Here is a 144,179-nt window from a genome sequence, read left to right as displayed (position 1 = left end):
GTTAAATGAAGAAAACTCTCCACAGAGAACTTTTTATGGTAGATCTGCCCCAGTATCTTACACCTGAGCACCTGCTGTGATCAGTAGAGTCCAGTCCATCACTTTTTTTGCCAGTAAGAGTTTGAATGATTAGTGATTCAGTCCATACATAATGAGTTTATGCTTTTTCCTTTTCCTTTTCACCTACTCATAATTTATATTATAGTGGTATATTATACAAATCTCTATAAACCACCTCCAATACATATTGGAATAAGGTAAAGTGTGCATAAATAAATGAATGGATATATGGATGGATAAAGTACATAAAAGTGAGAAGGAGAATACATGGATAAGTAGGTAAAAAAGAGACGGTCAGTCAACAGCCATCAATCGCTTAGATTGGTATGCAGTAGGTGCTTAATGAATATCGGTTGACAGCATAGCTAGATTAATATATTTTAGAAAGCTTTTCAACATGCAAAACTGCAACAAAATGTAACCCGACCATTAACTTGACCAAACTGGGCACATTGTTCCAGAGCCCGGGAGTTAGATGAGCTTTTTTCTGTCTGGCCTCACAAGGAGCATGGGAATACAAGGGCACCTCCTTCCCAGACCAAGTTTGATGCATGAAAATCTAGATTCCCAAAACAGATCAAAGAGGCATGCATCTCACTATTCATTCATTCACTGAGTCCCTACATTTTTGCCAGACCAGTACTAGATGTTGGAGATCCAAAGCATTGTGCTTACCCTCGTGGAGCTTATAGTCCAGAAGAGCAACTAACATTAAACAGATATTCACAAAATATTACAACATAGTTATACTTCACTAGAGAGGGTGCCCCAGGATATGGCATGTGAAGATTGGTTTGGCTAAATGGTACCTTTATTTAGCAAACCTTTAGTGGAGAAGACCTGATGGAGGAGGACAGATTTAATAATATATGTTCTCCTGGGGTTTAAAGGTGTGTGAAGTCCTTCCCACCGGTGGGATGAATGATCACAATCCAACCATCAGCACTTTGGGGCATTTCTGTTCTCAGTGGAAAGCTTGTAAAGCCAAGAGTCAGAGAGACCCATTGATCTAGAACTACCTTGGTCCACATAGGCCTCTTTTCTAAGGCTGTATGCACAAAGCCGAGGTCGTTTGGAGGAAGCAGGAAAGAACTCAACTTTTGAAGATGCAGCAAAGGATTAGACAGCCCTGTTAGCTGACTGCATAACTGGTTCATCAATTGGCTGCTGTCTCAATGTGATTATGAATATTCCTCTCACATAAATAATAAATAATTGATATTTTAAATAAGCATCATTAATAATTTATGCACTTGATAATTTGGTGGAAGCATTTGATGAGTGCCTAGATTGTACAAAACATTGATCTACATGCTGTGGAGATGGGGGCCTCGAAGGTGTGCCACTCACATCTCCCTTCCAGAAAGAACTTGCCATTCAGCTACAAGGAAGGCAGTTACTTCACAGCCTCTATTTGTTGGCCTTCAGAATCCACCTCAGCTTTCAGCCAAGACCATGCTCTTCCTAGGCAGTCCCTAGGTCTTGGCCATTTTTGCCCAATGCAGAGCTCCACCAATGGCAACCATTGTTCTGGAGCTTCCTGTTGAATTGGTTAAGACTTTATCGGATGAACATTATGTTCTGAGGCTCTTTCTTCCTAATCCTGCTTCCTCCCCACTTTTCATTTCACTGGTATCAGCTCTGCATTGTGGTCCAATCTTACTTCCTCCTTTGTACCAGTCTCCCTTCTAAGATGGTTCCCAATGATTCCCAGTCTCCCAGCATTCACGCCCTTGTGTAATCTCCTCTCCTTGGCTATTGGCTAGACCTAATGACTCACTTTTAATAAATGGAAATCAGCCAAAAAACGATGGGAAGTCATTTCTGTGACTTTGGTCTCCCTAGGACTCTCTTGCTCTCTCCCCCATTTGCTCACTCTGATGAAGCAGGCTGCCATATTGTGAGCTGCCCTATGGAAAGGCAAGAAATTTAGGGTAGACTCCAGCCAATAGTCACCTGAGGGCCTCAGATCAATAACCTTCAAGGAACTGAATTCTGTCAACAACCATGTAAGTGATCTTGGAAGCAAATCCTTCTCCATTTGAGCCTTTAGATAAGACCAGAGTTTCAGCTGACACTGACTGCAGCCTTGTGAGAGACCTTGAGTCAGAAGTACCTAGTTAACTTGTGCCATATTCTTGACCCACAGTAACTATGGGGTAATTTGTTACACAGCAATGACTAAATAACACATCCACTTTTATCTTTCATAGACATTACTCCTTTCTGGAGAACCCAGCTGGCACATAGGTCATCAAATCTGAGCTTTGGGAGGAAAGTCAAGGTGGGAAATGCAGACCTGATGGTCAACAGCATAGACGTGGAACAAGAGATGCTATCATTTGGGAGCGCGAGGTTGAGTAGAGAAGGGATCGGGTTGGGATCTGTGCGTAGCTTCAGGCATTGGGAGAAGAGCCAGCCAAGGAGACAGAGGAGGGATCAGAGAGCTTCCTCCTCTGGGACATCTTGCCTCACTCTTCTGTGACTCCTCCCCACTGCTCCCCTGCAGGGGTTGGTGAGATGCTCCCCCACTCCCACCACCCCGTTTCCTCCCAGTGCAAGTCATCCTGCTGTATCACAATTGTTGATTTCAGTGTCAACCTCCCTAAGAACCCACAAGAGATCCTTGAGGGCAGGGCTAGTGTCTTCTTCACCTTGACTTCCCAGTGTTTCACAAGGCTGGTGCTTAGTAGGAACCCATGTAATGTGTGCACAAATGTATGATCAGAATGTATGAAACCAGCAAAATGGGATGTAAGTTTGACTGTTAAAACATAACTCAGTGAACAATTCTGTATTAAAACCTTAAGAAGGGGACTTCCCTGGTGGCGCAGTGGTTAAGAATCCACCTGCCAATGCAGGGGACACGGGTTTGAGCCCTGGTCTGGGAAGATCCCACATGCCGAGGAGCAACTAAGCCCACGGGCCACAACTACTGAAGCCCGTGCGCCTAGAGCCCGTGCTCCGCAACAAGAGAAGCCACCGCGATGAGAAGCCCACGCACCGCAACGAAGAGTAGCCCCCATTCGCCGCAACTAGAGAAAGCCCGTGCGCAGCAACGAAGACCCAACGCAGCCAAAAATAAATAAATAAATAAAATAAATCTAAAAAAAAAATTTAAGAAGGTAGATCTCAAGTTCCTTACTGTAATTAAAGAAAAAAAAACCTAAACCAAAAAACTATAGCTCAGCTTTGTCAACGTCTGCCCTGGAATACATGCGAAGTAATATATGCAATTTTCTCAGTTAACCTTCCTAACTCTGTGAGACAGTGACTGCTATTTCCCACTTCACAGGGAGGAGACCAAAAATGATGCATTAGCTAGTGGGCAGCAAAGATAGAGCTTGAATGTGGGGACTTTGAGGTCCCGCTCTGCATGGGAACTAAAAGTTAGCTGAAGGCTCCCCAGCCTTCAGTCTGGACTTAGGATCTGCTTCTCGTGTCCAGGGGCTGAGTCTCCAGGCAGTAGAATCTGCCTTCCCTTCTCCCTTGAGTCATCTGGATCCTGGGAAGTTCAGTCCCTTCTGGCTGAGATCTCTGGGGTGACTGGCCAGGTTGGGTGAAATGTCTGAGATCAGCTTTTTGTGGGGAGAGGCTGGCCTGTAAACAGGAGTAGTATTCTAACCGCTTACCACCCAGCATGCTCTGTTTACCTGTGGTTGGCTTCAGTGTCATGAAGATACAGACATCATCTGTCCTTTGAACTATGTCACAACTATTTGTTGCAAAGTAAACATTTCGTCAATAAGCAAGTCATTTTTCTTTCTTTTGGATCATTCCTCCTTACCCATCCCTCCCCTGCCCTAAATTGACAAGGCATATGGCTGTTATATAGATACCATCTCAATAAGCTGATTTTTCCTGGCAACATCAACAATATGATGCAATAATGTGAGGATTGTACACATGCAGGTACAAAAGCTTTTGAAGTATCAGGGTGGGTACTTGTGGTATAAAATCTGCATGCTGAGTGAGCATCTGCTGGTCACTGTCTATTCATATTATGGCAATAGCCAGTTAGTTGCACAATTACTGGGCACCTTTTGGTTAGATGCATACCATGTTTTTCCAAGAACAATTAAAAAATACCTGGAAGTGGTCATGGAAGGTGTCCTTTGTTGATTTGACTCAGTTAAACAATGATTTCAAATAACTTTTGATCTAAATTTCTGTATAGGACCTCCAAATAAACCACTTAGTGACAAGCTTTATCTGTTTCTAATTTATAATAGAGCAAAAAGAAAATATATTGTAGGGTCCAGGAAATACTTCCTTAATCTCGATGCGTCCTATCACTACAGGGAGTAGCTTTGAAGAAGTGGAGATATCAACTCAGCAAATGAAACCAGAATAAGGCAAGGATGCTGCTTTGATAGGAGAATTAGCTAGTTCCACTCGCAAAGAGGCTACAAGGCAGTGGGACAAGCATAAACTTAGGAGACTTGCTTCTCTATTGAAAGTGTGGTCCACAGACCAGCAGCGTGAACATCACCTGAGAGCTTGTGAAAAATGCAGAATCTCAGGCCCCACCTTAGACCTGTGGAATCAGAACGTGCAGGTTAACAAGAGGCCCAGGTGATTCTTATGCACATTAAAGTCTGAAAAACTGCTGTAGCACCAGCCTTGCCTGTAACTAGACAAACCAGAGTATTATTCTCCATCTTTAAAATGAGGAGTTTGGCCTAGAGTGGTGCTTCCTAAAGTAGGATCTTCCAAATACTGCTATCCTAAGATGCTCCTTGGGAAAGAGGATTCTGTGGTCAAACATGTTAATGAACAACGAATGTTAGCTTATTCAAGGCTCTGATAAGTCCTGCAATAAAGGAGCCTTTTTAAGTAGCATTATTTGATCTCTAAACCATTTTTCACTAAAATTCCATCCCATGGAATTAGTGTTCTACCGAGCATGCTCTGAGGGAAATTGTTTTTAAAGTCCTCTTTACCTCCCCGATTCTATAAAATACATGTCCTCTACGAATTTTAGTTAGCATTTGTGTTGTGACAGGTGGTCCTCTCAGTAATCTTCAACCAAATCTAAATGTCTCCTCTTTCCCAGCTTGTTTGAACCTTTAGAATGCTTGACCTGGAAGCTTAAGCCAAAAGATAAATAGTATAGGGGGACCAACTGCTTTCCCTAGACTGTCCTGGTTTTAGCACTCAAAGTTCTTCATCCCAGGAAACCCCTCAGACCAGGGCAGTTGGTAACCCCAAAAACAGATCAGTCTTAACAAGATTGACAAGTGGCTCATTTTCCATTCCCCTTCTCTCTCCTCCCCTCCCTATCTAGTCCCCATCTCTACCTGGCTCCCCTCAAATGATCAGCACAGGAGGAATTGTCTGGTGGTTTGGTCAGATTGAAAGACACATGAGAAAAAGGGTAGTAGGTGTTGAGTCTGCAGACACAAACCATGTGGGTCTCAGTTCCAATGAATGGAGTTGTCCTGTTCAGCCAACCTGATACAAGAAGAAATCCCAAGCTTAAGGTAGAGTGTGAGTCTTTGCTTCCCAAACAGATTCATCATAATGTTGAAAAATAAAGACCTACTTTGGAGGAAACATTAATGCTAAACATGTCAGGTGTATTTTTGTATCTTTTAATCAGTTCTCGAAGAAATGCAGTATCCCCTATGGTGATGAAATCTAGATCGCTCGAGTTTCTGGGTATGGAAATTTGGGGCAGGAAACACCTAGACAGCCCCTGCCCTTGAATCTTTTTTTCCTGAGGCTTTTAAATATATTACATTTGATTGACAAGATCTGCACATGTGTACAAATTTCCTAGTTCAGGGATTTTTTTTTTCCGTGCTACAGTCCAACCTCTATGAAGTATTCTTTGTTAAAGACTTGTGGAATCCTCCTTCTAATCCCTATAATTCTAAATTCCAGCCTTACCTCACTGTGCATTGCTTTTTCCTAGTTTCAGTTCGATGGAACGTTTTAAAAGACACCATTGCAACCAGAACTGGATGCCTCAGTTTTTGCAAAAGCAAAAACAAGTACTAGCATCCTTTAAATAACAATATTTTCTGATGTTAATGTTGAATTAATCCAAGAAATGAATATGTATTGATGGTATTCTTTGGGGTTTTGAAAATCCTTACAACCACATAATTAAATGAGTGCCTTTAGAAATACTGATAAAAGCCCATTGCCATTCAAGTATCTATACAAGACAATGGCCGTAAGCTGTGGGCTTGGGAGATTAGTTTGGCCACGAGCCAGTGTTTATCACAATATTTCCATCTCAGCTGATAAAATTTAATCATTCTTATTTAAATAGAAATCAGAATTAATGCAGGTTTTAAAGAGAAGGAATAATAAACGAATCACACTATCTTTATTTCAGAGCTCCTGGCGTATATTGTCTATTCAGAATGGAAATGCTAGCAGTTGTTGTGTTGTTTTTCTACCTTGGACTTTCATTCCAGAGTCCTCCAAAATAAGGAGCTATTGCTTCTCGAATATTTATGTCTTCAGCTCTGCTTTAAATAAAGTGGTTCCCACCCTCCTCTCCAGTGGGATAAGCAGGGCTTTGCGTGTGCCGGGGATTGTGACTTGAGCTGGAAGCAGCAGGGCACGTACTTGAGTGATTTCTCCCAGAGGGGCCATGGGTTTGGACTGTCCATTCACATCCTCTTGCCTGGGTCCCTGAAGACCAACAGCGGGAAGTGAGGAGGCATCCAGTGTAGATGGAGTGTGTAGCTGGCTTTGGACCAGAACCGTAGTGCTGCCAGAGGTCAAGTCCAGAGCCAAGTCTCTCCCTGGAACAGAGACCACAGCTTCATGTAAGCAGTTACAGCCTGAAGAAACCTTATTGGTCATTTAGTTCAACCCACTCATTTTGTGGACTAGGAAGTTGAAATCCAGAGAGCAGAATTAACTTGATTCTTCAGGGTCACCCTTCAAGTTAGCAGTCTTGTTAGTACCACACTAACCAGGCAAGTCAGATCTCCAGGCCCCAGCCTGGTGTTCTTTAGACTTTGTACGGTCCTTCTAACCCCGGGCTAGACCTGGAGTGGATGTAACTCAGTACTATTTTGTGTGACTCTGTCTATACATTTTTGGTGCATGTCTCAAATGGTGTGTACCAAACCAAACCCGTTCAAATTTAAATAACTCCCCATCCACAAAATAAACAAACCAACTAAAGGAACCACATTTTACCTCAGGAGTTTTATTTCTTGGGTGGAGAGGTGTAGACAACCTTATGTCTCTTCCTCCTCCTTGAAATAATATTTTTTAAAATTTAAATATCTTACATTTAAATATAAAAAAACCCAGTTTCCCTGTCATTTCATTGTCTACATAATATTGCTAATATTAAAAAAATAATAATTCCAATAGGTAAAATTTATTGATCATTTACTATGTCCTAGGCACGTTACTATCTCATTTAATCCATACAACATCCCAGTGAAGTGGGTACCATTTTTATTCCCATTTTACAGTTGAGAAAACTGAGGCTCAGAGGGGTCAAGTAACTTTCCCAAAGTCACCCAGCTAGCAAGTGGCAGAGCTAGGAGTCTAGTGGTAGAGCTAGTCCTAGTTCTAACAGCCTATCAAAATGCAGTCTGGCTATAGGCTCTGGCTCTTAACCATGATTCCATACAGCCTCAGAAATGTGGATTCTTAATTTAGCCAGCACTAAGGACTTACCCGAATTTTTAGTTTCATTTCCTCTTCAAACTTTATGATGAATCCCATTGTTTCCATGACTGTATACTCTCTCTCCCAGTTGGAATGAGGCCCTAGTAAAGTCATTTGGTGTAAACAGTTAAATTTGTTAGGAAAGGCATTTTGGAATCAATTTGACTCTATTGCTTTTGACTTTGTTATGAATTTCAGTTTGGGTTAAGGGTGTATCAGACTTCAAAACATCTGGTTAGGTCATTTAAGAACCTTCCTGAGATTTCACAACCCCTTAAGACTTCCTTTCAAATGCAGACATTTCCTCTGTCACCACACTCTTACAAATGCTTTGAGAAACAATGAAACAGTGGTTTATTCATCTGCAATAATGTAAAGAAGACCTCCTTAAGCTGGCATCAGTGGGAGTAAGATGTTTCACATGAGTAAAATTTCCAGATACCTCGACCTTAGATGAGATGACCTTAGCTCTCAGATTTAAGAGCTGGGAATTTTTTTCTCAATAGGTTTTGATAGTCACACATTCCTTTCTTTTCTTTTTGTTTTCTTTCTGTTTGTTTTTCTTGGGTTTTAACCTTTCTTGATAACCCAGAGCTATGGTCGTAATCATGAGTAATATACTATGTACCCTAGTTGGAGGCTCTGGGAAAAATGATCTTTGGGGATTTGAGACTTGCAAACAAATGCCACTTTGTAATGAAAGCATCCCTTAAATTATTTGACGCCTTTAGATCTTAAACTATAAGCAGGATGATATAATTTGAGAATCATGCAGTAGTTTGAATACAAATACCATGCTTGCATTTTGATAGGCTGTTAGGATTATGAAGACAAGTTGAGAGGGTTAGTTAACTGTTATGGGTGGTCTGGGCTCACTTAGCATAATGTCCTTCAGGTTCATCCACATTGCTGCAAATGGCAAGATTTCCGTCCTTTTTAAGACTGAATAATATTCCATTGCATGTATACACCACATTTTCTTTGTCCATTCATCCTTCCATGGACATTTAGGTTGCTTCCATGTCTCCTATTGTGAATCATTCTGCAGTAAACATTTGGGTGCATATACCTCTTCAAGATCCTGATTTCAACTTATAGGTCCTTTTGTTTGTTGCCCTTAGCTTGTGTGTTTTAGTCTCTGTCAAACTGAAATTTCAAACATAATAACTCAATTGAGAAACTCATGAGTGACAGAAATGGTCCTCTATCTCCATTATTTATGATCATGTCTCGACTTAAAAATTAACCAGGTAGTGAAGAAAGTCACGTTTTGCATGACATTGGAGGCTGTTCCAACCATTTAGCTGCTTGAAAAAGAATATTGGTCTTTAGATGTCTTAAATGTCCCTTTAGGAGGCTGCCTGACCAAGAACAAGAAAGAAGAAACTTAACTGAGGTCCCAACAGTTCTGTCCGTTCCAACCCGAGTCCCAGGGTGAACAGACAGTGCTGACCCCCAAAGAGGCAAAAGGCAGAGAGTCTGGGCTTCCCAGGCCATGCCCGTTAGACTTGAGCTAGATCAAGTTTCCTCATCGTCCCCATCCAGTTACGGTGGTCTGTGCTGGTAAACACCGTTTTGGGCAGGTTCTCCTTGTTTTTCACCATGGTTACTGCAGGGGCACCCTTGCTGGACTTACTGTATTTCCTGCTGCTGCCAAAGTAACATTGGTCATTCTCCGTCACCTTTGTCTTAATTCCTCAGAGAGAACCTTGGATTCAGGACTTTTGAGAACCCTCCTCTCTCCCCTCCCTCTTTTCCAGCTTTTCCTGCCCCTCCACCCACTAACTCAGGCACTTAACCCCCCTCTGCCCAGGTAGCCCTTCAGTTATTCCCACCTCTCAGTCACTTTCCTTTTCCTTTCCCCCCCTCCTCCCATCTGCTGATTTGTACCCTCCACCTACGGGTTCTAGTCCCAACCTGCTCTCTAATGCTGTGTGATCCTTGGCAGGTTGCTTCACCTCTCTGGGCCCCATGTGTGCATCTATATAATGAGAGAGTTGGATTGGATCAGCAGTCCCAAACCCAAATCCAGGCAAGGTTCCAAAATGAGAAAATAAGACTGATATACTTTCTTTGCATATGAAATGATACTTAAAAAATTCTTCCCTTTCCCATCAAAACCTACTTGCTTTGATTTTTTTGCTGAAACACATTACCGTCTCTGTCTAGCTTTCATCTTCCAACCAAGGATAGAGACAAGGGGCTGAGAAGTAGGTCACAGTTCTGTTTGCTCTAAGAACAAAACAGCACAGGTGTGATGACATATAGCAAATGACACCAGCCTCTGTGTTGTGAGGCAGTAGGGAGCAGTGGAGACTGTGGTAACTGGGAAGCAGGACACACGCCCAGGCTGAGGGAAGATCCTGTTGTGCAGCCCTAGATGGGTATAGCTCGGCTCTTCTACCCCCAGTAGGATTTGGAAATTCAGGTTTTTAATATAAAAATCTCTCAATGTTTTATTTTCTTCTTAAACATTGGCATCTAATTTCAACTCTAAAATTAAAAAAAAAAATCATTATATTAGTGAGCACCGTGCAGGCCTAACAAAAGAGGCCTCTGGGCCATATTTGGCTTAGGGGAGACCAGTTTGCTTCCTGGGGATTATAGGGCCTCTTATATAAGAGTCCCTATGTGTTTCCAGTTAATAATTCAGCACCTCTGAATCACATCTTTACTCCATGGATTTTCAGCTCTTGCACATTCGATTTATACTAACCCAGCAGTCATTTCATTCATTGCTTTGCAGTTTCTCCAACAGTTTCATTTCTGTGTTTTATCTCATTATCCGGATCGCTTGTTCCTTAGGGCTGAGGCAAACGCTGGACTAGACTCCAGGGAGAATTGCTAGGGTGAAAGGCCCCGGTCTCTGCCTTGAAAGGGAGAAGATGGGATGGAACATAGCTGATCTGGGCAGAGGGTCCCGGGGGAGGTGCAGCCCAGGATGGGCCTGAGGGCAAGAACAGCCCCTCCTCAGATCTTTGCTTGATTCCAGGCACCATCTCTAGCCCCAGTTGCATATTCTTTGCCCAGACCACTGCAGGAGCCCCCAGTGACCCGCTAGAACTAGTCTGGTCCCCTCCAGGCCTTTGAAATCGCAACAGCCAGAGTAACTTATTATGTTCATCTGGCCTATTCTAAACCTTCTAAGGGCTTCTCACTGCTCTTTGGATGAAGCCCCTAGGCGTTAATGGGGCCTAAGAAGATCTGCCTGGTTTGACCCTCTCCAGTCCCATCTTCACATCCCTGCTGTCTTCTCCATTCTTGCCTTTCAGTTTCTCAAACACATTCCCTTTCCTCCCACACTGGGCCTTTGCACATCCTCTGCCCTCTGTGCAGATGCTGCCCTTTGCCTGGTTCAACCCTTCCCAGCATTCAGGTCTCAATACAAGGGTTGCTTTCATGAGGAAAGCTTTCCTGAGCCCCCAGGCTAGGTCAGGCTTCCCCGTGGTCTGTGGGAACAGAGGTTTGAACTGCCTTCTTCACCATTAAATTCCTAGATTGTACAATGCCTGGCACAGGGTCGGGAGAAAATAAATGTTCACTGAGAGGCAGAATAAAGAACTGCTGGAAGGGTGTGATTTTAGGAGTACTTGCTACATCCCTCTGTCCTAAAAGTATGCCCTCATCTGTGTCCTCTATCACAAGCTAAGGTCTTTAGTTTTACAGTAAGAAATATGGGTCAAGAAAAAGTATCCTTCTATAGCCCCTCCCTGGGAGGAGAGTTTAAGAATAGGCAGGGTGAACTCGGGCGACCGGGAATGTTCCCCGTGCCTGATAATTTTCGATCCGATTACTGCACCGATTACCACCTGGAGAGATGCATGCGTCTCAGAAACGACATTTTCATTTTGAGGGTGCGACATTCAGCACCCTGCTATCTGGTGCCTTGTTACCCAAAGCGTAGTCTGTGGTCCAGCCACATCGGCATCATCTGGGAGCTTGTTACAATGTGTACTTGACATGGACAGGCACTTTTTCTAGTTCACTCTTGTATCCCCATGGCCTGGAGGGGTGCCAGGTACACAGAAGGTATTCAATGAATGTGTGAATGAATGAGCGATGGAAGGACCAAAAGCTGGAGGGAAGGGATGTTTGAATGCAGGCATGTTGCAGATGAAGGGAGAATGAATGAATGCTGCATGAATGGACACGTGCCATCCTAGGCGTGTCAATGGTGGGTTCCTTCCCTATGGGCACAGGGTCCTGGAGGAGGGGCTAAAGATACCCCTAAGGCTTCCTCAGGGGAGAGGGTGGGCCATCGACCGCTGGCCCAAGAGGTGGAGCTTTGGCTTTGATTGAAGAAAGGGCCCCAGGAGAGTGGCTGGACTTCTTCAGGAACACGGGGCAAGCCCATGTTTGGGCATTAAAATAAAACAAACAACCAAACTGTTTGGTCTGTGAAACAGTGATCCTATTATTCCCAACCTCGACAAAGCTTGCTTAACTTGAACTTCAACTGTTGTCATTATTCATCAAGACAGCACAACCCTAATCCCTTGGTCTTAGCTAAGCCCCAGGCTTGCCCGTGCTCCTTGCAATGGATCCCATGAGCAGATCTAAGCCACAGAGAGAGGAAAAAGGAGAGCAGATGACCACCAAGAGGTTGGTGATACACCCATGAAGCCCTGCCTGTCCAGGCAAAACTTCAGAGGAGAAGCTACATTTTCTTATTAGTGTCATATTCCCAGGAAAAATAGGTCTGGAATATTAAGTGCCGCGTGTGGAACATAGTATATTGTTTGGTAAATTTTCTACATCGTGATGAAAGTAATAATAGTGCATACTTATATAGGCATTGCTCCAAGAAACTAACTTATATTAACTCGTTTTACCTTTGTAACAATCCAGTGAAGAGCTATTATCACCCTCCCATTTTGCTGATGAGGAACTAAGGCACTGGGAGGTTATGTAATCTCACCCAAGGTCACACGGCCATTGAGTCAGCAGCAGAGCTGGGATTCAAACCCAGGCAACCAGGCTCCCCTGGGTGCATGATCTCAAACTATCTACTACCCAGCCCCATCGGAAGTCTGAAGACTATTAAACGAAGGGATGCATGCTTCCCTTCATGCATTTATTTATTCTGCAGATCTGAAAGCATCTGTTATAAACTAGACCCTCTCCGTAGGGATCCAAAGACAAGAATAGCAATTCCTTACCCCTGTACAGTGTTTTAGAAAGTACTTCCTTGATGGTCCGATGATCCTCTTCACAGATGTGGACACCTGACGCCTGGTGAAGTTGCGTGTCTTTTTTCAAGGTCCCGCGATTAAAAATAGAACGAGCTAGAACCTGAACCTGGATGTTCTGACCCCAGACCCAGTGTTATTTCCATCCTAACATGCTTGTTGAAAATACTGGAGGAGATCAGTATCATGTCCTATCACAGACATGGGATAGGAATAAAACAAGATAGAAATGGTTTGTGCTTTTACAGAACATGTTAAATACAATGGGTAGCTGTAGATTACCATTATGTAACAGCCTACATGCTACCATCCTAGTGGAAGAACTCACCTCCTTTATCAGCCTTCCTGGAGAGGTGTTGGAGTGTGTTGTTTTAAAAGAATAAATACATGTATAAAACATCTTGTAAAATGCACGGTTAAACCAGCCACAATTTCCTTTCCAAAGAAAGTATGGTTCTGAACCTCATACTATTAGCTAAAAAAAAACCCTATTTGCCAGTTTATGAAAATAATTTGGGGTCCATATTTCTCCCCCTCGTGGACTGACTTGCCCACTTAAAAGGTCGCCCTTTTGAAATGAACTCTCATTAAAATCCTCGGCCAGTGACATCAATAAGTTTATCCCTTGGAGAAGGCAAGCATGCTGGCGCTGTAATGACATGGTCTTTTGGTGATCTGAAGGCATTGATTAACCCTCACCTGCCAGAAATCATTAGCAACCAGATTGCTATTTTCTGATAGTTTTGAAAGGAGGATAAGTTTTAGTAAATAATCATTGGCCACTTTCCCAGGGGGAAAACCAGGCTGGAGCAGCCCTGAAACGCCACATTGGTTTATTTTTTAGTGGCTGTATTCAGGGAGGAATGGAAATTGCATTCCAAGCAGCTAATTATAGGATGAGTGTGCCTACTTAACCAGGGAAAGCATGTCAGCTCTGCACAGAGCTATCATATTATATACATTTACTGTTCTCTGGATAATTAACAGGATCAAAATATTACTGTCAGATTCAAGGGGAAAATTAACACATTATCTTAATTGTCTTTTCTACTCAGGTACAAGGCATTACCATTTCAAAAAGGACTTGTTTAATACATTGGAATTTTAAACTGCAGTTCCTGAAGATGCCGTTAATCCCTTTCCAAACTTTGATCTACTGTTGTGATATCTTTGGACCCTGATTTCTCTGTTTCACTTTTGAACTTTTCAAAAAGGTAATAGAGGGTGCGATGACACACTGGACCCGGCTTGCACTGCCTCATAAGAGCTGACCGCTACATTTTCAGAAATTTTGGAAACTGGGTTAGACACACTATTATTAAAAAGTAAACTTTATAAACTTACAACTAAAGAAATAGTATCAAGACAAAGGAGAGAAATACTGGACTTAAAACTTACCACTTCCTAATTATTTTACCACATTTTACTATTACCTTTGTTATTGAAGTTACCTCTACCGTATCTCTATGGTAGAGACTACATAATGGTGACCTGGTGCTTAATCCTTTCCCAGCTCTGCATTCAGTGATATTACATTGGTAGCTTGCCACCAGCCATGGTGCAGGTATTTATGCCATGGAAACTGGCAAATACTACAAATCAAGGCTTTGTTAATTGTCTTAGACCGGGGTTGGCAAACTAGAGCTTGTGGGCTGGATGTCTATTTCAGTAAATAAATTTATTGGAAGATAGCCACGCTCATTTGTTTATATATTACCTATGGCTGCTTCTGTGCTACAACCACAGAACTGGGTAGTTCCTGCAGAGACTGTATGTTCTGTAGGCCTAAAATATTTACTATCTGACTCTTTACAGAAGTGTTGCTCTGGTCTGTATTAAGAAAGTGATGGAGAAAATATTGATAATGAAGCTGCAATTTATAAGTGTTATCATGTCTATAGCCATTACATTTATGACTAGCTTGTATAACTAAAGAAGCCGGGGATCTCGTCTTCAGTCATGGCTATATCTAGGAGTTCAAATGATGCCATTGGGTCTCTCAGCTTTGCTCTCTTCTCTATTAACTATTTTCAGGCAGGGTTTACCACGATGTGATAAAATGGCTTCTCAGAGTCTCTGGCTAATATCCTATTTATAGTTAAGTGACCCCAGGTAAGACAACATCACTTTCACAGTAGCTGCAGCAGCAAAAGTTCTGCCATGGGTATATGCCCAGGTTATGTTAACCTGCCATGGGTCATATGCCCATGTATGAACCAGTCACAGAGATGAAGTGCCCTGATTGGTTAGGCCTAAGACACGGACCCATGCCAAGAGCCAGGTCCATGGGCCAGCATCATCAGGGAGCTTATTGGGAATGCAGAATCACAGATCCCTTCCCAGACTTCTCGAACCAGGATCTGCGTTTTGACGTGATCTCCAGGTGATTTGTATGCATATTACATTACGAGAAGTGCTGCTCTAGGCCGAACTTCTCACCCTGCAGGAAACCAGGGCTCAGAAGTTTCGGTGGCTTTTCCAATGTCACCCAGATTAAGTGCTGATACTGCTTCAACCAGCTCGCTCTTCTCTCTGGTACCCCAACACACCTGCCAACACATGATTCCCTAAACAAAACTGCGACGGGTGCTCTCCCTGACCTCTTAGTCTGAAGCTGTCTTGAATCCTATACCCTGTCAGGAAAGAGGTTTTAAGATAAGACTCGGAAAAAAAATTCCCAGTGTTTCCAAAAGAGAGCCTGTCTTCAGCTCTCCATCGCCAAGAAACACAAAGTTAAACTCCCAAACAGTTACTTACACACACGTTGCTGGTGATCATTAGTCCCCAGGCACCAGGTGGTCTTGTTTTATTTCTGTTGGGCTAACGTGGAATGTGTGTATTTTCATCATCACTACCATTATCATAACAACAACAACAACAACAATGGAGATAAGAAATACATACTTTTCAAAGCCAGCAGTGCCCTTTAGCAGCCTTGGAGCTGGAGTGGAAATGCACAAATGTTAGGTCTCTCCCGTATTTCCTTCCATGTTGACATCAGGAATGACACACATGGTTAGCAGATTTTCCACATGTTTTTCTCCCTGGCTGACATCTCCCCACTCAATCAGAGCGAAGTCTGTGATCAGAGAGAGTGTTGATTGACTGCTTAGAGGGCATGAGCCTTCACGAAAACACAGGCATGACAGTTTATATAAATATCCTGACACTTTTTTCTTATTCTCGCCCATCCATTAAATTCCCATTTTTATTTTTTTCTTTGAGCTTAAAATTAATATTTTCTTTGTGGACATGTAATATCCCGGCATGCATCAGTGCTCACTCAAGCAGCTTGTTAGCATTTCCTATTTAACTGGACCTCTTTCTCCCTTACTCATGTGGAATTCTCCCACCATGGGTTTCCAATCGATCTAACATCAAAAAATAAGAAAAAAAAGACCATCTCCCCAAATTATAGAGTGTAATACATTGTTTTCTTTAGTAGGATGACCACAAAGATTCATACGTAGGCCGATGTTATGGGGGTCCAGGACTACAAAGTTCCAATTATTTGGGTAATTTGGGCACACAGACCCTCTCTCATTTGTCCAAATTAGTTGGCTAATTGCAGCTGTTTGGTTCTAACGTGGAGGGATTTTGGCTGCTTCCAAAGTACAGGGAAATAAATGATGTAGTTTCCTTTGGAACAACATTAAAGTTGGAAAGATTTTAATATGTGCAATTTTCCTACTGATAACATTTAACTTTCTGGACACCCTGGAGTGGAAGGAAGATTATACACTATTGACAGAGGTGAAATTTTTTCAGTTCGTGGTCTCGGAATCTAACATAATTATGTAGTACACGTTCCCCCAAACTCCTTCAGCCACCAGAGGAGACTGGTGAAATACTCTCTTCTAGTCATCCAGATAATTCCAACTGGCAGCCGGCTGACCCCAAGCTCTGTCAACATCCACCTAAGATCTTATGGGATTCACAATTCTTCCCAGGTTCGTCCTGGAAATGGAATTGGCTGTGACACTATTTCTGTCCCAGGGCTATACTTTTACCTGGGGATAGAGATTCTCCGTCCTTTGTCTTCATTTGTCCCGTGGTTACACTGAGTATGTGTATTCCACAGGTACTATGGTCCCTGACTTTCAGGGGACTCAATTAGCAAAAGGTAGGTCCTTCAGTCCTTTCTGAACATGTGTTTCCTAGGCTTACCCACTCCTTCTGAGAGCCCAAAAGGGCTGTCTCTTTTCAGTCCCTGATACCCAGGGGATCACATGACCCAAGAGCAGCCCTTACTAGTGAAATTCTAAACTCCTCCCCAACGCCTACCCCAGTCCCAGGTTACTTGATAAATATCTCTTAGTTCACCTTTGCTTAGACGCTATAGAAACAAGTCAAGTCAAGAACTCTGAATTCAAATCCCAATTCTGACTACCTTGCTGTTTGACCTTGGGAGAGTCAATTCATTTCTCAAGGCCTCAGTTTTCTCCATCTATAGAATGGAAGGCATTAGCTAAGGTCTAGGTTAAATCCAAACCCAAAAGATGAATCCATTTTAAGGGATTATCATACACCAGAGGAGACTTCCCTGGTGGTCCAGTGGTAAAGAATCCGCCTTCCAGCGCAAGGGACTCGGGTTCGATCCCTGGTTGGGAAACTAGGTTCCCACATGCCGCAGGGCAGCTAAGCCCACGCACCACAACTACTGAGCTTGAGCGCCTCAACTAGAGAAGAGAAAACCCGCACACCACAACTAGAGAGAAGCCCGCGTGCCGCAATGAAAGATCCTGCATGCCTCAAGGAAGATCCTGTGGGCCGCAAGTAAGACCGACGCAGCCAAAATATATTAAAAATAAATAAATAAATAAAATAAATATTAAAAAAAAAAAGATTATCATACACCAGAATTAGAATATGGATTTTCCCATCTCTGAAAAGATGCCAGTTATTATGCATCTGTAAGAGTTCGCAAAATTATGACCAGTCTTAAAAAACTGGCAGTATAGTCATTACCCATAACATATAAAAAGCTGCTGTGTCTTCCCTCTGCAATGAATGTTTTTGTCTCGGCTCCCGTGAATGTCTAAACACTTCTAAAGAGAAAATTTCGACTCTCTTTTTCCCCTTTGTGGGCCAATCTTTTGAACTGCAAATAGATGAGCAGAGACTATTTATGCATTCCACTTCTCCTGTACATGTTATGTTTGTTTGACTGGTAAGATGGAAGGTAAGGGACTATTTAAAGATATCTTTGAGAATAATGTAAGTACACAGGGGGGCCAGGAATAATAGGTTAACATCACAGAAAATGTAGGTTGGGTATAAACTTCCCGGCAGTTTGCATGATTCAATTATGAAGTAGTATCCCATAGGAAGGGCTTTGATCATCCGTAGTGGAGATGTTTGCAATTTCGCTGGATTTTTTAAAAATCTCTCAGAGTCATCTTTGCAAAAACAAAAGGAGAGAACGCCAAATTTGGGCTCTTTCTATGCATTAATTTCTTTCTCTTTCTTTTTCCCTCCACTTGCTAATTTCTTTGAATAATCATTACAATGAAGTATCACAAAGGATCTATTTAGGATTTCAGAATAGCAACAGCATATGTGTACTTTGTAGAGGGCTATATGAGCCTAATCCGATATTGTTGGCTCCTATGTGAAGTGAAAATGTTTAACTTATTACTCAGGACTCGTAAGTGGATGTAACTTGCTTATCACTACTTGAGCTTTCTTGAAGACTAGAATACTCCATTTTCTTTCTGCTTCCTTTATTTTTGGTTAACTGTTCTAAAGTAAAATAAGACACTCAGAGAAAAAAAAAAAAAAAAACAAACACCAAAAAATGTGTAGTTTGAAGAGCTATTATAAGAGAAACATCCTTGCAATCGCTACCCAGATCAAGAAATAGGACTTTGCCAGTCACCCTGGAAGACCTCTTATGTGTTCCATTCTAATCACAGCATCTTTCCTCCCCACAACCCTGACTTTTGTGTCACTTCCTTGCATTTCTTTATAGTTTTATTAAGTGGATATCCCTAGGCACTGTAGTCTTGTGCATTTTAAAAGACATTTTATGTTTTTAAAGTTTCTCTCAATCTATAGGTTTTCTGTCCATCCTTTTCTATTCTTTAACTATTTCTGTTGAAAGAACTTGGGACATTTGACCTGAGAGTTTCCCACAGTCTGGATTTTGCTGATTGCAAATTCAGGGTGCCATTTAGCGTGCTCCTCTTCTGCTATCCTTCCTGCAAGGGAACCCAGAGGCTGTCTTGGACTCATGTGTGATCTGTTTGGAAAGAATATAGTTGGTGGTGTGTTCTTTCCGTGGAAAGCACATGGGGGTGTGTGTCTATTTCATGATATTAGCAGCCTTAGACATGCAATGCTTGGATCCTTTCATTCGAGTTTATAAAATGATAGTATTTTAACTCTATCATTTTTCCCATTTAATAGCAATATGAATGTAAAGAGATGCTTGCTCTCATCTGTATTTGACTGCCCAGTGGCACAGTTTATATATGAAAGGTTGGATAAAGGCTTAGTTTTCCCCCTATATTTATGAGTTTCCAAGATAATGAATTGGCTCCCTACATTCCAAAGGTGACCAACCGGTGTCTTTAAAAATATCATTATGAATTGTCATCAAAAAAGAGGAAACAAATTGAGCACCAGAAAGAAATAAAGGAGGGAAGGAAGGAAGAAAGGAAAGGAAAGTGGAGGGGAAGAGAAGGGAGGGGAAATAAAAGAAAAGGAAAAGAAAAAATGGGAAAGAAAAAGAAAGGAAAGGAAAAAGAAATACTTAGGTATAAATCTAACAAAACATGTGAAGGATCCATATGTGGGAAACTGTAAAATACTAATGAAAAAAAATCAGAGACCATTCAAATAAATGGAGAGATAGTTCATGTTAGTGGACTTTAGTTTAAAATAATGTATCAATATCAGTTCATTAATTCTAACAAATATACTCATGTAAGATGTTAATAGGGGAAAGTGGGTGTGGGACATGGAAACTCTCTGGACTATCTCCACAATTTTTCTGTAAACTAAAACTCTTCTAAAATGTTTATTTGTAAAATGTCATTATGATCTCAAGAATTTAAACATATTTGATGGGATTCAATCAATTGCATTTGTTTGTTTGTTTTTGAAGCTTAAATTGTCCTGTTGTTGGTCTCTTCAAAATAGGCTCTTGAGTCCTTTTCACCTGACCCAAGTCCTTGAAAGTTTTCTGGGTATCTGGTATGACAAGGTGTTCCTGGCTCACCTTTTACACTCCCACCCCAGACATAAAATCAGCCGTTTCTCCAAGAAGCCCTGGTTTCTTCAGTTAGTTGGAAATGTATTTCAAGGTCATAATCTTCGTGCTAGGGACAGTCATCTTTAAAACTCATCAACAGAGCTCATGAGTTTATACTAATGATTCCACTTCAAATTCAAGACCCCAGTTATTTATTTTTTAAGTTAACTTAGCCTCTTCTGTAATACATCTGTACACTCCCTTTTCCCCACACTGAGAATCTTGGTTCTCAGGGACACAGGGAGTGATAAAAATCAGAACACCCCGTATTACTCATTTACTTTACCCCAAATTACACAACAGTTTCAAGACAATACTAACACTGTACCACCAATATAACTATTGAGAAAAGTTAAAATATTTTTCCATGTGGTCTTTTCATTCTTCCTATTTTATAGTTGTACTATAGATAGCTACAATGCCCGGGCATGAGAGCCCTTACAAATTATACTCTTTTTCCCTGAACCCTCATTTAGTCTTAGTTCCACAAGTAACTATATGTTAAAGCTTACAAACAGTCCTTGTGTTTATGCCTCTCAAGTTGGTTGTCTGAAGCTCGTGTTATAGAAACTTCCATGGGAAGGGCGCATGGAAACAATATTCTTTGAGATCTTGTATATTGATAACATTTGCCTGTGTCCTTTGCACTTTAAAGGTACTATTATTAAATATAAAATTCTTGACTCACGTTTTCTTTCCCTGAATTTCTTAAATATTTCACTCCATTTTCTTCTGACATAAAGTGTTGTCATTGAACTGTCTCATTTTCTTTCCCTTATAAATCATTTGTTCTTTTCCCTAATTGTCTAAAGGATTTTCCCATTCCTTCCTCCCTCCCTTCCTTCCTTCCTTCATTCCATCTTTTCTTTTTTCTTTCTATGTTCCATTATTTACTAGAGTATGTCTTAATGTTGGTAGCTTTGGGTCAATAGTCTCAGTTATGTAGTGTATTCTTTCAATGTATAGTTTCAAATCTTTTTTTTCCTCAGTAAAGTTTTTCTGAATTACAATATTTAGTATTTGTTCAAAAGTATTCTTATTATTCCTTTGTTGGATAGTCTTTGCCTATCTTAAATACTTGTCACTTTATTTCAAACCCTTTTTTGTTCTTCCTTACTTTCATTTATATTTTTAATATTTTTGTTTTGATCTGTTTAGCTTAGGGCATAATCTGTCATATTTATTCATACTTGTGTCCCTTCTAGTTTAATTTTCATTTCCGAAAATTATTTTAAATTGCTCTTCTTATTCCTGTTGTCTCGTCTCCAAGTTTTTCAAATTCTGATCAATACTGTTCTTTTGTGCATATTTGCTTATTGTCTTTTAGCTCATTTTAAAATAGAAGTTTATAGTTTTGATCGGTTTTGTGAGCATATATTTCTGGCAAGCTTTTATTGTCTGCAGGAATGTTATTCTGCCCCTTTTACTCTTTTTAAGATAATTTTGTATGGGATTTATCTTTGGTACATATCTGTCAATCATTTTTATACCGAATTGTTTTTCTGAGCTTTTGGAAAGAAGTTTAGTTTAGGGTAGCTTTTATAACTTCAGAGAATTCCCTTTCCTGATGTTTTTGTATAGTATTAAGTATGATGACTTTTCTTGACCCTGTTTCCCTCCTTCACATTTATCTGGACCTTCTCCTTTGTGTGTGTTGATTCCTACTTATTTATGAATCTGTTTCTGCCAGTTATTCCTCAGTATGAGGGTCCTCTACTGAAAGGGAGTCCTGGCTTACTAGTCTTGGATGTTGAAAGGAGCAAAATTTCTGCAGTTTCTTCACTGCTTACTGTGAACTCCTCCTATTCACCCACAATTAGATTGGGCAAAACCTCTTCCAGTTTGAGCTACTATTCTCATATTGGTCTTCCTTGCTTGCTAGTGAACACTGTTGGTATTTTGAGATTCTTCTGTTTCCAGGTTCATCGGTTGCTCTGTTGCTTCCGTCTGTTTCTTCCTGCACAGGCCTAGTGCCGTTGGTGGTTATGATATTGTGATTGATAATGAGAAATGTATATTTGGTCTTCATCGCTGTTTCCAGCACAAAGCTCCTATCTTGGGCTCTCTTAAGTGATAAACGTGTCTTGATATTCATAAATTATCCCTCTCAACCACACCTGAGTTTCCATTAATGAAGTGACTTTTAGAAAGCACCAAGGGATGGGGGCTCGTTGCCAGGGGGACCAACCACTTGATTAGAGGGTTGGAACTTTCAATCTCACTCTCCCCGACCTCCAGGGAGGGGAGACGGGTCAGTGATTTTATTAATTTGCCTGTATAATAAAGCCTCCGTAAAAAGCCAGAAAGATGGGGTTCGGAGAGCTTCAGGTTGGTGAATGCATGGAGATTTGGGGAGAGTGCCATGCTTAGAGGGAGCGTGGAAGCTCTGCTTCCCTTCCCACATACCTTGCACTATGTGTCTCTTCCATCTGGTTGCTCCTGTGTTATATCCTTTTACAAAAAACCTGGCAATCCAGCAAGTAAAATGTTTCTCTGAGTTCTGTGAGCCACTCTAGCAAATTAATCAAACCCAAGAAGGGGGGTCATTGGAACCTCTAATCTATAGCAGGTTGGTCAAAAGCACAGGTGACAGTCTGGATTCATGATTGGCTTCTGAGGTTCGGGCGGTGTCAGTCTTGTAGGACTGAGCCCTTAACCTGTGGCATCTGACAGGTATCTCCAGGTAGACAGTGTCAGAACTGAGTTGAATCATAGGACACCCAGCTGGTGTCCCAGAATTGCTTGGTGGTGTGGAAAAAACACACACATTAGAACTGGTGTCAGAATTTTAGTGGTTTATCCCCATGCATTAGCTTTGGGGGGTTCTTGGGAATACTTGATGCATAGTGTAATTACCAATATTGTTTATAGGTCTTTGATTTTTTTCATCTAGTTGCTCTATTTTTATACTGGAAATTGGGGAGATTAAAGAACTATGCCACAGCTGCTCCCGCCTTTTCAGAATTTCTCCATTTTTCTGACCCATTGCTACACTTATTCATCTTTTGATACCAAAGGAATAAACATTAATACATACAGAATATGAAACAGATGACATTCTAGTTGTATTTTATTTAGAAGTATTCATATATAAAATAAATATTCTTAACTTGCAGAATATGGTATTTTTTGGAAAAATTTTCAGAAAGAAATAAGTCAACAAAAGGGAAATAGACTCACAAGAAAGATTTTTGCTAACTATACTTTTTGTTTGTTTATATGGGAATATCTTAAAAAAATTTTTATTTTATATTGAAGTACAGTTGATTAACAATGTTGTATTAGTTTCAGATGTACAGAAGAGTGATTCAGTTATACATATACATGTATCTATTCTTTTTCAAATTCTTTTCCCATTTAGGTTATTACAGAGTATTGAGCAGAGTTCCCTGTGCTATACGGTAGGTCCTTGTTGGCTAAGCATACATTTTAGAAAGTTGTTCATCTTAAATGATTTTAAGAGACTTTAAGAAAATTGGGAAAGCTGGTAAAATAAGACGATCGACTTCCTTAATTTACAAATGTGGTAAATTTGAAAACTGAATAGTCCCTGCAAATCTAATTCCAGACACTTCTTCATTGGCTATTGAGAACCTTGGTGGTCACAGATAGTCAACCCAAGTTGAAATTATCTGAATCCTTGTTTCTCCATTTTTTTCTCCCCATATCCCGCCTTAGCCATATCATACCACTAGCATTACCATAACTGTAATTAATATTCACGTAGACTGCTCCTGTTTCCAAAATGCTTCTCATTTATCTAATGCTACTGAAGCCTTATAACTATAAAGATGTGTATCAGTTGGGGATGTGCTCAGTTGCAAATGGCAGGTAACCCAACTAATACTGACTTCAACACATAGGAATTTATTTTCCTATACACCAAAATCCAAAGATAGGCAATCCAAGGTTGATAAAGTTGCTTACGTGACCATCATGGACCCAGTTCTTTCTACTTCTCCACTCTCCCGTTCTAAATATGTAGTTTTTGTCCTCATGGTTACAAAATGGTTGCTGCCTTTCTAGATATTATATGGACCATTGTCAAGATTGGGCCTTTGCTGCTAAATTATGACAAAATTCAATACACATAACACACATAAATATGAAGAGCAAATATTCACTCTTCTGTAAATTCTCTCTTTGGAGATAAATAGTTGAATCCTAAATGGAATGTTCTCATTTGTCAAGATACTCTTTTGCAAAAATATGGCATTCTTCTGATAGTTTCATAAAAACATTCTGGGAATTTGCAGACCGAGCTCTGGGAATCTCTTATTCTACCATTTGTCTTCTTGCTTTGGTCTTGGGAATCTACCAGGGGCCACACATAGTCCTGGGGCTGTTATAGTGAAATCTGAATTTCACTTTTCTGTACCCCATGTGCAGAAAACCCACCGAGGCCAGTGACATGCCTGGCTGGGTCTTATTGCTATGTTGAAACTTTACTCCTCTTTGCTTGGTGACCAGTTGGGTGCTTAATCTTTGTTTCATGGACAAATATTTGTAAGAGTGTTGGAGTTTCATTCTTTGCTTCATTTCTTCAATAGGCGTGGAGATTTCTTGGCATAGCGTTTTGCCGATGGTAGGTGTTCTATATGTAAGGCCTGGTGCCTATCCTCAACACCATTATAAATATAGATATTAAAAGTACCAGGGCTTCCCTGGTGGCACAGTGGTTGAGAATCTGCCTGCCAATGCAGGGGACACGGGTTCGAGCCCTGGTCTGGGAGGATCCCACATGCCGCGGAGCAACTAGGCCCGTGAGCCACAACTACTGAGCCTGCGCGTCCGGAGCCTGTGCTCCGCAACAAGAGAGGCCGCGATAATGAGAGGCCCGCGCACTGCGATGAAGAGTGGCCCCCACTTGCCGCAGCTAGAGAAAGCCCTCGCACAGAAACGAAGACCCAACACAGCCATAAATAAATAAATAAATAAATAAACCCAAAGTTTAAAAAAAAATAAAAAAATTTAAAAAAAAGTAGCAGTGTCCTACAGATGGGAGCTTATGTGAAGAAATTCACCACCTCTCTAAATAAGACCAAATTCTGCTCCGCAGAGCTGGCTGCTAATGGCACAGAAAGGTGATCAGTTTGGGTCATCCATTCTGACCTTTAGAGTCACCTCTCCTGGGGGCCATGAGCTGATCATGTGACCACCACCACACTGGCATCCCAGGGCTGCCCCTCCCTAAGGCCTGGATTGTGTATGAACAGGTCTCTCTGACCCTGATCCTTCATCTGTAAAATGAAATAACACTCCTTAGTTCAAAGGGTTGTAAGGCTTAATGAGAGAACATCTATAAATCCAGCCACTCTCCTGCATCCACAGGTTCTGTATCTGCAGGTTTCTCATCCATGGATTCAACTAACCCTGGATCAAAACTGTTTTATAAAAACATTTCCAAGGGCTTCCCTGGTGTCACAGTGGTTACGAATTCGCCTGCTAATGCAGGGGACATGGGTTCGAGCCCTGGTCCGGGAATATCCCACATGCCGCAGAGCAACTAAGCCCATGCACCACAACTAGTAAGCCTGTGCTCTAGAGTCCGCGAGCCACAACTACTGAAGTCCGCATGCCTAGAACCCGTTGTCCACAACAAGAGAAGCCACCACTATGAGAGGCCCGCACACCGCAATGAAGAGTAGCCACCGCTCGCCGCAACTAGAGAAAGCCTGCACACAGCAATGAAGACCCAACGCAGCCAAAAAAAAAAAAAATTTTCCAGAAAGTTCCAAAAAGTGAAACTTGAATTTGCCATGTAACTATTTACATAGAATTTACATGTGTTTACAACTACATAGCATTACATTGTATTAGGTATCATAAGTAATCTAGAGATAACAAGTCTATGGAAGGAATGTGCATAGGCTATATGCAAATACTATGCCATTTTATATAAGGAACTTGAGCATCCGTGAATTCTGGTATTCGAGTGGGGTCCTGGAACCAGTCCCCTGCAAATACCTAGGGATGACAGTAGTGACACCTCTATAAATAATGCAGAAACTGATTAAGGCTCCAAACATGATATCTAGCACATAAGAAGTACTTACTCAAAGTTAACTTTTATTTTGCTCATCTGTATTATAGATGAGGATATTGTGACCCAGGGAGTTTAAAAAGACTGGTCCAAGGATATTCGGTTGTTAATTAGTGGGGCAGGAATTTGAACTCAGGTCTACCTGGCTCTTAACTTTAGCTTAAACGTGGATGCTAGGGAAGTAGGACAAACTTCTGAAAGGATAGGGGACTATACCCCACCCACTTCATTACCAGCATCTCAAGGCTCAGGTGTGAGAGTACAGGTTACCTGCAAAATATTCTGTGGCAGTGCTTGTGAGATACTCAAACATCCGGTCAGTTTAGACACTTCGGGGGAAAAAATGTTGAAATTAATTGTATAGACAATATAATCAGATAATTGGCAGATTCTGACCCCAACCCTTCTCCAATTTTTTTCCTCTATTTTTCTTTCCTGGTCTCTTTGTAGTGATGGACTCCAGCAGTAAAGAAAATAAAAAATAAAAAATAAATCTCCTTCCTGAGCTCTTCCTTTGTAAATGGTAAATATCTGCGTAAATATGTGGTATTTTGGATACGGATGGAAAGTGGAAAACCGAATGCATCATTTTGAGGTCCTGTTGACCAAATACTTGGAATTTTTTACTTCCCTTGTACTCCTTCAGTTGGGCATTACACAGGCTCAGAGGTATTCCTTTTTTTTTTTTTTTTAATAAATTTATTTATTTATTTATTTATTTATTTATGGCTGTGTTGGGTCTTCATTTCTGTGCGAGGGCTTTCTCTAGTTGCGGCGAGCGGGGGCCACTCTTCATCGCCGTGCGCGGGCCTCTCACTATCGCGGCCTCTCGTGTTGCGGAGCGCAGGCTCCAAACGCGCAGGCTCAGTAGGTGTGGCTCGCGGGCCCAGCCTCTGCGCGGCATGTGGGAGCCTCGCGGACCGGGGCACGAACCCGTGTGCCCTGCATTGGCAGGCGGATTCCCAACCACTGCGCCACCAGGGAAGCCCAGAGGTATTCCTTTTTTCTAGTCACTTAAGTACTTTCCCTCTGAAGACGGAAAGACTAATAATATTGATACACAATAAGAGAGAGAGAGAGAGACAGAGGGAGAGAGAGAGGGTGAGACAGAGAGAGAAAAAAACCCTGTGTGTCTGTGGCTTGTATATATCGAACACTTAAAGCATATATTTTTCCATGTGACTTCTGTGACTCCAGGGTTGGGGGTGGAGGGAGGTTGGGGGGGGGCGGTAAGGAAATATCCATCGTGGTCCTGTACCGTTCTTGCCTGCCTCTTCTTCTCTGATTCCTCTGATTCTAAAGGTGGCTCCCCTACCCACGGAAGTTTGCTCTTCCCATTCCCTGGCCATGCTTCACTTAGAAATTCTCTGAGGAACTCTGCTGCTCACCGGTAGGTGAGGGTCATGGATGACAGCTGCCCTTCGTGTCTCATCGTCCTGGCACCTACAGGAACTTGGCAGTCACGATAAAGGGTGACCCAGGTGCCCGCTGACCACACCAAGCATGTCTCCCATCAGTTTCCTTATTCTTGGCTCAGTTTTGGCCATCCCTTCCTGTGAAGCAGGAAGTAGAATAGTGTTGGTTCTCAGGCCTGGGCACAGCTTTTGTGTCTCTCTTTGGTTCATGGTAACCTTTGCTTTGGTTCCATCTGTTTATCTTCCTCTGGAGGTATTCTTTGATGTTACATGTGCCTGATAATAATACCAACAACAATGATGAACAGTGCTGCCGTGGCCTGGGCACACTACCATGTGCCAGATAGTCCCCCGGTCCTTTTCTGTACCCTATGTCCAAGCTCAGGGCGACCATCTGAAGCCAGATTGTATCATCTTTACTTTGCTGATGAGATAACGGGCTCAGAGACACCGTGACTTTCCTAGGATCACTTATATTCTCTGACCATTTGGGGTTCTAATTTGGGTGCCACTTGTTCTGTAGTAAGCATCCCTTCCAATGTACATCCCTCTTCCAAATGTTGGGCATGCACTGCTGGAAAAAGACACGACAACTTTCAGGCCTCTGAGTGCACTAGGTAACCTTGAATCAGTGGTGACTTCCTTTCATATGCTCCTTCAATACCACTGGTTATGTGAAACAGGAACTCTGCTGATGTTGAGACTCTTACACCTGTCTGACATTTGTTAATCTCCCCTTTTAATAAAGAGACAGTGGCCTCCAGCACTGAGCTCTGGGCAAGCAATTATGTCCAACTAGAACTTAATAGTATTGTTTTTATACTTGTATTTACTTTGTATGGCAACTTTCCTTCTATTCCAAGTGATATTAATTTCCCATTTGTGTTAGTGATGAAAAATTTCCTTTCAAGATACATCAATCTAGATTTTTAAAAGTGAGCCATTTTAAAGAAAAAAGGGAAACAAATAATGGTATGGATCCTAGGAGGATAGAGAAATTATGTAAAATTGATACTCAAATAACTGAAATATTAGAAACATCACTCTCCTCAACACTTCACTTATTTGTGAAGTGAAGGAAGCCAAGCTCACGTGAAGGCACACAAGGACATGAGGACACATTGGTGCTTATACTTTTGATGCATGGGCACTATTTTGTGATATTGTAGTTCTTTGACAGAATTGAGTCATACAGCTCTTCAGATGGTTCAGTGAACATATTCCCAAGGCTCCATTTTTCATGGAGTGGGGATGAGATGGGTGCACCAGTAGAACTATCATAGAAGGTGGAGTATGATAGAGACTGGACATGGGGTGTGGACAGAGTGTGGTAGAGTCTCCAGGCATGTGGAGTCACTTCTGGAAGTAGGAATCAGGAAGGCTTCCTGGAGGAGGAGGCATTCGAGTTAGGCTTCGAGGAATGGGTAGCCATTGACTACATGGATATAGAGTGGGGAGAAGGGAGCAGAGAGACAGAGAGGGGAGAAGTACAATCTGAGTTTGGGAAACAGCTAGTATCCAGTTTGCTTTGAGCCCTGGGATATGTGACTGGAAGAGTAGATTGGAGCAAAATCATCAAAATCCTTAAAAATAGGCCAAGGAGATGGGCCTTATTTTACAATGGAGTTGGAATGCACTGAAGGCACCTCAGAGTAAGAAAAGTCTTGTCATTGTAAATTCTCATGGGAGATACTGATATTTATTTTTCCACCCAGGCCCAAACCTAGACAGTCAAACTGCTTTATCTCTCTTTGCTGGATTGATGACTTAGTCCATCCTGTCACTGAGGGTGCAGCTTTCTGAGTGTCCTCGCTTGATGTCTATATAAAGCCTTAACTCCTATCCGTATGTGGTGGTAAAAGCCCAAGCTCCTATTTTGCCCAGACTGGCTGCCATGAACCACACCTTGGGGCAGCTGCAATATCATTTCACGTATAACTCTCAAGACTTCAAATCCTTTTTTGTTTTAAGCCTTTGGGAGTTTCGCCGATTTTTTTTCTTTTTGTGAGCTCAGTTTTGCTGCATTTAAAAAGATGTTAATTATATGTCACCCAGTAGTTCTAGAGATTTTGTGATCAGAGATTCTTCAGGTTATCTAGTCCAAAATATTCCTAGAAATAGAAGTCTGCAAAGGAAGTTGAAAGTCCCCTCTTCACTAGCTGTACCTACCCTGCATGAGCCATGGCTGAGTTTTCTCAGAAAATAAACATTTTGAGGAGGTTTTGCAAAAGTGAGGAAGAAAGATGAGCAAATCTAGTATCTCTTTTTTAGGTGAAGAAATAAGTGAGAGGGGTTGCAGTCACCTGCACTCTCTGAGGGAACAATGGCATCCCTGGCAGGACATCTCATGATGTGATGTGATGTGATGGTTTCTTTTTCTTAGATTATGGAAAGATAAGGCAATAGAGAGAAGGATATTTCATTTTAATCTTTTACGTCCCTTCACAAGGTATAAAAGGAAAAAATAAGATAAAGCAGTGCTTTCTTGAAAAGTCCATATTTTCAAAGGCTTTGGGCAGTAATGAGCTTATTAATTGTCATAGATCGTCACTGTCATCAAAAGAATATTGTATAATATATAGTGGCCTTTATAGGGCGAAGAGAGAGAATTTCAAGTTTCTCTCTTAACCTGAGCCACTTAAAATGAAAAACAAAGGCCATTAAATCCTGTTCACTTGAAGTGGATCCTAAATATAGTTTATTGGGGCTCTTAATTCACCCTGAAAAATGCTGTAATTATTAAAAGTGTCCAAGCTGTTAACTTGAAAACAACATATGCCACATTTACATAATGATTTGCATATAATTTCCATGTAATTCATTTAATGTCAAAATGTACAATTATACTTCCAACCCCTCTGCCTTTTACCCCCATGCCCCTTCCTGACCCTGCTGTGTTAACTCAGAATATCTTCCTTGTTGGAATCTATTTACGAATGGGTTTCAAAGAGATGGCTGGATGGAGATCGTCTATCATATTGGTCCAAAAAGGTTTGGCCAAACGTATTTCTTCTTCCAGACTGGATTGGTTGTACTATCTGTATTGTGACACTTTGGGGACCAGTTACTCAGTTCTGCCTGAGACACATGGGCTTATTTTACAGATGAAGAAACTAAGGCTCAGAGAGGTTCTCCCTGATTTGCTGTGGTCTTTGCTTGCTTTCTCTGCCCCAGCAATCCAAAGGCCTCCACCTGCCATACAAAAGGCTTTCTCGTGTATCTTTTTCAACAGACAAATATGCTTTGTTTAAAAAAATCATTTGCCGTAGCTCATGTGATTATTTGCGATGCCAAAGAGGTAGCTCTTGGGTTTGCCATCAAGGACAGGGAAGAATCCTTCCATCTGATTCCATAAACGTATTTATCCTATGCGGGTAGACTTTCTGTCTAAACTAATTGCAGTCCCACAAACATGTCATGCTTTTTCTGGCTCCTACATGTGTTTTCTGCATTACTTTCCTACCTCTCCCCTCTTCCTGAATCTCTGTTTGCACTCAACATCCAGTGTCCCGTTTACACATCACCAGGATGCCTTCTTCCATGCCCTGTGACTAGGTTTGATGCCCTTAGAGTGAACTCCTAGATCACCCTGTTTGACTCGAGTTCCCCTGAAAGCAACCCTTGAGACAAAGACTTGGGTGTAGGTAGTGTATTTGGGAAGTGACCCCAGGGTACAGGGATGAGGGAGCCAGGAGAGTGAAACCGGGAAGGAAGAAAAACAATATTAGGGGGCATTGTTGAAGTTGCTGCTCTCGGCAACAGGAGCTCGATTCCACTGGGTCCTCCTGGGGAGTGTTTGGAATGACTCCAGCATGAGTGCCTGGAGGATGGGAACTGAAGCATTTATCCACTGGGTCAGTTGCCACTGGCTGAGGGTTGCCCTGGGAGTTGCTGATTTCCCTGCCCTTCCCAGCTGTGCAGCTGCGCGGGATGACCAAGCTCTCCAGGGCTTCTGCCGTGTGGGGGGCACCCAGAAAACGAAGCTGTGTGTCACTCAGGGTGGTAGCGATCTGCCAGGCACTGTCTACCCAGCCCTGGCTGAGATCAGAAGGAAGGCCAAGCAGGTGTGTCCCCAGATGCGTCTACCACTGCACTCACCACTCTGTTTTGCATTTCCTTCCTCCTCTAGAGCGTAAGCAACCTGAGGACAGGGGCTGTGTGACCACTGGGTCCCCAGCTAGACACAGTGTTTGATAATAATCTGTTGCACGAATGCATCAGGTACCAAATTTAGTTCAGCTTCAGCAACTGGTTACCTCTAAGCTTAGGAAAGTCATAAGAGGTTTTTGTTTTTAATTTATCCCCTTTTTCCCCCCAATTCTGTCCTTTCTGAAAAATTGGAAGAAAGTAAATGAATCAAGGGAAATACACGTATGCATTAAAAAATTGTCAGAAGCAAAAAGGAAACTGGGTCCGTCAGGATTCTTTTCTTGAAGATACCAGCAAATTCTGAGGCAAAATTGTAGCTGATATTTGGTTTCATTCAAAGGAATAGCCTCAAATAAACTAAGTTAAATGGGTAACAGCCAAGGTCATGGTTAGAGACACTTAGGGCATTTTCTCCCAGAAGCAGCTCCATCTTTTCTACTCACCTCTTTGCTTTGTCCTTCCTGCCCTCTCATTTAGTTTCTGTTCCTCTCCTTTATTTCTTTTCTTTTTTTTTTTTTTTAAATATCTTTACTGGAGTATAATTGCTTTACAATGTTGTGTTCGTTTCTGCTGTATAACAAAGTGAATCAGCTATATGCATACATATATCCCCATATCTCCTCCCTCTCGAGCCTCCCTCCCACCCTCTCTATCCCACCCCTCTAGGTGGTCACAAAGCACCGAGCTGATCTCCCTGTGCAATGCGGCTGCTTCCCTTGTGTCCTTCCTCAGGTCTAGGACTCCGGCGGCTCTATGGAGCCGAACAGGGTGACAGGAACACCAGTGGGCGATGGGGCCACTTTCACTTTGGATGGCACATTTTATCAAGACAAGAAGCCAGGTGCCCATTGTTCCTCCCCAAATAAACATGAAGATCTGACAGCCAGGGGGCTGAGAGGAGGCCGTGCAAGTAAGCAGCCCTTGAGGCTTCCTTATCTACTAGGAAACCATCAAAAAATGTCAAGTCAACAGCTATAGAGGACAAACGAGTGGTTACAGTGGGGGGGTGGGGGCAAGATGAGGGAGGAGATTAAGAGGTACAAGCTATTAGGTATGAAGTAAATAAGCTATGAGGATATATTGTAAAAATAAACAAAAAATCATAGCATTTGATAACACTAAAACAATTTAAAGTAAAATACCTAAAAAAACAACAAAAAAAGAAAACGTCGAGTTAGTGGGGCTGTAGAGGTGACATGGCACCCCCACTGGCCCCCCTCCATGTCTCCGGGGACCTCTAGGCGATGGAAGCCTTGCCCTCCAAGCAGGGCCTGAGTGGCGGGCTGTACCTCACGGCAGGAATCCGCCGGTGGGTGATCCTGGGATCTGCTCACTCTCCAGGGGGTAGGCAGCTGCCGGACGGGGACAGGGAGAGGGTCTGAGAGGGGAGGGGACATCCGGTCGGGAGACAGAGCAGCAGCCTTTCTTCCTGCCTCCCTCCGCCCTCTGTAACTTTCACCTGCTCCAGGGGGATCCCTGTTAGCACAAATCCCTGTGCCTGGTGCATCCCTTTCTGGAAGCTCCATCCAGATATTCCTGTGATTGACACTGTGTGTCTGTGTATGTGTGTGTGTGTGAGAGAGAGAGACAGACACAGAGATGGAGACAGACACAGAGAGAGATATAAATATTATAAACAATATTTGTTTATAATAATGATGATAGCTGGGAATTCCCAGGTAGTCCGGTGGTTAGGACTCCGTGCTTCCACTGCCGGGCCCAGTTCGATCCCTGGTCAGGGAACTAAGATTCCACAAGCCGAGTGGCATGGCCAAAAAAAAAAAAATGGTGATAGCTACATTTATCAAGGTGTTTATCAAGTTCAGGCACCATGCTAAGCTCTTCCCAGGTATCCTCTCATAGGTTCTATGAATATTCCCATTGCACAGATCGAGGACTGAGTCTCAGAAAGGTTAAGTGACTTACTCAAGGTCACACTGAGTAAGTGGAGTAGCTGGGCTTCACACCCAGGCAGGTCAAACTGCAGAAACTGGGTCTGTAATCATCACGGTGGGTGGTTAGACACCTGCAGGGTGTGTTCCAGGCGGTGCACAAGTGTGTGTGTGAGAGAGTGTACATGTGTACATGTGTGTCCTCTTGTGTTCACATGTATAGAGAAAGTCGTAGCTGAGAATACAGAATGGAACCAGATGGCATGGGTTTGAAATCCAGCCGTTATATCTCATCTGTGCTGTCTCAGGCAGGTAACTTACACCTCTCTGTGCCTCAACTGCATCATCTGTAAATTAGGCACAGTAGTATCTAGCTCATCGGCTTGTGTGCACTTAGAAGGGTGATGTGTGTATGAATTCTTTTTTTTTTTTTTTTTTTAGTAATCTTTATTTATTTATTTTTATATTTATTTTTGGCTGTGTTGGGTCTTCGTTTCTGTGCGAGGGCTTTCTCTAGTTGTGGCAAGCGGGGGCCACTCTTCATCGCGGTGCGCGGGCCTCTTCACTATCGCGGCCTCTCTTGTTGCGGAGCACAGGCTCCAGACACGCAGGCTCAGTAGTTGTGGCTCACAGGCCTAGTTGCTCCGCGGCATGTGGGATCTTCCCAGACCAGGGCTCGAACCCGTGTCCCCTGCATTAGCAGGCAGATTCTCAACCACTGCGCCACCAGGGAAGCCCTGTATGAATTCTTATGTAAATGCTGGATATTAGTTATTAGCAGTAGTAATCACATATCATTGTTGAGTAAATGAGAGAGGTATCAAATGTTTCTTGATAAGCATAATAATAAGAGCGTTTACTGGCTGCTCACTTTGATGCAGTGCTGTGAATACAGTCCCTGATTTAGACCTCCCAACTCTACTGTGAGGTAGGTGTCATTATTTCCATTTTATACAGGAGGAATTGAGTCTCAGAAATATTAAATAATTGGCCCAAAGACAAATATCTAGGAGAGGTCAGAACAGAGCCGCAAACCTTGATCTCCGCGCTCTCCTGTCTTACACACTTTTTGTGGGTTCATTTGTTCATTTGAACAAATACCTTTCATACAGACTTAGAATTTTTTTTCTGAATTGGGAATTGTGCCCATCTGCCTGCCTGAGAAAAGTTTGCACAGAGCTGCTTTTGAATAGCGACCTCTTGTAGCTTTTTAATTGCCACTATCTCTTTGAACATTTGGAATTTGTAATGAAATCACTTTCCAACCCTGATTCATCCCAAATTCAATATTCTGTTTCCTTTCAGCTTTTTTTGTTTCCCGAGCAATGAAAAGATTGGTAACTTTATAAAACATCTAAAAGTGCGGTGGAAGTTTCCTGGGGCTTCAAGTGTTGTGTTATGTTATCTTTGGAAAAACTTTGAAGTCCCACCGGTGTAATAGAAGCCGTTATTATGTCATGGAGCTGATTAGCATGCCTGTGGGAAACATTAATTCATGCTGACATCATAGCTGGGTTTGCAATCAATCAGTTTGTTTTGCTTCTTTTTGCTCCCCGCCTACCCCGCAAGCCACCCCTTAGTGCTCTTAATGTAAAGGTGATGGGCTGACTTTCTGAGGATAATGGGACATGTAAGGATGCCTCCAGATGAGGCTGAACTGAACCACAGAAGCGGCCACCTCGTGACAGCCCTGGGAGGAAATGGCGAAACAAAGCTTTTGACAGAAGCAGGGAGAAGGCTGCTGGCCCTTTGATTTGCCTTGAAAGGTTTTGATTTAGTTGGCATTCAGACTCTTGATATATAAAACTTTTTAACTCAGTAGTCTGCACGGCTGCCTGAATCCATTTGGTTCCGGTCAGTTATGATTAAGCTGATTGCTGGTGGCTCTGGTGTGGTAAGGAGCAGTGCTGGCTTTCATTGGGTGAGGCTTCCATTGGGTGAGGTTTTCATTGGGTGAGGCTAGCACATTCCAAACTATCTCATCCTTCGGCCCAAAAGTACATTTCATTGACAAAGGAAGCTGTAAAGAGGAGACGTGTAGACTCCTATTATCTCAAATTGTTAATATTTAACATGCATTAAAGAGCTATCTTTCTGTTCGCCACGTGCAATTAATTTAATCACCAATGCACTGTTAACTTATCTATCAAAAATGTGAATTTTTTCACGATGTATTAATCTGGTAATGATGTCTTTCCTTTTACCTTTAGATGTAGTATTATTATTTTATGTTATGTGGCATGTTCTCTTGGGAACTAGGGAGAAGTTACAGGAAGTGTTGGGAAGAGCCTAATGACAGCTGATTTGGGGTAGGGAAAGTTCAGGGTATTTCTAGTCTGAACGGAACTTGGGGCTCCCTTCCTCCTTCTGGGCATGTGTGACCTGCTCTGCTCCCTCCCTCCGACCTCTAGATTTATGTGGCTTGGAAAGCCGGGATGATCAGTTCCCTGGGTCAATTTTTGACCTGGAAGATGGAAACTCTGTAGTCTATGGTGAATCAAGGAAGGAGAAAATTGGGGAAGGGAGGTATTATTTTAGATGCATATGTAAATAGCTGTATTTTCATAGCTGGGTCCCATTTTGCCACAGTTATAAGCCGCCCCCCACCCCAAGCTACCTAGGCTCCCTTTCTGAAAAGCCCATCGCATTCACAACTGCCTGCTCAGAATCTGCCTTCTCCCATTAGATTCAGGCTGCCTGAAGGCAAGAACGTGTCTGCCTTGTTCACCAAAGTGAGAACCTACTATGTGTTAGATACTGTCCTGGACCTCAGGGTTATAGAGATGAGTAAGGTATGGTTCCTGCCCTCCAGATGTCATATTCTTATGAACAAAACAGTCATGCATTCAGATAAACAAAAGAATATTTGGAAAATGTCCCAAGTGAGGTCTATCTTACATGCAGCAGGAACAGAGGGGGACCGACTTCATAGCAGAAGTGAGGTTTGCACTAATTCGGAAGGTAATCGGGGATTTCTCCTAACAGAGAAATTGGGGTGGGGTGGTGTGTTTTTGGTCACCTGCAAGAAACCCAGAATGGCTCCATCACAGGGGTCCCCTGGGGGAGAGAAAGAGCAAGGAACAGGTAGGGAGTTCTGAAGCTCAGAAAGGCAAAATGACTTGCCCAAGGTTGCACAGCAGACAGAGCTGGGAGTTGAAGCCAAGTCTACTCATAAACCCAGTACTCTTTTGGCTGGATAGTAGTTCGCATGGGCTGCCCATGGTGAGAAAACACATCCCTAGTGTCAGGATTCTCCCCAGGCGGCCCTATTTGGCTGCAGCAGACTTCCAGTTAACACATAACTTTCAAGCCCCAAATTCTAAGTGCCCAACCTATGGGGAGGACAGAGGTTTAAAAAAATTCATAAGTTATCATGCTGGAGAATGGGACTTTTGCAAAAATGAAACAGCATATGATATAGATAGAAACTGCTATAGAAATCCCCCTTCCCAGCTGAACTGCTGGACCACAATGATCTATTGTCCTTATTTTATTTTTTTCCTCCAGTTCATGCTAGGTGTTCCTTTATTTTATTTTATTTTTTCTTATTTTTATTTTATTTTATTTTTTCTACTCTATTCTATTTTCTGTATTCCATTTCATTTTTTATTTTCTCCTATCCTGACTCCAGATCTCTAGCTCCACATACATGCATCCTTGCTGGCGAATTTAGTTGAGGCTCTTCTAATCTGCCCCTCCATACACTGATATGTGCATCTCCTGGAACACATTCTGTATTTGTGCTAAAATTAGGTGACATTGGACTACAAATCTCATTCTGTGAGCCCTGGGCACCACACTGTTCTCAAACACATTAATATATTTCTATATCAAAAGGTATGAATATTTACACTAAGTGGAATATGAAGAAACTCTAAGGAGCCTCATGTCAGTTCAGGTCAAGTTCCACCTCCAAATAAATTTGTGCCAAAGTTTTGGAAAATTTTCATATTTTCAGAGCTTTTAAGAATTGCGGATAAGGGACTGTGGACCATTTTACTCCTCGGTTCTGCCTCTGATGGACCCCTCTGAATTTCCAACTCTGCCAGTTTGAACAGTGCTTCAAAAGCAGGCCTCATCCACGTCTTCCTGTGAACCTTTGGGAGAAAGTCTCTGGGGTAGACACCCCAGAGAAGAGGGTGTCCTTGGATCTTAGGACCTGTGCATTTTCACTCTCACTAACTACTGCCAGATTCATTCCTCTGCAAAATACCTGTAGCAGTTAACCCCCCACCAGCAGGACATGAAGGAGAGTTCCTGTTTCCTGACATCCTCACCATCACTTAATGTTATCTGATTGTCTAATTCTTTTTTCCAATTTGAAGGGTGTAAAGTGCCATCACAATCTTGTTCTAATTTGCCTTTCTCTGACTATCAGTGAACATGAACCTTGTAAATATGTTAGCTCTTCTTGTTTTCTCTTCTGGGAAACACCTATTCATATCCTTTTAGTTTTGCATCTTTTTTTCCCCCCACTATATCATTTGTTCTTTTGGGTTCTGACTACAAATCATTATCACAAACATATTTATCTTATCTGCTTGCTATATTTCTTAAGTTTTACTATTCATCAGTTCAGTCTTTAATTCATCCAATTTATCTAGTGCTTATGTTTTTGTATATGGTGTGAGGTATAATTCAACTTTTTCTCTGTGCTATGAGTCAGTTTCTCCTTTTACCAAATAATCTGTACTTTCCCTATCCATGCGTGAGGCTCCCTCTCTTAGATACAAATGAAGTAGAAAATCCTACAAGGACATTGATTGGAATTACAGTTGACCCTTGAACAATACAGGGATTAGGGGTGCCAACCCTACACATATTCAAAAATTCACGTACAACATTACAATTGGCCCTCCAATACAGATATCATGGTTCTGCATCCATGGATTCAACCAACCATGGATCATGTGGTACTGTGGTATGTGTTTATTGAAAAAACATGTGTACATGGTTGTGTATGTGGACCTGCATAGTTGAAACCCATGTTGTTCAAAGGTCAGTTGTACTGTAGTACATATTTAGTGGAAAAAAATTCACATATAAGTGGACCGGCACAGTTCAAACCCATATTGTTCAAGGGTCAACTGTATATATTTATTTAGGGAGATTTAACATCTTTTATAGCTCATTTAGTCCTCACAAGAACACGGTGAGTTAGATCTTCTATCCTCAATTTACAAAGAAGGAAACAGAAGCTCCAAGAAGCTAAATAAACCAGTTATTGAGTGGTAGAGCAAGGATTCAAACCCAGATCTGACTTTCTGAGGGTTTTTATTATTATTATTGCACCTTTGTCTTTAGTATTACTAATCTGTCTTTCTCTTGTCCTTGTGAATGTATATCCTTGCTTATTTATTTATGACCATCCAATCCCTCATAACCTGCTTTCCTTTAGCTACAAAAATAACCCAAGGGTAGTAGTTGCCAAAGCAGCTTGATAGCCTATAATTTTTTTTTTTTTTTTTCTCCTACCTGAAACACAGGGGAATCTTTTGACTGGCTGCCACAGGAACCAAGAACAAAAGCTTTGAGATTCCGTCTGCCCTCAAATCAGATCAGGTTCTTAGAGAAGTAACCTGTTCTACAAGTAAAACAAAAATGAATAGACTCTATAACTAATTTCCATTTTCCATTTTTAATACCTCTGATGAGTGAAAGAATATCTGATAGCTGAACTTAAATTTGAAGTTTATAAAGAATCTCTAATTTGATCTAGAAAAAAATCATAAAATACTTACGGTATAAAAATAAGTAGAAAGTAGTAAGAGCAATAATAAATTATATAGCCATAGTTCTTTATAGTTGTCAGAGCATATTAATGCTCTTTGTTTCTTTTGGCTCTTCCAATGATCTTTTAAAACAGGTAAACTGAGCCTCTATTTTACAGACAAAGAAATTGAGGCATGGAGTTTTACCCAAGCACAGCTGATTGTGTGAATTCCCCCAGCTCTTCACGTCTAACTGTATTCATCCTCTTTGCCATCTATCTTTAAAATTCTTCCCATTGAGAGGCAGAATAGATTTCCTCAACCACTGATTCTGTGTTTGACCATGTAATTTGCTTTGGTTAATAGGATGTTAGCAGACATGGCTAAAGCAGAGGTTTGAAAGTGCTTGGTGTGCTTGCCTGCATGTTTCTGCTTGCTTTCTTGCTCTTCGGATGTTACAACAAGGACAATCCAGGCTGGCCAGCTATTCCAAGGAGGAAGGTAAGAGACATCTGGAACAAAGCTTCCCCAAATAAGATGCCCCGGCCAAGCCGTACCTGGAGCCGAGCCTCCCACTGACCTGCAGATTCATGAGTTTAATTATTTATGATTGTTGCCTTAAGCCACATAGTTTGGAAGATAGTTTGTTACACAGCAGTAGCTAACTGATACATCAAGGTAAACCAGCTAGTAAGTTGTAGAGCTGAAATTAGAATCTAGATCTTCAAACATGTAGTCCTACACACTTTCAACTATGCTAAGTTGCTTTTCATGCAGAGAGACATTTATTTGGGTGTGAAAATACCTCAAGATGGAGTCTTTTCTGGTCAGGGACTGTGTCTCACTCTTCTTTGATTCCTCAGATCCTAGTCCAGTCCCTTGCACATGGTAGGTAATCAGGATATGTTCATTAAATAAATAAGAGATAAAAACATGAGGGCCATACCTCCATCCCTTTGGTCTTATTTTTACAGTTTCTGGTTAATAAAAATAAAGTCAAAATGGAAGGTATATTGATCAGTGAAAATCACCTTCTAAAAATTGGTCCCAGCAACTGCACAAAGAGGGAACAGTCATCATTTTCTTTCAGACATCTGTCCATATGTGGCATATTTCCTCTCTGAAGAAAGATCAAACCCCATAAAATGCATCATTTATATGACACTCCCCATTATGAACCAGCATGGAGACAATTAATGAGAAGCAAAGGCTAAAAGAAGAGTCCACGAGTTGGATTCAGGCAGACTGTGGTGAAAATGCACTGCCCTTTGGGAATTACACACAGGAAAAAAGAACAAACATCGTGCCTGATTCCCTGCCTGCCCCCCACCCTCACCTCCATCTCCACTTCCCGCGTCGCCACAACAGCTTGAGGTAGAGAATTTGTATAACCCACATGGAGAGCTTTTTCCTCTGATTTTTTAATCTCAGAAGTCCAACAGTGGCGATGAAGGTAGCTGTGACATTTGCAATTTTCCATGCACCAGCCCATTCCATTTCCTTTCCTGGTGCTGCTTCCATGGTACAGTAAACCTCCAGCTCTGACAATAATTATAGCCGGAATAATATGAAGGGAGTAATAGGAACAAAGCGTCGCTGTAATTGCCTTTTCATTATTTGCTAACAGTTAGTTATTCAGTCACAGGGAAAAATTACACAGTAATTGGTTGACAATGGGGAAGCAATCGCTGAATCCCACAACTATGATATTTTTGCTTGTTGGGCTTTAGACCTTTTATTCATATTTTGATTAAACAGCTGGAGCATTAAACTGACATATGAATGTATCCTTGGTCAAATTCCGATGTGATTGTTTCTACCCCATTCAAAATGTTGAATTTAAACTAGCACCTACAGTAGAGCTGTAAATAGTCTATTGACTTTCAAATAAATCCCTCCTCTTTACTCCAGTTCATAAAGAAGGCATGGTGGGTGTAATAGCACAGACTTTTTTTTTTTTTTTTAACAAATCAGTTTTCAGTTGGGTGTTTTCAAAAGGAAAAAAAATATGGGATCACGTGGTGGAATCTTCCTGCCTTCAGATTTTTCTCGAATTTAACTTTCTAAACTCAAGAAAACATTCACTTTCACTTGCTCCTACAGGTAGAGAAACTGACGTCCGGAAAGGGGACCGAGCTGTTCAGGGTCATCCGGCTCTCTACTCTTTATAGGACTAGAAACCAGAATGCTGACTCTTAGTACTTCATCTAAACTGTCTTCTGGCTCCACATTTGCATGCAGGAGGAGAACTAGGAAAGCAAGACAGGTAAGATCTATGCCTGCACAAGCATGCATCTCCACATGCGTGCGTGCGCTCACGCGCACACACACACACACACACAGTACACGGATAGATACTATATGTTGCTTGACTGTGGGATGTCATTTAGGTGGTGTTCACAATCTCCATCGGTAAGCTTCATGGGTACCACCTTTCCTTGGATTATTCCAGGCATCCAAGGACCTAGCCTAGGGCTGTGTGTGCCATGACACCTTGCAAAATGTTTGATGATGATAACAGAGCGAGAAGCTCTAATTCTTAGGGTCCAAGCTTAGGAATCTTTTTACTCTTGGTGATATAAATGTTATCTTGGTTAAACAGCAGAGTGTTGACTTGATGTCCTTGTGGCAATTGCAGAAGCAGCTGAGAAAGTGCATTGTAAAGAATACATCCATGTTTGTATGTATGTGTATGCATGTGTCTATATCAGAGGCTGGTGATGAAAGATGGAAAAGCTGCCCCAAAGTCTTCATTTAAAGATGGAAATTTTTTGTTTAGGGGGTAGAATGCACTAGATCATATGCATGGGGACTTGAACCCACTTCGGTATGCAGGTAAAAGAACCTCAAGACCATGACCCTGAGGAATTGGTTATGTATAGGAAAGATATTTGGGAACAGGATGGGTCTAAAGCTATGACTAACTCGGAAAGTCAGGAAATAAGCTTGGTGCTTCACACATGATCTTATTTAATTCTCACAGTAGCTCTAAGGGGCAAAGTTTCTCATCTTCATTTCATAGATAGAGACTAAGTCTCAGAGAGATTAAGGGACTTGCTCAAGATCACCAAGCTAGTAAGTGGGAGAACCAGTGAATAAAACCCAGAAGCTAAACTTTGTCCCTTGAAGTCATTGGTGACCTTTAGCTACTTGCAGGTAATTGGAGCTTACCTAATTTTCCAAGTCAATCCACAGTCAACATTGTATGATGTCTACCCTCTAAGTGTACCATGGGGATTCACAGGTAAATGAAAAGTTCCTCTCCTTGAGATGCTTAACCTCTCCCAGTGGAAACCATGAAGCAAGGCATGGATGGGTCAGTCCAGCATAGAGGCCACTCCTATAACCGTGGTGACTCAGTTTGAGTTGCCCCAGAAGCAGACCCTGAGACAAAGACTCAAGTGCAACTAGTTTATTTGGAAGGTGATGCCAAGAAACATGGATACAGGGTAAGGAGTCTGACAAAAAGGGCAGGAAGCCAACACGGGGTGCATTGAAGGTTATTGCCAAGGACATCGGGGCCCCATTTTCCTGGGAGAATTCTAAGAGGCAGTGGCAATCAGGCTTCAGTGTTATCCTGACCTGAGGGTGAGGGAATTGGGGTATTTATGCTCAGTGCCCTGTCCATCACTGTTAAGGGCTGCTTCTGAGGGTATTAACTCTTTGCATTTCCAGTTTACTCCGTGCACAAACTCAGGGTACACCAGCAGCCAGAATGAGCCCTTGGTAAAGATTTGCTGGTGGTCTCACTGAGCATCCTTCTGTATTTACCGATGAGTGCCAAGGTGATATGGGTGGGGAGCTGACAGGGTCTGCCACCATGGTGACAGGCAAAGTGTGTCCCAGAATGGGTGGTATTGCTGAGCAAGACTTCAGAGGTGAACGAAAGGGCATTCTAGAGCATGGTCGCCCCCTGAACAGGGGTGTAACTTGAGACCATCAATCTCTAAAAGAGCTGCCAGGCTCCGTACCAGAGGCAGAAATTGAAACGCCAGATTCAGTCCCAATGAAATCATCTCCTGCTCACTACATAAAGCCCATTTTCTTGTCCTGATATTCAAGGCTATTCACAATGCAGCCTCAGTTTACCTCTTGACAAGTTCTGAGTAAATACCCCCTGGGCTCGGATTCCTGTGTTGCTGCCCAGTCTAGCTTTTGAGACCCTGCCAATCCTTGAGGCTCTCAGCTCCAAGCCTGCCTCCTATACAGCCTTTCACGACCAGCTTGGGTGGAGACCTTTCTCCGCCCCCTGCTCCTGGCCTGACACACTTACGCAGCCTCCATCACTTCCAGTGATAAAAGCCACAATCTCTTTTCTGCATTTCCCAAATCCTCGGAGCTCTAGAAACTCAGAGAGTTTTGCTTTTGGTATCATTTGTTTGTTTTGCTTTTTTAAAAATCTTATATGGTAGCAAAATCTGACCTGAACTGCCATGAAGCTATTTCTAGTTCTTATTTGATCTAAATATTCACATATTTCACTACATAAATATTCATGTATTTGGTTACAGAATACAGCCCCAGATCCTGCTGTGATTTTCTATGTACACCATATTTCTTCTCTAAAATCTTTATATCTGCACCATATTTCTTTTCTATAATTTTTATATATGCGTCGTATTTCTTTTCTAAAATCTGAAAAATTCTGAATTATGAAACACGTATCTCTGGTTCACATGATTCAGACATGGGGTTTTGAGCCTGTAATAATAATAATAATAATAATAATAATAATAATAGGCAGTACTGTAGTCCATTCTAAGGATTTTATATATTTAATGATTTTAATCCTCATAAGGACCCAAGAGAAGTTCTAGTAATTACCCTATTTTCCTAACATCGCTTAGGAAACTAAGGTTCAGAGATGTTATGTAACTTGCTCCAGGTCACACAGCTTGCAAATGCTGGAACCAGGATTTGAACTTAAGGCAGTCTGGCAGAGTCAAAGCTCTTACTTGCTCACTGGGCTTCTTCTAAGTCTGCATGTCCAGCCTTGGAGTTGTACCTAGCACCCAGCTCAGACTTACCGTCTGGCGTGTCCCTGAGTGTTCTCCTGGGGATCCTGTTTCCTTCTGAGTCTGAATTCTCGACTTGGAGCTTTAAGCCACCAGCACTGAGTTGGTGCTGGATATTTATCTCCCTGGAATGAGAGTTTCTGGAGCTTCTTGCAAACGTCAGTGGTCCTCAACTCCTCAGACCACAGCCTCAGGAGAGCAACTTGCCTCTTGCAGCCCAGCCCTGGAACTGGTGCTGCATGCGCCCTGGATCTGTAGCCCCTCCTCAGGCACCCCTTCTCTGCCCCTGGAACCTCACCCCTGCCTCTCCCATGTCTTGGAACACTTCTAAGATTAGAGACCGTGTAAGTCTGTGTGCCTGAGCGTTATCCCAAGATCTTGCCTATAGTAGGGCCTCTGTGACGTATGGTGGCAAGAATATATAACTGAACAAGGAGGTCCAGATTTAGAACTTTTGCTAGTGTAGACATGGCCTTGGTTTTGAAATTACTCTCACACTTGACTCTCCCCACCACCCCATTCTATAGTAGACACATAGTGCCAGGATTTGAACCCCCAAAATTGGATCCAGAGTTCATTCTCTTAACTATGGTGACAAACTATGCTTGTTAGGTGCTTCTTCTGCATTAGTTGCCACAATAAGCCACTTAAATGCCTTGTCTCTGATGATCCTCACCACAGCCCTCTAAGGAGGTGCCATCACTGTATCCTTTTACTATACGAAGAAACTGAGGTAGAGAAAAAGGAACTTCCCCAAGGCCTCAGTACTTACTGCACCCATCAACTGTTGTCACAATAACTTTGTAACAAACCACTCCAAAACTCAGTGTCTTAAGATAATCCTCGCCTGTTATTCTTGTTCACCGATCTGTTAGCTTTCATGACATCATCTGGGCTACTACAGGCTTAACTCCAAGCTGCCGTTGGGTTCAGGTCCGCTCCATATGCCTTTCATCCTGTTGGACCACGGGCTAGTCTGGATATGTTTTTCTCATCGTGATGGCAGGGCAAACCCGATGTCTCAAACGCAGTTTGAACCTCTAACTCTATCGAAACCACTAACGTTTCTTTGACCAATGCAAGGCACACGGTCAAGCCCAACATGGGGACGAGGGGCAGAATGCTCCTTCCAAGGACATAGGGAAATGGGACCCAGAGAGACTATCCATCAAGCAGTAATCTAATCTACCATACCCACTAAAAATTAGAGCCAGAAACCCCCCAGGGCTTCCAGCTCTGAAGCCACTTTTTCTTAAGCACTCTCTTGAGTAGCAACAAGTTCCCAGGGCACAGCTTTTGGACTTATGGGAAACAACATCAGTCTCTTGGGATTTTTGCTTCTGAGTTGGACGACGTAAGGCTGCTCCTAGGCATGTGAGAGATGGCGGGAGAGCCTGAGCGGTGGAGGGCAGGTAAGTGCGTGTCCTGCCAAGCTGACATTCTCCCCTCTGCATCCACACATGACCCTGTGATGAAGCTCCCCTCTGGGCCTCAGGCCTATCATTAGAGGATTAACTTTCTCATCACTCTCCTTACACATGTCTCCATGCAGCCTTGGAATGCATCATCAAAGTCCAAAGCAAGGGCATTTTAATTCTTTGCCTGGCAGACCTATTTTCTGGTGTTTAAAGAGATTGCTAGAAATTCCTAAATTCTGGAGCTGTTTTTTTTTCACTGAGAGAGAGGAAGGAATAGAAAAAGCTCCCAGTGGATTAATTTATTCGTATTTTGCTCTAGCTCCTGACATTTGGAGAAGGCTTGAAGAGCTTCCTAATGTTTGCTATTTTGCATTTGCTTTGTAGGATGCTAGATTAAACCACAGAATCCTGGAAAATAGACTTGCTGTTTTCCTTTGCAGAGGTGCAAGGTCTGAAACTATTCTCTCAAGTGCCAGGGTAGCCAACCCTCAGCTCCAGAGCTACGGCTCGTCTCCACCCTCACCCTAACAGACATTACCAATAGATCCCAGCACTGCTGCCTGCCAAGCCCAGAAGTGGCCTCAACCCTCCCAACACAGCCCTCCAAGCAGCCACTACCACTGGATCAGAATTAATGCGCCCGAGTTCCCATCCTTGCTCTAAAACTTTTCCATTTTTAACATGCCAGTAAAATAACTTTATCAAGTTCTTTACAGAGTTCTGATAAAAGTACTGCCTTTCTCTGCTCTACTTCTCATTATGCTACTATTCAACTTAAAAATTCTCAGTCTCCAAACTCCTTGTCTTGCAATCAAGTTCCTTCACCACCTGACACTTTCACTCCCCAGAACTAATGCCTTTTGAATTCCTTTATCACCCCTTGTGTCAGGAAATATTCCTTTTTTTTTTTAAGATTTATTTATTATTCATGTATTGATTTTATTTATTTTTGGCTGCGTCGGGTCTTAGTTGCAGCATGAGGGATCTTCATTGAGGCATGTGGGATCTTTTGTTGTGGTGCGCGGGCTTCTCTCCAGTTGTGGCGTGTGGGTTTTCTCTTCTCTAGTTGTGGCGCGCAGCCTCCAGGGCGCGTGAGCTCTGTAGTTTGTGGCACACGGGCTCTAGTTGAGGCATGCGAGCTCAGTAGTTGTGGCCCGTGGACTTAGTTGCCCTGAGGCATGTGTGATCTTAGTCCCCTGACCAGGGATCGAACCCACGTCACCTGCATTGTAAGGTGGATTCTTTACCACTGGGCCACCAGGGAAGTCCCTGTGGTAGGAAATATTCTAATTCAGCTGCCAAGGTTCCTACTCCTGCCTCCAATTCCGATTTATGTGCCCTGTATAATCCTCTCCCCTTGAGTATGGGAGAAACTTGTGAATGTGATTAAGTTACTAATCAGTTGACTTGGAGTTAATCAAAAGGGAGTTATCCTAGGTGGGCCTGACCAAATTACGTGAGCCTTTAAAAAGAGGGACCGATCCTTCTGGAAGACAGAGAGATTCTCCTGCTGGCCCTGAAGAAGCAAGCTGCTGTGTTGTGAGAGGGGCTGCAGAGGGGTCCATGGGGAAAGGACCTGAGGGTGGCCTCTAGAAGCTGGCAGGGGTCTGTGGCCAGTAGTTAACAAGAATGCAGGAACCTCAATCACACAACAGCAAGGGGCTGAGCCCTGCCAACAACCACATGAGCTTGGAAGAGGAGCTCCCCAGAGGAACACCTTGGTTTCAGCCCTGGGAGATGCTGAGTGGAGAATCCAGTGAGGCCGAGCCCAGACTTCTGACCCACAGAAGCTGTGGGATGATAAATGATTGGTATTTTAAGCTGGTGACTTTGTGGTAATTTTTAACAGAGCAATAGAAAACAGACACGTCCCTATTCTCAAGCCACATCTACATCTTGTTACTACCCATACCCAGGTGAGTTTTCCTACCTCAGGGAAAACTTTGATTAGAGCCTTTTCTCAAACTGGGAGCCCTTTCTCATCTCTGTGCTTAAATCTTACCCAAGTGTAAACCTTGCCCAAATGTACCCTCACCTCCGCCCTGAAGCCTTTTTTGCTAGGCTCAGACATATGTTACCTGGTCTTTTTTGTTTTTTGTTTTTTTTAATGCCATAATTGTTTCTCTTTGTCTGGGCCTTGTATTGTAAAATCCCCCTGTAGACTTCTTTGCAAGGAGTCCTTGTCTGCTTAATCCTTGCAGCCCATTGTAATTCACTGTACCCAGCACACAAGAGGTGGTTAATAAATGTTTATTACACGAATGAGTGTTTTGTGAATTACAGTATGCATTTGACTAACTTGTGTAGTTGACAAATTTTCTAACCTTAATATATAATATTTTGATGAGATTTAAAACGTTTACATGACCAGGAACCAAATGAAGACCTCCCCACTCTACCTGCCCAAGTATAGTTACTCTCAAATTCCTCTTTCTTCTATTTAATTCAAATCAGTGCCCATCTGTTGCGTGCCAGGTCTTGTGCTCAGTCCCTGCCCTCAATGAACTTAGAGCCTGAGGGAGTTGGGTCCCCAACCTTCCTGGTTTGCTTGGGACTAAAGGGTTTTTGGGGATGTGGGACTTGCAGTGCTAAAACAGGGACAGTCCCAGGTACACTGGGATGGTTGGTCACCCTAAGCTGGGGAGGCACACGGATCAAAAGGCAGGTACCATAGGGAGTGATAACTGTGCTTTGGGAACTCAGAGCGGAGGATGATGATCTTATAAATTGACTCCTGAAGAGTTTCTAGGAATCATCTAAAGAAATTGCACTAACTGGAAGTGTGGAAGAGGCTGGTAGTAGAAAATGCAGAAATTGGAAACAGAATGAGCAAAAATCTTGGCAGTGAGAGATGGCTTCCTTAGAGAAATAGAAGTGGTTCCTATTCAATGATTAGCATCAGTTGGCCAAGCCAAGCTGTGTCTGATTGTGTGTGGGGGGCGGATAGGGGAGCAGTGAGAGAAAGGAAGGACATTTCAGGCACAAGGAATAACATGTGCAAAAACCAACTTGACAATACTCAAGGCTGTGCAGAGGCTTCAGTGTTGGAGGTGGCGTGCGGCAAGAAACGAGGCTCAGGGAGAGGCAGACCCAACTGTGGAGGACTTGTGAGCCAGGCTGAGGAGTTTGGGCTCATCTGGTAGGTGAGGGGGAACCATCGAGCAGCATTAAACAAAGGAGTGGCGTGCACCCACTTGTACTTTAGATGGATCGTTTGGGTCCCTGGGTGTATGAGAGACCTGAGGTACCCAAGGCAGGCAGCAAGATGACAATAAGGAGACTGTTGACCTTACCGGGGAGCGGTGACCATGGCCTGAGTTGGACAGTGACAGTGGAAATAGAGAGGAAGTAGAGATGTCTCTATCTCTCCATCTATCTACTCATACTCACACATATACATGCATAAACAAACATAGTGATGGAAAATATTTGTATGGACATTTATCTGGGATGTATATGCTTACCTTGATAGGGTACAAAAATGGGATTACACCATACATATTGTACCTTTTCACGCATTTTTAATAGATCTTGAACATCTTTGTATAACTGCATATAGGTCTCTTCTCTCTCTGTGTCTTCAGTAGCTGCCTAGTATCCTGTTGTATGGATTTATCAGAAAGCAGTCCTCTATTAATTGACAATTAGATTATTTTATTTATTCTTTCTTTTTTTTTACTCTTCCAATGCTGTAATGAACATCCTTATACATTATTTTTGAGTGCTAATACAAGTCTCTACAAGACAAAAATCTTAGAAGGTACATGGCTAGGTCAAAAGGGTATAGACATTTTAGCTTTAATAGTTATTGACCAATTGCTGTCTGAAAAAGTTGTACCAATAAGCATTTCCATCAACAGCGTATGAGAGTGTTTGTTTTATAACCATTTAAAAATTGAGAAGAATTTGAATATCCTGATATAGAAATACATTTAAGAACGAGTAGAGTGGGACTTCCCTGGTGGCCCAGTGGTTAAGAATCCACCTGCCAATGCAGGGGACACAGGTTCGATCCCTGGTCTGGGAAGATCCCACGTGCTGCGGAGCAACTAAGCCTGTGCGCCACAACTACTGGGCCTGCCTTCTAGAGCCCACGTGCCACAACTACTGAGCCTGCATGCTGAAACTACTAAAGCCCGCACGCCTAGAGTCAGTGCTCTGCAACAAGAGAAGCCGCCGCAATGAGAAACCCACGCACCACATCGAAGAGTAGCTCCCGCTCGCTGCAACTAGAGAAAGCCCTCACGCAGCAAGGAAGACCCAACGCAGCCAAAAATAAAACAAAATTAAAAAAAAAAAAAAGGTTGAGTGGAGGAGTCAGCACATTATGTATATAACTCTGACTTTGATTCCTTTAGAATATGATCCAGAGCATAACCTTTAATATGCTGTATTTATCTAATGTGAATCTTAAATGATTCAGAAAAGCATTTTATAATACACATTTTAAAGTATGAATTGGGCTTTAAGCAGTACTTCATGGCTCATATGAAATCATATCAATATAATAGCTCACTTTGCCTTTCAACGTGACATCCACAAAAAGGTATATTAAATATATCTATCATGTGATAAGTGAAATGTTTTCTATTAAAAAATGTCTACCACACTTGGTTCCGTTGCAAGGCAAATTTTATGCTATGGTTCTTAAGTACATTTTTTCTTGCAGCTAGATCTTTATTAAAGTCAGTCAAAGGCTGCGCTTTTCATGTTATGAATAGTCGTCATAATTATCTAATGCAACTACTCCAAAAATCAGATTAGTAATTAGCTGGACCAACTGATTGGTATGACTTCCTGGATGCAGCTCTTTAATGTTGAACATTTACTTTGTGCTTGAAGGATTTGTTTGTGTATTTCCTATGTGTGATGAGAGCTTTTCGATAATTAGCTCCTAAGGGATGTCATATTCCAATAGTTAAAGAATAATTACAGCCTTATGAAAAGTGAAATGACTTCGGCTTCCTTTTATTGTGGTTTAATTGTAGGCAACAAGTCCAGGAGGCCTCTCATTTCAAATTGTGATAGTGAAGATGTAGCTTTCATTAAAAAAAAAAAAAGATGTGAATTTGGTAAAATGGCAAATTGGTGTAATTTTGAAAACAAACAAGGAAACCACCCTATTAAAACAAGACTTGTGTTATTTCATTAGTTCATAATTTTGATTGCAAATTAAACTGTGGCAGAGTGAGGAGTTGTAAGGTTATATGACAAGGGGATGGAACTTGAAAAAGTTCGCATCAAAAGGCATCAACTGGGGGAATGCCACTGTAATGGATTGTTAATTAGTGCCAATGACCAAAATGAAGAGTAGAACGACAGGCCCGTTCTCACAGATCACATAATTTTGGGTTGAAGTTAGAATAAAACACACTAAAAATAATATATTTTCTTGAGTGCACTTGTTATTTTTGAAAAATGGACTTTTTGGGGAAAAAAAGTTTGAAATCCAGCCGTATCAAGATATGTTTCACTCTGAGCAAGTGTGAGGGATTAAAGGATGCTAGTTTATACAAGACAGTAATATGTGAGTCAGTTATAGCTGCAATAATGCTGCATAACAAACCACTCCCAAAATCGGTGTCTTAAAATAACAAGCATTTATTTGTCACCCATGGGTCTGTGCATTTTTTGCAAATTTTTAAAAAGATTTTGCACACGTGCTGTATTGATGCCTTTCGTTTTGTATAGACATCATCTCTGTGATCTTTTTTTAAATTTTCATTTTATATTGGACTATGGCTGATTGACAATGTTGTGTTAGTTTCAGGTGTACAACAAAGTGATTCAGTTATACACATATCTATTCTTTTTCAAATTCTTTTCCCATTTAGGTTATTACAGAATATTGAGCAGAGTTCCCTGTGCTATATAGTAGGTCCTTGTTGGTTATCTGTTTTAAATATAGCAGTGTCTATATGTCAATCCCAAACTCCTAATTTATCACTCCCCTCCCACCTTTCCCGTTTGGTAACCATAAGTTTGTTTTCGAAGTCTGTGAGTCTGTTTCTGTTTTGTAAATAAGTTCATTTGCATCACTTTTTTTTTTTTAGATTCTGTATATAAGTGATATCATATGATATTTGTCTTTATCTGACTTACTTCACTTAGTATGATAATCTCCAGGTCCATCCATGTTGCTGCAAATGGCATTATTTCATTCTTTTTGCATTGGTTGCAACTTGATTGGACTAGGCTGGACTTCAGGCTCATGACTTCAAGTTCCAAGGTCAGACTCAGGTGTCCTCCATATATCCTCTCTGGACCAGTGGCTACCCAGAATGTGTTTTTGTTACAGAGAATAGCAGAAGCACAAGAGCCAAACCAAGATACACAAGACACATAAGGTTTCTGCTAGTGTCATGTCCAAACTTCTATTTGCCGAAGTGAGTTACATGGCCCAGCCCAAGATCAATGGGGTAGGGAAGTGTGCTCTGCCCAGAATGCAATAAGGCAGATGGAAGATGTGTGCTAAACAATCATTCACATGATCAGAGTAACATGTGTTGATCATCATGGCTGAGATTATTCCCCCATCAATAAGAATTAAGATCTTCCAACATTTTGATACATACACATCGTTTCCAATTTAGGTGTGGCCTGATGCAATCAGGCCTAAACTGGAAAATGTTAAAGAAAAGAAAATATGATGAGACCATTTTATGTGCAGCACTGGATGTGACAGGACATAGTAAAAAGCTGTACTTCTTGTGCAGTGAGGTTTGGACCACTGGAAGCATAAAGCCAACAAGTTAAAGGAGTATTTTCCCTCTGTCCATCTTGAAAATCCTCTAGGCCGAATGGTGTTAAGTGGAAAGTAGACTTGTTCTGAAAATACTGGAACTTTACCTAAACTTGAGTTATTTCCATCCAAAACCTGCCTTGTTTCAAAGCATCCTATGAGATTGTTTATTGCAGCATCAATGAAATAATCGACATAGTTGCAGCAGCCTCGTTGAAGCCATGTGTCTTGGAAATGGTTGAGCTAGGGTATGGTTTGGAAGGAAGAATAAAATGGTAGAACTGCCTTGGTCAAGTGACATCACCCATTCCAGAATCACTGATCCATTTTCCACTATTTTGAAGCAGAACATGGAGGAATTCCCAGCTACTCTGTGTCCCTTCATCAAACAACTGGAGGAGATTAGCGATGTCCTCTTTACAGTCTTGTTTTTGTCCATTATATAGAGGATGGTGTCAACAAGGAAAACTCGTTGCTGGTGAACCTGTTTCTAGAAATTGCAACAGCCTCTTGGAAATGGTGAAAATGTCACCTGGAAGAAAACTCACAGTATCTGTGTGTAGCAGACCCTGTCCATGCCCTTCCCATATCTCCTTGGCCCATATCATGACTCACCATCTCCTGAATTCTGATGGCTTCTTGCTGTAAACACCTCCCATTCTGAAGCTGAAAATATTTTCTGGATGCTGGAGTAGGCTCAGCCCATGCACCAGGCAGGATCAAAATGCTGGAAAAAGTTAGTATCTCCAGGGGAACAACCCCCAATCAGTGATGAATGGGGGTTGATGCTTAAATATCCCTCACTGAGGACAATTCTGAAGCATGTTCTCCACTCTCTCCCAGGATTTGCCAGCAGGACCGCACCCGACTGGCCCGCAGCAGTAACCAGCTTGATAATACACCCTTTAATGTCTTCTTTCCATTCCCTGACTCCTTCCCCCACTCCCCTACAGGTGCTTCCTGGGATCACCTCCAAAATAAACTGCTTGCATTCATATCCCCGTGCCAGGGACTGTTTAGGGAGAAATCTGACCTAAGACACTGTACACCTGCAAAGCTGACATCTCATCTGGTTTTGCTACTTGGTGAATAAAGAAGTTCTGTACCTTATCCTAACTTGCTGCTTTTTTTCACAGGATTCCACTAGTGTCAAAACAGTCTGCCAACAATGCTGACAGGCATCTGGTCGACCACAGGGAAGAGTCTCCATGATATTAGAGCTAGGTTCTGTTCACCACCTTTCCAGGGGGCTTGTCAGAAAATGGAAACAGACTGAGGGCTTGCTCCAAAATCCTGAAGTTCCCTAGTTTCCAGGGGTAAATCTTAATGCATTTGATTGACCATTGGGAAGAAGAAACATGCCCCTTCTCAAAACAATTTGGAAGAATTTCTTTAAGTCTTGGCATTCTTGGCAGATTTTTTTAAAAGATCAAATGAACAAGATAAATCTCTTAATTCAAGGTCTTGCCATCCTTGTTATGGAAGCTGTTGCAAAAAAGCTCTGAACCCTTTAGCCTTCATACTTCTACTCTGGTTGAGAGGACTGGTGGTGGAGAATTTACCCGTTTCTTCAATTTTAATATGAAATCTGCTGTAGAATATGCCATTACTTTACTAACAGTTCAAGTGGATGAGGGGACATTGCCCACATCCAATGTGCTCATCAGCTCTAAGAGGGAAACTTTTAACATGTGCATCTGGGAATGGAGGACTTATGAGGGAGCACCTGGTCAGTGCTTGTTGGAATGACCTCACGAGTCCACTTGATGGTGGCAAATCCTTGTCAGTTTGGGGGCAGATGGAGATTGATGGACACCTGGAAGGCTAGAAGGGCTTTTTGAAATTTTCTTATGCTCAGGGAGCCTTAACATTGAAATTCGTAACCTTCTGCTGCTGTAGCTATTGTCAACGAGGCAGGTCCTGGCACAGATGACCTCTCTGACTTGACAAAGGGACTGATGTAAAACGCATTCCACTTCAAGTCTTGGGGAATTCTGGTGTTTCGCTGACTAGCCTCACCCTTACCCGGCCACAGGAGCGACAGGAATTCTGACACTGTTTGCCACTGTTCATGACTGTGCCTCTGTATTGTCAGCGTGTGTCCCTCACAGAGTGAACGAGAAATGAAATGGGTCAGATGTCAATGAATGGCCGTGTCGAAGACCCATCCACAGATTTACCCTCGTAGTCAATCCAAACAAAAGAAACTTCCAATGGAAATTTACTTTCAAGCAAAATTAAAGTTTACTTTTTGTTTTATTTGTGTAATCTGTATCTGTTTCCTTCTGAAGGAGACGGAAGTAGCCATTCATTTTCATCTGGAAAAAAAATGAAAGACAAAATTTTGACAAAAATTGATCTTATTGATGACTGTATGAAAGGAATCTATTTCCAATGCAGAAGACTGATATACACAATTTTGCATATATGTGAATTTTCCTGAGGTTCGTGGATTCCTTTAGACTTTTCAATGGCTTTGCAACTTCCAAAACAATTTTTTTTTAAATTACTGTTTGAGTCGGACTACTTTGGAAACTGAGGATTAAAAGAATTTAAGTGATTTACTCCATCATGATTATATAGTAAGGTATTTTTGAAGTTATGAAAAGAAGTGTATTTTTTCTCGAAGATGAACAAGTCCTTCTTGCTCTGTTGACGTAACTATTAATTATCCTAATAATCCTCACCACCCTTCTTATACAGTGGAAAAAACCAAAAAGTCCACAGTTTGGTCTAATCACAAATGCTCACTTAGTAAATTAAGCTAACTAAGGTTTTGCAGTACATGTCTTATTATAATACTTTTGCATAAATCTCAATTTCAATCTATTTCTTTGTATACCGTGGATAATTATGTAGCAAAGTTCTCTCTCTTGCTTGGGGATGATTTATCTTTTCCATCCACAGTGTTTCTCCTCACCTCCACCCCCGACTCCAAAAGTCTTAACATATTTCCTTTCATTCAGAACCTATATAAATATATGTTTCTTTGTGATGCTAAAAACTAATCTTTGTTTTTTCAAGCTTTTAGGAGGGATACTTACCTTAATCCTCTTAGGTCTGTGTGCCTTGAAGTGATAGCACTTGGCAAGTTTCAAGTTTCAAGGAGCAGGCTCTCCTAGGACTCGGGTTGGGTTGACCTTCCCTGAGATTCCTGCCCTGTCACCCTTGTGGGGAACACTTTAAAAAGATTTGTGGCTCCCATTATTGCTCTGTGCTTGGATATCTACCAATGGTGCATTTAACAAAGAGGAAAGACAAAAAGAGAAAAGAAAGAAGAGGAGGAAAGGGGAGGGGGGAGGGGGAAGGAGGAGAGGGGGGAAGAGAGAAGGATTCAAATTCCAATGCATTGTTTCTACTTTTCTACTCTTTAAATATTTTCCTAATTGTGTAGGTGTTTTCTTTCTTTTCCTTTTCTTCTCTCTCTTTTTAAAAAGATTTTAGAATCCTACTTATTTCATTAAAACACTATATTCCCATTATCAGGCTCATGCATTTGATAATAAGCTACAGTGTTTTCTGATCGGGCATTCAAAGCTGTTTGTAAATCCCATCTGTCTTTGTGTTACTGGCAGACAAACCAGCCTTCAGCAAGTTGCCTTGATGAAGATCCTCATCTCCCAGAGCATTTAGTAAGCACCTGGCACTGCCCAAGAGGTAGTGAGAGGTGCGGTTACTGAAGGAGAAAAAGAGAGCAATTGTCAAGATTTGCTTTGTTTGTTTTAAAGAGTCCCTCTGGCTATTATTTTGGATTTAGTGAAACTCGTTTAATACTTAATAATTGGTCTACCTTCCTAGGATCTAAACCAATGTCTCTTGACATAGAGTTCACAGGTCTTGACCTACATTACATTTAGGGGAGCAGTTTAAAATGTGAATCTTCATGCCCCAGATCTGCTGAATTTCTGGGAGCCGAGTACAGGAATCTGCTTTTCTAACAAAACTCCTCTGGCGATTCTGTAGTAACTGAAGTTTGAAAACTACATCTCTCAGCTTCCCACCCCTGACTGTTTCAGCTCCTGTGTACTCGCTCGAGGTACCCTCTCTAGTCCCTGCTCTCTCTCCCAGATGGCCAGCGTCTAAGAGATCGGGGGTGGTGTGAGTACGTGTTCATTTTGCCCATTTGGGGTTGATTTCCACCCACTTCCGGTACCAGCTCTCAGATTTTCCTCAATGGGAACCACCCATTTCCTACTCTTAATTCATATGACCAGACAGGAGCACACATCTAGGTGGTGGCATGGGACAAGTGGGCATTCTTGTGCAAGAATTAAATAAGATGATGTATGTAAAGTGCTTATCACAATGCCTGGCCCAATTACCCAATTAATTAGTAATTACCCAGTTAACCTTAGTTCTTCTTATTGACCTCAGTATACCTTTTCAACATTTTTATTCCACTTTTACCATATGTTGATATGTTTCATAAATGTCTTCCTAACTACCCACCCATCAGTTCAAACTTTTAAGTTCTTTGCAGTATGCACTTCTGTTAACCAACTGTGGTTGGCTTTAGGTCTTTGAGCCTCAATTTACCTATCCAAAAATGGAGGGAGCAGGGGCAGAAGGGCTAGATTGTTGGACTAGATGTTCACTGATGTTTTTACTACTTTTAATATTTCTTCTGTGATTCCAAGAACTCTAAGTATGGCAACCAACAAACTGAAAGTTCCTAGGCAAACATCTCAATTTTGTATTGCTTAATCATTGATTTTGTCAAGGTACTTTAAAATACGCTTTTTATTCTCTGCATGAGGAACTATAGGTGTGATTCTATATGTATGAATTTGGTCAAGAATCATATACTATACATAAAATAGATAACTAATAAGGGACCTACTGTACAGCACAGGGAACTCTACTCAATACTCTGTAATGACCTATATGGGAAAAGAATCTAAAAAAGAATGGATATATGTATGTGCATATCTAATTCACTTTGCTGTACAGCAGAAACTAACACAACATTGTAAATCAACTATACTCCAATAAAAGTTAATTTTAAAAAAGAACCAGAATGACTTCTACTGTATACACGTAGTTTTACTGCAAATGCTATCAATAGGTAAGAATGTTCTTTTGAAGCTTCCAACCCAGAAGATAAATTGCATTTTTAAGATACCCGAAGATTCCCCCCATTTTTTTCATTTCTTTGATGCATGTAATTCTTTTGACTTCAGCCCAAGTCTCATCTTTTGGCAAATGACCAATTCACAGATTCCAAGCAATATTCAGAATGTATTCAGCTAAAACAAATCAAGCCAGACAGTTGTCACAGAAGCATTTAACCAAAATTACTTCAACATTTTAACAATGCTTGACGTTTTCAGGGACGTCTTTGAAGTACAGAGCTCCCAAAATATTTAGTGTTAACAGTTTTAGACAGGTGTTTTGCCAAAGACATGTAAAGATGTGTTGAGTGAAGATTATTATTTTGCAGTGAGCTTAGCCTCTGGAAAAATATTTATGTCTTAATTGGATGGAATTCCACCTGTCATTTTAGCAAACACTTTGCTTATGGTCCGTTTTGCTTAGAGTCCAAGAAAAATGAAAGTATTTTAGTTGTGAGAATTAATGAGACACGTGTGGGCTTTGTGGAATCACTGCATTTGTTAGGTGATAATTACAAGAGAGTGTTTTAGGAACTTGAACTGGAGTTTGCAATTAGAACATACAAAATTGGGTCTGAAAAGAAAGCTTAAGAAAGAAGAAGCGTGACAGAAAATGTTGCAAAGGTCCTTTTATAGCAAAGCAAAGTTATAGAACTGAAAAAATCACTTAATGAAAACTCAGATGGAAAAGGGCAGTCAACACATTTTCTAGGAGCTTCTTTCATTCTAGGGACCAGTTATCTTAGTACCTGTCACATAGTAGGTCCTCAAAAAGAGGGAGCTTCCTGCCTTTCTCTCCCTAGCTTTTCCCTTCTTTCACTTCATCATTCTTCCCTCTACAAGGTTTTTGGTCATTTACAACGTGATTTCAACAAGGGATACTGAAAATAGAAAACAGAACTCAGCTGCTTTTGAATCACTCTTTAGATCAGTGCAAAGAAATCTCCCTCCTTTGCTCAGAGAAGTTCTCTGTGTGAGTGTAGCTGATGAAGTGTTAGCGTATTGACTCCATTATCGAGATGAATAAATCTGGTTCACACTTTGATGAGCCAAGAGAGACTGTGAAAGTACCTGAAATATTCTATTTAAGGCCCAACCACGTGTTGAATGAGTGTCAGCTCTGGGTGGGTCAGGGTGAGCCCCACTGTCACCTTAGAGACGTGATCCTGAAGGGAGAAGCGGGTCATAGGTGAGGTGTTTGGGGGCAGGGACAGGAGAGTGTTGGAGCCACCTTCTGAACCTCTCATTTTGGGTCGTGGTACCCCAAAACCCCAGCAGTAAAAGGTCCGACTCAAACCAAAAAGCAAAGTCTCCCTCCTGTGTGGTGGGATCTAAAGAAACAGAGTGAAGGACAAATCCAACTAGAGGACTTGACTCAGAGGTTCCTTATAACGCACACCCGTCCCACCTCCACTGTTCTCTGTAGGCCAGGCATCCTCAGACCGTCCCCAGAGAAAGGAATGGAGAAGTTGTTGTTCACCAGATCTCATCTCTATTTTCCTTGTAGTGAAAACACTTGAAGTGCTTGGGCTAGAAACTGAGACTCTGGAGGGCCCTTGAAGGAGGCGGAGGGGCTCTGGGTAAGATATAGGGGGGAAGTGTAGCCTGAGGAGGGTTGGGGGGAAGTAGAGCCGTGGAGCTAGTGAGAGGCTGTGGGTGACGTGATGACTGACCCCCCTATCTCCGCTCCTGAGCCCCTCGAACTTCTAAACTCCCACAAGGCTTGGTGAGGGCTCTGGCTGAGCCTCTTGCTCTTGGTGATGTGGAGAAGCTGCACGTGCAGCCACGGGTCACGGAGGTAGAGAAGTGAGCTGGGGCAACTCACGGGCTTCATGGTGCGTTTGCCTCGATTGGAGCTCGAGGCCAGCTTCAGCCGACGGCCAGGTCTCCCAAGGGACCCGGGCCACCACACTGTCATCATAAGGACTGGGTAGGTGAGCCACTCCTGCACCCCTTTTCACCAGGGAGTGAGCCTCTAGCTTCTCCTTGATGTGGGTAACATCCTTCTCAATGCCCTTTCTTGTTCTCTGGCCTCTTATGCTATGGTTTCCTTTGTTGTCCTTTTTTTTTTTTTTTTTGCCACACCACCACTCGGCTGGCGGGACCTCAGTCTTCGGACCAGGGATTGAACCCGGGCCACAGCAGTGAAAGCGCCGAGCCCTAACCACTGGACCACCGGGAACTCCCTACTGTTGCATTTTTGAATTTTTACATCATGCCGGGCACTTATTGGATCAAGGTGACAGTCTGGTGTTTGTTTTTTCCAGTGCCCCCGTCAGGCCTGATACCTTGATCTTGGACTTCCAACCTCCAGATCTGTGAGGAAATACATTTCTGTTGTGTAAGCCACCCAATCTGTGGTACTTTGTTTTGGTAAGCTTAGCAAACTGACACTCCCCAAACAGGTAGATGGTCTGCAAATAAAGACACATGACCATGTAGATAACTGGCACTGGAAAAAAATATACAGCGAGGAAAGGAATTCCAGAAGCACCAAGAGCTCAAGCAAAGATACAGAGGTAGGAAGGAGGAAAATATATTTGAGACTGGAATGTGGGAAGGAATAAAGGGCGATAAAGCTAGAAAGGTGAATTGGTCTCATATGATCAAGATCAGTGAATTCTAGGTGGAGAAGTCTGGCCTCTGCAGATATCCTTTGGACCCTCAGTAGACCAAGAGAACCAGGGAATAGATGTTGGATGTAAATTTAGAGCATGTGGAAAAGCCCAGCATTTTTTCTTGCCTCTTCTTTTCCTGTATGAGCTATTACTTTAAAAGTTGAAAGAGATTCTGGAGCATAAAAAATATCTATAAAATGAAGAGAGAAGTTGAAAGAAGGCTTCTTCGCTTCAGGGGCTTTGGGGGGATATTTTCTTTGGCTTGAAACTTTTATGGGCACTACGGCATTTCAATGCCCATTTATTTGAGTAAATTTGGGGGCATTCTCCTAGATGTGATACATTTATTGGCCGGGAAGGTAGGAAGCTTCCTGACTGGGTCCCTTCAGTGCAAGCAATGAAATGACTTTGAGTCTTTTTACATTCAGTGAAGAAAATTTAGGTGGGTCACTTTCCGCTGCTGCGGCGTGCAGTGGAGGGCGTGAGTGCTGCGAGATACCTGTCGGGGAGAGAGCTTCTCAGGGACTCCCTACATGGCAGGCTTTTGTGTGCTCGGAGGAGAGAGAGCTTGGAGCACAGAGACAAGGTGTGGCTGATAGGACCTGATAAACCCCACACAAAAAGCCAACTGTAGTGCTGAAAGGGTCTCCAATGTAGCTCTTTAATTTCCTCGCTTAGAAATGTTTCTCCTCTTTTCATCCCCAGCCTTTATCTTAACTTCTAATCGGAGCAAAGCAGCAGCCTTTCAAATTGAACAAATAGGTTCCTCTGGCCGTGACAAGATGTACCTCATTTTCTCAGCCAGCCTTCAGCAAGGTCACACCTTTTTAATTTATTTTCTGTAAGAAAAATCTACTTGCTGGATAGAACAAGGGCCAGATCTCGCTAGAGGTCATTTCTCGAGCTAGTCATAAAGCAGAATGGGATTAGAACCGTTTAATATCCTCACCCTCACCTTGCTTCCCACCGCCAGCATGGAGGGAGCAGACGGGAGCTGTCTGGGCGACAGGGACATTCCACGTGGATTGTTCTGCCCTCCTATTGTGCTGAGGGTCTTTTCCCCTTGTATTTATTTGTATTTCACACATGACTTTTACTCTCCAAAAATGCACTTACTTAAAAATGTTAGCGAAAGATCACGGACTGGTTTAACATTTTCTAACATAAAAAAAAAAAGAAGGGACAGGAGATAGTTTGCTTCTATTTTATATAAGTTAATTTATTCGTTAACGGACCTTGCCCACCACCCCAACTTTTAAAATTGTTCCCAGACATTTTTTTTTTCCCCTGGGCATTTAAAAATTGAAGTGAATGATTTTACTCTGAAATCAAGGCAGTCATCATTCTTTAAGTTTTAATTATTGGATAATTTACTAAAATATCGAGCCAATTCTTTTTGTTTTGCTTTGCTTGTATTAAGTAACTTTATTTTTCTCTTTGTAAAATTAGTTACCGTGTACTTTTATATATGTAAATATATAGAAAAATGTCTGGAAGTATATATACCAACCTTTAATAGTAATTACTCCTGGGGAAGCACATAGGGATGGTAGGGAAAAGAGGACTCCATATATTAACTCATTACTTGAGTAATTTACAATGATAAGGCATTTATGTTAAAAAAAATTTTTTTTAATAAACAAAAATAAATTTTTAGAAAACTAAGACCATGCTAAAATGGATAGCAAGTAAATACAAGTCACCTGTAATCTTACCTTCCAGGAAAAAATATTGATGATATTTTGTTGTATGCCTTCCCACACTTTAATCCTGTATACTTTTCTAACTCTATTTCTCCATTTCATTAAATATTCTTTTAAAATAGTGTATTCAGTGCCTTCAGAGTATTCCATCATATATGCATACCTAATGCATTTAGACATTTTAAAACCTGCTTGCCGTTTTCGACTTGTGGCCTCTATTAAAGGAACCACTGTAATAAACAGCTTTATCTAGACACATTTGGGTACATCTCAGATCATTTTCTTAGGCTGGAGAAAATTCCTAGAAGTGGAGTTACTAGTTCAAAGCAGAGAATGTATTCAAGACTATTGATACATTTTGCCAAATTAAACTCCAGTAATAGTACATTCATTTAAATTACCACCAGCAGTGTAGTAATGTGTCTATTATAATTTTTCCTTTTACCTGACTCTTTGAATTTGATGAGGGAAGTAGTCATTGTTTTGATTTGTATTTTTAAAATTATTAGTGATGTTAAACACCTATCATTAGTTTATCAGTTGTTGGTATTTCTTCTCTTGTGACTCAGCTGTTTGGATTCTTTACCCATTTGTTTACTAGGGTTTTCATTTTTGCTTACTGATTTGTAAATCATCTTTAGAGTTTAAAGATATTAACCCTTTGTATATATTTTGTATTCTAATGTAATTTGATATCTACATTTTGATTTTAATTATTTTAAAAATATCATTATTTTTTTTCCATTTTTATGCATTCAAGCTCACCACTCATGTCCTTTGTGGTATTTTCATTTGCATTTATGCTTAGAAATGTCTTTTCTACCCTAAAAACATATACCTATTTCATATCCTACTCAGATACTTATCCTTTCATTTTTTTACGTAACTCTGTATTGATTCAGAATTTATATAGTATAAGATAGGAAACACATTTTATTTCTCTAAATAGAAAACCAATTTTTCTAAAACTGCTGATTGTATTCATTTTTCTTGAAAATTTGAAATTCTAAAATTCTGTGTCCTGTTCCATTGATTTCTTTGTCTGTTCTTACGTTGACAACATACTGGTTTAATAACTGTAACAGTTTTTTTTTTTTAATATATTGTTTTACTCTTTTTTTTATGATATATTTTATTTATTTATTTATTTATTTATGGCTGTGTTGGGTCTTCGTTTCTGTGTGAAGGCTTTCTCTAGTTGCGGCAAGTGGGGGCCACTCTTCATCGCGGTGCGCGGGCCTCTCACTCTTGCGGCCTCTCTTGTTGCGGAGCACAGGCTCCAGACGCACAGGCTCAGCAATTGTGGCTCACGGGCCCAGTAGCTCCGCGGCATGTGGGATCTTCCCAGACCAGGGCTCGAACCCGTGTCCCCTGCATTGGCAGGCAGATTCTCAACCACTGCGCCACCAGGGAAGCCCCAATAACTGTAGTTTTATAACATGTTTTCATATTTGTCAGTTTATTATTCATTATTCTTCTTTTTCACAACTTCTTCCATAGTCTTGCCCATTTAATTTGCAGATGAATTTTAAAATTTCCCTGTCATTTGGTGCTTACCAATAAACACTTAGTACTTAACAAATAAACATTTTTGATTGTGCAAATGAATAATTAATTTGATTGGAACTGAATTAAACCTTTAATTGGGAAGTATTGACATCTATGCAATATTAACTTTCCCATCCATGGACATGATTTGTCACTTCATTTGTTTAAAAAAATTGTGTTCCTCAATAATGTTTTTTTTTTTCCACATAGGCCTCAAATATTCTGTGGTGCTGGTGGAGAGGGAGAGAACTAGATGGATTTGGGAGATAGATAGGATTCACAGGCTTTGCTGGTAGATCAGTCGTGGGAAGTTAGGGAGAAGGCTTGCATAACAGGAGAACAGATGGTGCCATTCACTAAGACAAGGAACATCAGAGGAAAACCAGGTTTGGGGGAGAAAGATCCATACTTTGGTTTTGGACGTGCGAATTTTGAGATGACTTTGTGACATCCAAGTAGACACATGCAGGTTAGCAGATGTGCAGGTTTGAAGCTCTGTGGAAAGGGCTGAGCAAAAAAATCCATATTTATGAGTCACCTGCAAATGGGTGGTAATTAAAGCCAGACGTTACGCAGGGAGCAAGCATGGCATGATAAGGGAAATATGCATAGGACTGAGCCTTTATGGCTGGGGAGATGTTGAGCCTGCAAAGGAGACAGAGAGACCAGAGTGAGCGTAAAGTCACCAAAGCCAAGGCAAGAAAGGGTCTCAATTACATGTACAGCTAACTGATTTTTGACAAGGGGGCCAAGACCATTCAATGGGGAAAGAGTAGTCTCTTCAACAAATGATGCTGAGACAATTGGATATTTACCTACAAAAGAATGAAGTTGAACCCTTACTTCATTCCACATAGGAAAATTAACTCAAAATGGATCAACACCTAAATATAAAAGTTAAATCATACAAGTCTTAAAAGTGTCATTTAAGAAACTACACACAAATCACCAACTGTTCCTCAGATTCTGAAAGAGTATTTGGAGCTTTATGTGGTAGTTAAGTTTTGGTTACAAGTTACAGAAATGGACTTCAGCTAGTTTATGTGAAAAAGAGTGAATTATTAGAGGAAGCCTCAGGAATTTAGTAAAAGTCAAGAAAATCAAGAGCTGGGAATGGGCTGGGACCAGGCATCTAAATTGCCCTGGGTGGGGGAACCAAGGAAGTTTGTTGGTTTATTAATTTTTTTCTCCCATCCCCACCCAATCTCCCTCTCTGTCTCTGTCTCTCTGTCTCTCTGTCTCTCTGTCTCACACACACACAAACACACACACACACACACACTTTATGTCTTTCTGCTTCAATATCTTCTTTGTCTGCATTGTGGAATTCTCTGTTTCTCATTCTGAGTGGTGAAACATGACTAACAAGAGCTCCCAGGTTTACACGTGTTCAGTTTCTGCCGATCTTGGTTCCACTTCCAAAATTCTAGAGAAGAGCTCTGACTGGCCCGCACTGGGTCAGCTGCTCCAGCTTGGACCAATCATCTGTTACATTTTACTAAGACTGTGATATTCACCTAACAATGCATATGTAGTGGATGGGGAAAGAACAGTTCCCTGAAATATGTGTAAAAGGTGGGTACTAAACAAGTAAGTTTGGTTTTCTCTAAAAAAGCATAGTCCAAAACTTCTGAATTTGGAAGAAAGTGGCTAACTTTCAAATATTCAAACCACCTTAAGGAGCTATTAGTATGATTTGATTCAAGCTCCCTTTGATCAAGTCCTTGCCTAGGGAAATGAGAGCTACTTCAGAGTCATCTCTGATGAATGTAGGGTGCTGCCATTTTCAACACAAGTACAAGTTTGTATGATAACTTGTTTTTGAAACTAGGGTGAATTAGGTGTAACTCCATTGTAGTAGGTTGGCTTTGAAAGAGGATGTTATAATAGTCAGGCATCAGAGTAGAAAATGCTTCATAATCAGGTAACAATGTGGTTTGTTAAATCATGGCCAACATAGACAGACATTTTTCCATGATGACTACAGAATGTTCAACAAAATCAAAGCATTTTGATTTTGCCCAATAGTTTGACTTAGTAATATCATTCAACTACCAGTAATACAGACCCTCCAATACAATAAGTTGGACCAGACAGGCATTCATTTCTCTCCCATAAAATGAAGTCCTGAGGAAGGCAGCCCAATGTTGAAGCAGCAGTGACAATTCATGCCCAAGCTTCTCTACCCCATCTCTTTGGCCATCTCTAGCATGCTGTATCCATCCTCAAGGTTGCCTCAGCATCACATAATGGCCCCTGCTGCTCCAACCATCACATCTATGTTTTATGAAAGAAGGAGGAGAAAGAGGGGAAGGCAAAAGAGCCCCTATCAATTGAGTCAGTATGTTTTTAAAAAGTATCTCAGAAACTCCACTCAACAGTATCCACTTACTTTTTGTTTCTAGAACTTAGTCATGAGACTGATCCTATCCACAAGGGAGGCTGAGAAATGGAGATTTTCATTGGCTGTTATGCTGTCTTTCCCCTCAGATTTTCTATGGAAAGGAAGAAGAGATGGGACAATGAGTTGGTAACCAGCAGTTTGTCTTACCAACTTTGCTTTCTTTGACATTCTTTGGTTTCCACATTTACATTTCATGATTCTCCCACAGCTGCACACTAGTCTGTTCCCTGCGTTGAGAATTATCTATTTTTGCGATTTCATTTGCTTGTTCATCTAACTAATATCTATTGAGCACCAACTCTGTGGCCGCACTTGTAGCTATGGCACTGAACAAAATTAAACAAAAATCCCTGCTCACAGAGTTTCATTTTAGTGAGAGAAAAGATGATAAATAAGAAAAAATATGTAAAATAAATACTGTACTCAATGGTCACAAGTGCTAAGGCAAAGAAAGGCATCAGGGCAGTGGGATGGTAATGAAGCATTGGAGTAATGGTTGTTGAAATTTTAGATAAGAAAGCCCAAGAAAATCTCATCAATTTTTGGAATACAGGCAGAAGGAAGTACGGGAGCTAGCTTCAGGAAGAGCATTCCAAGGAGAGGAAACTGCAGATGCAAAGGCCCTGTGGTGGTAGTGTCTGGAGTGTGTCTGAAGAAAAGAAAGGAGGTCAGTGTGGTTAAAACAGAGTGCAGGGAAAATAGTGGGAGATGAGTCAGAGGGAGAGCAGGGAGCCGATCACTTGGGCATCAGAGACCCTATGAGGGACATCAGCTTTCATTATTTTGCCTCGTATCCCTACTCGGAATTTCTATAAACTGATAAAGCTTTCGCTTTAGTTTAATTTTAGTATTTATTTTTAAAATTCAGTTTATTTTAGTTGATTTACAGTATTTCATTAGTTTCAAGCATACAACATAGTGGTTTGATATTTTTATAAATTATACTCCATTTAAATATCTCATTATTTGTTTAATGAAATATCAGGTTTATGGGCTGATTACCAGCATGGGGTGAATATTTCTACTTCTATCTCATCAGCTTTAATAGCATTAGACTCATGCCTTTATCCTCCCCAATTACACACACATTCACACACATTTGCAAATACTTTTTATTTTGAGTTGCTGTTGTTGTTGTTGTTTTAAGTAGCATCGTTACTCACCAGCTGGCTGTGCTGGTGCACATTTTTACGTTCTCAGTTCTTTGTAGAAACGGAGCGATATGGCCCGAATGTGGTTGACATGAGTGGGTGAGAGGATGATGATATGTGAGAAACATATTAAATATGAAGGCGATCCTTGTACAAAGGGATTTCAACCAGTGGGTTTAAAGATGGGAACCAACCCAGCGGCAGATGGAGTTACTTAGAAGTAGTTAGAGAAGGAATTCAAAGTGCAAGCTGAAACACAAACCTGGATTAAACCTCCCAAATATGAAGGGACTTTCATGATGAAGTTTGTTTTCATTTTTTTTTCTCTCTTCAAATCCCAGCCCCAAACTGCATGTCTCAGATGAATAGGGAGCAAGTGTAATTAACTGAATAGAGCAGTAAAAGGAGAATTATGGGATATGGAAAGCATTTAAATATGATTCATGGGTTTGGAGATATTGCAAACATGTGATAGATGCTCGGAAGAGGCCATCAGAGAGATTGTGCTGAGAGCTCAGTTGGGAAATGACTAAAGCCTGCCTCCGAATCTTGGCAGTTCATATAATTAAAAGACTAAATATTTTATAAAGATGAAGCAAGTAAGACTTCACCAGCACCACACTCTGAGCCAGAAGTGATTAAACATAAACCAAAAATGCATGCACATTTTGTCCCTGGAAAGCAGGGTCTGCTTCTTCCCTCCGGAAGTCAGGACTGGAGGGGCACAGTGCTTACATCATTGCTGAGTGGATTACTAGTGGCAGGAATCTGAAAGTAAGTGGAAACCAGGTCCTTGGCTCTATGGTGGATGGAACCAGGACATGAGCTGGCATTCTACAAGAGAAAAACCATCCCAAAGCTTTCATATCACTTACCCTCTCACCACTCCCAGGATATCAGCACAGGCCATGCCCACAATATGAAAGTTGAAACCATAAGGCTTCTTAAAGAAAACATAGGAGACTATCTTTATGATCTTGGGGTTGGCCAAGATGGGATGCAAGAAGAACTAACCATAAAACAGAAGATTTGATAAATTGAACTTGAATCAAAATGTAAACCTCTTCTCATTGAAAGAAACTGTTGTGAAAATTAAAAACTAACCACAGACTGGCAGAAAATATTCACAAAACATATATTCATATCCACAATATATAAAGAACCCCTATGAAACAATAACAAAAAAATACAATTCAATTTTTAAATTGGCAAAACAAAACAGAAACAAACCAAAAAGTGGCCAAAAGACTTGAGCTGGAACTTCATAAGAGAAGACATATGAATAACCAGTAAGAATATGAAAAGGTGCTCAATATTATTACTCATCAGGGAAATACAGATTAAAGCCACAATGGGATACCAACAATACTCAGCAGGATGGCCCAGCGAAAGAAGCTTGGAGAGCTATCACTGGGGTCATCCTTATCTTCCACCTCCAGCTGGTGGCCACATCTTGGCTGTTGCTCCCCCTTAATGTCACCAGTGACTGATCCACAGCCTTAGCTTCTGCCTTAGGACAGTCTCTCCCCAACTCTTCCTTTCACTTTTGGAATATCTTCCTTACCCATCTCCCTGACTCTGGTCCCTCTTCTTCCACTCTTCTTCACTCTGTTGCAAATCTGGTCAAATCCCTCCCTGTCCCATGTTCTTGGTGAGGTCCCCAAGCCTACAGGTAGGGTACGCCCTCCCCTAGCACCCTTGCCCCTCCAAAACCTCCACCTCTGGCCTCATCTCAGGAACCTACTCTGTTCCAGACACACGACAAACTACCTTTACAGATTCCCAAATACACGGGCTCTGTGTCCATTTGTTTGTTTGTTTGTTTCCTGAAGATTCTGCCAGGCTATCCCCATCACCCTCAGGATAAACACCAAACTTCAAGGCCTTGCATGGCCCACCTCTTCAGGTAAGTACCCACTTGGTCACTCTCTTTATTCCAGCCAGGATTGGGGGGGTGGCTTATGCTCCATTCTGCCCCAGGGACTTTGCACGTGCTATTCCCTTTGCCTGAAACACTCTTTTCCTTTCTACATCTAATTAATTCCTATGCAGGCTTCTGCTCTCAGCTCAGTTTTCCCCTGCCCTTACCTGGACTGATTCAGATACCCCTTATTATCCTCATAACACCATGGACTTCTCCTTTGCAGTGTGTGTGTCATAGCTATAGTTTTACACACACAGTTTCTCTCACCACATTGTAGGCAGGAACAGCATCTGTTTTTCCACCATTATACCCAGTGCTGACAGCAGTGCCTGGCTCCTAGTAGGAGCTCGTAAGCATTTGTGGAGGGGCAGGGACTTGGTTGTATGCTCAGACTCAGGTCAGACTGCCTTGATCCAAATCCTGGCTCAGCCACTTACCAGCCATGTCAGCAAGTTACTTAACCTCTTGGTGCAGGGCTAGGACTAGAGTGGGGAAAGGTGCCTGGGATGTAAAATGTAAAGAGGTACTCACGGCAGGACCTCCCCCTGTCCTAGTGTTGCTGAACCAAACTTGGGTCTGTTCACCCGCGTGCAGTAAAGCCAGTCTACCGACACCGGGCTGTGGTGAAGGAAAGTGCAGCATTTATTGCAGGGCCAAGCAAGGAGTCCAGGCAGCTAGTGCTCAAAATACCTGAACTCTCCAATGGGTTTCAGCAAAACATTTTTAAAGACCAGGTGATGGAGGGGAGTTGCAGGGTACATACGTGATCAGCTCCTTCATGATTCTCTGATGGGTTGATGGTGAGGTAACAGGGCGGTGTCACAGGGGTTAACATTATCAATCCTTAGGCTCCAGGAAGCCTGGGGGCCTGGGGGTCATCAGGTAATAAACATCTTCCTATTGGTGGGGGTTTTAGCGCCTGTAAAAAAGCTCAGGAAATATGGATCAGATACTATTATCTTGGTACTTCAGAGAGGAGCTAAAGCAGAGCATATGGGGGAGGGGTCTGTCCCGGGAAGGCCCCACAGGGTCCTGCTCTGTCACACTGGCCTTGTCTCTCAGTGTCCTCATCTGGGATAATAACTGGGCCTGGGTCATAGGCTTACAGAGATGAAATGATTTCATGGATGCAGACCAGTGGGGCCAGTTCCTGGCACAGCATCTTCACCGTTTGTCAAGTGGCTCAAGGCTTAGTTCATACCTGTTCTGCCAGCACTTCCAACTCAGGCCCACCTCTTCCTTGGACCCCCGCTGCCACTGTCCTCTTCTGAAAAAATGGCACCCCTAATAGTACCGAGGTGTACAGGTCTCATGGCACTTGACACATCCGTCACTCTCTCCACTAGACAAGAGCACTTTGAGGACATCTAAACCTGAGTGTCTCCTGCCCTAACCCAGGTCCCAACAAAGAGGGTGTCCTCCCTGAAAACTGGTTGAATGAATATTTATTTGCTACTCTTGGTCAAGGCCAGGTCTAAGAGCCCCTCCCACCCCGGAGGGCATGTAACCCTGACTCCTGGTTGTCAAGCTTCAGAATTTGAAACTTGCGACAGGGGGAGGAGGAAGGAGGTGCAGATTCAAGCAGCATCCATACCTGGTCTCAGGGAAGCCCAATTTGCTGGCAAGATAAGTATGTAGCTCATGAAGAGCAGAAATGCTCAGAGAAGGAAACACCCTCAGAGATGAACATTTGGGGGGCTGGGGTTATTGTACTACGGAGAAGTTTATACATAAACCCATCTAGGCAGCTAACCTTTTTGTTTGTTTGTTTGTTTGTTTGTTCCTTTAGTGGCTTGAACTATCTAGGAAACACTGCATACTTCTAAGCAGTAAGCAAGCCTCTTTTCTTTTTCCATTGTCCTGCTTGTCACTCCTGACCTATCTTCCATCCCCTGCCCATTGGGAATACTGAAGGGTCCCAGATTCCCATTCCCTCTGAAGAGGACCGGGATTGTGGCTTCTGTCTCTCTGTACGCCAGTGACCCTCACACTGAGATTCCGTGCTGCCCAGCTTCTCACAGCCCGTGAGGTTGGTCACGAGGGGGCCGACGTCGGGGGGAACAGGTTTTCCAGGCCTGGGGGCACATGCCCAGACTCGTGCCCCACGAATGGCCCGTCATCTTTAGAACCGTAGAACAGTGTGCATCTTTGTTTGGTGGGGGATGAATCCATCAGGAGACCCACCTCTGGGGCCGCTGGCTGGTGACTCACGTCCAAATGCTGTTTATTTCAAGCCCTGTGGGAAACTCTGAAACTGACATAGGTTTTCACACAGCTGGACTCTGGCTTGTCTCCTATATCCGCTCCTCCACCCCTTTTCTCTCCAACAGGAGAAACTGAGGACAAGAACGATCCCAAGGTCATTCTCATTGAACTGGGGGAGCTGTTTGGAAGGGCTTACGATTCCACAGGCGAATCTGGGTCCAATGCAGCATGTGGGGTCACCATCTCTCCCACTGTAAACCCTGATTATTCTTGCCCTCTTAATCTGCATCATTCCATCTGGCATCTGCAAAGGGAGAAAGCCAAGCAATCCAGAATATTATCAGTTACCCAGAGACGACAGAGTTAAGAACAATCTGGAATGACATAAAATGGTACATCGTACACTGCGGAGTGGATCACTTCCAGTTAAGTTACAAAGGCTTCTGTTGCAATTATGACTTTATTCAAATCAATACTAAAACGAAGCTTGGAAATAGAGATGGAGAGGCCGGAAGGCAAAGCACAGCATTGCCACGCAAAGCACCTTTCCAATAAATATGCAGGAGTGTCCCCGCCATGGAATCTATTGCTCCCGTGAAGTCAGCATAAATACGTGAAGTACTTAGCAACACTCGCTGCATGTATATTGGCAATTTGTCAGCGTGCTAGCAGCAGGAATCGAATGCCCAATGCCTGGTGTTGGGCTGGTGTCGTTTTTCAGAGTACCAGTACAGGAAATTGCTAACTCTGGTTAATTCTTTTGAATTAAAATTACCCACATGTTTTCCTGAATGAACCACAAACAATTCAGGGAAACTTCCTCCCCACCTTTCCCCAGCCTTACCACCCATCCCAGGGTTCCTTATATTCTCAGCTTCCTGTCCAAAAGCTAGCCAAGTTTGATGGATATCTTTTGTTTCTTTCATCGGATCACCTCTCTGACAACCATCTCCATTTTCCTCCAGGATAACTGTCCCTCCCATATCCTCAGCCAGTGGTCATCTGGGTGGGGTTGACTCCACCCTCAGCCTGTGTTTTGATCTGGCCAATCAGATAATCACATTCCTCTAGCCCCAGGGACTGGTTCAGAGGTAGGCATGTTATTCAATTTGGGCCAATGAGAGTCAGGCCTGGGAATTTTTTTTAAGCTGCTTGGAGAAAAGAAGCTCTCTCTTTCTGCAGGGCTTGGAGCTTTGAAGAGTGAGCCTGGAGCTGCGCACGATGAGCACATGAGAAAATCTGCCTGAGAATAAAGCCAGCACAGAGGAAAGTGGAATCAACTGAGTCTTAATGACATTATTTGAACCACTGGATCAAGCCATGCCTGAAGGCAGTAATCTCAATTTTTTAACTATAAGCATGTATTTAAAAACTATTATTTTTTGTTCAGTAGACTGAGTTGTGTTTTCTGTCACTCACAACTGAAAAACTCCTAACTGATATGCCCTAAATCCCCAGAACATACACACTATTCTTTCAAGTACCCATGTTAGATTAGCGAAACTAAATGGCTCCTAAATAAAAATAAGTAATTATTTTAAAAGGAGAATGGGATGCTGTTGCAGACAGAAGGCACTGGACGTGTCATCAGCATCCCTGAAGTTCGTGTCACTCACCTTTGGGCTTCCCCTCACCTTGTTCAGTCTCTACTTCACGGAGTAGTGATGCTTCATGCTTCCTCACTAGACCCATGTGTTAGTCCTGTCTCAGTTTCAGCACTTAGGGCACTGCTTGGCACAGAGGAGATGTTTGATGTGTGACTTTGGGGAGATAGCTTAGCTTCCTTGGGCCATAAAATGCCCCCCAACACCATGGAGATGCTTGCTAAGGCTGTGTATTCTGCAGTGAGAATGACACATGGACAGCCCATGGCAACTGGAGAAGAAATCAACATCACAGAACAAGTAGAACAACCTTCTGTTTATGCAGCATAGATGCAGCATAGATGCAGCTAAAAATTGAACTCTGATTTTTTTGATCTTACTATGTCCACATCCAGTATTTTCCATGAGGAAAGAAGATTTGCCTTAACCAACAATTTCTCAAATTCCTTTTAGTAGATACACTACTCCTTGACTCCTTGTTCTGTTGTGGTGTCCATGAGTTTGTGTTATTTCTGCAAAGACGGTAACTGGGGTGGGGGAGAGATTCACTTTGATTTGCTATGTGTCATTGAAATGCCTTAGCTCTGTCAGCCAAAAAAGCAGCTAAAAAACTTCCACACTGTATGCGCCCATCTCTGGAGCAAAATGAAGGTCTGAGTCCCGTGTTTGGGTTATGATCATAATCACAGCAAATAACCGCTTTGCTATTTTGCTGTCTGTACAGCCTTGTGTTTCAGCTCTGAGCTATCAGGTTTACTATTACCCCCAGTGCCATCTCACCAGCACACCGAGTTCAAAGTGGCGCCAGGCAGTGAGCTTTAAGGTTGGGTTTCCGCTGTTGTAGCAGATGTAACTCTTGTCCAATAAAACACATGCTCCTTTAGCATCTCCCGGTGACTTCAGCCTGAAAGGACAGGTTAAGGGACCATCATTCTTTGCGGGGAGATATTTCATCTGCTAAATTGCTTTCAGTGAAACAATCAAAGCTACTGTGTACAGCTCCAAAGTACAGGCAGGGACGAAGCAGGGAAAGTGCTAGGGTTGATATGCAATCTGGCTTGGGTTATAGCTACGTGTAGGCAAAATGCGGCTCCAGAAATAACTGTGAGGTTCCCGATTTTGATGCAGAAATGGATAGCAGGCTGGGCAGCTGGTAAAGCCAGGCCACATTGAGCTCAGCACCAAGGAACATCAGTCCTTTCAATGTGTCTATATCCAGGACCTGTCCTGACTCCTATTTTCCCCTGGGGGTGGTGGACTTCCTCTTCTGAATTAAGAGTTAAGTCCCACAGAGGCAGAGAGTTTCGGTCTTTTTGTTAACTGTTGTTTCCCCAGAGTCTGGAGCAGTACCTGGCATGTGGTAGGTGCCCGTAAATTTTTGTTGAAGAAAAGAATCACTCAATCGACAGACTCAAGTCTCCTTTGGGTGTTTACATATTGAGAAGGAAAAATATAATGCACAAGGACTAACTATGAAATACCCCGAGAGAAGGATAATGTCCCTCTGCAATCACAGCCTTTTTTTTTTTTTTAACATCTTTATTGGAGTATAATTGCTTTACAATGGTGTGTTAGTTTCTGCTTTATAACAAAGTGAATCAATTATACATATACATATGTTCCCATATCTCTTCCCTCTTACGTCTCCCTCCCTCCCACCCTCCCTATCCCACCCCTCTAGGTGGTCACAAAGCACCGAGCTGATCTCCCTGTGCTATGCGACTGCTTCCCACTAGCTATCTATTTTACATTTGGTAGTGTATATATGTCCATGCCACTCACTCACCCTGTCACATCTTACCCTTCCCCCTCCCCATATCCCCAAGATGGGAATAAAGACACAGACCTACTAGAGAACAGCCTTTGTTTTACATGTAGATTTCAAGACTCAAAACTCTGCCATCACTGGTATGTGACAAGTTCACACTCTTAAACAGCGTAATGATTGTCTGCAGACCACGCTCCATGTTCTGGTGGCCTGTGGGCTGGGTCCCTGCAGCTCACACAAGTGTGAATCCAGCCTGTGTTGCATTTACAGTACAATTAAACTAGTTGGCAATGTTTAAAACCTGGGAGCTTTTAGATTACAATATGAATTGCTGGGTTTCCCTCAGTAGTAGAAAGGCACTCGCCTTCCTGCAGGGTAACACTTGGCTGGCGCTGAGATATGGATGGTCCCATGAGAGGAGCCATCCTGTGACATCCAATTTGCTGAAGGTGCCTGGGTCACCTCCCTTGCTCTCATAACCTACCTGCCCCTGAAGACTTTTGAATTTGCTGCAGGGCACCCTGGGGTATTATGCAGAGAGAATTATGTCCCTGTGAATTTTGGGTGTAGGACAGTCCAGAAAAGTGTGTCCTGAGTACCTTGATTATTTGTGAAAAGGCAACATTTTGTTGATCAGGAAAACAAAGCAGCAGGATTTCGGGAACAGATGCCATTAAATTCTTTGAATCAATAAAAGCAAATTTGAAAACTTCAGTATGGATCTATGGCATAAAAATTGAGGGCATATCTTTCTCAGGGCACTTTGAGGTCACAGCCAATGTCTCCTTCCAGGGTAGTTTTTAATAGCAAAGAAGCTGATTTGTTTCAGAAACAGATGCCTTTTAAAACTTTGACTTGGATGCGTGCTATAAAATATGTTAATGTATTTTATTATTTTGGGATGAGACTTTAGTCTTGCTAGTTGTGGTTTCGTACAAGTGTTACATATTTTTCTCCTACCCCCTACAACTGCAACCCCTGTCAGCAACAGGAGGTGACCGCATGGGGCTCAGGGTCAGGTTGTAGAGTTCAGACTAAAAGTGCTATAAGGAATTCAGCAAAGCTTTGAGATTGCAGTGGACCAGGATTTCAGAGGAGGCTCCAAGGGAGCCAGGAAGCTGGGTCCTAAATTTCCAGGATGACAAGACTACTCTAGTTGGAGGAGCAACCAGAACCTGAGAGAGGAGATAGAATTTAGTCCTGCATCTGGTAAGCTTTGGGAGGCAGTGCAGTCGAATTCTGAAGGGCCAACCTCTGCATTCAAATCCCACTGCATTCAGATTGCTTCCTGCTGTGCTACCTTGGGCAAGTTACTTAAATTAGCTGAGCATCAACTTCTTTATGTGAAGTACGGTTCCTACCCCATAGGAGAATCCAGTGAGTCTAAGTGCATACACTGCACTTGAAAAGAGTGCCGGGCTAGTGCTCTATAAATGCTTGCTACGATCGTCAAAATGTGGGTAGGCCCGGAGGGCAGACTGGTCCCTGGGAGCATGAAGCTTGGTGCAATCGTCTTAAGACTCTGAGAATTGGTCCACCTTGTGCTACATCTTCTCTTTGAGCTGCAGATAAGGCCTTGATACAGCTTTGTTGCACGGTATGGTCTGTCACTTCCTGGAAGATAAGGACCTAGTCTTAGGGTCTTTTGTGCCTGCCACAGGGTAAATACTTGGTATATATGGTTTACTCACCAAATATTGCCTAGTTAATTCACTTCAAAGTCTCCATTCTTGTCCTAGATTAATTAGATCAAAAATTTCAAGAGAATGCAGAAATCCTAATTCTCGGGTAAAACTTTCCAATGTTAAAAAAAACTTAGTATGGGTCAACTAAAACATACCTGCAGGCTGTGTTCAGCCAGTGGACTGCTAGTTTGAAACTTCTAAGCTAGCTCTTTGTAGTGGATGCTAGTGGTGCTTGTGGGGTCTTATTACTTCAGGGCCCTCAGGGATGCTCAGCCCCTATGTCCCTTTGCCTGGGGTCTTTCTCAGGCCAAAGCATCCACTCAGTTCACACACAAGGATTTCAGTGCCAGGGAGATGACCCTTTTCAGAAGCAGCTCACGTTAATAACTGATGGGAGTGGTGGATAAATACCTCAGCTCCCTCGCCCGTCAGACAGGATAACTCTGAGACCCATGGACGTTCTATACTGGCTCTCCGTACTCTCCAGCAGGATAGAGCCCCAGTTTGACTGGCTCAGTAACACACCCTTTATTGGCTGGCTGCCTTCCTTCCCCTGTCTCACTCCTCCATTCTACTGCCCTGTTTCCTGAGACCACTTCCCTACGACTTACACGTGAATTCTTGTCTCAGGGTCTATTTCCAGGGGAACCCACACTAAAATAATTCTCTTGGGCACCTGTCACTTGGGAAAACTGAGTCTTCCAGCTTATCTAGTTGGTGTCATTGACCAGGCACTGCAAAATGGAGTGGCTTTGGGGCCCAAGGGCCTTTTGGGGGCCAAAATAAGGTTTTGTGATCAACCTAAGCTTTTAGAGAATTCCCTCCTAATTTTGGAGGGGGCAGGGGAGGGAGATTCTTTCCATACCCATGCATTCATTTGCATTTAAATTTGAAGTTGAAATTAAGGTTTTTAGAAACTTTTAATTTGTATTTAACTATAAGAATTTCACTGCAGGGTATCTATCTGATTTAAAAGAATAATTAAAATTAGGTATAGCTGCAGTGATTTGCCACAGCGTATGTCTGTCCTTTAGAATGTTAAGCAACAGAAAATTATCTGTGGCTGGAGGTGCTCTATATGTAAATTCCCACAAGAAAAGAATTTGGTGATAGAGCAATTCAGATTATGAAAATCACTTTGCAAGTTTGAACATCAGTGCTTAATAAATGCCTTAGTTGTTACCATTACTTCTCTTAATATCCTCAATTAAATGATTTAAAATAGAACAACAGATAAGCAAGATCAATTAATTTTATAAGATGATCAAAGGAATGTGGTTCAGCATTGTCAAAGCTGTAAATGTGATAATGGTTTTATCAGACAAGAAAAATAACTCGAAGTGGCTCAAACCTTATTCGTTTATGCTCAAAGGGGTTTTATTTGTGATTCATCAAATCGTCTTTTGTAATTGGGAGAGTTTTAGGATCTTGCCCATTAATTTGAGAAAAAAATAATTCAGACATTAAAATAGATGCTATTCTCAGATGCTTGTATGTCAACCATAATAAGTGATAACAACCATCAAAGTTTCTTGATCCCGTAACCTGTTGGAAGGAGGCTGCAGGAGGAGCCAGGGAACTGCCAGTGGCAATGACATTGATCCTCCTGAGTACTCAAAGAAGGGCTCTAATTCAGCTTGTGTGTCTGAGGTCTAGGCTGGAGGCCAAATGCAAGGTACAGAATCAGCCAGTGATTCTCTGCTCAGATGAAGGGTGTGCCATCGGGAATTTGAGAGCAGCAGGGTGAAGAGAGAGATCATTTCTGAAAGGCTACATTTATCTGCAGTGTGTACTGCGGTTAAGAATGATTCAATTATTTATACCCCTCTGCCTTTCAAAAAGGAAGTAGGTAGCTTCCACCCCCAAAAAGGACAGAAACAGTAAACAGAACAGAAAAAGAGCAAAGCTGAGTAATAAGAGGGTGGTGAGTTACGATTACGGTGGCTCAATCTAAGCTAAGGGAAAATGTTTGCAACTAAAGAATATTTTTTGGTTTGGAGCTTCCTGGCAATCAAAGCAAAAAGGGAAGCATGGTGAGCGATTGCCTCTTATTATCTTATTTAAAGTAGAAAAGAGATGACTTTTAATTTCTAAGAGGATATTTTTTTTTAATTAATTAATTTATTTATTTACTTTTGGCTGTGTTGGGTCTTTGTTGCTGCACACGGGCTTTCTCTAGTTGCGGCGAGCAGGGGCTACTCTCTGTTTTGGTGCGCGAGCTTCTCATTGCGGTGGTTTCTCTTGTTGCAGAGCACCAGCTCTAGGCACGTGGGCTTCAGTAGTTGTGGCTCGCGGGCTCTAGAGCGCAGGCTGAGTAGCTGTGGCACACGGGCTTAGTTGCTCCGCAGCATGTAGGATCTTCCCAGACCAGGGCTTGAACCCGTGTCCCCTGCATTGGCAGGCGGATTCCAAACCACTGCGCCACCAGGGAAGCCCTAAGAAGATATTTTTTAAACAAGAGTTAGAAAGTGAACACAAGCATTGATTGTAAAAAAAAAAAAAAAAAAAAAAAAGCAAGGTAATAGTGTCAGAAACACAAAAATAGTTCCTCTGTAAATTACCCTGCTTCATTTGGACCAGAAGACTTTTGTCTGGATGAAAGCACATCAGCAAGTTTTGAGAAGGTGTCCATTCATCTTGTGATATCAGTCCCAAAGGCCAGAAATATCACCACAAATCTAGTTTGTTTCACAATGTAAGTTGGTGTCGTGGCTCATGGCCAGTCAGCATGCACTTGGCCGAAATGGGGTTGAATGATCAAATATTGGCTTCATAACTTTGACGGGCAGTTCGGTGGTTTCTGAGGAGAGAGCAGGGCACAGGGTGGCAGACGGGGGACGGCATTGTGACCAGCGAGTGGCTTTCTGGCAGTCAGCTTGCTGCATGAGCCGCGGTTGGATTTCCCCACTACTGTGAGGGTAAAGCTCGATCACTAAGTGGCTCATGGGCTGCTGTCTGCTCTGCATTAGCACAGCTATTTGGGGCTTACTGAAAGGACTTTGGCACGCTTGCTGATTAAGCAGACCACAGTGTTCTCTTCCTCCTCCACTGAAACTCCCGGGGCTAATCTCCTATGGCTCTCAGGTCTAATGGCAAAAAGGTGCAGCACACTGCCATGGACCAACTCCCACTGGAAAATCGGCAGGGAGAAGGCTCTTGGACTCGGCTGTTATTTGAAATTCCTGGAGGGTAGATACGCCAAGGAATTTTCCTGACCGATGGTGATCCCTTTTCCAAGTCTCAAGGTACTTCAAATACAAATCCTGCAGGAATGTGTCGTTTTCTGCCTTACATTACATTATTTCTGGGTGTGATACAAAGGGCTTGGGTTTGCGAGACAGATTTGGGTCCAAATCCCATTTTGCCACTTACTGGTTATGAGATCCTGGGTAGATTATCTAACTTTGTTGAGTCTGTTTTCTCATCTGAAAAACAAGTCTCCGTGGGTTAATAAATGTAAAGCATCAAGATTTGTCCTTGTGTGTAGACAGTCCTCTGGTCATACTTCCATTTTTAAATATGTGATAGACCCTGTTCTAGATGTTGAGAATACAGAGACAATAAAACACAATCCCTTGAAGAATTCCAGGTCTACAGGGGAAACACCAAGACACTGTGACACGTGCTATCACTGAAGCATGTGTTGACAGTGCCAGAGAAGGAGGGAGTCTAGGTTGGTGATCTGTACACCAAAGGATGGTGTTGACCCAAAGGCCATGGCTGAAAGCAGAAGAAACAGCCTCTAGCTACCTAGGGTATGAGCCATGGCCGAAGGTAAGCACTTATATTTTAGTTGCCTCATCTACGAAAGAAAGGAAGGTCATCAGCAGGTCCCTTGTGTTCCTTAGTAGCCATATGGAGACGGGCCTTCAAGATAGACGTTGAGAAAATTACAGAACTCAGGCAGATTTGAACGTTAGAAAATTTACCCCGTCTCCACCCAGAGTTCACCCTGGATCTCTTCTATGAGAGCCAATGCTTTTTTCCATTAGCTAATCCCTGGTACCCAAAAAATACAAAGAGGGGAAACAGAGTACATAATCCATTCCTGTAAAGTAGTTATTAACCCTGCATTATGATTGTGTTTACAAGGTGACTGGGACGCCGTTAATATGAAGGATCCCATCTAGCCCAGTGACTGTGATTTAGTTCAGGGAAGGCAACCCATAGAGGCGCCCTGGCTGCCTTGCTGGCCAAGTGCACTGGGTCAGGGTCGCTCAGCCAGCCTGATGTGCGCTTCCGCTTAAGCGCTGAACTTCATCAGCAGTGTAATTCCATTTATGCTATTACAAAATTAAATCGAGACTTGAACTGTGCTTTTTAAAAGATTATGTGACCATATGTACCTTGAACGAGGGCCAGCTTTGAGAAAAGTGGTCTTTTCACAATTCCTTTCTATTAGGTTAGGACTTTGTTATTTCTTGTTTCCTTTCTTTTTTTTTCTCCCATAAATTTGAATCAAATCCAGTCAGTAGTTAATACATTGATATGATTACAGCTTAAAGTATTTTTATTTTAAAATATGCTTTCAGTATGTTTTAAAACAAAAATAAAATTTTGTGGAATCCAGATCGTGTATCGGGCATGGAATATCAGTGTTCCCACACTCTGAGAACAACATGAGCTAATGTTTCAAATGGCTTTTTATCAAATCAAGTTTTAAACCAAAAGTTTTAGAGTCAATACTGAGTAATTTAATTAGCAAATGGTACACTTAATTCTTAAAGTAAGTCAAGTTAAGGAAAACAAAATCTTATTTCTAGTATAAAGCTACCATTTTTTGAGAAATTATTTAATATTCAGGGGAATGCATCTCTTGTACTCACTAATACTAGGGAACTCAATTCAGATATATAAATGAAGCCAGCAGAGAATTTTTATAGCAATTAATTTTATAGATAAACAAAACAATACTAATAGTTTTAAATGAAATCCAGCCATTATTTTAAAGCACAATCATATCTGGAAAAATTAATAGGAAAAATAACCGTACTTGAAGTCTAAGGAGAACGTGGCCAGTTTTAATTTTTCTTAATCAGCATCAACTGTTCCTTGTAAAACCTAGACTGGTCTATGCATATGCAACAGCTCTTATTAAGATGCATTAGAAAACCCAAGTGCCATTAGATAATGAAACTGACCAGAGGTATTTTCTAGTGCTTCAATTAATACCCTGGTGGTTAAACTATAATGACCAAACTCAATTGGCATCACATTCAGATGTGAATTGTACTTAAGGACCTCAGAGTCACTTCTTAGTGGATTGGTTTTGAAACACAAAAGCACTAAATTAAAATAATTGTTTTGTCTGAAAGTTTTTTTTCAGTGATCTCCAAAACGGGTGCTCCCTCAATCGCAGACATTAGCACAGAGCACGGCAGGGTATTAGCACCTTACATTCTTGTCCCGTGCCTGGCACATAGTTGGTACCCAGTAAATGTACTGGGTTAAGTACGTAAAGAGTGTTTTCAGAAACTCAGTCTGATCTGATGCAAAACAATATGCTCTTTCCTTTGAGATCTTCAAGTCCACAGGCTTGCCTTGACTGAAGTTCATTCAGTGCTAAACTCAATCTCGGTTTGTTTTTTATTTTTAATTTTTATTGGAGTAAAGTTGATTTACAATGTTGTGTTAGTTTCAGGTGTACAGCAAAGTGAATCAGTTATACGTATACATATATCCACTCTGTTTTTAGATTCTTTTCCCATATAGGCCACTACAGAGTATTAAGTAGAGTTCCCTGTGCTATACAGTAGGTCCTTATTAGTTATCTATTTTATATATAGTAGTGTGTATATGTCAATCCCAGTCTCCCAACTTATCCCTACCCACCTCCCCCTTACCCCCTGGTAACCATAAGTTTGTTTTCTACATCTGTGACTCTACTTCTGTTTTGTAACTAAGTTCATTTGTACCCTATTTTTAGATTCCACATATAAGCGATATCATATGATATTTGTCTTTCTGTGTCTGACTTACTTCACTCAGTTTGGCAATCTCTAGGTCCATCCATGTTGCTGCAAATGGCATTAGTTTGTTCTTTTTATGGCTGAGTAATATTCCATTGTACCACATCTTCTTCATCCATTCCTCTGTTGATAGACATTTATGTTGCTTCCATGTCCTGGCTATTGTAAATAGTGCTGCAATGACCATTGGGGTGCATGTGTCTTTTCAAATTATGGTGTTCTTAGGATAGATGCCTAGGAGTGGGATTGCTGGATCATATGGTAGTTCTATTTTTAGTTTTTTAAGGAACCTCCACACTGTTTTCCATAGTGGCTGTACCAGTTTACATTCCCAAAAACATTGTAGGAGGGTTCCCTTTTCTCCACACCCTCTCCAACATTTATTGTTTGTAGATTTTTTTGATGATGGTCATTCTGACCAGTGTGAGGTGATACCTCATTGTAGTTTTGATTTACATTTCTCTAATAATTAGTGATGATGAGCATCTTTTCATGTGCTTTTTTTGGCCACCTGTATGTCTTCTTTGGAGAAATGTCTATTTACATCTTCCACCCATTTTTTTGATTGGGTTGGTTTTAATTTTAAAAATCTTGAAGGTGGAGGCACACAATACTTTTCATTTCATGAGTTTCTAAATAACATCCATATTCAGTTATTTGATCCTCACAACAACCCTATCCCAATTTTACATAGTGAAATTAGATAACTTCCTGAAGGTTGCACATTCAGTTGGTGGTAGAACCAGGACTGGACCCAGTCAACCTAGTTCCTGAAGCCATTCTTTCAGCCTCTACATCAGAGGTCCACAAACTATGGCCCAGAGGCCAAGTCCAGCCTGTTTTTATTAAGAAACTTTCCTTGGAACACAGCCCCACCCATTCATTTGGGTATTGTCTACGGCTGCATTCATGCTACAAAAGCTGAGCTGAGAAGTTGCAACAGAGACCATATGGCCGTAAAGCCTGGAGTATTTACTATCTGATCCTTTAGGAAAAAGTTGACTGACTCTTGTTCCACACCATTTGCTTAAGAGTAAAGAGAAGTCAAGATGACAGCTCAGAGAAGGCTCACATCCACAAAAGCCTTCCATTGAAGTCCACCAGAATCCACTATCAGAAATAACGGTGTCTGTCAACCAATTCAAGACAGTGTGGGATGGTGAAAGGAGCATGTGGCTTTGGAGCCAGGTCAAGTTTAAATATTAACTCCAGCAGTTAATGATGTATAGACAAGTAAGTCACCTCTTTTCTCTGGGTCCTCATTTTCCATACGTAAAATTGGACTGGTTTATACTTCCCATGCTGAGTTGTTTTAGCGAATTAAATAAGATAATTTATGTTGAAGTCTTAATGCAGTGCCTGGCATATAGTAGAAGGTCAATAAATAATCATGAATCAACAGGGATTTATCCTTGTATTTCTTTTTGTCTATATCTAACTACATCCATATATCTATTATCAGAAATCTCTTTTCTCCAAGGGTTCTGCAGGGGATTTGTGGCCTGGGTTTCTGGTCCTTCACCTCAGGGAGGAGTCTTCTAGAGGATTGTGTCTTCAGCTGGGGTCAGGCAAAACAGAATCTATTCCACACCCCTAGGTGTGGCTGTCTCATGTGAGTACTATTCCCATATGCTGTGATAAATCTCACCCTGAAATAATGTGGTTTCTCATTAGGGCATTCCTGGCACCATGGAGGACATTTGAGAGGCTTGAATTCCTCTAATCTCTGGACGTTGGGAGAAGATACTACCATGGAAGCTTGAAGCTGTTCTCCTCTGATGCTTTGCTGGCCCAGGTACCTTCTCTCAGTGAATGGACTTCAATAGCCTCTTACCTGGATTTCCAGCTTCCACCAAAGCCCCCGTTGGTCTGCAGACAATGCAACAGCCAGAGGGATCCTTTACAACCTAAATCAGATCTCATGACTCCTCTGCTCAAAACCCTTCTGTAGCTCCCCATACCACTCCAAGTAAAATCCAATTCCTCATAAGGGTGTTTAAGACCCAACATCAGTTGGGTTCCTCCTCATTATTTCTCTAACCTCTCCCGTGACTCTGCTCTTATGCCTACTTTATTTCAGTCATGATGGCCTTCCTGATGTCTCCTGAATGAGCCAGACACACTCTTTCCTCAAACACTTTGTATTTGCTGTTCCCTCTTTTCAGAACACTGTTCCCTCTTTTCAGAACACTGTTCCCTCACTGCCTCATCTCCTTCAGGTCTTTACTCAAGTGTCACCTTCTCAGCGAGGACCCCCCTGATCCCTCTCTCCCAGATGCCCCCCTCTTCCACTACCAAATACTCACATATACTGCCTGTCCCCTATTCTGCCTAATTTTTCTTTTAAGCATTTACCACCGTCTTACATACTATATATTTTTAGTTAATTATCTTGCTTACCTCTGCTTCCCCTAACTAGAATATAAACTCCTTGAGGGCAAGGCATTTCTATCCATTTTGCTTACTGCTGTATCTCTGGCATTTAGAATACCACCTGGCACATAGTAAATGCTCAATAAATATTTACTAAGTGAATGAATGTAGATCAAATTATAGGCCTAAGCATTGAGTGGAATCCTTCAGGCTTCACCCTTAGAAAGTCATTTTCAGAAAGATATGTGAAATACCAGATGTTACAACCTGGAAATGGTGGGAAAACTTCTGAATTCTCAGGAAAATAGCACAGCTATGTCTGCTCTATGCGTATTGCTTCATTCTAAAGAAACCCTCTGTTCCTGATTTAAACTCAGATGGTGTCTTTTTTGTCTCCTGGCATTACACTATCAGGTGAGTCATCTTTAGTGAGTAAAAAAGTGTGCTGACAACAGCAGTGTCATGGGACACATCTTTCCAATAACTGATGAAACGGCATGTGCATTTTCCAAGTTGCATTTTTTAAGAAGAAAATCACTACAGACGTTAAATATCATTATCACTAGGGAGACTTGAAGTTCTCGCTTTGTTTTGTTTGGGTACATGAAGAAGATGATGATGATGGTGGTGCTGATGATGAAAATAGCTAAGAGTTATTGAGTGCTTGCTTGATTATTTTTCAACCCTTGTTATACCATATGGATTTTAGGGTTAACTTGTCATTTTCTGAGAAAGACTTGGAATTTTTATCAGAATTTTATTGAACGTATTGATTTATTTAAGGGTGATTGTTACACTGGTGATATTGAGTCTTCCTTGAACAAACATATTTTGAATTTATTTAGACACTATTTTATAATCTTCTGTAAAGTTTTACTGTTTTCCTTGTAAAAGTCTTGAACATTTTTGGATATATTTAATCCCAGGTAGTTCATAATGAGAGTTTTTAAAATTACATTTTTAAAAGTTTGTCACTGGCTTAGAGGTACTTAACTGCTTTTGGTATGTTGATTTTGTATCCAGAAACCTTATTGCACTTTCTTATAGCTTATCAATCCTTTGGGGTTTTTATGTAGACAATTATATTAGAAATTGTCATATGAATAATGTAATTTTATTTCTGCTTTTCAAACTTTTTTACTTCTTTATTTTTCTTATTGATTACACTTTCTAGGACATCCAGAACAACATTGAATAAAAATGGTAATAGAGGCCATTTTTGCCTTGTTACTGACTTTAAATGTAATGCTTCTTGAGTTTTACCACCATGTACAATGTTTGCTATGAGTTTGGTTTTTTTTTTTTTTTTTGCTCTGAGTTTTTGATAGATACTGTTTATTAAGGTAAAGACGATTCCTTCAATTTCCAGTTTGCAGTGACTTTTGTCATGAACAAGTGTTGAACTGGAATTTTCTTTCTTCATTTATTGGTATGTTTTTCTAAATCTATTAATAGGATGAATTGCATGAGTGCATTTTCTAGTCTTACATTGCCCTTGATGGGATCAATCCTACTAGCTGATGAATTTTTTCCTTGCTAGATTTTTTTTTTTTAAGGATTTTTATGTCTACATTCATAAGTGAGATTTTCCCATAGTTTTACTTTTCTGTAGTGTCCTTATCTTGTTTTGATGTCAGGATTAACTAGTCTCATAAAAGATTTGGAGTATTTTCTACCTCTTTCTCTTCTGTGGTATAGATTGTATATAATTGGAGTTATCAGTTCTTTGAAGGATTTAATAGAACTAACCTAAAAACCCATCTGGGCCTGATGTTTCTGGAAAATAGTTTTGTGAATACTGATTATATTGATTTAATGTGTTACTTAGGTTTTCTATTTCTTCTTGAGTCAATTTTAATTTCCACATCTTTCTAGAAATTTTCCATTCCCTCTGACTTTTAAAACTTATTCACATGAAGCTGTTCATGGCATTCTTATGATTTTTAAAAGTTCTACTGTATTCATGGTTGTGTTCCCTTTTTTGTTAACATTGTTCATTGGTCTTTCTCTCTTATTTTCTGGTTAAATCTTGCCAGAGTTTGTTCTGTTCGTTTTTTCAAAGAAGCAGCTTTTAATTTTGCCAAACTATTTTACTTTCCATTTTATTAATTTTTGTTCTTTGTTATTTCTTTTTCCTACTATATTTAGACTTGCTCCTTTTCTAAGTTCTTGAGTTGGATACTTAGCTCATTAATTCTTCTATTACAGCTATTTCACTTAGTATGGTTTTGTCTTTGTAGCACAAGTTTTGATGACTTTTGTTATAGTGTTATATTTCACTATTTTCTGACCCACAGTTGTATGGAAGGTTTTGGTTGTTTTCATTGTTCTTGTTTAATTTCCAAATACATATTAAGATTGGCTCTTTCTTTATAACTTAATTGTATTGTGGTCATAGGATGTGGTCTGTACAAAGTGTATCAGCTTTGCTCCCCATGCTTCTGGAATTCCACTTACTCCTTCGAGATTCAGTTTCTTCTTTCTCCACACTATCCCTTAGTAGCAAGGATCTTTGTCTGGAAACTTTTATTTGATCCTCACTTTTAAGTAGTTAATTGTGTATACTTTGAAGATTTTTTTTTCAACAAGTTGAAGATATTATCCTATTATTTACTAGCCTTGATTGCTTCTAAGAAGCCTATTGTCATTCTAATTGTAGTCCTTTTCCCTCCATTTGCTTTTAGGATTTTTCCTTTGTTTTTGGTGTTCTGAACTTTTATTACCATGTGGAGGAGTATAGATTTCTTTAATTAATTCTCCCCAATATTTAATGTGCTTCTTTTATTTAGAGTCTCATGACTAATTCTAGGAAACCCTCAGCCTTCATGTACAACTGACACATGATGTTTTCTCCCATTCTTCCTATACTCATCTCTGGAACTCCAGTTAGTTGTATTTGGATCTTCTGAATCCTTCCTCTCTGTCTCTTCATCTCTCTTCCATATGATCCATGTTTCTCTGCTTCCACACTCCATTCTGAGAAACTTTCTCAGATCTATCTTCTGAGTCGCTAATTCTCTCCTCAGCTGTATTTAATTTGCTATTTAACTAGTCCTTTGAAGTTTAACTGTCCATGAGTATATTATTCACAAATAAGAAGTTATTAATCAGAGAATTACTTATAATTTGAAAATTTAGAAGCTGCCTAAATATCCAACAATTATAAAATAAATGATGATCAACTAAATCACAGTGCATATATTTGATAGATAATTATGCAGCCATTAAAATTATAATTACAAAAAGCCTGAAAGCAAACAGTAAAAAAACTTATTAAAATTAAAAAATATATAAAATTATATGTATGCTTTCCTTGTGAACATATGCAAAGGTAAAAGTGAATACACAAGATAATAATAGTTGCAGTAGGGTGATTTCATTGGAGATGACCTTTTCTTCTTCCAACCTTTCTATAATGATGTTGCATTATTTTTACTATTAAAAATAGTCCCTTAAAACACATTCAACTTCCCAATAGAATGTCTGAGTACAGATACTAAATATGAGGTCAGAATTAGCACTTGCTTAAATATGTCCCTCCTGTTGAATACTTCTAGCAAGCAGAAATCCATTTCTGGATACTGATAGTCAAAATCTTGTTAGTCATTTTGAATCCATACATGTTATTTCTGTCCCAGAGCTGAGTTCAGAAAATTGAAATCCATGTGCTTGTATCATGACTGAGATGCCCCGAATTTGTTTCTTGCTTTTCTCTCAAACACAATTAAGAGTTTGGCTTTGAATATTGTCAATTAGGAACTGAAAAATGCATTTCCATTCTACAAATTGTGTTTTTTAAAAAACCAGTTTATAAAGCATGGGCCATGCTTAAATTAACTGGGGACATGTTTTTAAAGCTTTGGCTTTTGCTACATAAAAAACAAGTTTACATTTCTAAGAAAGAACTTAATCACTGCGTATTTGTCAATCATACTAATTTCTTACAATGGCAATGTCGGGATTTTCCTTAGCTAATCTGAGGCTAAAATTTGGCATTCAGAAAAGCTGTACACAGGCAGCTCTAAAAATATCTGCAGTGTATCTGACCAAATCCTTTAATTTGGTCAATTTCCTTCACTTTCTTTCCTTCTTCCTAGTGTTTCTATAATGTTTTCTCTGCAGACTCAAAGATGCTCTTTCCCTGTTACACGTCCTCCACCAGCACTCTCTCACCTGATTAAACAACAGGACAGCGGGGGCCATAAAAACTGATAAAGGGAAAACTTCTCTAAAATTTCGGGGTTTTTGACTCTCAATGGCCTGGCCTGGGTTCCTGTTTTCAAGATGCTCCCTGAGTTTGTATCATCCTCTGGTCGGACCATAATCCTTAAACACAATGATAATCATAAATGCTCTTCCGTTTCCATTTATTCTGAGAGGTCAAAAGATGCGGCTGGTTTATGAGTTTGTTCTGCCATGTATCACTCCAGGCGGGTCAGCAGGCCAGTGGATGGATGTGCAGTGCTCAGCGCCCCATTTATTACTCTTGTCAACTCGGAAGGGATTTTTTTTTTTTTTTTTTTTTACCTTGTGAAAGGCCCATCAGCAATGAATCAGTGAAGTGAAGACGACAGTTGATTTGTGAATTTAGATTCTATAAAGTGACTCTGCTTTGGTGGGCTGTGTAGATAAAACAACTGTCATGATAAGGTGGCAAGTGCAATTCCACAAAACCAAATTTATTGCACATTTGAGGAAATCATCCTATTTTAAAATGCCATCAATTCTAAATTGAATATTACTTATTCCCATGAATTTTGATTTATATTTTGAATATTTTTAATGGGATGCTAAACAGCCTAGGTTCGAAGCTGTGAGTTTATGCATTTCTTCTTGCAGGCTATTGTGACTTGGCGCAGAATATATTGGCCATTCTTAGGATTTTATTCGCGTGGACCACGGTGCAGGTGGGAGAGAGGATTCATGCACTTGCTGAAGATGCCCTGTGGGGAATGGTAGGGATGCTGGTTCAAAGAAAGGGAGCTGGCTGGCTGCAACCTTCTTTCTTCCAAGCAGTGAGCAGTCTCATACGGATGCCACAGAGCTCAGGAAGGGACTTTTGGCCCGAGCTCAGACCAGGTTGAAATAGCCATGGAAGGGAGCAGGAATCCTGACTCGCCCCACGTGGGTTCGACCCCTATTAGCCACCGTCATTAGAATACCCGTACTTCTCTGTAACACTTATTGCTGCAGTAATGAATGATTTCAGTGTTGACTTATTTACAAGCTGTGTCCAGCAATGGGCTGCATCTCCTGGCTCACGACTGTAGCTCCACGGAGCCTGAGAAGCAAGAAACCCTCCGTCTATGAACACAAAAAGCTCCCTTTCCCGGAATGCTTTAGGTTATCACCTTTCCAGTTAGTTCAGCTTTCTGCTTAACTGATAGGTAAAAAGGAAACCCGCCTAATTTCAACCCTGGCTGTTAACGCACTTCAGAAAAGGTATACCCGGTTTACCCTCCTGCAAGGAGAAAGATCCAACCTGTACTTGAAAATTGACAGATTTGCCATATCCCCACCAGGCAGCGGCCTCCAGGACTGTTTACGTGGCCCACGGTGGAAAGACAGCTGGGTTGGAAGGTCTGGAATAGTTTCCCCACTCCTTGCGCAGACCTCACCCAGCACCTGGCACCGTGTGGAGCCAGGTACTGAAACTGGCAGATGACGCGGTCAGGATTTCTCCAGCCTAGACTGGAGCTGCCTTGTCATTAATCCTCCCAGGGAGTGGCTGAGCTGAGCTGGCAGAGAGAGATACTTCCTGCCGGTGGAGAAGATTCAGCAGAGCAGATTTAATATGCAGATGAGGGCCTGGTAGAGCCCTGAAGGTCTGCAACTCCTTTTTAAATACTTTTAATCACTGCTGTGTTTGGAGCGTGGATGAAATTTGCATGGTACCTGCTAGAAAGTTTCTAATCTCTGTGTAAAGTGAAACCTTATAACTTTTACCACCTGAGTCCTCTTAGGCCCCAAAGCCGCCAAAGAAATGTGCTGTTCTTTGCATTTACTGTGGTTTCTCTTCCCGTGAGGCATAGAGAATAAGAGAAACACACAAATAAGCTTTGAAAAAAAAGATAGGGGGATTATCTGGCATACTCTACTCCGCCTTCTCTGACCACCACACCTACCACGCTGTATAGCTACGTCTGGGTAGCTTAAACGCACAAAATAATGGGATTCCACATACGACTGCATTGGCTGAGACCTGAGCTAGGGCTTTCTGGGAAAGTACCACATGGCCTCACCAGGTAGCCTGGGCGTCCTCACAACGTGTTGGCGGGGTCCAAAAGTGAGTGTCCAGAGTGGGAGAGAAGGATAGGAAGAGAGGGGCAGATAGAGACAGACAGACAGACACACACACACACACACACAGACAAACAGAAGAATAACGAGGGAAAGAGAGAAGAGAGGGAGGGAGAGAGGGACAGAGAAAGAGAGACAGAAAGACAGAGAAACAGAGGGGCAGGGGGAGGGCAGAGAGAGAGAACTAGGCAGAAGCTCTAAGCTTTTTATGACCTAGCCTCGGAAGTCATAGAAGATCACTTGTCAATTCCTGTTCATTAAAATCAAGTCACTTGATTAAGTCTGACCCACATTCAAGCTGAAGGAAATTAGACTCCACCGTTTCAAAGTGTCAATCAACGTGCAGACCTATTTTAAAACCACCACACAGGTTCACTGTGGGGAGCAAACTTGCCCCTATGGGTGGTGAGATCTACTCTGGGTGGTGCCTGAGACCTTTCAAAACTCAATTAGCATCTTTTGGAGGCAACCGAGGGAGTGGGGTTTGGCAAGCCACCTCCCTACCTGGACAGAACTCGTAGCATCTCCTGTAGTGACATTTTTCTGGTTACAGGGGCTTTGAGGGAAAAGTGCATAAGCAAGTCTGAGGCCTCTTCTAGCATCCCAAATGCCATTTAATATTTTCTGGAACATCTCTGCGTCAGGAGTAGAGGTAGCTGTGCTGTGCCCTCTGCTTGCAATGTCTCTGTGCTTGACAGGCTCTACTCATCCTTTAATGCCCACACTTCAAGTACATCTCCTCTTTTAAATATTTCAGGGTGCTTCCAAGGATTGTTGAGTACCCCTGCCTCTCTGCTTGCCGATAGTCTGTTATTCTCAGGTCCATCACAGCACCAAGATGTCTCTCACCTTGTCTTTTGGATGATGGGTTCCCCTAGGGCCGTAATCCTGCCCTTTCCCAGCCATAAACAGGGCTCCTGGAATGTGCTAGGCATTTATAGTCCATAAATGTTGGCTCAGAGGAACTTAGAAAAATGGGCAATTGTTTTAGGCTAGCATTTTCCAATATGGGCTGTATGCAAGCTTAACTTCATGAGATCCTATAAAAGGAGGGTTTTGTGTCAAATGAGTTTGAAAAAAATCTGTTTCTCATGGTGGGTGGTGATCTTGCTGAGTTTAGCGGGTGTCCTTTTGTGAGAACCCAGCACTCGTTCTGCCATCCTTGCAGGCATGTTCGGGAAGAGATGCAAAGCTCCTTGCAATCAGGAACCTCCATCTCTGGTAGGGAGCTTCCGGCTGCTGATTACAGAAGCTCTGTTGCTTATTTACCACTGCGAAGCCGCTCATAATTTTTGTTTAGCTCCTCATAGAGACTTGAGGGTGTCAGGGGCTTCCTGAATCCCTGGATAGGTCTGGGCTCAAGGTGGCTACTTAAATACCTGTGGATACCTGGGTCCTGAGTTGAGTCAAATAAAGTGGTTTTAACTGTCCCACAGCCATGTCTCCTTTTTCTGGTAATAAACCACCTTGATCTTTCTTTGGGAAACCACTCCTTCCCACTCCCTGGCTATGTAGCTTAGGTAGGGCCAACTGTAACCCCTGGCAACAGACTGGGCACATGACCCAGGTCTGGCCAATCAAAACATCCCATTTCCCTGCTTCAGAAAAGGACATGTGACCTAAGTGGGCCAATGAGGCGCCTGGGTGGAACCATGGGATGAGAGCCTGGCTGGTGGAGGGGTGCGGAGTGTGGAGCCTTGGAGAGTGCTGCCTTTGTCCAGGGAGACTCAGACATCAAACTCGTTGAAACCTCCCTTTTGATAAAAAGTGGGGAAAGAGAAAATTTGCAATTACATTACGGTTCCTCTCCGGAATAATCATTAATACTACAATGACTGTGTTTTATTGATTATTTACTATGTGCCAAGCTCCTGGGTTTCCTCAGTTCTAACGCACATCATTTCTCATTTGAACATCCAGGAATCAGGTTTCATCTTCCCTTCGATGGCTTCTTACAACTGCTTCCAGCCAAGCAGTGGTCATGACCTGGTTGTCATTACCTTAACCAACATATCCCACTCCCATTTTGTATGAATACCAAGCGTGATACGTGGTGAAAATCTACGTCAAGATAAATCTTCAAAATACTTTTTCAACAAAAATTCCAAATGATAAGAAAGCTTTGGGATATGGTTCCATCACCAGTGTTTTTCCTTTCTTGGAGAGACACAAAATCATGTTGCATCTTGCAATTGATGGCATCTCCATTTCGACAAAATACAAGATTTCCTTATTTAGTGTTGGTCTTGGTATTATGTTACATTTAAGGAAACCAATGCTTGGGGAAGTTAGCTAATTACCCAAATCCACCACCAAGTGCCTAGTGCTGAACCAATGTGTATAAAGCACATAAAACTGGGCCAAACTAGATCAGTTCAAAACTCAAATCGTAAATGGACCTTTGCCCTCTGGGGAAAGATTTCTAATTTGTGATCATAGGCAGAGGTCATCTTTTCTTATTCCTGTATTGAAAAAAAATTTTGTTTCTGTCCTTTCCCAAATCCAAACCTTCCGTTAGTGTTGCTGCTTTAGATAATGCCATCTCAGTACCGTAGCATCATGAAAAAGTTACTTGTAATCTACAGGATTAGATGAAAGCTGTGTTCCCAGTCTGCTGTTTCTCTACCAGAAAATTGATACCAGGGATTTTCAGAGCCGAAAGAGACCAGTGAGCTTGTTTAAAACAACCAAGGACCCAGTTGCCACGATGTGGCAACAATTAGAATATGATTTCCTTTGGGAAAACGGCACTCAGCTTATTTCAGCCAAATGCCCAAGTCGTTATGGACAATTTTTCTGCACAACCCACCCACTCCCAAATTTTTATAAATTAGAACCATCCAACTAGGCTTCAGAGTTTGCTTGGGATGGGGGTGCGGCGAGTTTCATTCCAGAAAAAATTGTACCACGGAAAGAAGGGTCTTAGCGCAGATGCTGTTTCCTGATGGAGTGGAGGGGATGGGGGCATCGCGAGACTTTCCTTCAGAGGTTGCTTTGAACCCTGGCTTTCATGTGGATATCAGACGCTTTATTGCCTTGACTCAGGTGACCTCATCTACCAGAATGAAGTCATCCAACCCGCCAGGGAAGACAAACCTTCGTTCCAGAGAATCAATCAGGCCCATCAAGGGCCCTGCTTCCCCCCTTATCTCCAGCCAGTGAAGGAGTGCGCAGTTATAAACCTGACAGGCCCCAGCGAGCCCCCGTTCTGCACGTCCCACTAAATCAAAAAGGGACCCAGAGACTTGCAAAGCACCAGCTTGCTACTGGGTAAGCACTGCGTGACATCATTTCTGACTTGGGGGATTGTTTCGCATCGAGGTATTTCTTGAGAACAAAACCATGGCATTCCACTGAACTTCGGGATGTTTCTCCTTCTTGTTATTAAACTATTAACTCCTTCCAGATAGGAATGCCAGGCACGTAATTGCTCACCCGGCCTTTTTATCCCAGGCTGTTGCACAACCCATAAACATTCCAATTAGGAAACCAATTAAAATGAGAAAGAGGCTTCCTGAATTACCCAGCAGTTGAGGCAGCGCTGCCTTTTCGTTGTCAGCCAGTGAAAGGTTTTTATTGCATCTGCTGAAGAGGTGAAAGGATGAAGGAAAGCCATGCGCCCGCCTATGGGCTGAGCTGCAGCGAGAGGGGAGCCCTGGACAAACTCAGGGGTGCTCTGGGAGACCACGAGGAGGGTGTCGGAGAAGGAGGAAGCTTTGCTTTGCTTATTGGAAGCAAGACAGAAATTACAAACAAAACTTAAAAACCGTACCATGAAGTTTATTCCTTTATTTCTGCAGAAGCTCTGGTGAATATGTACGTTTTCAGAAAGCAGATTCTTTCCCTAGGAAATGGATCCCGCCTTGAGAACCTGGAGGCCTCTCGTGTACATTGGATGCTGGATCCTTCTTCAAGGCGTCCCTCTCAGTGGTTGTAGGAGCTTCACGCTACCAAGGAAGAAACTGACCTTGGCCAAGGTCACTTACCTCTTCATGCATCTGTTCAAGAGACACCTACTGTTGGCTTACTTGGGCAGTAGACACTGCTGGGTCCTGGTGGCCTGAAGAGTGAATAGGACAGACTTCTGCCTCCACCGAGCTTGCAGGTGATAGACACATTCACTCACTTCTCCCTGGGCTCGCCTCCAGTTTAAACCTTTAGCTTCAGAGCTAATCCCAGTGCTTGACACACAGTGGGTACTCAAACAGGGGGATGGTGGAAGTGTCCAGACTCATAAACCTCTTTTCATCCTGCTTGACCATCAGCTTTCCGTCACGAGTCCTCAAAAAGATGGGCGCTAATGATTCCTTTTCCTGAGATGGAGACTTGCATGTGTGTGTGTGCATGTGTTTACGGGAGATTTAGTTAATAAACTGAGCGTTTCTTGTTCTCCACGGTAATAGAGCCTCTTCGAAATATTGAGGCCACTCAGAGCTCCACTTGTAAAATTGACTTTGTTCTTTGCTGCTTATAGAGTCAGAAGAAGGAAAGTGGATTGGAGGTGCAGTAGACCTCTGAAATGCCGAGAGGTGGTGCCCTACGAAAGCCCCATTGCACTCTGTAATGGCTCCAACTGCTTTCTCCTTCTTTATGAGAGATTTTGCCACGTCTCCTTCCTCCCTGTCTGGATTTGAGCTCCTTGAAAATAGGCACGGGGCCTCTTTGCTGCTGCAGCCCCCAGGACCTCTGGCTCAGGGCCTGGCCCAAGGGGGCCCCTCCCTGCATCACTGACAGGAGAACACACCTTTCTTGAATGTCTCTGACTTCCTCCGCCTTCTCACTCTGTTGGCCCTATAACCTCCTGGCCCACTTTTTTATTTCCATTTTAAATGAGATGGTGGCGCTAGCACTAGGATTTGAGTCTGTAACTTCAGCCTCATTGGATAAAAAATTGGGTATCATCCAAGTTCCTCCAATTAGTCACTTGAGCAAGTTGCTTAATCTTCTTAAGTCTCTGTCTCCTTATCTGTAAACCACAAATGATAATAGTACCCGAGTCAGGTTGTTGGAGGATTGAACGAGTTCATATATGCAACATGCCTAGACCAGGACCTGGTGCACGGCACGTGCTTCACGATGTAAGCTCTTATCATTTCTGTGCTGTGGTGCTTGTCCAAGCTGTTGGCTTTCTCCTGGCAAGACTAGACCTCGAGTGTGCAAGGCTATACTCACCCCTTTCCAGGAGGCTGAGAGCAGCATCGGTTTCAGTGGGCCTTGGGGGACTTCAAGTGCTCCCAGCATCTATGCTGGAATCCGCTGAAAGGTTGGTTGCCATGGATTGGGCATCTGGTATGTAGTAAACGCCACACTTTGTGTTTTCACATGTCCTGTCTCATTTAGTAAAATGGCCAGCCTTGGCTTAAATTTCTGGTGGCTGGGGGAGCCCACTACATCATAAGGTTTCTACTAAAATGTAGCATAGCAGAGTAGTTAAGAGTATGAGCTAATCGTGTTTGAATCCCAGCTCTATAGCTGTGTGACCTTGGATGAATTACTTAAACTCTCTCTGCCTTATTTCTCCTTCCATAGAATGGGGATAATAATAGTCCCGACCATACAGCTTTTATGAAGATTAAGTGAGGGAATATTTATAGTTTCTTGAAGAGTATCTGCTGGGTATAAAGTTAGCAAGAGCCTGGCTCAGAGAGGGTCTGTCACCACTGGGTTCAAGATGAGTTTCTGCATGCTAATTTGGACTGGGGTACCCATTTTAGAAATGAGGAAAGGAAAGCGGAAGTAACTTCCCTAGACAGCATGGCTAGGACATGGCCTAAATGATAATGGGCACCAAACTCAGGACTTTCTAAACTTGGTGCCCTTGCTTGGCTCCACTGAGGGGCAAATATGGATTTCAGATCAGTAAAAGAAAGAACTGTCTAACATTGAGTCATCATAAAAGAGGAACTTATTTACCGTAGTCTTATGTAGGGAAACACATCAAAATATTTTCAGATGAAAGGACATGATGTCATCCATGTGTTTTCTTTTTTTTAATTTTTATTGGAGTATAGTTGCTTTACCATATTGTGTTAGTTTCTACTGTACAGCAAAGTGAATCAGCAATACGTATACATATATCCCCTCTTGTTTGTATTTCCTTCCCATTTAGGTCACCACAGTGCACTGTGTAGAGTTCCCTGTGCTATACAGTAGGTTCTCATTAGTTATCTATTTTATACATAGTATCAATAGTGTATATATGTCAATCCCAATCTCCCAATTCATCCCACCCCCACCTTTCCCCCTTGGTATCCATACGTTTGTTCTCTACATCTGTGTCTCTATTTCTGCTTTGTAAATAAGAGCATCTATACCAATTTTTTCAGATTCCACATATATGTGTTAATATACGATATTTGTTTTCCTCTTTCTGACTTACTTCACTCTGCATGACAGTCTCTAGGTCCATCCACATCTCTACAGATGACCCACTTTTGTTCCTTTTTATGGCTGAGTAATATTCCATTGTATATATATACCACTTCTTCTTTATCCATTCCTCTGTTGATGGACATTTAGGTTGCTTCCATGTCCTGGCTATTGTAAATAGTGCTGCAATGAACATTGGGGTGCAGGTGTCTTTTTGAATTATGGTTTTCTCTGGGTATATGCCCAGTAGTGGGATTTCTGGGTCATATGGTAGTTCTGTTTTTAGTTTTTTAAGGAACCTCCATACTGTTCTCCATGATGGTTGTATCAATTTACTTTCCCACCAACAGTGCAAGAGGGTTCCCTTTACTCCACACCCTCTCCAGAATTTATTGTTTGTAGATTTTTTTGATGATGGCCATTCTGACTGGTGTGAGGTGATACCTCATTGTAGTTTTGATTTGCATTTCTCTAATAATTAGTAATGCTGAGCATCTTTTCATGAGTTTGTTGGCCATCTGTATGTCCTCTTTGGAGAAAGAAGACATATTTAGGTCTTCTGCCCATTTTATTTAGGTCTTCCGCCCATTTTTTGATTGGGTTGTTTGTTTTTTTGATACTGAGCTGCATAAGCTGTTTGTATATTTCGGAGATTAATCCTTTATCAGTTGCTTCGTTTGCAAATATTTTCTCCCACTCTGAGGGCTTGTTTATGTCTTTTTGCCTTGTTTATGGCTTCCTTTGCTGTGCAAAAGCTTTTAAGTTTCATTAGGTCCCACTTGTTTATTTTTGTTTTTATTCTCATTACTCTAAGAGGTGGGTCAAAAAAGATCGTGCTGTGATTTATGTGTTCAAAGAGTGTTCTGCCTATGTTTTCCTCTAAGAGTTTTATAGTGTCTGGCCTTACATTTGGGTCTTTATTCCATTTTGAGTTTATTTTTGTGTATGGTGTTAGAGAGTGTTCTAATCTCATTCTTTTACATGTAGCTGTCCAGTTGTCCCATCTCCACTTATTGAAGAAGCTGTCTTTAGTCTATTATATATTCTGGCCTCCTTTGTCATAGATTAGGTGACCGTAGGTGCATGGGTTTATCTCTGGGCTTTCTATCCTGTACCGTTGATCTATAGTTCTGTTTTTGTGCCAGTACCATATTGTCTTGATTACTGTAGCTTTATAGTATAGTCTGAAGTCAGGGGGCCTGATTCCTCCTGCACCATTTTTTTCCTCAAGATTGCTTTTGCTATTCGAGGTCTTTTGTGTTTCCACAAAAATTGTAAAACTTTTTGTTCTAGTTCTGTGAAAAATGCCATTGGTAATTTGATAGGGATTGCATTGAATATGTAGTTTACTTTGGGTAGTATAACCATTTTCATAATATTGATTTTTCCAATCCAAGAACATGGTATGTCTCTCCATCTGTTTGTGTTGTCTTTGATTTCTTTCATCAGTATCTTATTGTTTTCTGTGTATGGGTCTTTTGCCTCCTTAGGTTGGTTTATTCCTAGGTATTTCATTCTTTTGGTTGCAATGGTAAATGGGATTGTTTCCTTAATTTCTCTTTCTGATCTTTCGTTGTGAGAGTATAGGAATGTAAGAGATTTCTGTGTATTAATTTTGTATCCTGTGACTTTACTAAATTCATCAGTTAGCTCTAGTAGTTTTCTGGTGACATCTTTAGGATTTTCTATATATAGTATCATGTCATTTGCAAACAGTGACAGTTTTACTTCTTCTTTGCCAATTTGGATTCCTTTTATTTCTTTTTCTTCTCTGATTGCTATGGCTAGGACTTCTATAACTATGTTGAATAATAGTGGTGAGAGTGGGCAACCTTGTCTTGTTCCTGATTTTAGAGGAAATGCTTTCAGTTTTTCACCATTGAGAATAATGTTTGCTGTGGGTTTGTCAGATATGGCCTTTATTATGTTGAGGTAGGTTCCCTCTATGCCCACTTCCTAAAGAGTTTTTATCATAAATGGTGTTGAATTTTGTCGAAAACTTTTTCTGCATCTATTGAGAGGATCATATGGTTTTTATTCTTCAATTTGTTAATATGGTGTATCACATTGATTGATTTGCATATATTGAAGAATCCTTGCATTCCTGGGATAAATCCCACTTGATCATGGTGTGTGATCTTTTTAATGTGTTGGTGGATTCAGTTTGCTAGTATTTTGTTGAGGATTTTTGCGTCTATGTTCATCAGTGATATTGGTCTGTAATTTTCTTTTTTTGTGATATCTTTGTCTGGTTTTGGTATCATGATGATGGTGGCCCCATAGAATGAGTTTGGGAGTGTTCCTCCCTCTGCTATATTTTGGAAGAGTTTGAGAAGGATAGGTGTTAGCTCTTCTCTAAATGTTTGATAGAATTCACCTGTGAAGCCATCTGGTCCTGGACTTTTGTTTGTTGGAAGATTTTAAATCACAGTTTCAATTTCATTACTTGTGATTTGTCTGTTCATATTTTCTATTTCTTTCTGATTCAGTCTTGGAAGGTTGTACTCTTCTAAGAATTTGTCCATTTCTTCCAGGTTGTCTATTTTATTGGCATAGAGTTGTTTGTAGTAGTCTCTTACGATCCTTTGTATTTCTGTGGTGTCAGTTGTAACTTCTCCTTTTTCATTTCTAAGTTTGTTGATTTGAGTCCTCTCCCTTTTTTTCTTGATGAGTCTGTCTAAAGGTTTATCTACTTTGTTTATCTTCTCAAAGAACCAGCTTTTAGTTTTATTGATCTTTGCTATTGTTTTTTTCATTTCTATATCATTTATTTCTGCTCTGATCTTCATGTTTTCTTTCCTAACTTTGGGTTTTGTTTGTTCTTCTTTCTCTAGTTGCTTTAGGTATAAGATTAGGTTGTTTATTTGAGATTTTTCTTGTTTCTTGAGGTAGGGTTGTATTGCTATAAACTTCCCTCTTAGAACTGCTTTTGCTGCATCCCATAGGTTTTGTTTATTGTCATTTGTTTCTAGTATTTTTTTTTTTGGTTTCCTCTTTGGTTTCTTCAGTGACCTCTGGGTTACTTAGTAGCATATTGTTTAGCCTCCATGTGTTTGTGGTTTTTATAGTTTTTTTCCTGTAATTGATTTCTAATCTCATAGCGTTGTGGTTGTTCCATATGTTTTTAAGTGACTGGGCGTGAGGAAGGGGTGGACAGTGGGCAGAGAAGGATGCAACAATGACTAGGTGTTGGTACGCGTTAAAGCTGTGAACAGCAGACTCATTTGATTATTCTCTCTACTTCGATATATGCTTGAAATTTTCTATAATAAATTTTAAAATAAACAGGATAATGCAATAGAATGAGCAGGGTTAGTGATGGAGAGGGAAATCAGGGAAGTCTCTCTGAAGTTCAATGGCAAGGAGCCAGCCACATGGGGATAGAGGGGAGGGGGATTCCAGGCAGAGGGAACAGCAAGTACATCACCAAGATTACTCAACTCTATCTAAGAAATAACCTTGTAAAGCCTTGGAAAATGCCACTTACACATTTTCTGAATGATCGGATCAGCCAAGAGAAGATGTCTAATTAGCAACTGGAAATATTGCTGCTTTGAAAATGATGCTAATTTTCAGTAGGGTTTCTTCTGTCCAAATGGAGATGTGTGGGCAAACCTTATGCTTCGGATTAAAATTTCAAGTGTTTTAAATTTTGATTAGAATTATTTGAATTTAAAAAATCTTAATTGCCTTATTGTCTTCATGGTTTGCTGTCTGATTCCACCACTGGGATCCATCCCTGCACCTGCTGGAGTTCCATAAGCTGCCAGTACAAACAGCCTCATGTCAGTGAATAAAAGGAAAAGACAGTTCTTTATATTTGTGAAATACTGCACCAATGCATGTAGTGTAAAATAGGCCAGTGTGGTCCCAGCTGAATAGTAAGAGGGTGATTTATTCCCAAGGCTCTGTTTCCATTTTTGCTGTTTATGATAGCATATCAACAGAGCTTTTTGATTGAATTACCACCTTGTATTCAGGCTGGGACCATGCATTATTACATATGTAAGTATAAATGTTGATGCAAATGAGTTTTCTTAATGAAATGAGAGGCAGTTTATTTTTCCTTGCTTAATGGGTGGTTCTGAGGACCAGATTTATTTTCCAAAAGTGAGTACATGCTTATTTTTCAATTTGTCATCCATTTTTTAGCATGAGCACCCCAGTAATTCAGATCTGCAGATCTTTAAGCTTTCACATGTTAATGTGGAATTTTTTTTTCGTTTTTCAACTGAAATCAATTTCAATGTGATTTATCATCAGAGAACTGCCTTATGTAAAATGCTTAAGTGAATGAAGTAATAACTTTAAGCCTATCAGTTAGAGGGCAATTTTCAGATTCTGAGGTCTGAATAAATGGTGAGATCCTTGGGTCACATTTTCATTTCATTCATGACACTCTGTGCTTTAGTTATTACTAAGTTTGGGAATGTTTAGAAGCTTCAAATGAGCTGAATTGCTTTTAAATATTGCTGAATTTTACTTTATACAGTTTGAGCTCCTTTGCTTGGGTGTTGGCTTGCTATTCTATTATCCCCTTACCTGAACCAGCTGGCCAAGTCTGGAGTTTATTTCACTCTTCATAAATTAGGATACTAATGTGGAGCCCTGGGCTCTTTCTTTGCATATGAAATTAACCACAGCTTCCTTGCTTTGAAAAGTAGAGTCAATTGAGGATTTGCTTAGTAAACACTTGTCCAGAGATTGCAGAGGGAAAACCAGGCTGAAGGAAGTGGGGTACAGAAGTGTTTTTCTCCCAGCTTTGAAGAAGTGAAGGATCAGGTGAGCAGATCTCAAAGACAGACAAGAGTGTGCCCACCAAGCCTTCTAAATGAAGTGTCAGTTTGGGGACTAATTGGGCGGCACCTCTGAGAGCATAATGTGAGTTTAGGGACAATGACAGCTTTCTTTTCACAGGCCAGACATCTCCTAATAATAGTAATAGTATTTAATAATAATCTTTCTTTATTATACTTACATATAAATAATATATAATAATAAATATATATATTATACTAATATATAGGATTTATATCGTAATAGTAATATCATTATTATTATTCAAATACTTACGGAGCACTTACCGGGCCCAGGCACTATGCTAAGTATCTAACATGTGTTATCTCATTTAATGTCCAAAACAACCTTCCAAGGTAAGAACCACTATAATCTCCATTTTACAAATAAAGAAGCAGAGGCTCAGAGAAGTTAAGCCATTTGGCCAGGGTCACCCAGCGAATAAGTGGAGGAACCGCGATTTAAAAGCAGTCTGGCCTCAAAGCATTCTTCACCTCGCAAGCCTCTACTTTAGCAAGGTTTCCGCCTGTGGAGGAATGCTCCTCTGTGCAGTGTTTGTGAAAACCCCCATAACCTCTCGTCCTGCGGAAGGGAAAGGACATTATGTAGCCAGGTGGTGGGTGAGAGGGCCAACTTTAAAAGTCAGACAGATCTGGTTAAGTTCCATCTCTGGGGCTGTCATTTCAGCTGCATGGCTTTGCATAAGTTGCTTGACCTCTGTCTACCTCGGTTTCCCCACCTACAGTATGGAGATGCTAATGATACTATTGTTATTGTGAAGAATTAGTGAAGTAAGGCCACATCCAATGGGTCAGAACCTACTGGCACTAGCTATCCTTAAACTAAAATCTTACACCAGATTTATTCAGGTGGGAGCTGCCTCTGGGAGCTATTTTAAAGGGGCTTATCAATTTGCATTTCTAATTACCCTCTAACTACCTGCCTGGCCAGTCCTCTGAGGACTTGCTCGGTGATTGATGTGATACCACTTAGAAATTTCTTTGAGTTCCTCAGAAGAAAGATTTTCTGTACAATCCAGCTGGTGGTGTTACCGTTTAGAGGCATCTGAAAACCTAACTGTGCCGTTGATACGCTCATAGGGAGTTGAAAGGGGGATTATCTTTTAAGACTGGAGAATGTTGATGTTTGCAAATATTTTCTAGCTGCCTCTCCTAATACTGCAAATTGACTGCAGAGATAATGGGCAAAGGATGACATCATACGAAACAGCAGCCTTTTAAGTGCAAGAGCTGGAGGAACCACTTAGAGTAATTAGGAAATCCTTAAACAAGTGTTTGCAAAGTATTGACTCACCCTTAAGGTTGCCTCTTTTTTTTTCCTGGCATCCACCTCGGAAAAATCTGACCTTGAATAATTATCTACCCACTGGCTTTCAGCACCAGGAGAAGAAAGGTTCCGGGTTGCCGTCTGGTTGCGTGTGGACAGCACCACTGAACCCGAGTGCAGTTAACAAACAAGGAACTGTTTGGGAAAAGTGCTCTCAGACAGACGAACTGTTCAGAGTGGCATTCCATGACGCCCCTGCTAGATGCTCCGGGATAAAGTGCCAACTTCCTTTCCTCTTGCTTCCATTACAAAATGGCTAGCTGGCTCTTTGGAAAGCTTGATAAAATATCTCCTTCTCTTTAAACTTTGGATGCCAAGAGTCATCATGGCCACTCAGAATAAAGCTGGTTTTCTCAAGAGGGTCCATTTGTCTATTTAGGAGAATGGAGAGAATGATTGGAAATCCTGCCTTTTGGAGCACACATCTGCGGTGAGATGGGATGAGCAGGGAGGAAGCTAGGCTTGGGGTTGATATTAAATCTTTTATTACCTAGATCAAGACATGGTGTCTTCTGGAAACCAAGTTTCTTGTTCTAAAAAACACCATAGGTAGATGATAGATAGATAGATAGATGATAGATAGATAGATGATAGATAGAAGATAGATAGATAGATAGATAGATAGATGGATAGATAGATAGGAAACTCTTTTCTATTTATAAAAGCAATGCATTTCCCTTGCAGAAAAGTTAGAAAATATAAAAAAGTAAAAGAAGTCAGGGAAACAAGCCCATGATCCTACTTCCCAGTGGGAATCTTGAGAGTTCTTTTTTTCTATATACTTTTTCATAGTTGAGACAATGCTAAGGAGATAAATTTTGTATCCAGCAATTTTCCTACCATTATTTCATAGGCATTTCCCCAAGCTTTGGCTAGTGGCTTCATAATATTCCTCCGCAAGGCTGTGCCGTAATGACATAACCATTCCCCTAATATGGACATTTGGGTTGTTTTCAACAGTTGATTATTATAAACGATGCTAAGTTGAACATCCTCCCAATGACCTCCTGTTCTTCAGTAGGTTCTGCCTGTATAGTGAAGCAGCAGGTGCAGGAAACTTCCTCCCTCACTTGGCCACTATTTTAGCCCATGAGAATCATGATGGCCTGGATTATTTTAACTTCCAAAATGGGGCCTGGATTATTTTAACTTCCAAAATGGGGCTCTTAGGTACTTGATGGGAAAAAGAAAATAAAAGCCGCTCTTGTCTTGTGACTAGAGAACATATGCTTCGAGAGTCATTTGGTTAAAGAAAAATGGATTAAATTAATGAGTCAAAGCAGAAAGTGGTAGTCTGAGAACCGGATATACCAGATTTTCTATACTTGGTTTTAACATGATTGCTTGGTGTCCTCTGCAAATCTTCAGGAGGGAGCAGGGGTAACATTTACATTGTAAACATACAGGTCTTTTCCTTAATTAAAAAAAAAAAAAAAAGAATGAGCCCTCTCATCACAGTATCTGAGTACTCCGTGTGTGCAAATGGAGACTTCAGTCCTGCCGAGGAGATCCCTGTTGTCATCAGGGGTGTGACAGGGTGCAGTACTGGAGGAAATGCAGGCCAGGCCTGTAGACGTTTGCAGGTTGCTTGATGCCCAGTGGACTGTTCCGAGTGGAGTTCCATGAGGCCCCTGCTAGATGCTCCGGGATAAAGCGCCAACTTTCTTTCCTCTTGCTTGTGTGGATTGTGTGTGGAGATCCAGGGCAGCCCTTCTGATGGAGGAACGTGGCCCACACTGATTGCTGATGCCCTGGAAGGCAGTAGTCCGCATTATAATTTCCTTCCTGCCCCTGTACATCCCAGGGCTCTTTAGGTTCTGTATCAGGCCCTTTCCTCGATGCCCTGTCACAGGGTGCTTTGGGAAACCAGCAGAGAGAACAGTGACCTGAGGCTCACCCATCCTCTGAGCATGCATATAGAAGCCATTCCCTTGGAACCTCCCCTGTGTCACTCTTGCTCTGGTCTTCTGTTCCCCTCTCTCCCTTCTGCTCTTTTCCCCTCTCTTTTCTCTCTTGTCTGAGTATCAGGCTTGATTGCTTCATGGCCAGAAGCAGTTTTAACTCCATGGATGTTACCTCCTGCATCAGAGACCCAGAAACTCAGTCTCCAGCTTGGCCATCACAGGAGCTGCTTGAGAACATGGGTCTCTAATCACTAACTTCTTGAGGGCAAATCACTTTAAAAAAATTTTTATGCACTGTTGGAGATAAGAATTGAGTAATATTTAGGAATAACCACAGAACTTGAAATCAGGTTGAACTGTAACAGTACAAGTTGAGATATTTAATATTGTACTTATTCTTAGACTCGGCAGTTGAAATCGTGTCCCAGGGTAAATGGTGATATTTTCCTCATTAAAATATTATGAGAGGGGCTTCCCTGGTGGTGCAGTGGTTAAGAAGCTGCCTGCCAAAGCAGGGGACATGGGTTCGAGCCCTGGTCTGGGAAGATCCCACATGCCACGGAGCAGCTAATCCCGTGTGCTGCAACTACTGAGCCTGCGCTCTAGAGCCTGAGAGCCACAACTACTGAGCCCGTGTGCCACAACTACTGAAGCCCGTTCGCCTAGAGCCCGTGCTCCGCAGCAACAGAAGCCACCGCAATGAGAAGCCCACGCACCGCAACGAAGAGTAGCCCCCGCTCGCTGCAACTAAAGAAAGCCCGCACACAGCAACAGAGACCCAATGCAGCCAAAAATTAATTAATTAATTAAAAAAAAGATATTATGACAGATGAATTACACTTTTTGCCCACTTGATTTGTAACACTAATTTATGACATTATATGTTTCATGTGGACAGCATTATAATTTGACTGTCTACACTACAGCATGCTCACCACTAAAAGTTTAGTTTTCATCCACTACCATATGCTGACTCCCTTTACCCACTTCACCCTCCTCCGCCCCCCTTCCCCTCTAATCACCAATGTGCTCTGTATCTATGTGTTGTTTTTGCTTTGTTTGCTTATTCACTTTTTATATTCCACATATTGAAATCATATGGTATTTGTCTGTCTCTGTCTATTTCACTCAGCATAAAATCAGAGAAATGCAAATCAAAACTATAATGAGGTATCACCTCACACCAGTCAGAATGGCCATCATCAGTGTACACACTGCTATATTTAAAATAGATAACCAACAAGGATCTACTGTATAGCACAGGGAACACTGCTCAATATTCTCTAATAACCTAAATGGGAAAAGAATTTGAAAAAGAATAGATACATGTATATTTATAACTGAATCACTTTGCTGTACATGTGAAACTAATACAACATTTTTAATCAACCATGCTCCAATATAAAATAAAAAAAATTTTTTGAGTCTACAAACAATAAATGCTGGAGAAGGTGTGGAGGAAAGGGAACCCTCCTACACTGTTGGTGGGAATGTAAATTGGTACAGCCACTATGGAGAACATTATGGAGCTTCCTTCAAAAACTAAAAACAGAACTCCCATATGATCTAGCAATCCCACTCCTGGGCATATATCCAGAGAAAACCATAATTTGAAAAGATACATGCACCCCAATGTTCATTGCAGCACTATTTACAATAGCCAAGACATGGAAGCAACCTAAATGTCCATCGGCAGATGAATGGATAAAAAAGATGTGGTACAAATATACAGTGGAATATTACTCAGCCATAAAAAAGAACAAAATAATGCCATTTGCAGCAACATGGATGGACCTAGAGATTATCAAACTAAGTGAAGTAAGTCAGACAGAGAAAGACAAATATCGTATGATATCACTTATATGTGGAATCTAATTTTAAAAAATGATGCAAATGAACTTATTTACAAAACAGAAACAGACTCACAGATTTCAAAAACAAACTTATAGTTACCAAAGGGGAAATGGGTGGGAGGGATAAATTAGGAGCTTGGGGTTAACATACACACACTATTATATATAAAATAGATAATGCACAAGGACCTACTGTATAGCACAGGGAACTCTACTCAATATTCTGTAATAACCTATATGGGTAAAGAATCTGAAAAAGAATGAATATATGTATATGCATAACTGAACCCCTTTGCTGTATGCCTGAAACTAACACAACATTGTAAATCAACTGTACTCCAATAAAATTTTTTAAAAAGTAGCACCTCAGCATAATAATACCTTCGGGGGCAAGTCTTAATCCTCAAAAAGTAATAATGGGATTTAATGGAGTTCAACAAAGAGGAGATCCACCGTCATACATTATGTTTTCAGATTCAAAACTATCTAAATTCCAAAGGAAACCAAAGGCATACAAAGAATTGGGGAGAAAAGTTTCCAAATAGATTAGAGCGCAGGGGTTCAGATTTTCTGCTGTGTTATTTTTCTTAATGATGCTCAAATTTCACATGGTGATTTCTTTTTTTTTATAAAATTTTTTTTTAATTTTTATTTATTTATTTATGGTTGTGTTGCGTCTTCGTTTCTGTGCGAGGGCTTTCTCTAGTTGTGGCAAGCGGGGGCCACTCTTCATCGCGGTGCGCGGGCCTCTTCACTATCGCGGCCTCTCTTGTTGCGGAGCACAGGCTCCAGACGCGCAGGCTCAGTAGTTGTGGCTCACGGGCCTAGTCGCTCCGCGGCATGTGGGATCCTCCCAGACCAGGGCTTGAACCCGTGTGCCCTGCATTGGCAGGCAGATTCTCAACCACTGCGCCGCCAGGGAAGCCCATCACATGGTGATTTCTTGATGCTGTGTTTTGTATTTATTCCTCAAGCTCCTAGTAAAACGCTCCGTACAGATTAAGTTTACTCATTCATCTGTTCTCAGCTACTTATTGAGTTGTTTACGTGCCAAGCACTGGGCTGGGCGATGAAGCTACAAGATTGAACAAAACCAGTGGTATCCCTCCTCTTTTGGAGTGTGTGGTCTCGTGGAAGGCAAATGTTAGACAAACGTAATCGCACGTGCATATATTATTATAACTCTTGGTAAGAGCTATGAAGGGAAAGTGAAGATGTACCCGGAGATTTGATTTAGATTTGAGGTGGGATAGGGTGGTACAAGGAGGGGTGGTCAGAGGAGGTTTCCTTAAGAGATGGTGTTCCAGCTGACACCTGAAGGATACGTATAGAACTTAACCATCCAAGACCCCTGAGCTAGGGAGCCTGATGTGGGGCTCAGAACTCTCACTCCTGTGGGAGAGCCTCCACGATATAATTATTCTCCAGTTTGTGGGTCACCCACCTGGGGTTGGGGGTACGGGTTTGATTATATCATGAGTGTGCGCCCCCATACATACCGTCTCATTGTGGTTTCTTCCTTACATCTGTAGTTGTGGAAGATCTTTTTCGGTAGGTTCTTTTTTCTCGATGGATGTTCAGCAGTTAGTTGTGATTTTGGTGTGTTGGTGAGAGGAGGTGAGCTCAGGGTCCTTCTACTCCATCGTCTTGCGCCAGCCAGTACAACTGAAACTAGCACAACATTGTAAATCAACTATATTTCAATTTTTAAAAAAAGCACTTAACCAGGCAAAGAGTAAAAGTTCTCCAGCAAGCAATAGCATATGCAAGGACTCCTGGAAGAGAAGACATTGATAAACTGAAAGAATTTCCATCTTAAGCAGCAGGAGATGGGGTCAGAGAGATAGTCAGGAGCAAGGTTAGGGAAGTTTTGCCAGACCATCGGAAGGCATTGCAACATTATCCTGAGGTCATTGATTGTGTGTGTGTGTGTGCATGTGTGTGTGTGTTTAATTTACCTTTTTTTAAAATTTATTTATTTATTTATTTATTTATGGCTGTGTTGGGTCTTCGTTTCTGTGCGAGGGCTTTCTCCAGTTGCGGAGAGCGGGGGCCACTCTTCATCGCGGTGCGCGGGCCTCTCACTGTCGCGGCCTCTCTTGTCGCGGAGCACAAGCTCCAGACGCGCAGGCTCAGTAGTTGTGGCTCACGGGCCCAGTTGCTCCGCGGCATGTGGGCTCTTCCCAGACCAGGGCTCGAACCCGTGTCCCCTGCATTGGCAGGCAGATTCTCAACCACTGCGCCGCCAGGGAAGCCCTAATTTACCTTTTTTAAAGCAGTAAAGTAACACGATCAAATTTGTATCTCAAGATCCTTTGGGATGCATTGTTAGGAAGGGGGTGAAGGTTGTAGGGAGACCAGCTGAACCAGAGTCCACATGAAAGATGGTGGTGTCTCAGATGAAGGTCCTGGAGATGGCTAATGGAGAGACACATCAGAAAAGGACTGTTTTTGCAGGAAAAATTGACAAGCCTTGGTGAGACTGGATGGAGGTGGGGGCTGGTGAGGGAGAGGAAGATACCAAGGATGAATTCTGGATATCTGCCTTCAAGCAGCCATTCACACAGAAGGAAAACCCTGAAGAACAGCGAACTTGGGGGTGGAACATAAACATGAGGGAATGAAGCATCGGAATGATTTCTTTACTTCTTATTTAAGACCTCTGACTCTCTGGGTAGTCTGGGAGTAGAAGACAGGACCCCATGTAGATGGTCCATTCTTGTCCTCAGGAGTTTACAATGATGTGGAGCCCAGGTGTTTTCACGGCATCAACACTTATATCCCATTTCTTAACACGTGCTAGACTTCACATCTCTCCTGATGGGGGCGTAAGTGTATTCACTCCCAAATTTCTATACCATTTAATGGCTTTTGATAATGAATATAAATCATCCATCCACTCACCACCCAAAATGGAGGGATCGATCTGTTTTCCATCCCAGGTTGAGCTCTGCTATCCATATTCTTCTCCTGGTAACCACGGAGTGTGCAATTCTTAAGAGATATTTTAACAAGGTTTCTTGAGTCGTTTCAATAAGTTCTTTAAAAGAAACGGTGTATATTTTTTTCGGGAAGTAAATGATGGCATCTGTACCATTATAAATCATGATGGATTTCCATATTCTCTGAACCTTTTTTTCTCTTAGAAAGGAAAATTAAGGTTGCTGTACCAGGGGATCACTTTCATTATCTTTAGCATACAAATGATCTTTTAAAAAGATTTTCTTCCTTTACATATGTACAGTATCAATGATATAATTTACATTGCATCCTTCATATTAACACTGATCCATCACCGCTAACAATGCAGGGTCTTTGTGTGAGAGGCTGTCGGACAAATGTTTTAGCTTGTGGGAAGAAAATTGTTAGCATTTGAATAGAGAATGGTACAGGAAGGATTAATAGCCTACTTTGATGGATTAGAATGTAGGGAAATTGCTCAATATTAATATGAAAATGTTTGTGAATTGGTTGCAAGGTGCTGTCAATGGAAAATGATTATGTCTCCAAGGCCTTATCAGTTGAGACTTGACTCTTAGCGAAGACTTTCACACAGAAGACTGATGAGGGGTTTGGAAGATGGCTGGCTCAGGGAGCCCGGACGAAAACCCACCATTCCACCAGTGGAGTCCTCCTGTCACTTTGGGTGCCCTTTCTGTATTATTGTACATCTTTATATTAACATATCTGAATATGCATTTATAATAGAAGAGAAAGGAAAGTGTGGGCAATGTTATTATATTTATAATTTAGACTTTCCATTTTGGAAACCCCATCAGAAACAAGCAGGTTTCTGTTGCACAGACAATCTAGCTCCCTTTAACTGAAATTTTGGTATGTGTACAATGGTTTCCAAGATGGTAATTTGCAAGGATGGTCAACAGTTCAAAAACCATGATATGAAAATGATTGTTTAATACTAGTGTCAACAGACTCAGTCAGAACCAACCTAATTCTAGAATGATGTCTGTGAGGTTTGGGGGAGTGGGGTATTAAAAAGTCATATTTGCAAAACTGCACTCTGGTGCTTTAAAAATATCTTAGGTATGAATTTACCTTTGAAAATAGATTTAGTACAGAACGTTCAGATTCATGACAAAAAGGAAACGAATAAAGCGCTGTTGCCTCTACAAAAAATCTGAAACAATAGCTGGCTCTTTTTGCCCATCTGATGGGGTACCCACCAGTGTCGGGCAGCCTCATCCTGCACCGGTGCGGTAACGCTGTCATTCATTCTCACTGAGTGTCATCAGAGTAGAAATGACAGGCTGGGCAGCGGGAAACACTGCTCTTAAAATCAAGGCACTGCCTCTTCCAAGAACGAAATGCTCAACAGGGTCCTTGGACTGTATGTTTCCGATTTAAGTTTCATATTTAACGCTAGAGCAGACTTTTTCAACCTCAGTACTATTGGTGCTTGGGGCAGAATAAGTCTTTGCTGTGGGAGCCGTCCTGGGCATTGTAGATGTTTAGCAGCATCTCTGGCCTCCGCGCACTAGATGCCAGTAGCATTCGCCCCCAGTTGTGATGACCAGATATATCTCAGACACTGCCAAATGCCCCCTGCGGCACGACACCTCTCCTCCCACCAGCTGAGAACCACTGGGCTAAAGATAAGAAAGGTAATCATGAGTTACGCAGAAATATTACTGTTGGAATGAAAAAATATATAATGTTAAATTACTGTCTCCTTAGAATACTGTAAAAGGTGAGATTCCATGACGTTTATTTACACATTTTTAAAACAGGAATACTAGCAACTGTCTACTGAATGCTAGTGATTTCCCCAGCATCGAACACTTTAACATCATTATATGGTCCTCAGAATTGGGTGAAATGACTCCTATTTAACAGGAACTGAGGCTTCAGGCGTTAAACCACTAGCCCAAAGTCAATTTGCTAAGATGGCACAAATGGGACCCAGAGCCGACTGACCCTGGCAGCAGTGCCTCTTCAGCGCTTCTGTAGGTTCCCGGCAGTGAGGTCCTCACTACAAATGGCTCCATTGTGCCCCTCACAGCCTCCTGTGCTTGGGGAATCTCAGCCTCCACCCATAACCCCTAAGTGGAGCTCTGAGAGGCTGCCTCTTTCCCAGGCTGCTGAAGGGTCGCCAGGCAACATGGCAGCGGGGGCGGAGTGTGTCGTAAACCCCGGGGTCCCACTGGAAAGTGAAGCATTGTTCAGCTCTCCATGGCGCCTTGCACCTCTCCTGCTGCATTAGGCTGACATCCCCGCTGCGCGGATCCACTCCTGCAAGATGCAGAAACCTGAAATAACAGCGCTAGGGGTGACCAGGAAGCCTAGAGACGGTGCAGTGCTTCCTCTTTCCCCAGAGTCTCTATAGGTGAGACGCCCTAAAAGGGTGACATCACTTCCTCCTGGCCTGGTATCTAGTAGTTTGAGTCTAGTTGGCACAGTTAAGTATGGAGCCTGCGCAAAAATAAACGCACATCTGCATACAGATGCAAATTGACATAGATTTTCAGGGAGGTCATCGAACCCGCCAAGACTTCTTTCCCTAGACTCCGGATTAAGAACTCATGTCCTGACAAGTATGTGGGCTCTCCAAGAATTTTATCCTAACTCAGAGTAGCACCTTTTTCATTAAAAAAAAAAAAAAAAAAAATCCATTTTGGACATACTGGGATCTAATTTGTGGAAATGAGCAGTTAGAGTCACCAGCGAGGGTACGCTGGGGAGGAGAGGTGACAGCCTCCCCGGGCCTGGCAATGTGCATTTAAGAGAGCTGACAGTTCGCGAGGCCAGCTGTGGCAGATGTGTCCCCCGCGTGCGCCTGGGATTGGCAGCTTCATTACTGCTGTCGTCCGTGTTTGTGGAGTGCCGACCCTGCGCGCCGGCCAGGCCTTTCCCAAGTAGAGATGTTCATTGTAAGCTATTAATTCCCAGGCGAAGACAGAGTCAAGATGGAGGTCTGGCAGCTCTTAATGCCTCCGCTGGACTTTCTGCTTTAATTCCTCCTTGTCTGTGGCTGAGGAGTGCCAACCTCCCTCCTGTCTGTTGCCATCTTGGCCCAGATTCCCCTCTTTTCTTTTTGAATTAAAAACTTTCCCCCAAAATTATACATGTTCGTAGTTCTAAATAAATTCAGTAAAGCCCCCCCTTGCCTCTCCAAGTTCCCTGTTCACCCACCCCAATCCCACTCTCTACAAGTGACTCATTTCTTTCTGATGTATCTCTGTGCACATATTTCCATGTTTTCTAAATCACGTCTGTAGAGCTTTTTCTTTATTTTGAAATCTAGGTATTGTCTGCTAACTTTACACTGTAGAATACGAGGCTCTGGCTCTTAATGCATTTGCCTACCACTGCCCCCAGTACACACACACGCCTGGCAACACAGGCCCACTTCCAGGCCCCTTCCTCCCAATGAGTTATGTCACAATTTGTATTTAGTTCAATATATGGCATTTACCTTATCTTGATAATGTCAGTATAACCCACGATTGAGCCATTGATTATATTATGATTACATTTCCTTCTCGTATAACTTTTTGTTTTCTCTGGAGTTGCTAATAGCCTTGTTTTCTAGGTACGTCTCAGTAATTCACCTGCAGGCTATCAAAACTGTGACTGTCTTCTCCACATTTTTAAACACATCTGTTATTTCATCAGCTTGGGATTCTTCTAGGAGACATCCCTGTGGTCTCCAGCACCACCCCATTCCCCTGCTCACTCTGGACTGGCTGCCCTCTAGACTGCCTTCCTGGTCTTTCGTCACCATCATCCCAGGGGACCCCTTTAGTCTCCTTATTCGGTTAGATCTTTGTTTCCTGTCCCTATCTTTTGGTGGGCATCATCTAGTAACTTCTGTTCGTGGGTTCATGTCACACACATTCTCTGAGACTGAAAATGCCTTTTTCCTAACCTCACCAACAAATGTCAAGGCTGCAAGTGACCCCATTTCAAAACATCATAAAAACCTCTTACAGTTTCCCCTACCTTACTGCTCCCAGGGCATCAACATGTTTTTGGAGTCATAGACTTTTTCCAGCTCTTAGGAGCATTGAGTATATCCCTGTAATCTATGTCTCACTGACGTCTCAGAACTAATAACAACCTACATTGTATAGCCCTTTACTGTGTAGCAAGCACTGCCATAGACATACCTCACTGCAGGAGGCAGGTAAACATTACGAATGTTGTGTCTGAGGAAGCTGAGGCTAACTCAGGACCGCACTGTTCATAAATGGGGTCTAGGACACAGGGTTCTGACTCCCAGTGAGTGCCAGAGAGCTTGAGAGACCTACAACACATGTGCTTGTGGCACCAGAAAAACAGAGGCACCATAGAAATTTTTGTTTCGATGAGCTTAGCCAGAATTTTGCATGAAGAAATTCTTCCAATGAGCTATTTTTTATATCAGCCAACATGTTTTGGATAAGTTTCATATGTTATGGTTTTATAAGTTTTTGAAGTCTATATGGTAGGTCAAGGGAGCACCGTAATATTTTCAGGGTTTAGGGCTTCTAAAGATCTTAATCAGGTTTGCTTCAGGTTAGATGATTTGCTCTCCCATAACCCCACACCCACCTACTCTACCTTGATTAAATGAAGTTAATTTCTATAATTATGCTTAAGTTAGGTCCATTGTAGGAAACTAACTTTTAGGAATTGACCAAAAACTCCTGCAAGAATGTTCTGTTGACTGAACAGTTTTGCAGTTGAAAAGGAAGGAAAGGGTTTTATATCCAAATCACCAAGAGAGAATTTTCAACCTATACTCTCTCTCTCTCCCGGACATTTTCCCCTGATCTTTCTTCCATTTCCTTCCACCATGCTAGGGGGCTGTTGTTACTGATGGTGGTAGGTGGGAAGAGAAAAAGTCAAAACAGTAGAATTCCACTTACCTTTATCAGAGTTTATGAACCACTTTTGGTTTCCAGGAAGAGGAAATAGCAAGTGCAAAGGCCCTGTGGCCCTTTTGAGGCTCCCATTCCCTCGATGCTCTGCTTTCTCAGATAGCAGCTAGCTAATTTTTAAAGTACTTTTTAAAGTAATTTAAAAAGTAATTCCTGTTGAAGTACTCTGGATTAATGTCGTTTAAACATAGCTTGAAAAACATGTTTAGAGACTATACCTTAATCCAAAGAGGGAAGAGAAGTAGTGCAATTTCTGATCTTGCAGGCAGGGGACTTCTGTACTTTTTTAGCCATGGGGAACAGCCCACCTAGAGAAGCAACAAGGTACAGATGAAACAGGAAGTATTTGAGATCAGGAGGCTCATCTGGTAACCCCTCTTGTCCTATCCTGGCTGCGTGATCGGAGTCACTCCTTACTGTAAATTGAGATAATATAGAACATGCATGCCTTAACCTGTATCTCAAATGCAGAGGGGATCGCAAAGTGCTTTGTAATGAGATACAGTATGTGAAAGACATTTGCATCCCCGTAAGCATCAAATGCATGTTAATTTCAATTTCATTTCTTAACATTTTCATGCCAACGTATAGTACTCTCACATAACTCCCTCACAGAAGGTATATTTCTGTACCTCATTTTTCCACACCTGCCCAAAACCAGATTTTCTTTCCTTGGATACAGTCTGCATAAAATTAAATGTGTGTAAGTGTGTGTATCAGTGAGGGCTTGGGGTTGCAAACATAGAAGTGGATTCTATTATCTTAAGTAGAAAGGGGAATTTAGTCAAAGTTTATCGGGGTGTGTAGAATTGATATTCAAAATAGTAACCGATAGGGCCTGGCACTGTCCAGTCAGAAGGGGGCTGGAACAGGTTCCTGGTGGCCTCCCGCTGTTCTGGGCATTAACCCTTAGGTTTCTGGATGATGGGGAAAGCTGGGCAGGTTACAAGGAAGAGGCCTTAGCCGGGGCAGCAGGTAGATACAGCTGGTGAGCTTGGAGCCATAGCTATTTACTGATGGGAGCAGAAGTACTTCAACATTTTCACCTCTGGCACGGGTTCACTAATGCAGATCCACTGAACATCAGCTCTGGCTGAGAGAGAGACCAAGAGAACCAGGCTGGAGAAAAATTCAGAAACCCAGATAGGAGGGATGATGCCTTCCATATCTCTAACGAGACCTTCTGGGGAGGCCACTGTCACTGATTCTGAACATCACTGCTGTGAGGGAATTCCTAACTGTGCCTTCATCTTTGTGGCATTCATGCCGGATGCAAAGACCTGCATGGGAACATCAGGCTGGCTGAGGGTAGGCATGCCCCCTGCCTGCCAGGGGATGACGAGGGCAACGTGACTTCCTACTACGACATAGCCAATGGGGATTCTTCCAAGGAGAAAAGGGCTTTGGCTGCTGGCTGCGTATCCAATGTCCACTAGAATGAAGGTTTAATGTTGGGACAAAGATGCTTTCTGTAAGGTGGTCTCTAAACCTGTTTCTCCTTCTTTCCTTCATGAGGAGAGGAACTCTGTAAACAAATCATCATCGTCGTCACAAAAAGACCTTAACAAACCACAAGGTGATCGGCAGTGTGTTGCCAAGCTCAAGATCACCTTGGATTTTCATCTTGACTGCCATGCTTTTCTTCTCATTAAAATATTTGACAAGAATTCTTTGCATGGATGAGCAGCTCCAAGCACCCCAGCCCCACACTGTTCTCACAAAGATGTTGTCCTGTCAGAGGAAATAATTGTGCCGCCAGCTGAAAACCAGTATCTGTGTTATACACACATTAACCCAGAAATCCGGTATTCGTACCGGTACAGTGCCAGAAGATACTGCACGACTTTTTGAGGAAATAACATATATTTCCTTCCCCTTATGTTACTTGTGAGTGGCCTAAAAAGTAGGGTTTACATCTTCATTTATTTCCAGATCCCTGCTGCTCTTGGCAAAAAGCTCTGATCACAGTTGGTGGTTGAAAATGTTTATTGAGTTGGACAGTGGTGTTGGAAATTGCAAGAATATGACTACGTCCTATGTCTAAGAAGTTGTACATGGGAGGAGGTCAAGTATAGTGGTTAGTGTTACAGGCGGGATGACCAGCTGTGCCAGTTTGCCTGGGACTGGGCGGGTGCCCAGGATAAAGGACATGCAGGGCTAAAACTGGGAAAGTCAGAGGCTAGGGTACCAGACAACCTGGATATGAATTCTGGTTCTACCACTTATCAACTGCGTGACTCAGTTTTCTACGTGTATTTAAAATGTAAATAATAACACATTTATTATTGGGCTTTGGAAATACATATGCTAATATGTATAAAGTACTTAGGACCGTGGTGGCTCGAATACATGCTCAGTTAATGCTGACAAATAATAAATTGTTATAATGCCTGACTATAATGTCTCCCACCAGAGCCCAGAAAACACTTCCGTGAATATCATTCTTAGCATTTGTAAGTCTTTTTAAAATGCTGTGTGTTGGGCTTCCCTGGCGGTGCAGTGGTTAAGAATCCGCCTGCCAATGCAGGGAACACGGGTTCGAGCCCTGGTCTGGGAAGATCCCACATGCCGCGGTGGAGATAAGCCCATGCGCCACAACTACTGACCTGTGCTCTAGAGCCCGCGAGCCACAACTACTGAGCCCGTGTGCCACAACTACTGAAGCTCGCGTGCCTAGAGCCTGTGCTCCACAACAAGAGAAGCCACTGCAATGAGAAGCCCGTGCACCGCAACGAAGAGTAGCCCCCGCTCGCCGCAACTAAAGCCCACATGCAGCAACACAGACCCAATAAATAAAATAAATTTTATTTATTTTAAAATTTTGTAGATGGCTGTTGTACTATCTGACTCTCCCCGTGACGCACACACACACACACACACACACACACACACACACACACCCTCCCCAACACGATGCTGGTGGTTTTCGTACTGGCAACTTGAGGATTTCCCAAAATTATCCAGGGGAAAAGAAAAGGAAAGTGGGGGAGGTGAATATTTAGCCTCCACAACCTAAATAAATACCATTGGAATGCCACCGTGGCTCTGATCTCTTTGATTTCCCCCTCTCTCTGATAGAAATGTTCCTTATCCCCAATTTCATGAACAAGCTTAAATCAGTGTGTAAATATTTTGCCATCATTAGGGCCTGATTTCTTCATCTAAGTATTCAGAAGTCTTTAGTCCACATGTGAAAGAACACAGAGGCCTTATCATCTTACATGGAAACCAAGGCATGTGCTGAAAGCTAACCCAGGAAGGAATAATAGTGGTCTGTAAGGCAAAGACTTGCCAGCTCTCTGAGCTAGCGCTCCCCTGAGCCAACGTGGCCCACTTGCTGTTAGCCCAGCCTCGCTTTTAACTGAGTTTCGGCTACATGAGCTCAGATCATGAGGATGAAAAGAAGAAATGGTCGATAATCTGGGTGTTTTGTCTGTGCTGTCAAATATGTGGGCGTGGGGAATGTCTGTGTAGCTGAGTTCTGACTTTCTGTTATACAAGACCTGAATCCTTTTTTTTTCTCCTTAGACTGTAAGATCCACTCAGGGTGAGTTACACTCAGAATTGTAAGGTGGTTGCAGTGTTTTCTTGTTTCCTCCTGCTTTTTAGAAGAAAGAAGCAAAGAAACAGGAAGCAAATTAATGGAAACCTTTAGTTAAAAAGATGTTAAAGAAACAGGATACGATATAGTGTCAGTAAGCGTTACCTGGGTTGGTGTTTCCAAGCGTAGGACACATGTCGCTGAAGGGGGGTGAAAAGATTTTAGGTGGAGCATTAAATAACAGAGACTTCCATAGTGATAAAGACTCCCTTTTCTAGTCTTTAATCCCTTTACCTCCATCTGGAAGAAAGTCTCAGCTGGGTGCTAGTATGTCTCTTAACGTCCCTCCAACACTAGCTAACCTGCCCCTTTCCCAAAGATCAGTGGCCTAAGGTTCAACTCTTCAGTAGGCAACAGAATCTCTCTGGAATTTAATAACATTGCTTTACTTGCTTTTTATTTAATTTTCATATTTGCCTTCTTTTCCATTTATGGCACTGCACGAAGTTTTTTTTTTTTAAATAAAAGTGTGCATTTTTAAAGAAAGTCATTAAGTCATTGTAGTAAGGTCAGTGTACAGATATGGCAAAAATCATAAAAGAAATCAGTAAATAGCCCAATTTTAGGTACCAATGACCAAGTCCTTCACTGTGAAGAGACAGTGTAATCCTTTCATTCATCCATCCATCCTCCATCCATCCACCGATCTTTCCATCTATCCATCCATCCACTCATCTTTCCATTCTCCGTTCATCCTTTCATCCATCCACCCAACAAATATTTCTTGAGTATCTATTATGTTGTGCTGAACCCTGTGGATCATGGGGCAAAGTCCTTGGTCTTAAGGAGTAGTAGGGGAGATAGACGGCAATCAAATCAACAAATTAGTATATAAAATAATGTCAGAAATAAAATGAAGGAAAAAAACCAAGGGACTAGAGAGCGACAGAAGGTTCTATTTTTGACAGAGTGGTGAGGACAGAGCCCTCAGAGCATCTGAGGAGATGCCGTTGAGCAAAGCTGGAATGAAGATGGGTGTGAACTCTCATATATTTGGAGGAAAAGCATTTCAGGAAGATGGAACAGCCAGTGCAAAGTCCTGAGGCAGGAGTGTGCCTGGGGTGGTGTGGTTACAGCGGAGTGAACAAGGGGTACAAGATGTGACCGGAGGTCTGGGCAGGAGTGGAGTCACGTAGGGCCTTGTCGGCCGTGGTGATAATTTTATTGCTAGTGAAATGGGAGCCATTTGAGTGTCTTGAGCAAAGAAAACATGATCTGATCTACGTTTTTAAAGGTCACTCCGGCTGCTGTGCAGAGAAGAGATGGGGAAGGGTGTGGAGACATGAGGAGGGTCCTGCAGGCTGTTCTAGGCTGTGGTTTCTACCCACACGGTGGAGTTGAGAAATTTAAGCACCCAAGGCTGGGGACCTTTATTAACCATTTCTAAGGGATGAGTGAAAACTGCATAAGACTCTCTCTTCTTTCTACTCTGAATGGTCTCCACAGGTCTCCCAACCCAAACACACAGTGGACTGAACCATCTGCAAGTCTAACATGTTATAATCACTCTGTCCCACACTTCTAACTAGGTGTTTAAGAGAAGCCACATTCCCATCTCATCTCAGCAAAGAAAGCCCAAACCTCCCCAAGGACAGAATGAGATTACTAGGAGATTGCGTACAATTCTCTTACAAGAACCTGTCATACAATCTACCTTCCATCCGGCCCCACCCTTCTGGCGCTCCAGTCCGTTCACTGCTGAAGATCACCAGAGACGCTCTTAAACTGCTTCCTTGGACTTATCTTTTTGGCTCCATCGGCCAGTTCTTATGATCCGATAACAGAAGCTGTGCTCAGCAAGCTGAGTGTCGGGACCACCAGCTCACCACGTTAAAATGGAATTATCAGGCTGAAATCAGAAGCCATTTAAATCTTCAACAAGCTCTCACTACGGCTGTTGATTCAGGAGACTGTGCTTTCCCAGACACCGATAGTATTCCTGACAGATGTTTTGCTTGCATGGAGGAGGTCTCTTCAGAGGAGTAATTTACAAATATCCAAGGAGGCTGAAACATCAAGAATCCGCAAATCTCTTGGTCCTGTTTCTTTGGAAAGCGCAGAAGAGAAAATGCACCCAGAGTGCATCAGAGGTACATCTTATACTTCAGGAAAGAGCGAGACAGCCCCCTCAGAGTGTTTGCTCTGGGAGTATTCCCCAGTAAGCTTTATAATGTACTTGCTTCTTCAACTGGTGAACTGAAATGCAATCATCTTCTTAATAATAAGAAGAGCTACTCTATTTTCAACACTCCATCGTCCTGGCATTGAGGAGGTCACAGCAGGTCTCCCCTACTCCCAAAACCTTCCGATGGCTCCCATTTCCTAGAAACATCCAAAGTCTTCCCAGGGCTCCCCCACTTTTCCTGATCTGGTCCTCTCTTACCTCACTGACGTCATCTCCCACCACTCTTGCCCTCCCTTGTTTTCTCCAGCCACACTGGTCCCCTTGCTGCTCCTCAGAAACTCTAGGCATGCTTTCACCTTAGGGTTCTGCACTGCCCCAATGCTTGGAATGACCCCATCCACCATATTCTATTGGCCAACTCATTCAACCCCTGCGAGTCTTGGCTTAGGAGTCTGACCCTGACTATCCTGTGCCCTCCTACGCTGTTCTTCTTTTACCCCGACCTTTCTTTTTTCAATACTGTTTTCACCTAAATTCCATATGACTGTCTTGTTGTTTCTTATTTATTGTCTTTTTCCACACTAGAGTATCAGTTCTACAAGGTCAGGGGTTCTGTTGCTGCTGTTCTGTTTTGTTCACCGATGTACCCCATGTACCTCAAATAGAGCCCAGCACGTCGTAGTGCTCAGTAAATAACTGTTGAGTGCGGAATGGCTCAAATTTGTTGGGTGCTTAGTATGCGCTCTTATTATGCTGAGCACTTTACATGTGCACATGTAATCCTTAGCAATCCAGGAGAATGATAATATTATTAACCAGACTTCCAAGTGAAGAAATTGAAGCAGAGAGAGGTGGATTAACCTGCGAGGGTCACACAGCTAGTAGATAATGAAGCCAGGATTCAAACCCAAGCAGTTAGTCCCAGAACACTAGTTCTTAACTATACCGACTAAATTGAAACAAGCAATGCCAGGAAGAGGATGTGCCCTCGGCAGGCAAGTTTTGCTTACGGTAGACATCAGCTTGCCGCTCCAGCATTCATTCTCTTCCTGGCAATTGCACCCAATTTTCCTCGAGGGAGTCATTCCTTCCCCCACTTCCGGTCTATGGGACTCTGTTCCTGAGCAGGGGCAAAGCTCTTGCTGAGAGAAAGCCAATCAGTACCGGTGATCCTCAGGTCCTGGTGATTGGCTCAGGGGTGGTCATGTGACCTGATCAGCACTCAGAAAGCTGGAACAATATGGCTTCACTGCTGCAGGACCTGGAGGCTAGGAAGCTGGAAAGCTGGTGGCACCGTCTTGTGAGATTACAGGGAGGCGAGTCTGCCTGAGAAGAGCACCAACACCCAGGACGTAGAGTCAATGAACTTGAGAGAGGTCCTGAGGCTGCCCACTGGGCTTGTCTGAAGCTCTGAGAGTCTCTCCTCTCTACTGCAGCATCCTCTGTGGATAACAGCATCTCTATGCAGAAGAACACCCCTTAGGTTTTCTGCTTTCATTTCTCTTTTCCCTTTCTTTCTCCCTTCTTCCTTCTTTCCTTCCTTCTTCTTTCTCTTTCTTTCTTTCTTTCCTTTTCTCTTTCCTTCCTTCTTTTCTCTCTTCTTTCTTTCCTTTCTTCTTTCGTCTCTCCCCCTTTCTTTTTCTCTTTCTTTCTTTCTCTCTCTCTCCCTCTGTTCCTTCCTTCCTCCCTCTCCCCCTTCCTTCCTTTCCTTACGTTAACTGAGTGGCTACTATACACCAGAAACTATCCTACATTTAAATACATCATCCCGTTTTTGCAGCAACCATATTAGGTAGACACGTTTAATATTCCCATTCTATAGATGAAGCCAGGCTCGAACATCTGCACAGGGTCACCCAGTTGACTGAGTCCAATTTCAAACCCAAGCCATCTCACTCCAACCCATGTACCCTTAATCATTACGCAAAACTTCCTCCCTTGTGGAGTACAGGGGTTTGTGTGGGGCAGGCCAGAGTGAATAGAAGGAGAAAGGGTGGCTACAAAGTCAGCTAGTGTGAATGCAGGTAACAGTGTAAGGGGCACATCGGCAGAGTGATGAAGAACCAAGCTTTGGATTCAAGCCAGCTCTGGTTTGCATTCAGCCTCTTCCGTATACTAGCTGTGTGGACTTGGCACACTCATTACCCTCTCTGAGCTCCTGAATTCTCATCTATACCATAAAGGTCATAGTCTCTGTCTTGAAAATATGTTGCCTGGTTTAACTGAGAAAATGGTTACAAAGCATTACTCTGTTATTTGGTATATAAGTGGAAGCCACTATGATAATAACACTTATTTATAATTACTGTTAATCATTATAATTAATTAATAATAATCTGATTATTCGTAGTCACCCTTGGACCCCTCAGTCCCAGCAACAGTCATCTGAAGACAGAGAGCAATGTGGGTTTTCTCCCCTGTGACGTTAGCTGATAGCCCCCTTTCTAGCTTTACCCTTGTAACTGAAGACTACTTATATATGACTGAAAAACATCCATTTAAACTATGCCAGTTGAATTTTGTCAACCTTAGGAGGGAAAGTGTATGATGTGTCTCCTTCAGGATGTGACTGTGTATCAAGAGGTGTTCTCAGAAATACGCACATGCCCCAGTGAGGGGCAAATTAGTCTGAGTCCTTCCGCGGGAGATGTCAAGCAGACAGCTTTCGGAATTAGCAATCTGGCTATGAAACCACTGGTACTGTGCCACGGGCATAAACCTTCACAAGCGGGGTCGGGGGGGTGGATTGTACTAACAGAAAACATCTCCCGGATCTCAGATTAATGCAGCTGTGAAAAATAGCATTTTAATAAGTGTGTTCTCCAAATGGAGGCACTTTTCTTGAAAAGCCTTTCTTTTCCATCCTGAGGGAAACCGAATGTTTTGGTTAAGCAGAAGCCACGGCGAGAATATTTTCTAAATACGTGTGTTTTCTGCGTGTCAGTTTCACTGAATGTTGTAGATGATTTTTGAGCCTCCGTGGGGCTAAGAGCTCCCGCAAAATGCTTCTCTCCGACCTGAGCCATCAGAAGTCACCAGACCTGTTTTACATTTGGGGGTTTCCAGCTTCCCGCCTTCCTTCCCCACTTCCTAGGACTTTACGTTTACAAAAGAACTTTACGTTTGTGCGTCAGCACCGACCAGAAGACCACTTGAAGTTAAAACACTTTGCCAGTTTCCATTTTCCTCACAGCATTCCTTTCCGCTTCTAATCTTTCTTTAAAAAAAAAAAGAAAAAGAAAAAACCTGATTTAAGAAAACTTGATCCATTTGGAGCAGACTGGCCCCAGCTATTGCTTCCTGTGCTCTCCGAGACAGAAGGAGTTGAGGCAAGAGGGCCTAGAAGATTCCGGAGGGATTGGGGTGGGGAGGAGGGATGCCAAGAGAGGGCAAGGGTGAATGGGGCCATCTCCACGGGGGATGTTCAATAACTCTCTTACTCTTTATGCTGTGGGACAGGGTCTCATTTGCTCAATTTGGGGTGACAGCAGCCGTTTTTGTTCCAGTGGAGCCGGAGTTTTAAATAAGTGCAGCTCTCAGAGGCCACAAGCCGCAGGCGTTATCTTAGCCATGGGAGGGCATGGAAATCGGAGGCGTTTTGGCAAGGGCAGCATAAATCCAATGTTTGTGAGGGGCCGACCCAGCCAGGGAGGAAGGAATGCACGGCTTTCCTCCGACGGTGTGATTTCCTGCTTCTCGCTGGAGTGGTTGTCTGGACTCACGCAGAAGCAAAATGTGCATCAATTACTTGAAAGGAAACCAACCCTATTCCTAAAGGTTTGGCAGCAGAAATATTCATTGTTGAGAAAGGGGAAGAAAAAAAAAAAAGCCTAATGAACTCCCCTCTCTTCGGTATTTCCAAAGGCCTCTTGTGTCGGTGGCTGCTTTTTTTTTTTATCTTCCAGAGTTCTTAGGGACTCTCATTAGCCCTTCAATAAATGCTAGTTTAAGGGCTTGTAACTTTGTCGTTAAATCTTCACTCCAAGATGAATTAAGGCTGCAGCCAAGAAATGGCTTCCCCACCCCTACCCCCCAACCAACATCTTTACAATTACCCAAAAGGCAGGAAAATAGATTTGTGGGTGATTTTTAGTACTCGTTTACGCGTCTTCCTGTCAAATAGTGATTAATTCAGGGCCACTTAAGTTTTCCAAACTTTCATCCATAATGGGCATGTTGACATTTTTATTTGAATCTCTTTACGCCATCCAAAATAATCTCCTTCAGCAACAGAAACTGCTGGTTAATTGCCACAGAGCAGCTGTTACCTCTTTTCCGTCGACAGCCTCTTTCGGGATGGTTTTGAGCTTGGTGCCTGCAAGAACACACGGGCCGGCGACAGAGGGTGTCAGGTGGATTGATTGAATGGCCCCCTTGTTCCTGACTGTCTGTGTCTACACCGGTATCAGGGCCAAACAAAGCCCTCCGCCTCTAAATATAGCATTTTCTTTGGCCCCGGGCCCTCACTGTCTTGTTTTTCCATTCTTCTACGCTCTAAAACAAATACAAGAGAGCTGCCTTTTAACATGACTTATTTTACCCAGATTTGCATATTGCTTGGGTCAATCGGAGTTCTGGAAATAGAAGTTCATGCACAATTAATCTCATTTTCTTGTTAATTGAAGGCTAACCAGAAAACAGCTTTGAAAATTCACTCCTGCTACAGAGTCTTCTGGAATGTGTTCAGACACTTTCAGAAAAGCAGAGTCTCAGAACTGAAAGAGAAACAGGCGTCTGTGTGCTCAGACCCCTATGAGGTAGAAGGTGGCACCTATGAATCCAGCTGAGTTACCTGGACTTTCCATCTTCTGCCCAAGCCATCCCAGTTTTTGAACAAATTTTGTTCTTGGATATTTCCTTCTTGTATTTCCTGCCTTAATTATTAGTGAAGTCCAGTGAATAGTTTTTTTTTTTAGTTTTTCGCTTGATGGTGTGGGAGCCCCCAGGCCTTCAGGATCCCACGTTGGCTACTGTCCTGTCGAGGTGGAGATCCTAGCACCTGGGTGTGATTGGGTGGCCCTGTTGGAGCCGTGAACCATCTGTAGCTATCACAGACTCTCCAAATTTGTTGTCTTATCATCTGCTCTTTTCCAAGCGTGGGCTGAGCTCCACCGATCCAGATATTGGGCATCCAGTTAGATGAGATCTGTTCATCAATTTTGTGTTCTAGCGCAATGAAAGGACAGCGCTTACTGAATGTTGGTATAACCTGAGGCTGAAAAAGAAAAAGAAAAGGTAAAAATGGCTAACTAAAAATGATCGACCTACTCTTTTCGGATTGGAAAAGTAATATGTGTTATAATACGTTCACACGATACAGAAAAGTAAGAGAAAGTGAAAGTTCCCTAAAGTCCTACAGAAATATTTTGTAATTAAAAAAAAAAAAAAAGAAGCATCTGGCCCAGGCCGGGCCCATGTGGAGGTGGTATGGCCTTGAATCTAGATGTGATTACAGGTCGGGCTTCTACAGTTTAAGCTGTCAACCCCACCACCTGCTTCCTCTGTCTTCCAAGCATTGATAGAAACTCCAGGCAGCCTTCCAGCTCCCCTGGAAGGCCCAGCTGGGAACAGTGTTATTCAGGGACATCTAAGGATCATGACAGCCATACACCCCTCGAGGCCCCAGAGTTCTATCTTTGGATCAAGCTGGACACCAGAATCCTGCTCATTTGTGCCGGATTTGTTTAGCCCAAGGTGAGGAGTTCCACAGCACACACGTGGTCAATCATCTGCCCTCTTCTCTGCCTGGCCTCGATGTGGCCTCGAATTCTTCTCACAACAGGCTCTGTGAACCACCAGGCAGCTGGAGTGGGCACTAGACAGGTGCCCATTTGCCTTACTTCTTTACCCTTGCTCTGGAATTTAACAACTGCATTTGCTCTCAAGTTGACGTTGAACTTCTTTTTCATTGCCCCCTTATGAAGAGCCTCGAGTGTAAAGTTTATTTCACAACAGAGTGCCTGGAAAAATGTTTCTCCCCTCTGAAGAACTGTATGCTCAAGTGAAGTGAGGCTTTGTCATTGGTCATCATTCCCCTTTCACTCTTGCTGCCAGGAAGCTCTGAGTCAGATCCCAAAGGTCAATGGTAGCAAACATAATGAGCCTTATGACTGCCCTATTTGCAACCTCCTTTTTTCATGTCCAGAGTTTCTGTCTCTAGCCTATGTGTTTTGGTTGCGAACTGCCGCACATCAAAGAGACAAAAGTATAAATAGACACACAAATTTAAAAAGTCATGCTGCCAGTCTCATGTCTTGTGAATACAGTCTCCCATCTGGGAGCTCATTTTGTTTTCCTTCATGCTTAAAAACACATCCATGGCTTTGGACTCTATCTAAGAAAAGAGATTGGCTGCCAGAACAATGTAAGGGGAAATAAAACTGAGTTGATGGCCTGGATATAGGATGTCTTTATTTTCGGCCTTTTGAGAATGTTCTTGTGGCCCATTTTACAGATAAGCAAGGGCAGACACGAAGGAGGACTCAGCTTCCAGGGGCCACCAGAGCCTGTCTGAGTGGCATGTCACTCGGAGATCTGCCTCCAGGCTGTTCTGCTTTGCAATCTCCTGCAACCTTGTCCATTTCAACAGTGCTTCTGCGCTCCGGGTCCTTCCAAATGCTGCTGGTGAGCACAGTGAATTTCTACTTTGTTTAGCAGTCAGAATCGCTGAGACTTTTGAAAAGCATGAAATCTCCAAGGGAAGGAACACGTCCTTTAGGTACTAGGCTTCCAACCCCCCAATATGGAGAAACAATCTGCATACACAAAATTAGAAAAACATACACAGAATGGTTGTTTAAAATTCACAGCTGTCAACATCAAGTATTGTGTGTGAGAGAAAGAATGTACGAAACATCGGGTTAACAAAATAGCTGCAGATGGATGGGTTTGAGGCTGGGCCGGGGCTGGCATTGTCTGCACCATTTGCAGAGGCTCATTTGCATCGCAGGACAAAGGTTCCCTGTTGGAGACCCTTTCTCTCCATCCTCCTCCTCAAAAAGGCGGCTCGCCATCCGCAGTGAAGATAGCCTGCCTCCGTCCTCCCATCAGAAACCTACAGGAACGAACACAAATCTGTTATTTTAACACAACGTGGGCACAAAGTGGTGTTTTCACTCCGAATAAAGCTGGGGGAAGCCAAAGAATGGGGCCTTTTATTTGCAGGAGATACTCAAAGGAAGCAGGATTGAACTGTAGGCCAGCATGTATGAATAAAGTTGTTAGAGAATTTGCAGCCTGTGGTCTGGGAGCTCCACTGTAAGTTTGCCGACTGTCAGCTTGAAGCACTTTGCATCAGAATGCATAATTGCACCTGTTAATGACATTTTTTGCCCTGTTCTCCAACAGAGAATAAATTCATTTTCCCTCTACATTTCATACTGCCTGGGAGAGAAGACTTTTTTTTTTTTCAATTTAATAAACATGATTGACAACAGAAAAATGCAGATTTAATTTCTTTCTATTATGACTGTATTTTGGAGTCCAGAATGCACACATGTATTTTGCTGATGATTATGCGACGGCCCATTAACAATGGCATTCATTCCGCAAATTCTAAAGGCCCTATCTTATGACTCTTGTAAGAAGTAGCTGGAAAGTGGCACGAAGAAATGTTTAAAAATACACTGAGACTAAGGACATTTTAAGCACCATGTCTAACGTGAAATGCCAGGGTAAAAAGGGCATGTCAGCGGTAAAGGCCAGCCTCTGAGGCCAGGGCAGCCTCTGAGAGCATCACTTGGAAGACTGGCGCTCCAATCCCACATTTTAAGGGGGTTGAGCTCGAAATGCCTCAGTCTTTTACCACTGCCTTTGAACCAGGAACCCTTTGAACTTCAAACTTGGCTAAGCCCCACTGGGCAGCCGGTTTACCCTTTGCCCAAGGTCACAAGGATTGTTAGTAAGAGATGTGAGACCAGCACCCTGACCTGCCTGGATTGTGGGAGGGAGCCTGGGGTAGGTATCCCCTTTCCTCTCTCTCCTTCCCTCCCTCCCACCCTTTCCCCCTCCCTCCCTCAGTCTCAGTGCTCCCAGGAAGAAAGGTTAAGAGTCCTCCTTTCCCATATGGGTGGGGAATAGCAGAGGAAAGATGGCTGTAACTGAGGCTGAGAAACCCAGAGGACATGGTGATTTCTGAGGCCGTGGCCTGAGGCGCCATGAGTGTGGGGGTGGTGATTGTCCAGCCCTGCTCCAGAGAGTGGCCCCATGATGTAACTGAGGGCTTTGACACCAGCTCTTTAAATCAGGGGCTCCTTTAGGGGTGCCCCACTGCCATTGTTTCTAATGGCCTTAATCCCCGGCCTGAGGGGCAGGTTCAATAATTTTTCTTTTTTAACCACTAAAGAAACCCTCATGTTTTAGTAGAAGAGAAAGGAAAAAAAAAAAGGAAATCTCCCAGAGCATAGATAATCTCCTCTTGATCTGGTCTCCCCGGGCCTCTGGCTTGCAAAGCTAAGCCTTCATGATGGTTCCGGGAAGAAGGGTGTGGGAATGTCCCCCCCTTGGGTTTGGGAGAGCATGCTAAAGATTGGGTGTCCCTGCGAGATCTTCGGAGACCTCAGCCCACGCCTGCCAGTGACAGCTGTGAGTGTCACCTGGTGCAGAGCAGCAGACTGGTCCCCACAGCGCGTGCGGGCCGTGGTGTCACGCGGTCATATATTATGCGTCCAAATGAGAGGTTGGATGAGATCATCAGGGTGAAAGAGCTTTGTAAGCTATAAAGCACTGGACAAACGTCAGTGCGTTTTCATGATTAGTAGGACAGTCCCTCTTCTGCCAAGGAGACTATTACAATTTTTTTTTTGGTCTGAGTTTTTTTTTTTTTTTTTTTAATTGTTAACAAATATTTATCAAGAGCCTACCACTGACCAGGCGCTTTAGAACAAGAAATCGAATCATGTCACTCCCTGACTTGAACCACTCCAGGGCTCCTCATTACATGGTGAATAACATTCAGAAGAGAGGCCTGGCCCCGAAGGCTCCCCATCCTCATTCCCCTCCATCGCCCCCTTTCCTCCTCTGCCCCAGCCGGGGCACCCTCCTTGCTGCTCCTCAAACATACCAACCTCATTTCACCTTAAAGCCTTTGTACATGCTGTTGAATCTGCCTGGAGGACACCCTCTTTCATCCACTCAGGTCTCCGTTCAGATGTCACTTCCTCCGGAAGGTTGCCCTTGACCATGCACTTTACAGCCACACCTATACCTGATGCTCTTTGACTTGTCACCTTGCTTTAAGGTTCTCCACAGCCCCCATCATAATCTGAAATTGCTGAAGATATGTGTGAGTGTGTGTGTATGCGCGTGTGTGTATTGCTTGTCTTCCCCACCAAAATACATGCTCTGTGAGGTGCATTTCACCCTTGTCTCTATGCCCCTGGTACTTGGCATTCAGTGGGTGCTCAATAGAACCTGGCCCACAATGGGTGCTCCATAAATATTTACGGGATGAATGCAAAGATGAGAAAAAAATCAAGGGACTTAGAGTCCTGCCCTTTATCTCCTGGGATTTGGCTTAGAAGGGAAGCAAGGAATAAGAACACAATGTTTACTTTGTGACTGCATATGAAAGACTCAGACACCCAAGTTCTTTTTCATAAGGAGATGTGCCCAAGATGGAAGATCTGGTTTCTAAGGTCCTCTCGGGGCCAGGAGTTTTGGTGGGAGAGATATAAGGACCAGGGTCCGGAGAGCCAGGTCAGAGACCTCAGGGGTGGACACACATACTGGGAGGGCCGCCCAGCTCCTAGTGACTCACAGTGACTGGATTGGTGTTACCACTTCTCTTCCACCTCCCTCTCTGTGGGTCCAATGAGGGCTACCTGGGGCATCCTCTCTGCCTCGTCTCTGGTTGGTTAAAGAGTGAGCACCTCACCCAAGCTAAGCCCATGGGTCTCCTTCAACCCCTTGCCACGGGTGGCCAGCAGCCCTTAGTCAGGCCAGCTAGGCCCTCCCCTAGGGATTCTCCAACTGAAACGAGAGAGAAAAACTGTTTTCTTTTCTAATCACAAAGCTGTGAGGATGTGAGGCTGGGAAGAGCCAGCAGCAGAAGTTCTAGCCTCATGGCAACAGCCACGGGAAGAGAGATGCAGAGACAAGAGGTAGTGATGGAGATACAGAGGTAAAGAGAGAAGGGCCAGTTCTACCTCCACTCCCTCCCTTCCCTCCAGTCCTGAGCCACTAAATCCCCCCTTTCTGCCTAGGCTAGCTCAAGCTGGGTATTTTTAAATCAACCAAATGTGCCCTGATGAGTCTATTTTTAAACGAGTTATTCAGTTATTATAAAATAAGCACATAGATTTAGTCTAAAAATGCAAACCCTCCAGGAGATTATCAAATGAAAAGTGGTCTTCCTCCCGGGCCCCTACTCCTTCCCCTGCCTCCCCTGCCCTGCCCCAGCTCCCTTCCCCCCACCCCCTCACCCCTTCTCCCTACCCCCCCACCCCCACCCCTACCCCTACCCCCGCCCCGCCCCAGTTTCATTCCCTAGAGGTAACTGGCAACCACTTGTTAAACTGATTATCCTTCTTGCTGTCATTTGACCAACTTCTGGCAAGCATTTCTGAAAAGCAGCAGAAAATCTTCTGTAATTTTGATTTATCTGATTGTAATATATATTACTCTCGTAGATTTTCAAACAATGGGTTATTCAGTCATTTATTTCAGTCAGCTCTGTCTGCATTAGTAAATGTTTTGACATTAGCCATTTATTTCAGAGATGAATGATTCATTTGGGTATTTCTCAACATCATAAAATAATACTGTGGGTGAGGGCATTGCTGACTTTTTGGCAGGGACTGAGTGATTCCTTTTCACATTCTTTATACTGATCGTGGTGCTTTGCGTAGAGCAGGCGCGCAGTATGTGTTGGAATGGATGAAGAATTTGGTGAAAAGAAGCCCAGGACAGAAAGGGAAAGAATGAAGCTTTATTGAGTGCCTTCAAAGTACCATGGGCTTGGCATGCTTTATCTCTTTTAGTTGTCGCTGTAACCCTGAGTGGCTCTAGTCCCGGTCCTTCTCCAGCTGATTCTTTGGCTTTTCATTTCATAATGTGGCTACTCCACATCTCTCCCACTAATTTGTTTTGCTTAAGTTAGCCAGGGCTGATTTCTGTTGCTTGCAACTCAAGAACCCTAACTAACAGAGAAATCAGTGCATGAAAAGTAGGGTGCAGTGGACTGGGCAGGAAACAGATGTACCCCGTTTACAAATGAGGGAGATGAAGTTACAGAAACAATCAGTGCTTTGCTTCAGCCCACATAACTAGAAAGTGGCCGAACAGGAATTAACTCAGGTCTGTCAGGGTACAAAATTTGGTCCTTTCCACCACTCTACAGCCAGGTGCCAAAATGGCATGTCTTAGACACTTAGAAAACAATGTTTAGATGGGCTAAATCATGCACTATTCTCCTATTTATCTTTCATGTCTCCAAATGTTTCATGTTTGTCCCATTCCTCTTGTGCTGCCTTCACTACATAGTTCAAAAGGAAAGAATAGGGACCTACCAGCTATGGTGAATATTGATCATTTGTTTGTCTTAGGTCTGACTCTTTACCTCACGCAATATTACAAAGTGATCAAAAGCAGAGACTCCAGAGCCAGATTTCCTGCCCTTGAATCCCAGCTCTACCACTTGTTGTACAACTTTGTGGTATGTGATAAGCTACTTACTATCTCTGTGACTCTGTTTTCTCATCTGTTAAATGGGTATAATAATAAAAGCTCATGTCTCCCAGGATTGTTGTAAGGATTAAAAAGTTAACATATCTAAGACACTTAGAACAGAACCTAGCACATAATAGGTGCTGTGTTTGTTATTAATATTTTTCCTTAATTTATTATTTAAATTTTTAAATTACATTTTAAGGTTTGGAGAAAACTGAGCAGATGAAATGTTTTGAATTCTGCAGGTACATGTGTGTGAATTTTGCAGTTCAGAACAGTGGCTCAGAGTCTGTGATTAAGGCATAGGTCTGGAAGTAACAAATGACTGGTAGCCATAAGAGTATAAATAGAATCCTGCTTCATAGATATTCTAATTATTCTTTCCTCTTTGACATGATTCCGTGTTTAGCTGCATAACATTAAGCAATACTTACACAGTCGGGAAAGGGCAATTTAGAAAGATCAGACCCAATGATCTTAAAGCCATGATGTATGGTTCAGTGAAAGTATAAGTAGGTCAAATACTTCTAACAGAATTAGCTGAAATTATGCAAGCTGTTATATTGGATATTACTGTTTGAACATTTTGTATAAATGGCAGGAATACACATTCGTCTTTAGAGGATGAATCAAGACTTAAAACTAATTCTGGTGAATTAAGAATTGTATTTTCCAGGAATTAACTACCACAATTTGACTGCAGCTGTAAAAATTTTATTAGGCAATACATCTGACCTCAAATTGGAAATTTGTGTTGGAACCAGTTTAGGAAATAATTATTGCTGTGCTGTTAATTTTATATTTGCCTAATAAAACACAGCAGGAGCAACAGGGTAGGGTGAATGTAACAAAAGAAAGCCCTTGGACATGCTTGAAACAAGTGTTTTCAACCTAGCTGGAACACCGACGAGGAATGAGTATATCTGATGAACGCTGCCCTGCCGACGCTGTGGAATTAATAGTTCATGGCTATCAGACTGTGAAAAAGAAACGTATTGATGTTGTTTGTATCATTCACACCAGCCAATAAGAAGTGTCACCGTGTGCATACCTTAAACTGTTTGCCTTGGTAAGGTTTAACTTCCTGACGCACCTTTAACCTAACAGGAATGCACACATACATGCTGACATTGACACTCAGCCTACCTGCTTGTTCCTGTTTGTCCAGTTTGCATTGCGAAATGTATGAGCAGAGAAAGACCCAACCTCTCTTGGACGCGTGTGGTTGCTGTCAGCACTGTCTCATGGTTGTGGAGAGAGGGAATTATTTCATGCAATTGTGTGAATGGATATTATGCTTCCTGCTGCTAGTATCATCTTCTAGTATCTTCTAGTAGCATCTAGTATCTTCTAGTTTCACCTCAAAGACATAATTTGAGGTTATAAACTGTGTCCGTGGCTACTTGCTACTGGTTGCTATGGGGCAGGATTATCCAAAAGTTGGGACACAAGCTGCCTTTGAGATGGAGTATCAAATACCATAGATTCACACCATGAGAAAGTTATTCCCTTAACAATCCTCTCATGATCCTTCTGGTTTTATCAACCAGAACCTCTCAGTTTAGTGGTAGGATGTCTTTAACACCTTTTAAACTCTTGTTTACCTCCAGTTTTACCAAAGACTGGGGAGGGCTCAGGCTCAAAGCTCTGTAGCTAGTAGCTGCAATAGTAGCTAGCTAGAGATTAATGATGGTGATTTGTTTGCCCTGCTTTTTTTTAATGGCTGTGGTTGATTTAGGATAAATGGACATTGTTCTTCACTTATGATAGGGGTTGAGTGTCTACTTTAAAATAACTGAAACATAAAATAATTTAACTGATTTTAAGAAAAAATATTAGGTAAATATCAATAAGTAGTCCTTGGATAAGGCAAGGACTTGGATAAGGCAAAATCAAGAAGATTGTTCTAAGAGGCATAAGCGGCATGCTCAAAGAATTAACTGGAAAGAGGTTAATGAAATGACTCGTTACAGAGACTTGAGCAGGGTGAGGGGGACCAAAGAGAGATGGTGAACACTCAGAACTAGGAACTGTGGGAAGCCATTAGCCTCTGAGGGCTGAGTGTGAGGGAAAGGAGGGGTTTCCCCAGAGCCACATGAGACCTGGGACTTAGGAGGTGGGAAAGAGTTGCCCCATTGGGAAGCAGGGAAATAAATACCCTGACCTCTCTCTGCTTCCATCTTCCAACATGCTGTTGGTGACTTATATCAGCCCAACCCAACCAGAAGCCAAGGTCAAGGGAGAGGCTGGGAGATGCAGTCCTCAGAGGTCAGTCTCCTAGGGCACAGAGCAGGGCGGAGAAGGAAGGAATGGGGGCTGGCAAATGGAGAAAAGCCAGAACAGTGGTGCTTAAGTGACTGAATTTGGGACATTCTGCTGCCCCGTATAGAGAAGGGGCAAATGGTGATTGGGGGAAAGGGAATTGACTTTTGAGATCCTACCCTGTATTCTCCACGAGTCAAATATCCTTGACCTGCTTTATTGCATTACTTATATCATGAATGGACAGATAAGATGAACAAAATTCACCTCTGAAATTCTTACCTTGCAAGAGAACAGAGCCAAGTGATAAGTTATTAGCAGATGAATGTTTAGTTGAAAGCCACTGCAGGAGCGCAGCCCAGCTCACCCACTTGCTTTGTAAAGTAGAGCACAGCAGTTGAGAAGAGCAGCTTAGGGACCCACCTGGCTGGGGTTCAAGCCCCAGCTCCATCATATATCAGCCGTCTGATATTGAGTGAGTTATTTAATCTTTCTGTGTCTCGTTTTATTCATCTACAAAATGGGAACATGACAGTTCCTACTTCTTCGGGGTGCTCTAAGGATTAAGTCGGTTAATACAGATAAAGTTCTCTGGACAATATCTGGCACATAGTAAGGGTTCAATAAGTGTTTTGTAGCAACGTTATTGTAATTGTTTTGTTTTGGTTTCATTTTGCAGATGATAATGATACCCCTTCTTTCTTTGGGGCATAAGTAATAGCACTAATGCTGAGGCATAAAATAATTGAATAAGAAAGGATCTTTCCTCCCCAGTATTTCTTAACTGCAGTAAAACCTTAATAGGTCAGAAGGCGTGATATCCAGTAACTGAGACCCTGCTTAATCAAGGAAATCAGAACTCCCTTTTTATTTTAATATCTGTCGAAATATTGGGTTGGCCAAAACGTTCATTCAGTTAGTGAATATGTTTTCAATAAAGTTGTTCGTGAAAATGAATCGTGAAAATGAAAAATGTGTTTTTTATTGGTACTTAAAGCCGAACGAACGTTTTGGCCAACCCAATATTTTCTAAGATGGGCCAGTCCACTTAGATCACCTAGTGAACACAGTAGTGAATATAGCTGAACCTTCTCTTGGAGACCGAAAGCCTGAGTGAGCTGACACTCATCGTTCAGAAGATGTGGACTTACCCTTCTAGCCTGTGGATCAAGAATGGGTATTAGGTTGAACATCCCAGACACTCATTTTAGAGGATTTGTCCTTAATCTACACTACAAAGTGCTATTTTATTATCATTTGTTTCTTTCTGATAAGATGAAGAAAATGCCCTGGAAGGTTCAGGTTCTCCTAGCCCAAGGATGCTTTAAGTGGTAAAAATCCTTCCTTTAATTTGTGTGTGTGTGTGTGTTGTGGAGAGAGGGTGCCCAGGATGAGGCATGGCTCTGACCCTTGAAGAGATTATGATTATAATGAGGAGAGTGAGGCAGATCCAGGTCAGACTCTTCTGACTGCCTTAAGCCTGGTGGGCCTGGGGTGCAGAGGGAGTCCCTGAAAGGCACTTTCCCTTTCTGCTGGAGATAGAGAGTAAGTTGGACAGACCAGAGATCACCTGGGTAAGGGACTCATTTCTGAGCTGGATGTGGAGGGAAAATTAGGTTGTTGAGAACTGGAGACGGGTGAGAGGAGTCATTTATGATAGAGATAATTCTGCAAGGAAAGACTTAAAGTGAGGACATTACCGAATAGGATTCAAACCCAGCAAACATCTAGCTTAGCAGCCATGTGCTTTGCACATTGTAAGCAGGTTCTTGATGTGTTTGTTTTATTGAAGAGAATATGGCCTCCATTGTGAGAAATAGATCAGGAAATATGATTTGGGTCAAATTATAAAGAGTTTTGGATGCCAAGCCAAAGAATGAGTATGCAAGATGATGAGTTGATTTTTTGACTTTCGATCTTGAAGTAAAAAGGTAGAGAGCCTTTTCAGCGTCCCAGGTCTTAAAATTAAGAGATGTATGTTACGGAGTTCACAGTCAGACATGTAAGATGGTTAACCGCACAGTGTGGTGAAGGTCACAGCAGAGGGACTGTGGGAACAGAGGAGAAAGGCGCCTAACTCATGGTGGGTCAGATAAAGAAGATGTGGCACATATATACAATGGGATATTACTCAGCCATAAAAAGGAACGAAACTGAGTTATCTGTAGTGAGGTGGATGGACGTAGAGACTGTCATACAGAGTGAAGTAAGTCAGAAAGAGAAAAACAAATACCATATGCTAACACATATATATGGAATCTAAAAAAAAAAAAGAAAAGAAAAGAAAAAGAAAATGGTCAGAAGAACCTAGGGGCAAGATGGGAATAAAGATGCAGACCTACTAGAGAATGGACTTGAGGATACGGGGAGGGGGAAGAGTAAGCTGGGACGAAGTGAGAAAGTGGCATGGACATATAAACACTACCAAACGTAAAACAGATAGCTAGTGGGAAGCAGCGCATAGCACAGGGGGATCAGCTCGGTGCTTTGTGACCACCTAGAGGGGTGGGATAGGGAGGGTGGGAGGGAGGGAGATGCAAGAGGGAAGAGATTTGGGGATGTATGTATATGTATAACTGATTCACTTTGTTAGAAAGCAGAAACTGACACACCATTGTAAAGCAATTATACTCTAATAAAGATGGTAAAAAATAAAAAAATTTAAAAAAGAAAGGCTTCTGGAAGAGGGGGATTCCTGGGTGAGACACGGGGAAGGGCAATAGTTGATTCAGCAAAGGAAGGCAGAGGAAAGATGCTCCGGGCAGAGAGAGCTGTGTGTGCAAAGATCCAGAGGTGAAAGAAGATGACTGTCGAGAAACAGCCAATGTGCTTCCTCCAAGGATGTACTAGTCGGGGCGATTTTGGTAGCAAGGCACAGCAAGACACTCAAGCTAGTGCAAATAAAAATATGGGGTTATCATAAGGATACTAAGGGCTCCTGGAGTCCAAAGACAATACAGCCAGGTTTCAGGGAACTTACTACCAGGGGCCAAACAGTCAATACTTTTCAACCCTCCCCCATGGGCTACACAGTTTCTTATCTCCACTTTTTCTTGCCTTATCTATTTCTGTCTCTCTCTCTCTTCTTTGACTTCCAAGGTGGCCACCAGCCCATAACACTACTCAATCTGTCTGCACAACCCTAACTATCAGCCTCTTAGCCTATAGTCCCAGGAGAGGCCTCTGATCACCTCAATTTAGGCAGAGTTCTTGGCACCAGACTATGCCATAGAACTGTCTAGAGATTTATTACCTTTGGGTCAGAACCCCTGGTCCAATAAGCTGTGGCTAGGAGGGAAGGGAGCAAGGTCATACAGTACATGTCCACTCATCTGGGGCTATGGGTCTTAATGCCCAATTCCCCAAAGGTTCTTGGATGCCACAGAAGTGTAAGCTGTAGAGAAATCCAGGGATGAGTTGAACCAGCCCTTGAACTGACAACATGGTGCCTTGCAAAGCCCCTCCCCCTCCCCCCTCCTCTGCTGCCTCCCTGCCCCCATCCAATCTCAGTGTAATGACCTGAGAGCCACTTGCTTGATTGACATTCTTGTCAAGATCCACTCATTCTGGACCTAGACTGTTAATTTCATTTGGAACAGCAAAGAAATAAATAATTCAATTAGGCATTTTTCTGCTAAACCTGTGGAGAGAACTAAGTGATAGGAATCTCTCCATCAAGTTGTCAGTTTTATCTTAAGCGCTCAGGGACAGAAAATGGTGGCAAATAACACTCTGTGATGGAGAGAAAGTATAAAGTGCAACCCTCCAGTCAAAATGTTAATTCTTAGAATTTTGTGTTTATCTTGATGGTTATGCTGCCTTCAATTTTATTAAAAGTTTAAGACTTTCTCTGATTAAAAATATACTAATATGCTAAGAAAAAATCCTCTCCCCCGCCATATTAAAATTTATTTCCCAGGAGAGAAAATAAATTTCCATGAAACGAAAGAAAGAACTAAGAGACGCTTGTTTTCTGAATAACCCTGTTTTCTTCTTGCAAAGAATGTGCTTTCAGGCAAATACATTTGTGTGCCTCTGGAGGTATGTGATGTCAGCTGCTGTAAGACAATAGTAATTAAAAAATTAAACAATTAAAAAAGGGAAAAGTTTGTCATCAATTTTAATGTTATGTTATGTGAATTAATATTTCTTCTTATAATGCAATATTCTGCAATTTATCATGCAGGCACAGTCCTTGCTTCCACATTGTAGATAATTAGTTTACATTACTCTACAGAAATGAATTGTCGCTGGTGATCTCAAGTGCCCGCTAACAAATCACTTCTGTTGGGGGGATTCATTGAGATTCTACTCAGGCCTTAACTATTGCTATATATGGCACTGTTCTTAAATGTTAAATATCCAGCTAATTAAACAAACAAACAAACAAACAAAATCCCCCAAAACTAGATTCCTAGACCAAGAAGGCTAGAAACCTATTCCTGTGACAAATCAACACTCTGTCCTCTTGCTTCACAAAAAGGATCTGTGTTCTCAAGTATAATTTTCATGACCGATTTTCTCCCCTCCCCCACCCCCAATCCAGCCGCTAAACAAACCAGCCAGGACAGTGAAGAGAGGCTTGGGACTCCTGCAGGCTGTTAATGAGACAAAATGACTCCGGAGTCTTTGTATACCTCCTCCTCTGAAACTTGATCTCACCATGAAATACTCATGGAAGAGATAATTGACCTCAAGATCTAATTCAGAATTCCAGTATTTGTCATCATGTGTGCAAGAGCCATACTATGGATCAGTTTCATCACAGGAAAAAAACTGGGTTGTCTGATCATGTCTGGTGAGCTCAGTACTGCAGAGCAGGTCTGTCTCACTACAGTCCTAAAGGGCAATATACATGGAGAATACAGCCTGAGCACACGGGGAACTGAGCAGGAACTACCAGAGATGCGAGCTCCAAGCATCTCTTCTCTGGCAGTTTTGGAGAGAAGACAATGACTTACGAGACTCTGATTCACTGTCATCTAGAGATTCTCAGGAACATGGGAGTACTCCTGAAGACTTCAGAGAAATAGCAGCCCTGCCTCCCAAGAGTTCCAAGCCTAAGATGCAGCTAGATTTGACCGGGGCAACAAGCATTTATGGAGTGCCTATAAAGGGCTCCGCGATTATGGATTCTTAGGTAGAATTATTAAGAAGTACAAGTCTGGCCTCTGCATTAGAGGGACTTATAGTCTAGTTGGGGGAGAAAGGTGAGCATAGGACAAAAAGAAATGGGGGCTTCCCTGGTGGCGCAGTGGTTAAGAACCCACCTGCCAATGCAGGAGACACAGGTTTGAGCCCTGGTCTGGGAAGATCCCACATGCCGCGGAACAACTAAGCCCATGCGCCACAACTACTGAGCCCGCGAGCCACAACTACTGAAGCCCACGTGCCTAGAGCCCATGCTCCCAACAAGAGAAGCCACCACAATGAGAAGCCCATGCACCACAATGAAGAGTAGCCCCCGCTCACCACAACCAGAGAGAGATAAGCCTGTGTGCAGCAAAGAAGACCCAACGCAGCCAAAAATAATAAAATAAATAAAATAAAATAAATAACTTTATAAAAAAAATAAAAAAGAAAAGAAATGGAATATAAGGGCACAAATATCGATTATTGATTAGTTTAGCTTTTCCCAAAGTTCAAGTGATTTTAGGTGTACATGGACACAGCATTAATGAGTTAATGAGAAAATTAACTCATTTCAATCTCTTCTCAATCTTTCCATACCAACAAGAGAATCTCTAAGTTTGGTTGCTAATATGTCTTTAATATTTTGCTAACTCTTCCCAGCTTCCCTTTTAATAAGTAAAGAGCAGGTTTTAAGGTACAAACCTAGGCACAACCTTAATAACAGTATTCTTGTCTGTCTTTATTTACATTCCATTTATGCCAAGTGCCACTGGTTTTCAGTTTATAATTATGACACAAAATTTTCTTTTAAAATAAACTGTTTAAGTAAAAGTAGTGAATCTGTTTAAAGAAATGTATTCAGTAATTAGTAGCCTAGATGGTAAGTGGTTATAGCAAAAAAAAAAAAAAAATGTGAAGGTGATATAGGTATGTCTGAAGTTTGGGAAACTCAGGATTACTGGAGTCAAGCATTAAACCCAGATGACCAAAAGGGACAGGTCAGAAGAAGTGCACGGAAGGATGAGGTGAGAGGAAAAAGAGTTGAGGAATCCAGCCTGGGAGAGAAGAGAGGAACCATGGACAGCAGGACACTGTTTGACCTTGTGACTTGTGGCAGTGAGGGCAGAAATCCTGGGCTATAAGCCTAAAGATGCATGAGTGCCCCAATCGAGCCACTTTGCTGCCCTGACACCTATATATACACTCAGACACCTGCCCCCATCTCCCACAGGTAAAGACAAAATCCAATATATTTACATCATCCTTTTAGCTAGAGCTCAGAGACAAGAGCACACTTCTTCCCCAAGCTCTAGTGGGAGGCTTAACATGCATCTAACAAGCAATCGCTGTGCACAGAAGAAGAGTATGCTGATTGGCCAGCTTGAGTCACATGCCCACCACCACAGCCAGGGAGGTGGGGCTACGTGATTGGCAGCCTCAGCAGGTGTGTGTGAGTGCCCCTGAAGTCAGAGACGCTGAGTAGAAAGTAACAGATATCCACCGCCAAGGGGTAAGATGTCAAGAGACTGGGCAGAGAGAAGGGCCAGAAAAATCTTTTCTTAGTGCTTACTCTTGGCTCAGATCACAGACTAGTTCCCTCTCCCCGCCTCCCTCTAGGTACCCAGGGCCTTCACGTTCCCCTACGTCCCTGGAAGTCTTCCCCTAGACTTGCCCTAGTAGCATTTTGAACTTAACCGAACAGCCAGGAAGCACATGTTAGAGGTAACTGTGTCCTGACACCATGTGGGGCTTTTCACGGAGTGATCGGAAGTTGGCCTGCCATGTGATTCTCCCATCTCAGCCCCCAAATTATGAGGCTTATTGCTATATATCTGAAATGGGGGACTGCTCTCCAAGAAGCATAAATCTTACCAAAAAGGTCTTTGGGTTCTGCTGAACACCTCGATAGATTCAGGAGTGCTGACGGTAGACCTCTTGGATCTGAGCGTGAGACCAGGAGTTGGCGAGAACTGAACTGCAGTTCCCTTGGCTGGGATAACAGCAGGGGAAGAGGAATGGTCGGATGCTAGCTATGTGCAGTGACTTGGCCACTGAAAAACTCCCTGATGATTGGGAGTGAAGGAGTTACAAAAGTAGGGATGGCTGTTAGGAAGTCGTTTGCACAGCTGTGATCTACATCTCTAGCCATTCCTCCTCTTCTGTCACTTCAAAACTTTAACAAAGGTTTACTAGGTATAGAAAGGAGTGTGCGTGTGTGTGTGCACGTGTGTTTATAAATCTCAGATTTGCTTGTTGACATGACAAATCTCCTCATGCTTTACTGTACAAGGCTGTGAGCAGTATCCAGGTGTCTAAAAGCCACCATCTGGATGTCTAGAGCAGGGACAGTGGCCATTGCTCACCTAGAGCCTCACTCCTTATATTCTATATGTATAAAGCCTTCCAGAACAGTGGCCCCAGGGATCGCCCTGCTATCCTCATTCTTCAGTGCCACCTTCTCCCTGCTGGAATTTCTCTACCACTGGCAGCAATCCCTCCCCAACCCCAGGCTCTGAGCCTCACCAACCCAACTGGGTGTGCAGAGGCATGGCAGGAAGTGGTGAGGAAGGGACGGAGGCCATCTCCAGCTCCATGGATGTTCCTCCAGGCCCAGGGCTGTTGCCCACGCATCCCTCTCCATCTCTGTCCCCTGCCACCCCTCTTCTTCCAGTAAAATGCCCAGGATACAAGATCCACTGGGTGGGTTTTCTGGAATGCAGATTGTCTGGTTTTATTGTTTGAAGATGGGCACCCGAAGTCCCTTCTTTAGCATCTCAGTGGGCCTTTGGGAGAAAGCCTTTTATTGTTTGTTCCTGTCTTACCGGTTTTCCTGTTTGCTAGAAGCAAAATCCCTTTAAAACTCAAGAAGGTTGTGGATGCGGGCTTGCCATAAGGAGAGCAGGGTAGGAAAGAAGCTCTTTTCCCAGATGTCCCCCAAGCTCAATAACTCACCTCCCTGGACCCCCTTTCTAGAACACTCCATATCTCACTTCCCTGGCTTAATCTTCTCCCTAGCACTTATCAAACATTTCATATATTTAACCTGTTGATCTTATTTGATTGCCTGCTGCCCCGACTGGAACATCTCCACCGTGAGAATGGAGATTTCAGTCTGTTTTGTTCACTTGTGTCCCTGTAGTTTCTCCCTCTAGGAGATCAATAAATATCTGTCATTGAAAGACTTGTGTTACCTGGGCTGAGGGACCCAAACCCCAGTTGGAGAACGTAGGTATTAACTCCAAGACGGGAAGCAGACAGATGCACCTGGGTTCTTTTTTTTTTTTTTTTTTTAATAGAGAGAAAGTCTTTTATTTATTTATTTATTTATTTATGGCTGTGTTGGGTCTTCGTTTCTGTGCGAGGGCTTTCTCTAGTTGTGGCAAGCGGGGGCCACTCTTCATCGCGGTGCGCGGGCCTCTCACCGTCGCGGCCTCTCTTTGTTGCGGAGCACAGGCTCCAGACGCGCAGGCTCAGTAATTGTGGCTCACGGGCCCAGTTGCTCCACGGCATGTGGGATCTTCCCAGACCAGGGCTCGAACCCGTGTCTCCTGCATTGGCAGGCAGATTCTCAACCACTGCGCCACCAGGGAAGCCCTGGGTTCTTAACAAAGATCTGGAATGACCAGAGATTTGAGCCAGGACAAAGGATCATCACTAAGGCTCGATTCCCTGCAGCTCATAACTCTTACCCCCTGGGACCCCCTCCCTGCTGTTAACTCTGCCTTGTGGAAACCCCGTTTTCCACCCTGGGTACTGGGAAAGTGGCTGGTTCTAGGTGAGGCCTCACTTCCTTTGGTGGTAGAGAGTCTGGACTCGGGTTATACGGACTTACCTTACCCCATGGTTTAAGGGTGTTATGGGTTAAATCGGCATTTGAGGATTTGCTTGGGACACTCACCACTGGACTTTCTGTGGGAAGTGGGCCTGGCTTCCCTCAGCTCTCCGGCCACAGTACATGTGTGGGGTGGGATGTGGGGGCTGCCATGGCCAGGATGCACCCGTTGGAAAGTGTTTCTCCCAATCCCAGCTGCTTAAAGGCTAATCTTTTTGCCTCACATGGGTTAAGAGGGCAAAGTTGAATCCAAAAAGGGCTCAATTCAATCTCATTTCCTCCTCCCTTTGATCTCTTCATTTCCTATTTCACTTCCTCTGACAATTTCCTCCTTCCATTCCCAGAACAAACAACTCTCACTGTGGCACTTGGCCATTTGCAATCATTTTCCCAGACGCTGATTCTCTTCTGGCTGCTGTTTACCATGGCACTGTGGACGTTCTGATAAATATCAGAGGCAGGGTTGGGGGCACCTCATGTCATGCCCCGTGGATCCTCACCCCCGAAACT

The 144,179-nt window shown here is 42.3% G+C and overlaps 1 long non-coding RNA gene across 1 annotated transcript; it reads left to right on the top strand.

Moving 5' to 3' along the window:
• The first annotated feature begins 39,832 nt into the window (after positions 1-39,832).
• LOC132353501 (uncharacterized) lies at positions 39,833-83,976 on the top strand. Its single transcript, XR_009499041.1, has 3 exons — positions 39,833-39,862; positions 41,465-41,627; positions 83,901-83,976. It is a non-coding gene; the product is annotated as an uncharacterized LOC132353501 (long non-coding RNA).
• The last annotated feature ends 60,203 nt before the right edge of the window (positions 83,977-144,179 follow it).

This window comes from Balaenoptera ricei, chromosome 19 (assembly GCF_028023285.1).
Source record: "Balaenoptera ricei isolate mBalRic1 chromosome 19, mBalRic1.hap2, whole genome shotgun sequence".
Taxonomy (NCBI): Eukaryota; Metazoa; Chordata; class Mammalia; order Artiodactyla; family Balaenopteridae; genus Balaenoptera; species Balaenoptera ricei.
This window is presented reverse-complemented; position numbering and strand designations above follow the sequence as displayed.